General features: G+C 35.1%; 6 protein-coding genes and 1 long non-coding RNA gene across 9 annotated transcripts in view; 1 reads left to right on the top strand and 6 right to left on the bottom strand.

The window, feature by feature from the left end:
- Positions 1–3,109: 3,109 nt before the first annotated feature.
- LOC126832001 (uncharacterized) lies at positions 3,110–52,706 on the top strand. The gene is made up of 8 exons (XM_056103272.1): positions 3,110–3,299; positions 42,955–43,453; positions 45,545–45,750; positions 45,918–46,783; positions 49,298–49,912; positions 50,758–50,993; positions 51,493–51,610; positions 52,689–52,706. The coding sequence occupies exons 2-8, from the start codon at positions 43,188–43,190 to the stop codon at positions 52,704–52,706; spliced, it is 2,325 nt and encodes a 774-aa protein (XP_055959247.1). The 5' UTR covers positions 3,110–3,299; positions 42,955–43,187.
- Positions 52,707–56,257: 3,551 nt separating this feature from the next.
- Positions 56,258–60,496, bottom strand: LOC126832016 (uncharacterized). Its single transcript, XR_008789340.1, has 2 exons — positions 57,604–60,496; positions 56,258–57,544 (listed from the first exon to the last, which is right to left on the bottom strand). It is a non-coding gene; the product is annotated as an uncharacterized LOC126832016 (long non-coding RNA).
- Positions 60,497–60,656: 160 nt separating this feature from the next.
- LOC126832003 (probable N-acetylgalactosaminyltransferase 9) lies at positions 60,657–76,933 on the bottom strand. 2 transcript variants are annotated; one of them, XM_050562682.2, is made up of 11 exons: positions 76,506–76,933; positions 74,368–74,534; positions 73,803–73,980; positions 72,594–72,797; positions 66,253–66,370; positions 65,789–65,876; positions 65,361–65,458; positions 64,721–64,855; positions 63,575–63,682; positions 62,123–62,254; positions 60,657–61,349 (listed from the first exon to the last, which is right to left on the bottom strand). In XM_050562682.2, exons 1-11 carry the CDS (start codon positions 76,835–76,837, stop codon positions 61,209–61,211), a joined length of 1,701 nt encoding a protein of 566 aa, XP_050418639.2. In that variant the 5' UTR covers positions 76,838–76,933; the 3' UTR covers positions 60,657–61,208. The 2 variants fall into 2 exon arrangements, with proteins under 2 accessions (XP_050418639.2, XP_050418640.1); XM_050562683.2 differs by lacking the exon at positions 72,594–72,797 and adding an exon at positions 67,097–67,297.
- Positions 76,934–83,251: 6,318 nt separating this feature from the next.
- Positions 83,252–86,886, bottom strand: LOC126832009 (tubulin alpha-1C chain). Its single transcript, XM_050562694.2, has 3 exons — positions 86,780–86,886; positions 84,827–85,049; positions 83,252–84,538 (listed from the first exon to the last, which is right to left on the bottom strand). The coding sequence occupies exons 1-3, from the start codon at positions 86,780–86,782 to the stop codon at positions 83,415–83,417; spliced, it is 1,350 nt and encodes a 449-aa protein (XP_050418651.1). The 5' UTR covers positions 86,783–86,886; the 3' UTR covers positions 83,252–83,414.
- A 3,177-nt stretch (positions 86,887–90,063) lies between these two features.
- Positions 90,064–93,608, bottom strand: LOC126832008 (tubulin alpha-1A chain). Its single transcript, XM_050562692.2, has 3 exons — positions 93,450–93,608; positions 91,675–91,897; positions 90,064–91,304 (listed from the first exon to the last, which is right to left on the bottom strand). Exons 1-3 carry the CDS (start codon positions 93,450–93,452, stop codon positions 90,178–90,180), a joined length of 1,353 nt encoding a protein of 450 aa, XP_050418649.1. The 5' UTR covers positions 93,453–93,608; the 3' UTR covers positions 90,064–90,177.
- A 14,839-nt stretch (positions 93,609–108,447) lies between these two features.
- LOC126832007 (tubulin alpha-3 chain) lies at positions 108,448–110,893 on the bottom strand. Its single transcript, XM_050562691.2, is given in 4 exon segments — positions 108,448–108,741; positions 108,743–109,302; positions 109,838–110,060; positions 110,734–110,893. Coding segments are annotated over 4 exon segments (864 nt in total). The 5' UTR covers positions 110,737–110,893; the 3' UTR covers positions 108,448–108,663.
- A 10,401-nt stretch (positions 110,894–121,294) lies between these two features.
- LOC126832014 (uncharacterized) overlaps positions 121,295–121,896 on the bottom strand; it is a 9,132-nt gene continuing 8,530 nt past the window's right edge. For both annotated transcript variants that reach the window (XM_056103217.1, XM_056103216.1), the window contains one exon: positions 121,295–121,896. This exon is cut by the window's right edge and continues 1,133 nt beyond it. The gene's annotated coding sequence lies outside the window, so the exon portion shown is untranslated.

Below are 121,896 nucleotides of genomic sequence, written 5' to 3'. Positions count from 1 at the left end.
TCTTTCATGATTACTGTGCGCAAGATTATTAATATCGATGCAATAGTCTAAATGTTTGCCATGTTTAGTGTAAAACAGACTAGATTAGCGGCGAAAATATACACCAAAACCTTCTGGCAAAGGTAGGTTACCACCAATTTTAGAGAACCAAATTATGACGGTTGATCAAACTTCTAATTTGCATTCAGAATTTGTACAAAAAGTTTTAAGTTTTATGACGTGTGTTTGATAATAACAATATGTGAAATATGTGCTTGAATATTGGAAATATTTTATTTACATTTTAAATACCAAAATAGTACCCTGATTTAACCTATTTGAATAACAAAGCAAACCTTGTTGATGTTGTTCTGGCATCGATTCAAAGCTGCAGTGTTATTATTTCTTGCCAGCCATTGCAGTACTAACAAAGGTGATCATTTCCACATCAGAGAAATAAGTATCACAACACCCAGGGCCGGATTAAAACGGTTTGAGACCCTATAAGCACTTTAAAGATTTTGGTAAAACTCAAAATTTAAAGAATAATAAACAATAAAATAAATTACAGTGTAAACAAACCGTCAAGCACGTGGTTAAGAGTTTTTCTGAGGTTTAATTTGTACGTCATTGTTAATTGAGGCAAAGGGGGTAACAGTTAAAAAAAGAAAAAAAAAGAAAAAAAAAAAAAAAAAAAAAGCAATGAATAAATAATGATCTTTTAGAGGCATTTAGTAACTGGATAGAGCAATAAACTATAACACATACTTATGGAAGAACAATTAATTATTTATAAATAATTAAATATGTTAAAGCCGAAATTATGTGGTGCCTCCCTTCCCATGCTGCCCAGAGTCGGTTTTTGGAACATTAATTTGACCAATTTCCCCACATAAGACCCGCACTAGAAAGGGGCCCCGCGGCTAACCAACGTAAAAAATTAGGCTTAGTTCAAGTTATTCATATCCTGCAATGTATTCATATCCTGTAACTTCGGGCCTCCCTCATTTTCTACAATCTGCCCTGATGACGCCCTAAGCACGTGCTATCCAGTCTTGACAATACCCATCATTTGTATATAGTGCCAGTGTTTGATCAGATATTTTTCGTCATAGGTCACAGGGGTAGCGCTATAATCCTAACCCAAACCCTGAACCTAGCCCCAATGCTTACCCCAACCCCAACCTACAATCTCGCCAACAATCACGTGCCCTAAACTTATTTACATCTCAGCGAACTTGACAAAAATTGAGCTGGCCTTAACAAATAGATTCAGCGGTTCTGAAGGGTATTCGGCCTTCCTGAACTGCCCTGAGGAAACACTGATCCAGCAAAGAAAGACAAAAACTGAAGTAGAGGATTTAATGTAACTCTGAAGCTAAGGAAATGGAGGCTGAAAATGAGTGAAAAGCAGGTCAATGGGAAATCCTGCAGTTCAGCTCATTTCATTTCATGTCCATAATAGAGTCGTCAAAACAGTGCAAAAAAGTAAATATCTGGTGAAGCGTCGGTCAGTGTGGATCACCTGTTGAACTCCCATTTACCAAAATTTTCTTCATGAGTTTGAGGATAAACACAAATTTAATCTACGTGTTTTTGAAATGAAAGGCTATAGCTATATTTACTCTTAAGTCGGAGCAGAACAGTAGGACGTTAAACCCAATTTCTTCTAACTTATTTACTCTTAATTATTGTCTGTGATATCGCTATAATTGTGGGAGCAGACGTTAAACCACAAAGATAGACTCTTAAATCAATAAATTCTGATTTATTTCATGTGGCACTGAAATTCAATAATAATTGTGTAAATGTCTACGCATTTAAATTACACTGCTCCCGGGCGGTTTTATTTTGTAAATGTTTAAAATAAAACTGATTAATAAAAACAGCTGAAGTGAGCTTAATCGTATTTTTACGAAATATATCAGTTTGGAAGATCATTTTCCACAAGAATGTAACTGATTTTATACATGTAATACCAGCGCCGGTATGTTAAAAATAACCCTTCGCGCGGTGCCGGATTGAGATGTGTACAGAGAAGCTCAAAGCTATTCCGGTCCCGCCTAAACCTAACCTCATAGGGGAAGCTGAAAGTGTGTTCTAAACACAATTGAGCAAAGTCGTGGTTGATAACGGATGTTTAAGGCCATGTGTGTTATGAAAGTGTCCAAAAATATTATACACCTATAGGCCGAGTGATCCCTATAGTAGAGAGTCAGAGACCCTATAGGTTTGGTACCCACCCCTGAATATCGAAAATTCAACACCGTATCACTTTTCATTAGAGATGTTCACAAGTGGTTTTACAACAGACCATACTAAAATAGGAGTTTGGTGATCGTGTACTTTTTAAGTCTAAAATATATAACCTACCCAATATATCGTTCAAGCAGGCCGGGTTATAGCTAAGGGCCGGCTCCATTCGGAGAGGGGTCTAGGGTGCCCCCCCCCCCCCAGAAAATTTTAGAAAATAAGGTTTGCACCTGAGGCGAGGAACTATGAATATGACAGAAAATTTCAATTTTGAGCCTGAATTTGCGATATTGGCGTATTATATTTTGATGAACATTATCAAATTTTGAATGAATTAGGAATACGACTCAGGCTATAGCAAACCTATTATATAATTTATGAGCAAAACGAAAATTTCGGAATCGGGTTAGAATGCGTACGTAGGGTGGTACTGGTTTTCCATCTCAATTGATGATACATGTTTGAGATAGTCGCCCCCGAGACATTTACAATTACCACCCACTATGATGCCAAAAAGGTTCGGTTGACTCCACAATATCTGTACAAACGCATTGCAAAATGCAATTTCATAGGGATAATTGAAAATTCGTATAAATCATTTGCATGCATTTTTAAATGTGAAATTTGAAATCTTAGTGAAGGCGAGAATCGAACCCAATGAAATAGAATGCTAACTAGTAGTAAGTTATAACGGCTCCCGTGACGGTCATCGCGCTACTTCCCGTGTTTGGATATCCAAGATACATGTAAAGTAGAGCGAATGGTAGAACAACCAATCAAATCGTTAGCTTATTTAGGGGATTTCCCTATTCGATACTTCCGTGTTTTGCGCTAAAAATAAATATCAGCTTCATTGACATCGATAGGCGTGTGGCACGAGACGTCGTTACACTTTCTTATATTTATTTATACAACCAAACCAAAGGCCTATGGTATGCTTTCATTGAACATGTTTTAAATACTGATTAGTATTGCTATCATAAGAAGATTATGCTTGGTGGAAATTATTCTGTTGTATGGGCCTGCAAAACGACACAACGATTTGTGAAAATAAACAATGCCGACGCGTGAGTATTTTTCAACTTTCATTGTTACACTTTATAAGTTTTACTATACCGGTACAACTGATGGACCTGTTATTATAATCAATCCATGTATGATCGAACAATGATTCTTATGTGATTTTGTTATATATACATTTCCTTTCTGAATTCAGTGTCCTAAAAAGATCTAACTTTTATTTTTAACTGCGACTTTATTTTTATAACGTATCCTGAAAGATTCGGTACATTTGTATTGTTACCAACCATCAGTGTAAGTACTACTATAGGAAGTGAAGCATGAATTTTGATAGGCTATGTGAATACCCAATCACGTTTTGAAATAGGTTTGGTAGAGGATGACGAAGTCAATTAGAAATACTTCAAAATTTCAAACGTTGTATAAGACTGAAATTGTTTAAAGGAACTAAATCGCTAATATTTGGGACCTAGAAATTGACACAAATGGGTCGCAACGCATACAATAATGTAATATGAATGTATATAAATTGATTTACATTCAAACGTTTCTGTTTTTACTGTAATTTTTAATCAGTTAGGTTCGGCGAAATACGCCAGAAATCTCAATCGAATGGCAATCTCATGCATCTGGTTATTCCAGTCTACGAAGATAGTATTTATTGTGCATGCTCTCCAGATAAGAATATAGCGTCACCGTTTGACATGACTTGTGGAATATGCCTAGCCTTGTTTTTCGAGTCCCTTATTACAAATAGCACTGAAACACATTATGGTACACGATTCGTGTACCAATTGTAAAATGTTTACTTTGTCTTAAATAAGGCCATCTTTTCCCGGTAAGATCAGAACATCAATGTTGATTTAAACCAACAAATAATTCGTGTTTTCAATGTCGAAGATTTTGGATGATATTGAGTTACAGACTTAGCTACTTTAAATTGATTATTATTGCATCAAATGTGTAAAGGAGAAATCCCTGATATATTTCAGTGAATCGCACTGCAATTAATGATATATTGGGGCAATATTTATTTACATTTTTACCGGTAACATGATTTACCCAAATCTGCCCTAATCTACCCAAATCTACCATTATTTCAACTCCTAATAATAATATCTATACCATATCATATTTGTTTTTAAACTTGCTTGGAAATCGCATTTTGCAGGGTATTTTGACACAAAAACATTATGATTGCAAATAATTATGGCAATCTGGCATAAATAACGGTAGGCCAAGGCCCTATATTATCAAATATCGATATAAATTTTTTTAATTATAAGTTGAAATATTTGTGGATTTGGGTAAATCCAGCTACCCCATTTTTACATTTGATTGGTTTGAACACTAATAAAATAGGCCCACATTTAGGATGATGGTATTTATATTGATTTCAAGCACTATGCTGCTACATGTACATGTATGTAGTTAAAAAGACATCTTTGCTTGGGAGAATGTTCAAGCACATGCAGATTAAATAGCCTCAGTTTTCACTAGGTCTCCAAAGAAATGTTTGGTTAGGTACTGGTTTGCAAAATATGAAAAAGGAGTCAGTTTACCAAGATTCAGAGGTTCTGTTACTTGCTTGAGGCTATAATATCAAGGGTTCAATTATGTAGAAGTCTTACAAGTAAAATTAACCTGTTTCTCTTTTTTAATTAAAAATGGCATATGTCATGCAGTACGCACATGGGCGTGGATTTAGGGGGGAATGGGGGGATGCACCCCCCCCCCCTTAGAATCGGAAGGGGGGCGAATAGGTCTCTGTCCCCCCCCCCCCCCCCATGATTTTGATCACCTGGACAGATTTTCAGGTTCATATCCACATGATGGTGAGCTTGTTTCTACATATCTGGAATTGAATCGAGACTTGGAACAAGATTTGCCATTCTTCAAGCGCCAGTTTTCGGCTCGTCTGAGCAGGAACTAGCAGGGTTCAGCAGTGTGAGATGAGAAGAGCTTCGACAGAAGGGAACATCTGCCTCACTTCAGGTGACATAATGAGGAACGCTTCGTGCACAAGTGAAATATTTATCTCCGGACATAGATTGGTTTTGTAACGCCTTTTTACTTTAGTTTTAAGCATTTCCTATGACAGATTAGTTTTTTTGGGATGTACAGGGATATTTAATTTGGCAATGTTTTGTGTTAAAAAATATCCTTAAATTGAAGGTTGAAGATGATCTGAGGCAGTGTAGGTTGTCAAGTGATCTAACAAGTCATAAGGTCTTTAACTGAGTCAATTAAGTGTTTGTGGTTTTGATCCCAAGCTTGTATGTGATGAGGAATAGAGTCGCTCGCCTAACCTTGTGGGTTACTCATGGTTCCTCTTGCAAAAGAGCCCCTGTGTGCAAGCAAATTAAAGACATATAACTTTATGTTATTCCTGAAATGACAAGTTTTATTCTCATTGATCAATGGTGGCGATTGTGGGGCACACGAGAAAAGTGTACATACATGCGTAGTCGTCGAATGGGACAAAAAATGAAGTCCACCTGTGCGCACATTGGCATGCAGAAACCTCGACAGTTGGATTCGAAAATTTTTAGGTGGAAACAACACCCTCTGGACAAAATTATAAGCTTTTTTGCACAGTAACGGATATCCACTTGCACCTGTGTACTGTACATATTGACCTGTAAGTTGTAGTTGGAAGAAATGCATTGTTCGTGTTATCTTCATATCCCTTGCATAATTAAAAAGGTAGTTACATGTTAGTCTCAAAACTGTAGGTTATATTATTTTAGTCTACATCTATGTAAACAATATTTTGGTTCTATATAAATAAGGGGAGTCGACTGGCGTGGTTTTGAATCACCGGTTGTACGTGACAAAGAGTAGGGTCGCCTGTCCAACCTCGTGGGTTTTCTCCGGGTCCTCCAGTTTCCTCCCACTGCTAAAGACCCCTATGCGCAAGCGAATTATTGAAATAAACCATATGTTAGTCCCGAAATGACCTAGTTTGTGTCGAGTGGACCTTAAACCCCATCTCTCTCTATATATATATAAATAAAGAAGAACCATCAGCCTTAGATGGATCGATATAATTGCTGATACCAGCAGATTTTACTTCCTGTATTCTATGTTTCAGTCTAGCTGATCTTTGTACTCTTGTTTAGATGCCTGGTGGATCAATCAATACTAACTTAATTGTCAGACTGGTTGACAGAGAACAAACCAGAACCAGGAAGTGAATTTGTATTCTAGGTTAGCTTCTCTGGACGATTCACTAGTTCCACAATACATGTTTTATTGATTGTATCTGACAGTGGCACACATGACATGGAGTTACTTGTTGAAGAAAATATCATTAATCGCACAGTTCCTGTCTCACGAGATCACATAGGTTTACTTAGAATTTTCAAAGGAATATACAGTTTGTAGGTTTATGATTTTAAGATAGATTTACACTGTTGAATAAACTCGTCATCTAACCTTTTCTAAGAACAAATGTACTTTTTCTGGGTTAACCATTATTTCTAATTCCAACTAATAAGTCTTCTTTTACGAGTACGGCAGTATGTACATCCCATTCGAACAACTAGACACTGTTCCTTGTTCATTGTACTACCAAGAAGAGGAAACTGGACTGGATTTTTCTGTCAACACCGAGACCTCCTGGTTAGTGAGCCAGTGCCTTACTCACCAAGCCACCACGGCTGCCTTTTTCTGAGTAGACTGTTATCTGAAGCAGTGATAATTGGGTTTATAGTCTAGTTTATTTTTAAAAGTACAGTATTGTTTAGAATTGACTATTTTTCGTATTGATTGTGTTAATTATTTATTTTGACAAAGCTTATTAATAATCATATATAAGTCTTCTGATAAAAGTCGTGACTAATCGTACAACTGTCACTAATGATATACTGGCTCGAACACAGAAAGATAGTAACAATACAGTAAATCTCTTGTTAATCAGATAACACCTCGGGTATACCTGTAGTTCTATACTAATCTTGAGAAGATTGACATTTAAGCCGGTGACGAGAGTTCAGGGATCTAAATGTCAACAGGAAGCAGTGCATCCAATCAATATCAAAGACAGTTAACCGATCTTTATGTCAGATTTTTATTAAAAGAGCTTCAATTACAGTACAGTAAAACAGGGCAGTACAAGATATGAAAAATACATAATTTTAAAGGGACAATAAAATGGAAAATATGTTTAAAGTCTCTGTGCATCCCATGATTTTTTCAGAAAATATCAAATTTTTCACAGCTTAACCTGTTAAGTGCGTAGGTTGTTATATATCGTCCTGGACAACTGCCACTCACTGTGTATAGAGCGTAATATAACGCCTTGGAGGTATTTTCCCCAACCTATTCTTAGAACATACATGTAGTACATAGTTCTTCGTCACTTCGTCAAATTAATTACACAATAGGGGGTAGTTAACGTTTTGAAACGTCACGCTTAACGGGTTAATCCACATTAAAATGCACTCAAATTTATTAACATTTTATTAAGAAAATAAAATCAAAATATCAACAGCAGATTATCTCCCACCTTGTAATTACAACATAATAAAAAGAGGCCCATGAAAATGTTTCAGCGAAACTTAAAACTGGCACCAGCTTGTTGATAATTTTATAGATGAAACAGTCGTAAAATATAATTGTCAATAAAATGGTCTAAAACTTCAATACACTGAATCATGTGACACTTTTAATATACAGATTTCTGGAACAAAACAAGACAAGTCGCACTGCTCTGAAAAATTCTCTCAGGTCACATGTTAGCAAAATGTTCAGGTTCTGCTCAAAGAGGTGTAAATAATTAACTAGAGTGTATGGTGGTCACATGGCTTGGCTGCCATTTTAAAACTGGGAAGGTTTTGCCTAAGTCGATATGCCATAGAGTTGTTATTGTTTTGGTTATTTCAATGTCAGGCTAAAAGGGAGTGGATTATCATTGCATAAGTAAGTAAGATATGTTATGAGTGAAATAGTGATCTAATGTATAATCATGATAATAGTGTAAAATAATTTAATAAACACGGCGTGAAGACGCCGAACACTCGACACGTGAGTTGAGGCCAGAAACCGGGTGGATATGTTCCGATACTTTTATTATGTAATAATTACAATGTCCTTGTGTTTAGCAAACTTCAAAATTAATGTATACTTATTTGTTATGGAAATTGCGTATTATATCTGCATACACATCTGGTATTGTACGAAAAATATTGGTGGAATAAGTCTGCTTATTGGAGTGGCGTTTTTAAGTTACAGGCATGCACTAACAGGCCAGTAGTAGCTTTGTTATCGGTTAGTTTTTCTCCCCGGATTTAATTAATTAGGCTGACACTGTTACGGTAAATTCCCAAAAATAATTATTGAAAACTGAGTGTATCAAATAGATGTATTAAAGTGAAAGTTTCTTGCAATATACATGTAAGCTTATGTTTCAATTTTTTTTCTTCAGATTCCCGCTTCAAAACTCGGAACTAGTTTAGTAATTAATTAAAGAATGAGTCTAAAGTCGTAAAAACTTCATTCTTTTGTGAAAAAAAGAGGCATGATATTTTTTAAAATCGATGCTACTGCGATAATCTCATTAAGTTAGTCTTATTTTTTTGTAAAATTTAATATACCTCCGTATTTTTCAATCAAAGACAAATCAAAGACACCATGAAATTGAAAACCATGGCATATAGGCCTGAGGCCTAGCTTGCCATGTTTATATTTTCCTTTTTTCCCATTCAATAAGTCTTTTGGTAGATGATAGAAGCAGATTATTTATTTCTGTATTTATTTTTAAGATTTATTTTATTTATTTATCATCAGAATGATGTGATATAGGCCTAGTTATCAGTCAAGTAGTCCTTTCAAATTGATTACATCTATCCAAAGTAAAGTTTTATGTGAACTACGAGGAGCCATGTTTAAAAATTTAGCTGAACACTTATAGATCAGGACATTTTCGAAGGACGATGACTTTGCTCAATTAAAAAAAAATAAACATGATTTCGTTAGTTCTACCCTAAATCATATGGATCACCGTCATTATGATAAGAGTTATTCTAAATAATAAAGCCCCAAAAAGATACCTGTTGACCTTTAAATCACCAATTTTTTGGTTGACATTGTTGAATTAGAACTGTATTTTTAATGGGCTTGTCCGCCCTCCATCAGTCTATTTCGCTTTGTTTACATAGCGTTCATCCAGACACTTCCGTTAATGTTACGTCAGTGAAGGTCACATGACCACAATACACTCAAGTCAATAATATATAAACCTCCATGGGTTCTGCTAAGATTATTAAAATACAAATATTAATTATTGCATTGTTGTTTTTAAAAAAAATAGCAATCTCCACAACGAAATGTATTTAAAAGCTCAAAATTTCACATGGTTGTCATTTTAGAGACATGAGAAGAGTAGATTGTAACAGAATACGATTATACTGTCAGCCATCCCAAGTGTCTGGTTGTACCCCTTTAAAACTGTATCTGTCTTCTCAATAGTCCTATTAAAACCTGTTTCATTTCATTAAACTTGTTACATAATCTAAATGTATTAAAATTGTCAGGGTTTTCCCCTCGTGATTATTTGTGATCTGTACATTAAACAAGGATGTTGTTGAAGTTTTTATACACCATCGACCATTATAGACACTAAGATAACAAAACAGGATAAAGCTAGCTAAATTTGAAACGTGCATAATCTCTGTCCAGTATTACTCATGGTCCTTGGTTTTAACCGATAATGAGGAAATTACAGGAAATTACTTTTTCTATATTTACACGTATAATAGCTTATCTAATTCTTTACATATTTACATTTAATATGCCAGTATTTTTATACGCGTCGCCCACATTTTCATGTTGACGTATTATGTCGTAGCACCTAGCTGTCCGTCCGTCCACAATATGGAAAGTAGAAATATCCAATCTTACTAGAAAAATACTGGATTCCCTGAAAAACACTCATGGAGCGCATACAGGACAAAAAAGTATGTTTCCCTAATCGACAGCCCGGCGATTAGGAGTGTCTGCACGTGTGACGTCGAAGGTTGCACACAGAGATTTAGCGCTTAATGTATATGTTGATAAAATTTATAAAGAGTTAGACGTACAACACTTTCTGAGATAAAAATCACGGAAAAAGATGCGGGTAGTGGATAATTCGAGAATTTAATTAGGCTTCGATATTTGTAATAAATAGTCAGGGATAAATGCAACATCGTCTTTTGTATGCAATGAATTCTCCTCCGACTTCGCACCCGTTGTGTCACGTGACACAAACATGACCTCTTTTGATCGATTTTTTATAACCGGGTATTCCCTGATAATTGCAATGTTTTGAGAAGGATTTGAAGCAAAATTATGATAAATTAATTAGTTTGAATATGTTTTTAGTCCAAATATATCATCAAATCACGCAGTTTGTACCCAGGAATGTATCTTTAAATATGCGTTTGGGCAAATTCTTCCAGTAATAGGAACTACATTATACAACTGTAGGAAATATTAAGAGGCTTCAATATGGGATCAATTAGGAACAGCGCTGTGTGCGCGGGGTGGGGGGGGCGGTATTGACTTGACTTGTAGGCAGCATACACATACTTACAAAGTACATGTAATGTAACTGCCTGTATAGATATAACAATTTAGCAGTACGAAAAAACCCAAATGATCCAGTTAATTAATAATACAAAGTACATGTATAACAGTACTGATGGTGGCAGCTGGTGAAATTGAAATCTAATTCTCTATGCTGACAATGTTTAAAATAATATAGGACATATACTGTACACAAGTTTTCTAACTATACTGAATCTTGTAAAATGTACACATTAGGTCTGCACATGTATTTTTGCTTTCAATATCATTTACATGTATATGATAACAATTAGACAAATTTGTTTTGACTCAGAATATAATATGTATACACATGTGAACATTAGTAATAATCTAATAATATCCTCTACCATTATATTTAGTTGAATCGAATTACTAAACTGAAGATAGAATATACCATTAAACAAATATAGTGGGACATTCTGGGAATTTCCCTTAAGTAAACCAATAAATTTCTTTCCTGTTGTATATTATGAGTTGAATAATGTATGGGTGATGGATGATGGTTGGTTTTAAGATTTAAGTTACATGTGATAGAATAACCCCATTCAACTGCTTTTAGAAGGTATGATTTTGAGTCTTTTATTGTAGTTTTATTTATTCAGTTTCTAACATAAACTTAAACTTCAGACAGCACTTTTGTACCTGAATTTGTTGAATGTATTTTTCAAGGGCATATTTAGTGGGAGATAACAAGAAAGAAGAAAAATACCCAAAAGATACTGTAGTAGTCTTATTTTCAAAATTGTTTATGGGAGGGTAGCCAGATATCTCCCATAATTCAATGCACACTTCATCCATTCTTGGTTAATCTGTAGTAGTCTAATTTTCAAAATCGTTTATGGGAGAGTAGCCAGATATCTCCCATAATTCAATGCACACTTCATCCATTCTTGGTTAAACATACCATTTAATTGGCTTATCTGTTATGTCTAATGATTTAGTTTGAAAAATGTTCTAATGACTATGGAAAAATATATATATACCTTTTTTTTTATCTCCACTAACTACACCATGGCCATGATAATTCAATTGCCTGCTTCCAAATTAGCCTGGTGTAGTGCCAGGTGATATTTAGGTTTTTAAATAAAAACTGGGATAAAAATAGTACTATCATGTGGACGTATATTGTCGTCGCCCCTGTCCGTCCGTCCACAATTTGTTTGTGGACACTCTACAGGTCACAATTCTTATCCGATTTTAACGAAACTTGAAATATAGGTTTATCTCTAACAGATCTCGGCTGCTTTCGATATTGGCATGTATCGGATCAAAACTTCATGGATTATGGCCCCTGTTTGTAAGAAAAATCACGTTTTTAGCTTGTGGACCCTATAGAGGTCACAATTTTTATCCAATTTTGTTGAAACTTGAAATGTAAGTTTATAACCCAAAGATCTTGGTTCCTTTTGATATTTGCGCATATCGGACCGTAACTTCCTGAATTATGGCCCCTGATTGTACAAAAAATCGCGTTTTTACTTTGTGAACCCTATAGAGGTCATAATTTTTATCCGATTTAAAAAAACGTATTATTTTATCACCATTACAGCCTAAGGACGGCTAAGAACGAATTTCGTGAAAATCGGCCCAAAATTGACAGACAAAATGCCCATCGTTCGTTCTCAAATTGCGTAAAAATATGGTATATCAAGGTTGTGGACCCTATAGAGGTCACAATTTTGATCCGATTTTGATGAAACTTGAAATACATATTTATAACCCAAAGATCTTGGTTCCTTTCGATATTCGCACATATTGGATCATAACATCCTGAATTATGGCCCTTGATTGTACGAAAAGTCGCGTTTTTAGGATGTGATCCCTCTAGATGTCACAATTTTTATCCGATTTAAAAAAACGTTTGAATATATCACTGTTACACCCTTATGATGGTTGAGTCTGAATTTCGTACAAATCGGACCAAAACTACCGGACAAAATGGCTACCCATCGTACGCAAATATTGTACATGTGGTATATCAAGGTTTTGGACCCTCTAGAGAGAGGACACAATTTTGATCCGATTTTGATGAACCCAAAGATCTTGGTTCCTTTCAATATTCATGCATATCAGATTGTAACTTCCTGAATTATGGTCCTTGATTGTACAAAAAATCACTTCTTTTTTTAGCTTGTTCTCTGTCCATCTCTTGCAAAATGTGGGCGTATCTTGCATGGCAACCGCTTGTTTTGATTATATGTTCATGCAGTTACTATTTAGGCTACAGGAAATGAATTTTATGTTCTTCATGAACAAATGTAAAAAATTTCTTTATTAATGAAATAGGGAAAAAGAGTTTTTTAAAAACCAAAAGTATTTGGTTGTGCTCTTTAAAGTGGCCAAGTCTTTAACTCTGTATGGGGCGGTTGGATGGCAGAATGGTTAGCATGTGCGCGCTGTATCATTAAGTCTGTCATTGAGTCAACTGGCGTGGTTTCGAATCCCCAGTTGTACGTGACAAAGAGTAGGGTCGCCTGTCCAAATTCGTGGGTTTTCTCCGGGTCCTCCGATTTCCCCCCACTGCTAAAGAACCCTACGCGCAACCAAATTATGGAAATAAAATTGAACCATATGTTAGTAACAAAATGACCTAGTTTGTGTCGAGTGGACGTTAAACCCCATTTCTCTCTCTCTCTTTTTTAACTCTGTATCATCGATAGTCTTCGACATTGCAAACACGACTTATTGGCAAATTTAAATCAACATTGATTTTGAATAGATGGGCTTCTGGTATCCCAACATTTAAGTGTAGGATGAAGCATGAGACTGAGGTTATGCTGGGGAAAGAAAGACTGAAGAAAATAACCTGAGGGTTTTTTCTGAAGTCTTTCTTCCCCAGCATAACCGATGTCAAGGACTTTATCTTGCTTATAAAACATCTATGTTTACATGTACGCAAAATGAGAATATCCCAGAATTCCCACAAGAAAAACCCTAGATCATGTTTTCTTATGGAAAAAAAGCCCTCTGGAAGAATAACCTGTTACAGGTTTAAAGAACAACTTTCAGAAGAATAACCCTAAATGTCCCTGTATATATTCAGAACCGCCCCCGACTTTCAGATCTCAAGTTATTCTGGGCATAGAATAAACCCAAAGATCAAAGAGATTTACCGTTACAGGGCCCTTATTCACGAAAACCTAAACTAAGATACAATCGAAATTTTAAGAAATACTGCAATTCGATTGGCTGACCAGTAAAATCAATTTGCATATATCCAATGAAGTTGCAGTATTTCTTAAAATTTCGATTCAAGTGGCTATTTATTTATCAAGACCCTTAAAGATGGGTTCCCAGAAAAGTATTGATCGGTTGGTTATTTCCAATAAAAGTATGGTAATTTTGGTATATATGGAAAGTAGAGATATCCAATCTTACTAGAAAAATACTGGATTCCCCGAAAAACACTCATGGAGTGTACACAGGACAAAAATGTAAAGGTTCCCCGAATCAACAGCCCGACGATTAGGAATTTCTGCACATGTGATGTCAAAGGTCACACGCTAACATTGAGCACCTGATGTACAAGATGGTAAACTTTCTGAAGAGTTAGACGTACAACACTTTTTTCAAAGCGACGCGAAGTGGCCGAAATAGTCTTATGTATGCAATGAATTCTCCTCTGACTTCCAAAAGAGGTAAGTCACGTGACGTAAATATGACCTGGTTTGATCGAATTTTATAGCAGGACATTCCTTCGCAATTGCAATGTTTGAGAAGGATTTGAAACAAAGTTATGACAAATTAATTAGATTGAATATGTTTTTAGTCCATATATACCATTGAATCACCCAGTTTGTATGCGGGAACCCATCTTTAAAAAACGAAAATCTTATTGGTGTGGCCTTAGCTATACATGTACATCCTGCTAACCTTACCTTGTTATCATATCAGATCTATGTTACCTGTTATTGTAATATAGTTTTTCCTATCAATAGTCTTTTTCCTTGAAATTGTAAGAAATCCTGTAGGAATATGAGAAAAATGGTAATACAAAATATATATTTAATTTAAAGGACCAGACTTTGAAGGCATCCTTTGCAAATCTTACCACTACCACACTACATGCAAAACAAAACCAACAAGACAAACCTGCGGACAAGAAAAACTACATACACAATTGCAAGAAATATATAAGTGTCCACTGTGCTGTACAGTCCCGGGCCTGTAATAATGCAGGCTTTAAATACTAGAAAGGGGGAAAAACTCAAAATATTGAGCCATTTGAAAATCATTGTTAAATTAGATGACACATTGAAAGATGCATTATGTAAGAGCTATTGTAGGTATTTATTTTGGCTTCAAATGTTATATAAACAATTATTTAGGCATTTATTAACATGACAAGCCCATAATCTACTCTTTGACTATTTGATGCCAGAGATTTGTTTAGATTAGAACACCCACGAGATTTGAAAACTGAATGATAAAATGTATAATAGTGGCTTAGTTTCGTTTGTAAAGTACCGATGTTACGATAATAATAAAGTGATTTGAATGAAATTTTGAATAAATTGAACTATTGAACTTTATCTAAATCTTATAACATACTGCATCTTTAAGGAATTACATAGTTCAATTATATGAGTCCCTTGACAATCACAATGATTAGTGTATACATGATTATCTAGGTACTTCAGGTCTTTGGGATGGTGTGGCAATTTCCAGTCAATCTCATATGGAAACTGAAAGTTGATATTTCTTCCATATGAAAATCATATGATTTTATTTGGCCATCTTTATTTAAATCTTACATACTGGATCTTAAGGGAATCACATGGTTCAATTATATGAGTGCCTTTACAATCACAATAATCAGTGTATACATGTACATGATTATTATCAGGTCTTTGGGATGGTGTGGAATGAAAACTAAAAGTTAATATTTCATTGAAAAAATACCACAGAACTTCAGACTGTTGCTCTTGACTAGGAAAACTTTTAAGGAGGCTCTCGGCCCAGAATGAACCAGTTTTGTTTATATGAAATATCCATTAACTAACACATAAATGTTCAGCATATTTAATTTGTTGCACCGTGCACAAAATAGGTGTTATGATTATATCTTTCTTTCATGTCCCACCTACCAACTTCTAGGAAAACAAATTTTCTACTTACGTGTATGTTAGCTTTACTTAGAAATGAATAGACAGACGAAAATAGCACACACAATAAAATTGTGTCAACCGGAAAACGCTTCTACTGCACATGTACATGTAGTAGATAAAAACTGTGATGAAAGAGATGGAGATTAATGTCAATTAACACTTATCTGGTTACTGTGGGACTAACATAATGGTACATGTATGTTTTTATTTCAATAATTCATATCTGTTAAAGTTGCAATTTCATATTTTTAAGTTATATTTTTAAAATTTATTAAAATAAAGCCTTAAAATAGTCCCTACCTTGTAAAAGAATAATCCTATTAATCCTATAATTCACTATTGCCAGTTGAGAAATTGGCAAAAATATTATTTTCATCTTCAAATTCCAACGTTTGAAGATAACTACTCCATGGTGGAGAATAGAAAACAAGGGAGGTAATTGTGTTATTATTTCCGGTGTAAATGAGTTTTAAGTGTGAGAATGACACCTATGATCGAATAATAGTGAGTTGACAACCTATTGAGCAAAAGACATAGAAATAATTATGTTTTGACTTTCTTAGAAAATATGAAATTGTAACTTTAAGATGATATGAGCAGGAATCAGTGAACGGGTGGGTGACAGAACTCACTGTCACATATACATGTATATACAAACCAGTTAATTTTGAGACCACTGTAGGACTAATTTTTTATGCGCCTACATTTTCATGTGGAAGTACATGTACATGTGTGTATTGTCATTGTCCCTCGGTTCCTGTAGATATTCATGCATATTGGATCATAACTTCCTGGATTATGGCTTCTCTAGGGGTCACAATATTTATCTGATTTAAAAAAACGTTCTAGTATATCACCGTCGAGTTCGAATTTCTTGAAAATTGGACCAAAAATACCCAACATATTGGCTGTTTCACATGTGACAGTATATAATACCAAGGTTGTGGATCCCTCTAGAGGTCGCAATTTGTATCCAATTTTGATGAAACCTAAAATATATGGTTATATCCCAAAGATCTTGGTTCTTTTCGATATTCGTGCATATCAGACCGTAACTTCCTGATTTATGGTCCCTGATTGTACGAAAAGTCGCGTTTTCAGGTTATGAACCCTTGAGAGGTCATAATTTTCATTTGATTTTAAAAACCGATCATGTATGTCAGCGTTGAGTATGGCCGAAAATTGCTTTTTTAGCTTGTTCAATATCCATCTCTTGCAAAATGTGGGTGTATCTTGCATGGCAACCGCTTGTTATCCAATTTTGATCATACTTAAAATACATGTATATGTTTATACATGTACATCTATCTCAAAGATCTAGGTTTCTTTACATATTTGCACGTATCTGACCCTAACTTCCTGGCTTATGGCTCCTGATTGTATCAAAAATCGCCTTTTTATATGCCCACATTTTCATGAGGATGTATATTGTCGTCTTCCCTGTCCGTCCGTACGTCTGTCCGTCCACAATTTTTTGTGAACAGTCTACAGGTCACAATTTTTATCCGATTTCAATGAAACTTGAAATATAGGTTTATCACCCTACGATCTCGGATCCTTTCGATATTGGCATGTATCAGACTGTAACATCATGAATTATGGCCCCTGATTGTACGAAAAATCATGTTTTTAGCTTGTGAACACTGTAGAGGTCACAATTTTTATCCGATTTGGTTTAAACTTGAAATGTATGCTTATAACCCAAAGATCTCGGTTCCTTTCGATATTCGTGCATATCGGGACGTAACTTCCTGAATTATGGCCCCTGATTGTACGAAAAATCGCGTTTTTAGCTTGTGGACCCTATAAGGGTCATATCACCGTTGCACCCTAAAGACAACTGAGTTCGAATTTGGTGAAAATCGGCCCAAAACTGACAGACAAAATGGCCACCCTTCGTTCTCAAATAGCGTAAAAATATGGTATATCAAGGTTGTGGACCCTATAGAGGTCACAATTTTAATCCTATTTTGTTGAAACTTGAAATGTAAGTTTATAACCCAATTATCTTGGTTCCTTTCGATATTTGCGCATATCGGGCCGTAACTTCCTGAATTATGGCCCCTGATTGTACGAAAAATCGTGTTTTTTGGCTTGTGTACCCTATAGAGGTCATAATATTTATCCGATTTTTAAAAACTTTTTATTATATCACTGTTACACTCTAAGGGCAGCTGAGTTCTAATTTCGTGAAAATCGGCCCAAAACTGACAGACAAAATGGCCGTCCTTCGTTCTCAAATTGCGTAAAAATATGGTATATCAAGGTTGTGAACCCTATAGAGGTCACAATTTTTATCCGATTTTGTTGAAACTTGAAATGTAAGTTTATAACAAAAGATCTCGGTTCCTTTCAATATTTGCGCATATCGAATTGTATTTTCCTGAATTATGGCCCTTGATTGTAGGAAAAATCGTGTTTTTAGCTTGTGGACCCTATAGAGGTTTTAATTTTTATCCGATTTAAAAAAACGTTTTAGTGTATCACCGTTACACCCTAAGGACGGCCGAGTTCGAATTTTGTGAAAATCAGCCCATAACTGACAGGCAAAATGGCCATCCCTCGTTCTCAAATAGCGTAAAAATATGGTGAAATGAAATGAAATGGGGTTTAACATCCTACTTTTCTGCTCCTATATACTGGGCTAATGAAGACGGGCATACGCCATACAGTGTGCTATGAGGGAAATTTTGCCCGGGCAGCGGCACTATCGCCTACTCTTATATTGATTTCCAACTGCCAAGGGATCTTTTACGTCTCATCCGAAGGACTAGACAGCTGTCCTTGTCGGGCCCTCCGTCCTGCTAAAAATATAGTACATGTATATCAAGGTTGTGGACCCTATAGAGGTCACAATTTTTATCCGATTTTGTTGAAACTTGAAATATAAGTTTATAACCCAAAGATTTCGGTTCCTTCGATATTTGCACATATCGAATTGTAATTTCCTGCCTTGATTGTAGGAAAAATCACTTTCTGTTTAGCTTGTTCTCTATCCATCTCTCAAAAGTGTGGGCGTATCCTGCCTGGCAACCGCTGGTTATCTGAATTTGATGAAATTTAAAATATGTTTATATCCCAAAGAATCTCTGTTCTTTTTGATATTGACGCGTGTCGGACTGTAAAATTCTGCATTATGTCCATTCTTCTAACAAAGTAGAAACAACTATATAGGAACCTTTTGGAGGAATATTTTTTATATCTGAAATTACATAATCATAAGAAAACAATGTATGCGTTGTATTAAAATGTTGATTACATGTACCAGGTTTACTTTAAGATTTATTATGGGGGATTCGTTAACAGGTTGGAAGTTCTCACTGTAATAGTTAAAAACTAGATAATGTAAAGGCAATTTGCTGAAAATTTCATTCAAATTGATCCACTATGAATCGAGAACTAAGTGATTGAAATTTCCGCCTAGCCTTGAACATCATTACTAAAGTCAGTACGATAAACAGCATAGTCTCGATTATCTATTTAATCGTTAAATCATGAATGAAAGTTGTGCAGTAAATCGGCTCATAATCCACTAAAGATCGCAGGTTAGCGATGCCATCTAGAGTTGATTATGGTCTGGATAGGTTAATTAATGTCTAATTAATAATTTAGATAACATTTCAGGCCTAAAAAACCCTGCAATAGACGGATTTAGCTCTTGCATAATGTATGTTTAATTTATTGTGATTTATTTAACATTACTGCAGTAGTTACAAAACAATGGAAGTGTTACACAATGAATTGTGTAAATTCTATTTTTAAATAAAATTATGTTTTTTATATAAAAGCTATCTGATAACATTTATGTGTTATTATAAAACAGGCTGTTTTTTTTAGGTTAATGGGTATACTTATTTTCATGTAATTTTGTTATGTGATAGAGGCATTTTTTTCTGTATAATAATTGTTGTTAATTGATTTTTCGGCTCTAGTGGGTTATGTTTAGTTTAATTCAATATGGTTAAAAAAGCCATTTATGTTGGCTTATTTTCCCAATTTTTAGACTCAGATGCAGAGTAGGCTTTTTACAGTCCTTGCAAAAATTACTTTGTTTTTTACATAAGGACTGCACCTTTTACTTTTGTGCAATTGCAGGTTTTACCATCCAGATATTGTACAACTGGCAGGAGGTCAGTCCCTAATTGGCAAAATGGCCTCTTTTCACAACATTAAAATGTTAGATAGATTGATTAGGTGCCACTGATGACTATCAGTGAAAAATGCTGCTGAAGATCAGATCAGACTTTTGCTACCGTACTTAATATTCCAGGCCTTTAGGAAAATAGACAAAAAACAATCAAAGTAGAACATTATCATGAGATGATTACTCCATACCAACTTGAGACCAATCTAACCTCAAGGTAAAACTTAGATTTCAGTTGCCATTGCCTATTGTAAAAGAAAGGTACATGACTTACAAATGTGTAGATTGTGTTCAGTATAATCTTTGAATGGCATTTAGCGATTGAACATAATATAACACAACACAGTTCAATGGATTGTTATCCATAGAACTGTGTTGTGTTATATTGTGTTCAGTAGTTAATGCTTTTCTGCAAAGTTAATTAATACCATTTATATGGGATCTTGATTGGCAGTTGAGCATTTGGAGTACTAACTATAGAGTAAGAATGTTATTTGATTGCTCATCAGCCAAAGCTGAGGAGAATCTCAGACTACAACCTCAGAATACAACCTCAGAATATGTCAATCACAGTTCCAAAGTGAAGTACCTGCGAGACTAAAAAGAAAAATATATTGGTAGCCTCATAAATTGTAAGAATGCTTTTCAAAAAATGAAAATCGCTACCAATAAAATGCTAACGACCCCTACGAGCAAGCGAATTATTGAAATAAAATTAAAATTGAACCATGTTAGTCCCAAAATGACCTAGTTTGTGTCGAATGAAGTTAAAATCTCTCTCTCTCTCTCTCTCTCTCTCTCTCTCTCTCCACCACTAAAATTAAAACACCACTGTCAGGGCAAAAATCTCCTCTCTAGTATTGCATACATGATCAAAGGAAAAAAAATAACTATAATTTTAATCTTAAAATGAATGAAGTAGTGTGTTGACAAGACCTTAAACTACATAATTCAATTCAAATAAATAAGTAGGTATTTTATTAATTCTATTGTTAATGACCTGTTCTATTGTTCTTGTCTTCTTAAGATATGTCACCATGTTCGAGGCATGTCTAAATCAAGAACACTTTTAGTTGCTTCCTTGAAATTTTTTCATGATCTGTTTTTAGCAAACTGATCAAATGCTAGATTTACAGCTGATTTCAATAGTGTACATGTACTTTGCTATACATTGCATCCTATTTTAGTTTAAGCCTATTATATTTAAATAAGCTATCGAGATCACTTTTAGTGAATAAATTATTTTAATGGTTTTAAAGATCCTTATACTGTACAGTGATTTTTTTCTTTTTATTTCTCTGGGTCTACATTTTACGTGGAAATATTGTTGTCACCTCTGTGTGTTGATCCATCAATCCACAATTCTTGTGAAAGAGGTGACAACAATATTTCCACATAAAATGTAGACCCAGAGAAATCTCTGGTTTTAGGGCTTTTTCTCTCCAAATTACTGGGATTATTCACAGTTTTGCAATGAGTTTTTACGAAGTTAAGTGTCACCTATTTATTTTTGCGAACACGTGAGTTACACTCTTAACTTGTTCATTTTCAGCTGATTGTTTTAATGTTTTTAGCGTTTACTTTTGACAAATACAGTATGGTGGGATTTGACATGCTTTGAGAGTATGTTCACAGATGAAGAACTTATCGCCCCAACAGAACCACTGAGCCGCATGTGCGCCACACAATAGGCCATACATGTGGGAATGGTTCATTGTCAAATTTGACATTTCAAGGAAGGGTTGATGAAAACTGCCGCTTGCTGGTTTATCCTATCCATGTTTGCTTTCCTATCGGTTCTTGCATATGATTTACTGTTTAGCGTATCTTTACTTTAGTGTGATTGGACAGTTGATTAGGAGCATGCAATGACGAATTGCTGAATGTCTGAGGATTGGTGGAGCAATTACTCATTATTAAGGCAAAAATTAAAAACGTCCATTTTCACTTTTGACAGTGTATCTCTTTGCGAGTGAAATGGGGCCGTCAGATAAGCCGCCCATATGAACTGTTTATGTTCATGTGTAGGCAATTGGCCTGTTATTAATATACTCTGGTTTACCTCTAATAAAAACAGCAGTGCATTTCTGCAGTTTTGTATTGTTTCTGATTATCCCCTACTTTTTTGAAGAGTATATATATTTGGTGTTAATGTATAATTTAGTTGTTAGCTGTAATCAAACTGTTCAAACACCATAAATACGGTTGAGTTCTAATTTCGTGAAATTCGAACTAAAACTTCCCGTCAAAATGGCCACTCCACTTTATGCAAATAGTGTAAAAACATGTAAAACCAAAATTCTGGAACCTCTGGAGGTCACAATTGCTATCCGATTATTAAGGCTTTTCCAACCAGTTGAAAGCTAGCAAGTTGAATGTGTTAAGACTTTTATAATCTGATTTAGCTATTTACTTCCAGTTCAATACATTCTGTAAATCAAGTCTAATTTAAAAAAATTGGCAAAAAGGGTAAATGACCTATAAATGAACCAGGAAGTAGGAGGTCGTGAATAGAGCGTGTGAGACGTTTCTTATGTGTTAGGAATACCTACATTGTCAAGGCTCTGAATCTATTGGCTGTTTACTTCCGTGTGGTCTCTAAAAATCAATAGAACGTTATAAAAACATGGGATTAAATGGGTTATATATTGAGCAGTAAATAACGTGTGAATACTGTAAATTAAATGTCACATTTATAATATATAGTCTAAAGTAGATATTTGTTTGTAGTTTGAAAAGAAAGGTACAGGCTATGACATCAATCAAGATTAAGTTGTGCTGTAAATAGGTAGAGTTTGATTATTGCAAAGTTCACAGTTATATGTATATACACACAGTATACAGAAGAAAGTACATGTAAGATAGCAATATATGTATCTATAGGTTACAAGAATTTTTAAAACATATAGGTTATCAACATAACATTATTTTTTCTGATTAGTTGTAAAAGAAGGAAGTAAACAGGGGGTCACAGTGGCTAAGTGGGCAAGACGTTGGCTTGCTAGCCTGGAGGTCGGGTGTTCGATCCCTGCATTGGCCGAGAAAGTTCATCCAGATTTTCCGGCATGGTTCTCCCTTGTCAGTGATGCAGGAAGGAGGGTCTGACAAGGACAGTTGTCTAGTCATTCGGATGGTAAGAAAAACATGCCCGTAAAAGATCCCTTGACATTTGGAATTCGATTTAAGAGTAGGCCGTAGTGTCGCTGTCTGGGCAAAATTTTACTCGTAGCACACTGTACATGTATGGTGTATGCCCGTCTTCATTAACCCAGTTCGGAGCAGAACAGTAGGCTGTTAAACTCCATTTCATTTCAGGAAGTAAACATGGTTGACAATCGACTATTTTGATTAGTCTGCAAGCGAAATTGGTAGGTAATAAAATCAATTTATCACAATAGCTATCTAATGGTTATTGAGCTAATATCAGGGCCCAATATGAGGACCAGAAGGTGCTAGACACTGAACAAATTATGTATGTATGTAATTCAAAATAAAACTAGTTGTTTGGATGGGACGGAAAACTGAGGTCCTTTGTACACATTAGTGTACGCGTAAAAGAAACCTTGAAAGTTGGAATTTGAAATAAGAGAGGGCTGCTGTCCGGGCAGAATTCTGCTCATAGTACACTATGAAGCAATCTTCATTTGCGCAGACGCTGCAGAAAAGAAGGATGTTAAACCCATATCATTTCATTTAAAAATAAAACGACACCTGCGTGCATGCTTAATTAAAACAGATGTTTGCTAGATTTGTGTTGGGTCCCTTCATGTGGGCCTTTGTCCAGTTGCACCATTTGCATCAAGGTAAATCCAGCACTGGGAAAAAAACCTTCTGTGGTGCTGCCCTTCCCTTTGAAGCCTAAGCAGGTGCTTATTTTGCTTAATGGTTACTTGTTAACATTGCTTTAGTATTATGATAATTGGTGGGGTTTACAGTTTGTACTGTCAGAGTATTGTAGCTGAAAATTTTATTATATATGTGCTACTCTTAGTATTGTAATACAGTAGAATCTGCATTAAGCAGCCACCCAAGGGAATTTTCATGACGGACTGCTCAACAGGCGTGACCTATTAATAAAAACTTGGTGCTTTTTGTGCTGAAATAAATTAAATATTACGCTTGGATCCATTGGAAGCGAACATCAATACTTGCATCGGTAAATTTGACCCTCGCTGAATCTTGCGCCAAACGAAAATTCTTTACTCAAGTCTCGGACATAACTTCTGTAAACTTGTCATTTTGTACCAACCTTCGATACTACTGTCTACCATTGTGATGCATTCGATAATATTTATCCATTTTTGTGAAGAAAATCGATGAATTAATTTTATTTTATCAAAAAAGCAAATGAACAAAAAAACATCACTGATTTTATCACCTAATTACAGGGGGTGTAACTCTGTATGTAATATTATAGGAGGCGCTAAAACGTCTGTTTACAACAAAGTGGCAATGGAATAGAGATACTAGATGACCGTGACAAAACTCGGTACTTTTATTTTATTCAATCAGTATCAAATAATGTGTCGTTACGCGTGAAAACAATGATGAGGTTAGTCATTTAATAAAACAAAAGATTAATTAACAGATAATCCCGGGTTGATTGTTATTTTTACATTTCTTTTTACCTGATCAGTAGGGGTCCAGTTAATTTACTACTACTCACGGGATTAGTGGGGGTGTTACAAAGAACGACAAGATGGTATCATTCAACAATGGCTGTTGAATGGGCGATGTTTTGTTGAATTTATTTGTAAAATAGTGACCGCTGGCCGCGTTAGAGGAGTGACCGTTGAATAAAGAGATGAAACAATAGAATTTTTACCGGGGGGGGGGGGAATTTATCATGACCGCTTACAAGGAGATGTCGCTGAATAGAAGTGGCTGCTCATACAGATTCTACTGTATTTGAATATATTGTGATATATTTGTATTAGTTTGTATTTTATCAAAGCAATGGGCGTATTCGGAAATGAAGGAAAACCTTGTGAAGTAACAACTGGTCTTTATTTTACATAATACTGTACATCAATTGAATTATAGTTTATTAGTGTGAATTTTCTGCAAATAGATTGAATTATATTGTAGGAGATTGTCTGAATATGTCTGCTAAGCATCATATTGTAATGCTTGGTTATATTAGCTATATATTGGTCTGCAATATATATATATGGGTTGATCCTTTGATGTTATGTGATAAGGTGTAGGCGCAGCTGCCTAACCTTGTTACCATATTTGGAAATGACCTATTGAAGTGGTTTTTTTTAAAGCCCACATTTTCATGTGGACGTATATTGTCGTCCGCCCCTGTCCGTCCGTCCACAATTGTTTGTGAACAGTCTACAGGTCACAATTTTTATCCGATTTCAATGAAACTTGAAATATAGGGTTATCACCCTAAAATTTCGGTTCATTTCGATATTGGCATGTATGGGACTGTAACTTCATGGATTATGGCCCCTGATTGTATGAAAAATCACGTTTTTAGCTTGTGAACACTCTAGAGGTCACAATTTTTATCCGATTTGGTTTAAACTTGAAATGTATGCTTATATCCCAAAGATCTCGGTTCCTGTCGATATTCCCGCATATTGCACCGTAACTTTCTGACCGAAAAATCGCGTTTTTAGCTTGTGGACCCTATAGAGGTCATAATTTTTATCCGATTTAAAAAAACGTATTATTATATCACCGCTACACCCTAAGGATGACTGAATTCGAATTTCGTGAAAATTGGCTTAAAACTGACAGACAAAATGGCCGCCGTTCGTTCTCAAATAGCGTAAAAATATGGTATATCAAGGCTGTGAACCCTATAGAGGTCACAATTTTTATCCGATTTTGTTGAAACTTGAAATGTAAGTTTATAACCCAAAGATCTCGGTTCCTGTCGATATTTGTGCATATCGGAACGTAACTTCCTGAATTATGGCCCCTGAGTATACGAAAAATCGCGTTTTTAGCTTGTGGACCCTATACAGGTCATATTTTTTATCCGATTTAAAAAAACATATTATTATATCACCGTTAAACCCTAAGGATGGCTGAGTTCGAATTTCGTGAAAATCGGCCCAAAACTGACAGACAAAATGGCCGCCTTTCGTTCTCATATAGTTTGAAAATATGGTAGACTATCAGAATGCCCGACTTCGCTCGGGGGTCATAACCCCGAAACCAGAAGTGGTAGACTAACGCCACCTGGCCTGTGTTACTCCCCGGTCCGAGCTACCCCTATACCCCAAATTTTAGACTCGGGGCAGACCAAGTGTAGCCACCAACCCCGAATAGACAGACAAGCAGACAGACAGACAGACAAACGACAGTCAAAAATATTAGTATATATATATATATATAGAAGATCAAGGTTGTGGACCCTATAGAGGTCACAATTTTAATCCTATTTTGATGAAACTTGAAATGTAAGTATATAACCCAAAGATCTTGGTTCGTTTCGATATTCGCGCATATCGGAATGTAACTTCCTGAATTATGGCCCCAGATTGTACAAAAAATTGCGTTTTTAGCTTTTGGACCCTATAGAGGTCATAATTTTTATCCGATTTAAAAAAACTTATTATTATGTCACCGTTACACCCTAAGGAGGACTGAGTTCGAATTTCGTGAAAATCGGTTTGCCTTCTTTCTCAAATAGCATAAAAATATGGTATATCAAGGTTGTGGACCCTATAGAGGTCACAATTTTTATCCGATTTTGTTAAAACTTAAAATTTAAGTTTATAACCCAAAGATCTTTTCTCCTTTCAATATTCGTGCATATTGAATTGTAATTTCCTGAATTATGGCCCTTGATTGCAGGAAAAATCACTTTCTTTTTAGCTTGTTCTCTATCCATCTCTCAAAAATGTGGGCGTATCCTGCCTGGCAGCCACTGGTTTAAGAGTATAATTAGCTTTTTGGAAAATTATGCTACTGTACCGTTAGGAGGAAAGCCATGTAGTTTTATAGCTGGAAAATATTTGACCTTTACAATGAACTGACAACTCAACAGGAAACTCTTCACAAATGTACCTAATTGGGTTGATTGTGTTTTGATATTACTAGGTAGGAAGCAGCACATGATTGATTATGGTACTCTATTCATTACATCATCAAGGATGCATCATAAATAAATAGTAAATTAGCCATGTTATTTCCCTCGTTGACAATTGTGCTTACATCAAATACATATTACTGATCAGAAGTACATTGTAGGTAAACAATGATGTATCAGTTAATTCTTTGTCGCAAAATTGATCATATAGATTCCGGAAAGCTGTCTTGTTTTGTATGGTAACTAATCTATCCTTGACAGGATGACTCAGGTTGTGTTTTAATTAACTTGATTAACGTTGATTTCATGAAGTCAGGATTGGCTGGTAAAAAAACCCCACCCTTTTCTTTTTACCACATGATACCATACAGGTAAAAAACCAAGAAGTTTGACTTGAATTGTTTTGTATTGATTTAATACTACAAAATATACATGTATGATAATGCAGATAGATTAATAATTTTATCAGATGTGAAAAAAAGCTCATTGAGTATTTATTTTCTGTATCATTTGAAAAGGTCTGCATGACATGTTTTTATTTTTAAAAAATTAAAAATTAAAAAAATCTCATTAAACTGTAAGTAAATATATCCCCCCTGGTTACAAGAATTAACTCTAGAAAAATGGAGTGAATCCAGATATGTAGTACATGTAATTAGCTAAAAAGATTAAATGATAAGTGAGCTTACTTGTAGACAAATTGTGTCAATATTTGATTTCTCCAGATTGTATCATTTGTTGAGAGAAATGAAATAAAGTGGGGTTTAATAGTCCTACATGTACTGTTCATATGTTGAGAGGGCTGATATGATGACCTTATTAAGCTGAAATGAACATACCTTTAGCAACTGAATCTTTGGGATTTTTGTAAAGAAAATGATTTAAGTGTGTAATTACCTGTGCTTACACTATTACATAAATTCGGCTCACCTTTTACTTTGGAATGAATTGACATGGTTTTGAAATTGTAACTGGACTAATAAGAATTAGGCCAATGTTTAGATCCAAATGAATTTGATATTAATTGATTATATTCAATAACTAAGAATTTGAAAATGGGGTAACATTCCATTTAACACCCTTGTTGACAGAATATATGACTATTATAGCCACCAGAATTCTTTAAATTGGAATAATAATGTGTAGATGTCAGTAAATTCTTGTGAATGATTTCACAGCATTAATTGGATTTAAAAAATTAGTCCTATGCATATCTCAGAGTTTTGACCAGTTTTAGCCTTAAGGTGGCTTACATGTATGTCGACCTGAAAACTAAGAGCAACTGTAGTTTGGCAACTGGGAGCAACTAGCTTCAACTGAATGCAACTGAAAAAGGTCGACCTGAGTGCCTCTTACAACTCAAAGCAACTAGTTCCAGTCAGTTGAAGCCAGTTGGAGCCTGTTTAACTTTCTGTAACTCGCATTAACTAGTGGCAACGTTCTTACAATTGGCATCAACTCCTTTCCATGGAAATAACATTGTGATAAAAGATGTGTCATATGACTTTATAAATAAGCAAAATGGAAGCGAACGAAGACACCCACTTTTCAAATGTTGATGATGTCAACAATAATGTATTAATAGAATCATGGAAAGACCGATCTTGTCTTTAGGGTGCTTCTACTAAGGTTTTTGCCATTTTGTTGATCACATGATGAAAAATTTAGTCACGTGTTAAAGGTAATTGCTATCAGTTTCGAGTCTACATGAGTGCTCCGAATTCAGTGGTCCTCAGTTGCTGATACATATATGTTCAACATAAGCAAGAGGTAAACTTGCAACTGACTGGTTGCTTTGAGTTGCAAATTCGTCATAAGCCCTGCTTACATTCCCCATCCAAATGCCAACTGTGCAGAATGCCAAATTTATGTTACCATACTTACAATCACAAAGTAGTCTTAACTTTACAAAAGGTTATTAAAGACACATTATGTAAGAGCTAAATCTGTCTATTGCAGGTCTTTCTTTTGGCTTCAAATGTGATACAAATTATTATTGACGTGAAAAGACTATAATTAATTCTCTAGGCAATCGGATGGCCAAGATTTAAATGGATTTGAAGTTCAATATTTTGTTTACACGTGATTTTTGTGTGTGGTCTAAAAACTGCCATCTTAAATAACGATAAGAGTTATGTCCCTTTATTTTCGGTAAAAATGTCTGACAAGAAAAATTTTGAAATCCCATCATCGATTTGAACCCTTCTGAGATTTAAAATTTAACAATAACATGGACAACCAAGGCTTGCTCTTGGTTGTCAAGCACTGTTATTACGTTAATAAATGATCTACCCTACATCTTCAAACAGTCAGAACCTCGCCCAGAATAAAGTACATGTAATTTGAATGAAATTTTCAATATATATTCATTTTTTATTATCTTCTTTTAAACTATCAATAGCGAGAACATCTAAATCTTTAATAATTCACCTTAAATCAAAGTGATATAGCCAGAGAAAGAGAGTTACATAAGTGTTCATTTGAAATCTGGGAATTTTAGGGGGAATTCCCACAACCTACATTACATGATCAAAGAGTCATAACTTTGCCCATAATAATTTGAATTTTAAGGGGAATTCCCACGAAATTGTCGGTAGTACCCACATAGTTAAAATAGTGTTTATGGTATAGTGATTTATTCTTCAAAAGATATTTAAACCAAATGTACACGAATAAATATGGTACAGAGTTGTCTCGCTGGCACACAGTATATTAAATGTAATGGGGTGGAACATACTACTTTACTGCTCCAACCGAGCAAATGAAGATTGGCATATATGCCAGGCAGTGTGCTTTGGGGGGCAACTTTGACTGGGCAGCTGCATTTCAGCTTACTTTTTATTGAATTGCAGCTGTCAAGGATTCTTTTATGTTTATGCTGCTGTGTAAATTGGACTAGCCACTTTTCCTGGCCAAACTCTCCATCCTGCACTACTGGCAAGGTTAAACTACTCTGGAAAATCCTGATAACTTTCTCAGCCAACACAGGGATCAAACCTGGAATATCCTGTTTAGTGAGCGATCACTTTGCTCAATGAACTAATAAGGCACTCACAAACACACACAATAATAGCTTGGTTAAAAATTATTTGGAAATGAATGTTTGATACATGTACATTTGCTGTGGCATAGAAAATTTACTGAATATACTGACGAATGGACATACATGTATATTTTCTATATTTGCTCTAGCAACAAGGAAGGTAAAAATGTCATAGTACATGTATGTTGTGATGTAAAAATCGGCCCCAAAACTGTGACTTATAGAATGTTTACAATAACCCTGACTTGTACATTGTTTACATTAACTCTGACTTGTACAGTGTTTACAATAACCCTGACTTGTACATTGTTTACATTAACTCTGACCTGTACAGTGTTTACAATAACCCTGACTTGTACAGTGTTTACAATAACCCTGACTTGTACAGTGTTTACAATGTTTGAAGATAGAATATCAAAAGCCTATAATTATAGTCAACATTCATTTTGACCCGGATGAAGTTACATGTACATCAATGTATAATTACACATAAACTGGAGAAGACTATTATTAATCTAGATTAAAAATTGCTTTGGAGTGTAATTTAACAGAATGCTGCCATACAAATTTGACACATTTGTTCATTTATAAGATCAGACTTGTCATCTCATGCAATCATTACAAATTAAATAAGTAATAATATCAGTATTTAAGTCCAACATCCCCTTTAGACTCAGACCTAGACAAAAAATACAAAATAAAAAATCCCCCAAAATAAAAAGAAACTAAATGCTGAATCTGAGCCGAAAACTTAAGTCCATGTCTAGTATAAAATCATATTGATCGTAAGCCATGAGCCATCCCGATTGCCATTTTTTAATTAAAATATGGATAATCTAGACTTAGTTGCGATTGTCAAGTAATTTGAATGAAATTTTCAATATAATATTCATTTTCCATTATCTATTTTGGAATTCAAGAAAGAATGGCCAGCTCTTTGTCTAAATATTACAAAATTAAATGAATGGTTGATGAAAGCAGAATAAGTCTTCGAATTTAACAATTGGACTTAATCTTACACATTCCTTTCTCACTTGTCAGGTCACTCAATTACTTAAACTTAAATTGCTCAAGAGTTGTTTAATCTCTGTAAAGGAGACAGTTCATCATTTCTGTTGATTTAAACTGAATATGTACTGATTACAGCTATCTGTATAAATATAAACATGAATAGCAGTAGTAATAGACAAAGGTTAACCCTCTAGTTTAATAATTTTATATATATTTATTTAATATTGATGTAAATTGATCTGATACGTTTAATGTATTTAGGTTAGTCAGTGGGTTTGGGAATAATGATTTTAGTAATGTCAATTAAGTATGTTAGCCCAGGCAACTGTGTTAGATTTCATTGGCCAGATGTTGTTTCACCTTACTGACCCGTCTGGGTTCATTCCCATATCGCCGACTCACCGAGTTTTAGGGGAAAAATTTTGGTCGACGTTATGGGAATGAGTGGCCAAGAACAATAGACCCAAGCTGAAGGATAACCTCATTAAGCAGATAATTTTGGGAGCATTTATTTATTTTTTTTTAATTTATAATACATAACATAACACAATTTTAAATTTTTGCACGCAGTCCAACAAAATCCAAAAATTCTAATAAATTCAGTCTTCCTTGTTCATATCTATAACATCGTTATGCACTCTAAGGAGTGCGGTTTCGGTGCTATGCCCCTCTCGATAAGCAGACTGGAATTAACCTAGCAGTGAGTTTCGAGTGAGATAATCTATTATTTGAGATAAAATGATCTTTTCAAGCAATTTTGCTGAAAATGAAATATTTGACACTGGTCTATAACTTTTGAGTGCATTACGGTCAAGACTTGTTTTTTTAATCAGAGGTCTTACAATGGCCTCCTTACAATCATCCGGAAAAATACCAGAGGAGAGCACATCATTTATAATAATCGTCAAAGCTGGTGCTATTTCATCCAGACATTCTTTTAGTAGTTTTGTAGGAATTGGGTCCAGAGCACATGACTTACACTTCATTCGACACACCACTGATATTACATCATCAACATTCAATGGCTCAAATAAAATTGAACCATATGTTAGTCCCGAAATGGCCTAGATTGTGTCAATGGACATTAAACCCTATCTCTCTCTCTCTCTCTCCTCTTTCTCTCTCTCTCTCTCTCATATCTTTGCCTATCTAGGTGGACATGCCTAGTGCAAAAACACAATCAATGGTTTATGTACACATTTTAATCTTATATTTATTCTCATGTTAGATATAGATATACATGTATATATGTGTATATTTTTTCAGTCATGAATAAATTTTTTGTCATATAGAATGTATTTTTTATTTTCACTTCCTTGTTTATAAATAGGCCAGTATGTTATCGTCTAGCCCCTGTAAGTATAAAGGTGACATACATTTAGTATACAATATATGTTGGATAAAGTACAAGTATATTGTAAATAGTTTTAAAGATCTGTTGTAAAGGTGTTGTAGTGGATATTAAAACGATTAAGGAAACATCTGCTCTGTTCTAGTTTCATTTTACAATGTAACATGCCGTTCCGACAGCTATATAATAACTAACAGTACTTTAAAACTGTCTGGATTTTTTACTTAGGATAGTGTGGGCGTTCACACAGACTACAATTGAAACCTGCTTAATGAACTGTTTGCATAGATGGTCTGAGGTTGTAGTTAATTTGCATTCCCAAATTTCCAGAAACAAGGATGACATACATATGTTTGAAGTTGTATGCTGGCTAAATCTGTCCATTTGATAAGCAGGCTTGGGAAATGCCAGGTATGGAAGTATTTTATTAAACCAGTTTATAAAATTACGGTAATGAGTGCTTGTTTATTAATTAGAACCATCTTGAGTGTTTGAATGTCATTAGAATTGTAGGTCTGTATACCTTTAAAGATACATTCCCGTGTACAAACTGGGTGATTTAATGTTATATATGGACTAAAAACATTCAAACTAATTAATTTGTCATAATTTTGCTTCAAATCCTTCTCAAACATTGTAATTGCGAAGGAATGCCCTGCTATAAAAATTCGACCAAACCAGGTCATGTTTACGTCACGTGACTTACCTCTCTTGGAAGTCAGAGGAGAATTCATTGTATACATAAGATGATGTTGTCTTTAATCGCGTACTATTTATTACAAATATGGAATCCTAATTAAATTCTCGGATTATCCACTACCCACGTCTTTTTCCGTTATTTTCATCTCAGGAACCTTTGACATCATGCGTGCAGAATTTCCTTATCGTCGGGCTGTCGATTAGGGGAACCCTTACATTTTTGTCCTGTATACGCTCCATGAGTGTTTTTCGGGGAATCCAGTATTTTTCGAGTAAGAATGGATATTTCTACTGTCCTATACCTATACTTTTCTGGGAACCCATCTTTAATTATCCATATTAGGAATAAAACTTCTGTATACATGTACATGTAGGTAGGAATTTATACATGTAGTGGCATATGTATTCAACATATGGATTGAGATATCTTTATAAGGAAGCAGCTGTGTTAATGTCCATACACTTGCCTTCCGAGAGTGCCTGGTGAAAGATTTGATGATGTTATTTAGAGGTGATATTTTTTTGGTTAGTATTAGGAACATGTAAAGACTAATTTATAGATTATATCGTAGTTGTCGAATTTTAATATAATGTTTATAGGATATTATTGAAACTGGGAGAAATGAGGTTTAACATCCACTCGACACATTCTAGGTCATTTTGAGACTAACATAGTTCATTTTTATTTCAGTAACTTGATTGTGCATAGGAGGACCCGAAAAAAACATATTAGGATTTAGACCAATTGACCACCCATGCCCCCCTATACAGGATAATTCAGAAATAGAACATACACACATAAAGGTTGTATATTGATGTTTATTCACATACTTTTTGAAAGTATGTTATAAAGAATATACATTTATATATTGATTAAAAGATTTATTCACACACTTTTTGAAACATAAGGTAATGTTAATATGTATGTGTTATTGATATATTTAATATTTTGACGAATTCAATAAGGAAGAATGTATATTGTATTACAATATTTCATTTGGACAGAATTAATATGGTGATATATTGACTGAGATCGTATACAGATGTCATATACAATACTAATTCTTAGGTATATGGATATAAAATGGATATATAGAGAATCTCCTACGAGTCTTTTTTGATATCAAAAAGTATCAACATAAGTTGATGAAGTAAAAAAAACCCTAAACTTTGCCGATTTTTTTTACTTTATCTACGAGTGTTAAGGAGCTAAATTGCTAATATTTGGGACCTAGAAATTGACCAAAATGGGCTGCAACGCATATAATAATGTAATCTGATTGTATATAAACTGATTTACATTCAATTGTTTCTGTTTTGACTCTAATTTCAAATCAGTTACGTCCAGCGAAATACAGCATGTGTTTCAACCCTATAGCAATTTCTAGCGTCTGGTTATTCCAGTCTATTAAGCAGGCTCTCCAGTTAAATATGTCTAGCCTCGTTTTTTCTGGTCACTAGTTGCAAATGACACTAAAACACACTATGGTACACGATTCGTGTACCAATGGTAAAATGTTTATTTTGTCTTAAATATTGGATATCAGAAGCCTGCCTTTTCCTGGTAAGATCACAACATCAATGTTGATTTGAATTGACAAATAATTTGTATTTTCAACATGTAAGACTTTGTATGATATTGAGTTAGAGACTTAGCTAGGAGACAAGTAGGAGATTTTATTTATTTCCCAATCCTTTCTTACATTCACAATTAAATAGATATAATTCTTTGCTATAGATTTCACTTAATGATACATCATTTTTGACAGCAATTCAACCATTGCAAAGTCTTTTATATTGACCCAGTGGTTCCATCAAAGTCAATTAAATAAAAATAGTTCATTTTTAATAAAAAAAGAAGTTACTTTTAATAAAAAATGAATTGTTCTTTGAAAATAAAAAAATAGGAGCTCCTTTTTAATTGACCAATCAAATTCATGTAAAGCGATATCTCCTAAGGAGATGTCGCAGTGGATTATGAAATTTATCACGCAAGCGATACAGTATCTACTGTAGAATATGTTATCAGGTGATAAAACTACTTCTCTGTTTGACATTTCATGATTGTTTTGTTAAGCCCAACACTCATTCACTGTTAGTTTCCATGGGTGTTCGATCCATACATTGGCCGAGAAAGTTCATCCAGATTTTCTGGCGTGGTTCCCCCTTGTCAGTGATGCAGGACGGAGGGCCTCACAAGGACAGCTGTCTAGTCATTCGGATGAACGAAAAACCGAGGTCCTGTGTACACATTGGCGTGCACGTAAAAGATCCCTTGGCAGTTGGAATACGATATACATGTACATGTAAGAGTAGGCCATAGTGCCACTGTCCGGGCAAAATTTCCCTCATAGCACACTGTATGGCGTATGCCCGTCTTCATTAGCCCAGTTCGGATCAAAACAGTAAGACGTTAAACCCTATTTTATTTAGTTAGTTTCCATAATGTTTTGCATATTTTTCATTATTTTAGAATTTAACTTACAACATCATATTCTAAATTTGTTAAATAAATGACCGTCATTTTATCAAATGACATTTTCACAACATTTATTTTATTGCTTTTCTGATTTGGATAAAGGATACAATTATGATTTAGAAGATTTGTTTATTCAAAGAGTTTAGTAACTTTGATTCTAATTGGGGGAAGGTAATAAAAACTCTTTGAGTACAGTTTCATAAAACCAATACCATGTCTAAGTTAGAGGATGAGAATTTTTTGCTTGGGTTATATATAGTGATAAAATAATTGATTGGTCGAAACTTTGGAACATAATAACTCTGCTTTTAATTGAGATAGAATGTTCGAACTTTGGGACACGATATGTTAGTATGCTGTATAATGTGGATGTCCAATTTGTGAAGCATATTTAGTCCAATTTTAGTTGAAATAACAAAAGAGTTACTCATCATCCAATGATAAAATTATGAAATTGTTGTACGATTTAAAGTATTTTAATGGTACCATAATAAAACGATTAGCTCTTGGTGATAAACAAATGAAATGATACATGTTTAATTATTGCTGACCTGAAGTTAATATAGAGATTCACAGGAATTTGTAGACCTGCCAACATTGATTATGATATTCGATTTTTTTTAACTGATTTTGGTGCACCAATCCTCCCTCTACCCTTCCCAAGAGTTTACCCCCAGTGTGCTCCACAAGATAAGATTCAGTTAAATTATACAAAGAGCTTCCTGAGAAACTGTCAGGTGGTCCTTTGTCATTTATGTCGCTCATGGTTTCTTCTTTGTTTTACATGACAAGAGAATTTAACAAAATATTTATATATATGTGCATTTGAGCGGTAATATTAAAAATATGTGAGGAAGCACATAAATCTCAATGACAAATTACAGACAGTATCCTGGTTTGAGTAGATTGCTTTAATAGTGCAGAAACTCATTTAACTCCATTAAATGTCCAATTTGTTACAAGTTTTTAATTAAAGGGGCATAACAGAATTTGGTGATCTTGTCACATACAAGCTTGGGATTAAAACCACACCATTGACTCAATGACAGATCTTATGATCTAAAGTGCATACCTTTGTTCATGTTCAAACATATAAGATCGTGTGACCAAGATCTCAATGTAATTTTTGTAAACCCATTGGTGAGATGTGACATTGTAGCATAAGAAAGAACCCTTTGTAATTTCAGAATTTTATATAAACTGCTCTAAGAATACCTATTTAATTATGTTAACTTTCAGTTTGTTCTGTCATCATTTTATTGGGCAGTTTTCCTGTATCGTCTGTTAACATACATGTAACAGTAAATGTATCGTCTGTTAACATAACAGTAGATATTATGACCATTTAGTAAGACTAATTGCCATATTTTATAGTTAATAAAATAATCATTTTGATCTGTGTTACATGTTTAATAGTAATTTAATCTCACAAATGAATGAGGAAGTCAGGTGAATTACAACTGTCTATTATATATCCGATATTGCCTTTTGTTACCTTTTGATCATCTAAAGAGATGGCATATATAACCTATGAATAATCAGTTTCCTACAGTGGGTGTATTAGGTGCGACAATCGTCCCCTGGGGAAGTTGACCATGCATCTAAGTAGGGAATCAAGGCTGGCAGGTCTATGAATAATACACTACCCACTTAAAAGTCAATGTTGGTGTCAGCCAATATTACGTAGGTGATATACTTGGTTAAACACATTCTGAATATAATTTCAACACAGAGATCTTTGCTATGGTTGATCCGTAACAAAGATTTGAAGAATTAGGAAGTATCTGTTATCACTCTCTACCTATGTAAGGATAACTTGGCTGACACCAGCATTGTCCTTTAATATTAAAGAGACATTATCACTCTTCCCAAGAAATTAAATGTTATTTAAAATAACATTAGACTTAGCAAATTACAAGGTACTGATCCACTTGAAGTAGCATGAAAAAATTTCACAAACATTTTTGAACCGCTAAAAAATACAGCTAAAATGTGTACCATATGTTATTTGTGGTAAAAAAAGAAAACATGAGAAAAACTGACAATTTTTGCAGTAAATTTCGAATGCGATGTTTCTGCTTTGTGTAAAAGTTAATATAAAAACAAATATTAATTCCAAACGTTTCTTTATCATTTATCATGGAAATGTAAAATTAGGAAAAGAATTAAATCTAAACAGGAAGAGAATGTTTCATTGGATAATATGTGAGCCAATCAAGTGTAGTATTACTATCTTGGATTGCTGCCTGCTAGTTTTGTGATATGTTCTTCAAATGTTAGCTTTCAGGAAGACAGGTATGCAGTTTTAGTTTACATATTGTAATTTATTATTTACACATTGGTGATTGATGCATGTATTTGTTTGAAGTATCATGCAGGGTATGCTTTCTCTTTCTAGAACACCTATACCATTTCTCATATTTTTGTTGTACTTTTGCATTTGATGTATTAAATTATTGAATGCATTAAGAACTTAGATTTATGATTCTCATGGAGTTCTATCTATGATGCATTTTGCAAAGAAGTACACAATACTGTACATAAATGCATGCTTGACCATTGACAAGGTGTCGTCAGAACATGGTTTAAAATTATTTTCGGTATAATTTTGTGCCATCATAAATTCTTGTTTATTTCCTAGCAATAGTGTAACAAGCTGTCACTTTTGATGTCCCCAAATGGTTAGTAAAATTTTGACCTATTTTACTTAGTTTTGTAAAATTGCATAATAATGTTAGAAAAAATAAGTAATATATATTTAATAATTTTACCAAAATGCAACAAACATAATTAATATTGTCAGTTATATTTGAGTACAAATGTAAATCTAGAACAAAAAAAAAAGTGGAGGACATAATTATTAAATAACCAGTAATATAGAAGAAAACTTGTGCACCATAACACCCGGGCATCACTGCTCCCCCACCATTCCCCCCCCCCCTTCCTTTCGAAGGTATTTGATAGATGTAGATTTTCCACATATTCATCAAAATCACATTTTTAGATGTATATTGTCGTCACCCCTGTCCGTCCGTCCGCAATTTGTGGACACTCTGCAGGTCACAACTTTTATCCAATTTTGACAAAACTTGAAATATAGCATTATCTCCCAAAGATCTCGGTTTTATTCGAAATTGGCATGTATCGGACCCTAACTTCATGGATTATGGCCCCTGATAGTTTGAAAAATCATGTTTTAGAAGTCATAATTTGTATTCAATTTTAAAAACTGTTTAAATATATCATCCTTGCACCCTAATGATGGTTGAGTTCGAATTTCGTGAAATTCGGAGCGGAACTGTCCGAAAAAATGGCCCTCCTTGTACGCAGATAGTGTAAAAGCATGGTGTATTAAGGTTGTGAACCTTCTAGAGGTCACAATGGTGATCCGATTTTGATGAAACTTAAATTGATGTTTATATCACAAATATCTTGGTTCCTGTCGATAATATCACAAATATCTTGGTTCCTGTTGATAATAGTGAATATTGGACTGTAACTTCCTAGCTTATGGCCCCTGATTGCGTTTAAAGCTTGTGGACTCTCTAGAAGTCATAATTTGTTTCAGTTTTAAAAACTGTTTCAATATATCACTGTCACACCCTAATGATGGTTGAGTTTGAATTTCATGAAAATCGGACACAAACTGCCCGATAAAATGGTCGCGCCATGTACACAAATACTATAGTGTTAAAATATATAACTCCTTGGGTGTGTTCCCTCTAGACGTCAGAATTTTTAGATCCCAAAGATCTGGGATCCTTTCGATATTTCCGCTAATCAGGCCCTAACTTCCTGGATTATGGCCCCTTATTGTACAAATAATCGCTTTTCTGTTTAGCTTGTTCTCTTTCTATCTCTTGCAAAATGTGGGCGTATCTTACATGGCAACCCCTTAAAATTGTTATTAATTTAAAAAAAAAAAAAATAATCAGATGTCATTTCTTGTATATCAATTGGCTCCTAAAACATGGCTCAAAATATTGTATCTTGGTTTCATGATGAAAGTCGTGTCATTGAATTATTGTGTAATGTAGCTGTTTAATATGATATGATATGATATGATATGATATTAGATAAACATTTAGGAATAATGAAACTTTATGTGCTTTTATTTTTGACAACATAAAACCATTTTATATCCAAATAATGTGTACAAAATTAAATACAAAATATTGATCAAAATGAATGGAAATGGGTTTTTTCGTCTCATCCAAATGACTATACATTGACACTTGCCAGGCCCATTGCACAACTGACAAGGAGTAACCACGCCAGAAAATCACAATGAACTTTCTTGGCCAACACAGAGATCGAACATGAGACCTCCAGGTTAGCGAGCCAATGTCTTACTCACTGAACCCCCCTACCCATCAAAATATTGTACGTCTTATTACAGAGTTCTGATAAACTCGCATATCGGCAAGAACCAGTGGCGGCGGCAGCTGTCGGTGATTGGAGGGGCAAAGCTGGGGCAAAGTCCAAGGTTAAGGGGTCAAAGGCACGAGCTTCAACTAGGGGTAGGGCCCCCCCCCCCCCCGAATATTTTGAAAAACAGGTTGCCGGAAATGCAGCCTGGCAGTATTTCAGGCACTGATCGATGAGGTAAAGTGTCAAATGAACGGACTTGCGAATCACGACGAAGCCCACTCATGAGCGTCAAAGTAGGGAGACCTCCCCCAGAACATTTTGAAAAATAGACTGCCGGAAATGCTGTCTTACAGTATTCTGTCAGGCACCATTCATCGAGATAAATAGATCTAACCAGATACCGGCCGTCGCCTGATCACTACTTTATCCGACTAGAGAACAAAATGGCTTGCGAACCTCAACGAATTCCTCTTGTGAGCGCCAAAGTAGCGAGTCCATTGGGGACCTCGCCAAGAAAATTTTGAAAAATAGACTGTCGGAAATGCTCTACAACATGCAAGTTTATGACTGAGTGGGGATGTAGGATTTATTCACCGTAGAAGGTATTGATTACTGAAACGTATCACAAATACTTTTTTTTATTTTCTAAAATTAAAAATTATTGGGGGGGGGGGGCAAACAGAGGGCAGACCAGATTAATGGGGGGGCAAATGGCCCCCCCCCCCTGGTGCCGCCACTGGCAAGAACCCCTGTAATATAACATAGCAACACAACAAATCAATTCATTCATTCAATTTAATTCAATGGTATACTCTGTAAATAATAGTGGCAAAAATATATTTACGAAAGGAGTTGATATTATATGAATTGTAGTAAGAAAATAAAGCAGTTTTATTTCACTACTTTTTTGGTGATTTGTTGTGTTGTCTAAGGTGAATCTAAAATCATTTGGATACAAATCGAAATCGAAAACAAATAAACTTCACTTGAACAAACTTTGTTAGTCAATAACTTATGGTCAAATATTGTCTTTTGTCGGTAGTCTCATCATTAAAGGTTATAATATAGAATGATCAGTGAACCCTTTTAAAAATCAATAAAATATTTTATTAATACTTTTGGAGTTATTTCTCTTGTAAAAACCTTAAAGGGGCATTATGGGAGATTAGATAAAGAGTTGCAAGTTCTTGCTATAATAGTTAAAGAATAGATAATGTACCGGTAAATAGAATATGCTGAAAATTTCAGTCAAATTGCTCCACTGAGATATTAGCTTTTGAATTTTAGGCTAACCTCGATCATCATTACTAAAGTCGATACGATAAAAAACAAAGTCTTGATTATCAATTTTTACGTTTAATTATTTTTCAAACAGTATATTCCAATCCACTAAATATCACCGGCTAGCAATGGCATTGAGAGTTGATTATGGTCTGGATAAGTTAATTAATCTGTAATTTCTAATTTAGATAACATTTCAGGCCTAAAAAAGACCTGCAATAGGCAGATTTAGCTCTTGCATAATGTATGTTCATGAAAGTAAAACTATTGATAACTTTATTGAAACTTGCTTATTTTATAATCATGCCCTTTTCGAAGGATGAACCATATGACAAATTAATGCATTTCTGTACATAATGGGCATGGACTGATCCATGCTTCAGAAACTTACAGACACCTTACAATGACCATGGGTTTTTATATGCCTACATTTTATACGTCCTTGTCTGGCAACTGCTGGTTTCATTTGTGGTTATAATCATTTTGTGGTTACAGTAAATGATTATTTGATCCTCTTATACATGTATATCTTCCATCAGGTCATCAGCCCTATTTTGTTTGAATGATTGGACGTTATTGGGTGTATATTGTGTTAGTATCTAACTCTCATAATATGTCTGATGGCAATATAGAAGCCATGTTTGAGATCGATTTGACTGCCATGCTGAATTTCCTTTTTTTATACGCAGTCATTGAAATATATTGTCATCACTCCTGTCTGTCTGTCAGCCACATTTTCTTTTGAACACTGTACAGAATAAATTTATTATCAGATCTTAACTTTAATATCCTATTGAATGTCAGCAATTTCTGGCAATGAATTCCAGAGTTATTGTCCATAATTAATTTGTAGAATCTTGTGAATTCTCTAACCACAAAGGTTATTATCCAATTTGCTTGAAATGTATGCATTGTTTGAATTACTGCAACAAAGAAACTCTATGGTAATTTAGATTCTAACAAGCATTAACAAGAGTTAATAAAATCTTGTTGCCATCCATTGTGATATTGAAAATTATATGCATTGTAACTTTGAGAATTATGTCCCTTGCTCAAATTGTATAAACTTGTGAATGCTTTAACTTATCATCTGTAATCTACGTTAAGTGTATATTCTTTGTTTCGATATTTGTGATGAATAACGATTACAACAATTACTGATAGATTTATTGCCCTTGTTTATATCATAGAATCCTGTCTTAGGCCAAATGCCAATGATATCGATTTGGTTGCAACCACCATTATGGAATGGCATGGGTGCTTAGCTGCTGTGTGTGTATGTTTCATAGCCTAACAAGCCCTATCCCCCATTCAAAAATGGCAAATAAGACAGAAGTGAAAACCGTGCTGCAATATGTAGCCTTCTGGTACATGCCGGCTTCAAATTTTCTCTGACCAACTTCCAGACAGTGGTCATACATTGTTTTCAACTTAACTTACTCATTGTTTTTAGTTTCAAAGAATCTACATTGAAATTTAGGATGGACCGATTAAATCTGTCTGTTGTTTGTTCTTTATGGCAAATTTTAATCTAGCTTCTTTATTAATTTGATGCACTTTGCTCTATTTTTCAGGATGGATATTTTCAGAGGTACTAAATCTACCAAAAAACTAATACAATAGCACAACAATAGCTGTATAATATACAGTGAATTATTTATAAACTTCCAAGTGAAGGTCCTAAATTTATGTTCTGAAGTATCTACAAAAAAGAAGTTAAGAAAGAAACATTATTTTAAAGGAAGGTAATGTGGATGAAGTTTGTTGTCCCAATGAGGTTCAACGACTAAGAAACGAAAATGTTAAAATGTCAATCATTGTCACACAAGCTAAAAATGGATACCTTCAGGAAGTGATTAAATTACTCCATGCAGGCTATTCAGTAGAAGAACAGGATTCTGACAACGCTACAGCTCTTTATTGGAGTGCTTGTCGAGGTTACCCCGAAATCTGTAAAGTTTTACTAGACTTTAGAAGTCAAGTAAATACCAAAGTTAAGTGGGGGTCCACGCCGCTACATGCTGCAGCAGATCGAGGACAGATAGATTGTATAAAGATTCTTATTTATGAAGGGTGAGTATCAGAATTTAGTAAACATGCATGAAATTTCATTAAGTTTATTATAAAAGGGGAGCTGTAGTGGATCAGTGAGTAAGGTGCTGGTTCACTAATTGGGCAGTCCCAACTTCAATTACAGTGTTGGTTGAGAAAGTTACTCATCTGAATGGTGCAGGACATAAATGGCAAGGAACAATAATGTCTAGTTGATCAGATGGGATAAAAAAAAAATTGAGGTCCCATGTACACAATGCCGTGCACCTAAAAGGGAACATTAAGTGTGATCATTGAACAATAAAGGCTTCTAGAAAGGTTTTTAAACAGGGCTGCTGACAACCAGTATTGCAGTGAAATTTGCGATACATACATTGTATTTTGTCCGTTGCTAATCAAAAATTAAAATCATTAATATGCCTGTCATTTTGGATATTGACACCAAGATTTATCCACATTTTGAAGACTAGAAGGCTTTTTCACCACTTTCAATGTGTAAGAAATGTCAAATAAAATTTTATAAACAAAACTGAATTCTCTGTCTGACATTTTCTTCTCGTACTACCCAGACACAATTCATTACACTATATAATACAGGGACATAACTCTATGAATAGGGACTATTAAACTGGAAATAGGGAATCAAGTAGTACCACTCATGTTGTGAGAAAGGTCAATTTTGAGTAATTATATCGGTATTCAATTTGAAAAAAAATAGATCCAGTTCTCCAGCTATTGTAAATAAAATGTGAAAAATAAATACATGTAAACGTATTGTAAAATGGGAAATCAAAGTAAGAATTCCTGTAAAATATTATTGTTTATATCGCGTGTGTGTAGTTAATCAAGTTTATTCATTAATTTCCTTGTGTGTCCGATTGAACAAAATAGTAACACACAATAAAAAGCAGACGAAATTGTTTTCTGACGAGGAAATGACAATTAAAATGAGTGGGGTTTTGGAAGCCACTGCCAAGAATTGGTTTCAGACATAAGACCTAACCAAAAGTCTACATCACATTCACAAACTGTCACAGCTACCTGTAGCAGTGCTGAAAAATTTAAGAATGAAATTAAAGTAATATCTTTTTATTTAGTTGTTGTATATTGAAACTGAAAAATTGCTAATCAATTTTTAAATTTGCTAATTTGACTTTTGATTAGCAGAACTGGGAAAAATTACTGACAGCCCTGTTTTTAAAGTAGGTTAGATATTCCAGTAGCTGTCATTTGATTCTACTGTTACCCAATTATGATAGTCTCCAATTTTATCATGGACGGTACTACTGTCTAATGGTACTCAATATTATACATGTAGATTGACTCAAATCTGATTTTAACTACCAGCAGATGTTTTTCCATACTTTCACCAGGAATGACCCACGTTTCGCATTTCCTTTACACTACATTTAATAATATCACAGTCCTCTACGCCATAGACAAGTTGTTTTGACGATGTGGTCTAAACAAACACGTGATTGTTTTACGCTCAGATATCATAGCAAGACGCACTTGTAAATACTACTCAGGTCGTCTCTCCACTGCGAAATCATTCTACCATGAAATGTAACGTGAGGCTCAGAAAGGGATAAATATTGAAAGAGCAGAAAGTATTTGTCACTTTTCGGTTGAAACGGCTCGATAATAAATACTATTTTTCACATTTTGCTTCACAATACTCGATAGAAATGTGATGTAAGTAACTTATTAGCACCTTTCCTCGGTGTATCGGTCAATATCAGGACAGTTTTGGTTTGGAGCCGCCTCTGCTGGGCCCCTCGACCAAAACTGTCCTGATATTCACCGATACACCTCGGAAAGTGTGCTAATAACTACTACTTACATCTGGATAGACTAATAATACCATGTAATATTGTAGTTGTAATCAATTAATACATCGGATAAACTGTAATTTTACCATGTATTATTATAGTTGTAATCACTTATTACATCTGGATAAACCGTATATTTACAATATACATTGACCATCCTACTGGCACAGTTGATAATTCAAGATTCTGTTAGTATTGATGATCCATCTTATAATTCTATACTATTATATACATGTACATGTACAACAAAATTTTAATCAATCAGATTTTGTTCTTGTAGGAAAGCAGATGTAAATGTTCAGAACGATCGAGGAGATACACCTCTACACCTTTCCTGTTATCGTGGTTTTGTTGATATTGTTCGTATATTGATCGACGCCAGAGCCAATCCATTTACTAAAAATAAACAGAAGAAAACAGCTCTTCAAGAAGCTCATTCACAGAATTTTCATGTTATAACAGATATTTTAGATAAATATCAGATTGGTTAGTAATACTTTAAACATAATCAAAAAAATAGTAAGTTAGCGATTGGCTTATGGGCAACAGGGGCGGATCCAGTTGGTAATACTTTTAAAGGGTAGGGATTGAAATGAATAGTCTTTAGTTTTATGTAATTATTGAATTAACACTTAAATGCTTGTTTTCTTCAGAATTTGAAAGATCCAAGCTTTCTTCGATTGACAGAAGAAATCCCTTGAAATCTACTAATTGGCATTCACATCCGCCTGTTGAATATACTAATAATCTGGGTTCTTCCTCAACATCAAATTTTTCTCGAAATTTGAGGCAACATTCACTGCGAGAAAGTAATTACAATATTTCCTCCCAATTTATGCAAGAAGAGTGTTGTGAAGGATCAGATCATATGCTGCCAGAATCGATGATGACATCGTCTTCGGACATGTTAGCATTCAATCAGTCAGGTTTACGAGAACCCACTGAAAGTGAAATGAATTTTTCTTCCGGGACCAGTACTGAAATCAGCAAAGAAACTGTTGAATCTTTTGCTGAAGTTTTACAGATTGATCTTGCGATTTGCAAAGACAAAATTGGTTCTCTTGAAATGGATAACGATAAATTAAAAATTGAATTAAAAAAAGCACATCAATTGTTGTTTGAGGAGCAAAGAGCACGTCAGGAACTAGTAAGACGAAGTCATATGAATAAAACGGAACTAGCAAAACGGGTGTCTGAAGCTGAAACCAAAAGTTTGACAAATGGGTTCAAATCCAGTGAAAAAACGGAACTTAAACTTTGCCATAAAAATATTCTAGACTTGATTAGGAGTAGAAACATTTCTTTTGATTGGTCAAAACTATGTGATAATGTTCAAAAGTTATGGCAACGATTGGACTATGATTTTAGTCTGGATGTAGCGGGGCGCGAATGGATATTGAATAGAGAATATACAGTAGTTGGTGACATCCCTGTCAATCATTATGGTACAGGGCAGCGTGACGGATCATGTTCACTAGTTTTTAGAATTAAGCATAAAGAGAAATTTTATATGTTAAAGGTGAGTTATTTTATTTTATAATAAACAAAACACCAGCAAATAAAAGAATTAATATGTTGAGGGTTAGAGAAATTGTTAGTTTGATTAAATTTCTTTTCTTGTTTTTTTCATAAGCCCACATTTAAATGTGGTTGTATGTTGTCGTCATCCCTGTCTGTACTGTGTACATATGTTGATTCATCGTGCATACTTCCTAAAGTTTTATTTTCATGTGGATGTATATACTATCATCTCCCCTGTCCATCCGTCCACAATTTGTTTGTGGACATGCTACAGGTCACAATTTTTATTTGATTTTGATGAAACTTGAAATATAGGTTTATCTCCAAAAGATCTCCGCTCCTTTCGATATTGGCATATATTGGAGTTGGACAGTAACTTCATGATCTTGGTTCCTTTTGATATTCGCGCATATCGAACTGTAGGATCCTCGATTATGGCCCCTGATTGTGCAAAAAATCACCTTTTTAGCTTTTGGACACTCTAGATTCACATTCAGGCATATCGTCTGTAAGGCTAGAGCACTCTGACGTTAACAATAAGTAGTTATTAATCTTTGTTTTGATTGGTTGAGAAATGACGTTAAACTCCATTTCATTTCATTTGGTTGAGAAATATTGATAGCCAGGAACATGGTGGCACCCAATGTAGTGAAATTTATTAATAGAATAAACATTTTTGATCTTTAAAATTTTATATTTGTTTAATTTTTTTATAGTGTACTTATTATGACTAAGCAAAAGGACCTGCTTCAGTGAATGTTTCCTTTAAAAACATTTTGGTCCAGAATAATGTTAGGGCAGTGTTAACAATATTCTGGCCTCGACTGGATATTGGTTTCAAATTCATCAACAATTTTTATTAGATAGGACATTAGGATCACTAATGCAACGGAAATAGACAATATTTTTATATATTAAATTCAACCCAAAGGTCAACAAAATACAGACACTTTTGACTATCATAAACACACTGTATCCTCTCTTTTTTATGAAACGGCACAAACAGTGATGGAATGTATCTAGTTGACCAAATTAGCACAATGTTGAAAGTCAAAGACGATGATCCAGTAAATACTACACAGTGATATTTACTGTTGGTTGAGGTGGTTTGATGCATATGAATAAACATAAACAGAGTGGGTTGGTATGGGAGCTATGATAATATTTTTGTTGCCTTCATAGTAAGTGTAGGAGGACAACACCACACACAAGCAAAACCCATATGTTACATGTAATCCCACGGAGAGGATGCAAAAACTACACAGACATTGCAAGCATTAAACTAAAAATTGTTTATATCAAATCAAGTGAATGTATTCAGGCTGGTAGTGATACAGACTTCATTCAGAATAGTTGTCGTTAATTTTTATATACGCCCACATGTAAATGTGGTTGTATATTTTAACCCCTGTACGTCGCTTGATTGGTCTGTACATCGTCAACAATTTTTTGTGAGCACTCTACAGCCTCCATTTATCATCAGATCTTTTTCCAATTATATATGTTGTTTGCATTAGTGAGATAAAAAAACCATTGAAGCCTAATTATTTCTAGAATTATTGCCCTTGTTTCACGACAAAAATTTTCATCCCCTCTGTATGAAACTGATATGCATTATATAAATTGTTGAAACAACCCTATGGAATTTCAACAATTTCCATTTATTACTCCTAGAGTTATGGCCCTTGTTTCACTTTGTATAAACTTGTCAACACTTCCACTACAAAAGTCATCATCTCATCTGTATGAAATTGATACTAATTATTTAAATTAGTAAACTGAAGAAGCCTATCAAATTTCAACAATTTCCATTAATTACTTCTAGAGTTACTTTTTCACTTTGTGGAACCATGTGAATGCTCAATTGACAAAAGTGATCTGATCTGGATGAAATGTATGTGCATTATTGAAATTACATGTAGTAAAACGGAGAAGCCTATCAGTTTTCATCAACTTCTCGAGTTATAGCCTATACATTTGTGAATGCTCTCACAACAAAATTTATCATTCCATCTGTATTATTTAAATTAGTAGAACATAAGTCTATCAAATTTCAACAATCTCCATTAAACATACATTATGCAAGAGCCTGCGATCTTTAGTGGATTATGAGCCGATTTACTACATAACTTTCCTTCACGATTTAACGATTAAATGGATAATCAAGACTATGCTGTTTATCGTACTGACTTTAGCATTGATGATCGAGGCTAGACGGAAATTTCAACCGCTTAGTTCTTGGTTCATAGTGGATCAATTTGAATGAAATTTTCAGCAAATTCCTTTTACATTATCTTGTTTTTAACTAACTGCCAACTCGTTATCGAATCTCCCATAATGTATCTTTAATTAGTTATAATTACTTTGTTTTACTTTGTACATGTAGAACCTTGTTAATGCTCCAACGACAAAAGTCATCATCTGAGACAACCTTTGTCAAATGCCCAGACGATTTAGCTGCTGTGAGAGTATGTTTCATTAAAGATAATAATATCTTTTTGTCTTTTTCTAGATGATGATAAACCTAATAAACCTACAGTTTTTTGATCATAATTGTGGTTACAGTATAGATGAATATTTGGTGGATAGTTTTGGTCCTGAGTATCTGGTTCCGTTATTGTTATCCTCTGGTCACCCCAATATAATCAACATCCTACATTACTACCAGGGATCAACTGCCAGCTTTAAACGATTTCAGTCTTTGCTAGTCCCACAGAATTTGGATGTCCCAATAGAAATGGCCAATAGAACAACTTTTTTAGTTCTACCAGAATATCCTACCACTCTCAAGACGTTCATGCTGGAACAAAAACAAGCTATGGAAACACCGCTGTATGGACTTTCAGAACTATTTCTTTTACAGTTTGTGTACCAGTTGTTATCTTCTATAGTATTCCTACAGAGCAAGAAAATAGTACATCGTGATATAAAAGCTGACAACATATTTCTAGATTATTATCTTCGACCTGTTTTGGGTGATTTTGGATTAGCCCGCTGCTTAAATGACCGTAATGGTCGACCGTCAAGATTTGTAGAAAAGGGCCAGGCGTCTGCAGGAAATTCTCACGCATGGGCACCAGAACTGTGTCGCTATTCTCGATGTTCACCTGAGCTATTACCTCAAACTGTAAGTCTATATATAAAGAAAAATAGAAATAATTTGATATCTTCATTTTTGAGATACCACATCGCTATGTATTTAAAGTGGCCCAACAGGTTGTGAAATGTCAACATATTAGATTTATATGTGCATGCCAATGTGTACACGTGACCTCGGTTTTTCATACCATCCAAATGACTAGAAAGCTGTCATTGTCAGGCCCTTCATCCTGCATCACTTACAATGGGGGAGCCACACCAGAAAATTTGGATGAAGTTTCTCGGCCAAAGCAGGAATCAAACACCCGACCTCCTTTCTAGCAAGCCAGCGTCTTACCCACTTAGCCACCGTGACCCCTTTTAAAAAGAGCTAAACTCCTTTGATGACATGAAAAATAAAGTATTGTAATGGTTTGATCTGATATATTATTTTAATTAGTTATTTAACAACATCTACATGTATGTGATTACATTTTTGTTTCACATATTAAGCAAAATTGTTTAGATTGGATTTTGAAACAATCAGTTGCAGCTTGACATTATGTGTTGACATAATATTTTAAGTATTATATGAATTCACAATTCAAAAAACAAATCTATACCTACAATTTAATAATATCAAAACTTTTTTTAAATCAAAGAGGTCTGGTCATTTTAACATAATTCATTCGTGATTTTTATTACTATTATTACACCCTTTTATAGCACACATCTATAGTGCACAACTGCCAGCTAAATGTGCTCATTTTCGCCTAACAAAGACGTTATAGAACAAGACAATGTTGCATTTACATGATAAAAAGGAAAAACTAAGAGCATAAAAAAAATATAAGTAAAAACTTGTTACATGAGAAAATGTTGAATATAATTCAGGTATTATTAGAAGATATCTACAGTAAATCAGATGGTTTTGCTGCAGCAAGAATGATTTATAGTATTCTACAACCAGAAGATGCATTCCCAACCTCGTCACCAAATGTTCCCCATTATGAAAACTCAAAGATTCCAGAACTACCATCAGAGTTATTTCCAGAGTTCCGTACAATTCTACGTGATTTGGTACTAAACGACCCTGTTGATCGACCCACTGTTAAACAGGCCATGTTCAGGTATGTGTGATATTTAGGTGTTTCATGTAACAAAAAATGTTTACAGCTTAACTTGTTGATCCTCTAGAGGTCACAATTTTTATCAGATTTTGATGAAATTTTAATATATATATATATATTTATGTCTCAAAGATCTTGGTTCCTATTGATATTGTTGCATGTCTGACCATAACATCCTGAATTATATGGCCCCCGATTTTATGAAAAATCACTTTTTTTTAGCTTGTCCTCTGTCCATCTCTTGCAAAATGTGGGCATATCTTACGTGGCGACCGCTTGTTTTAAAACTCACCAGGATTGTTCATTTACACCCAGGAAGAAAAACCCTATGGAATTTCAGACTATCCCCCTGTTTATTTTTAAATTTTTGAAGTCATGTGAAATCAATACTACAAAATAAAATTATCAACAGAATTGTTAAATATATCGTGAGATTATTCATTGGAGCAGAAGTAAGTCAGCAATGTTTGTTCAGTATATACAAAATATTTTCTTACAGGGTTGGTGGACTTCTATTTTCGCCAAATGAACAGGAAGTGACATCATTGCAAGAAATGACACAATATCAAGAAGCCAGACTTTTAACACTGTCAGCAGTTGATTCAGAAACATGGTATGTATTGTTTTATGTTGAAATATGGATATACATAGACAAAGATGAATGTCTGAAATCTGGAAATATTCAGGGCTTTGTACATGTATCTTCAAACCACATCTGTGGCATTACAAGTCAAGGCATGAGTTTTCTAATTCGACTGCTACTGTTTTAAAGGAGGCAAGTCATCAACAGTCTCAACATTGCAAACAAGACTTATTGGTCAATTTAAATCAGCATTGATGTTGTTATCCAGATGGGCTTCTGGATATCCAATATTTAAGGCAAAATGAAAATTTTAAAATTGGCATACAAATCGCGTGCCAGAATGCTTTCGAGTGCCATTTGTAATGAAATGACTCGATGAACGAGGCTTAACATACCTCAAAGGAGAATACTACCAGTGTAGACTGCCATTCCATTTGGACTCCTTGCGTATTTCGCCAAACATATATAACTGATTTGAAATTACAATAAAAACAGAAACAATTGAATGCAGATCAGTTTATATACATTCAGAATTATATTACATTATTATATGCGTTACGACCCATTTGTGTCAATTTCTAGATGCCAAAGAATAGGGATTTAGCTCCTTTAACCAAGATTGTCTTGTGTATATATGATGTATTGATGGTGTAGAAGAGGAATATTTTTAAGCTTAATACCTGTATGACCAAATGCTAGCCTGGAGGTCGGGTGTTCGATCCCTGCATTGGCGGAGAAAGTTTATCAGGATTTTCCGACGTGGTTTCCCCTTGTCAGTGGTGCAGAACGGAGGACCTGACAAAGACAGCGGTTTAGTCCTTCGGATGAGACGAAAAACCAAGGTCCCGTGTATATACTGGAATGCACGTAAAAGATCCCCTTGCATTTGGAATTCGATATAAGAGTAGGTGAAAGTGCCGCTGCCAGAGCAAAATTTCCCTCATTGCACACTGTATGGCGTATGCCCGTCTTCATTAGCCCAGTATAAGAGCAGTAGGACGTTAAACCCCATTTCATTTTATTTCTGTATGACCGAACAAATAGATATATAAAACTGTATTTATCTAATTCTGTAATAAAATTTAAATTTAATTTAAAAACTTTTTCTACAGGAAACAAGGAACACTTAAGAAAGTTGTGTCGGTTGATGAAAGTGTTAAAATTAATAGGCTCGAGATTGAGGCTCATTTTCTCAGTCATGTGACACCAATGGAATTCTGGGATGTTTGTAATCAACAACGAGCAAGTAGTAAAACGTGTGCGTTGCCACTGTGAGCAGACATGGCATGTTGTTGAATTGATTTTATAAGATTTTAGATTATATTCCTATTTTAGTATGTGGCTTTCAGTTGCAATGCGATCATATTACGATGAATGATTTGCGAGAGTAAAACGAAGAAGGATTGTGACTGGATGAAAATACAAAGATTGTGATTAGATGAAAATACTTATATTGGGAACAACTACAAACAACTGTTTTTATTACGTGTTTGTAATATGGAAATTACATGTTAGTTTTGTGCCATAATCAGAACCTCAGTGAAATATATGATAGTACAGCCCAGAAATATTATATTCAGATACTAGACTACTATTTAGTAATTATAAATACTGACTGCTAAATGCAATTTGTTTTTCACAATATCTGTGATTTTAATGCAGGACCTCGGAGACATCGTTGATAATTGTGAACTGGGTTGTTTTTTCCAGAAGCTTTCTTTAGCTGCCATTAATGACGACTGATTGCAATAAAACGTGTGCTTGCTTTACATAATTTATTCTGGATTTCAAAGTCAATTTTTAATATTATTATTTAATAAACTGGGAACTATTGTTATGTTCGTACATGTACATTTAGTTGATGTATCCTATTCCCTGACCTTACAACACAGCACTGCATGCACCACCCTGGCCTTTACATCACGGACATAGGTGTACTCCCCGTCACATTCACAACTAACTCTCACTTTAACACAAGTTTACCGTCTCACTTTATTTCTGGCTTCACTGCATTCCTCAATTTCTGTGTCTTCCAATCACATTACATTCCCATGTTGATATATTTAGCCCGTTTAAATTTATTTTCCACCACTTAACTGTAATTGACAGCACTATCACATCATATATCCACTGTTTGAATATAATTCCCCTACCTCACTCAATATTCTGTAACCAAACCTACCGGTAACTGTGCCAAGGTTGTGTATATTATGTTATTCACTGTGTTAAAAATATTTTCATTTCATATCCTTTAATGAAATTAGTAAATACCCTTCTTCATGAACTACTATACTTCTTTGATTTTGGTCAAGGTATTGAACGTGTTGATCTGTTGTGTTATTTTGATTAGTGATGGGGGGCTCTAGAGTCTAAAAGTTAAAATTTTTGTTTTGAAAGATTGAAAGAGTAATTGGATGCCGTACTATTTACTAATTTCAGTTCAATTTTTCTCCTACTGTGTTGATTATAAAATGGAATATCAAATAGGTTACATCTCCATACTGGCTTTACTAATTTTTCTCTACCAAATCGATCGATCTTAAAACTGGCTTTATCTATAAACGTAAAACTTTCAACGAAGACAGATTGTCATCCTACAAGATAAATCAACATTTAAAATCCAATGAAATTGACAATTTTATTGCTGTTCCAAATCAAAGAGGTCTAGTCATTTTAATGACATTATAAATGTGGGTATAGTGATGAGTTATTGTTATTGTATAGCAGATGTAGTACAGGTTATTGTTCCCCATCTTTCGAAGAAAGTAGGGGACTATTAATATGGGTCCGTCTGTCTGGCCGTCATACTTTTTCGACACAATAACTTGTAATTGAGCTAGAATGTTCGGACGTGGTGTAGGTGGAGTTCGAAGATGAGCATTTTCTGCTTAGGGTAAGCAGATATAAGCAATGTCTTGACTGAGTTCAAAGATCAACATTTCCCACTAAAGCTAAGCAGAGCTAAGCAATTTCATTGGTGATGCTTTGAGACAAGATAACTTTGATCCTAACTGATGGAGAGTGATGAAACTTAGTGTATAGTTTCATTAACAGGTACTGAGTTTGATCTTGAACATTTTATGCTTCGACTAAGTATAGATAATCAGTTTGATTGCTCAATACTTTTTAAAAAAATAAATGTGCAATTAATCAATATGTGTCATCTATTTATTGTGGGATTTCGGCGGGGAACATCAACCTCACTGTTGCCTTGTGTTAATAATCATTGTTGTTTTGTTACTGTACTTGTAGGTCTATGTATCAATAAAATGATTGTTAAAAACATCTGGAGTTTTTTTTTTAATGCAAATAATGATTCTTATCTTCAGGTTTTCGCTGAACAGAGTATGGGTAATTTAAGACTGTGTAATGGGGTGTGTTAAGGAGTGATACTGTGTAATGGGGCTGCATTAACAGATAATAATACTGCCTAATGGGGTTGTGTTACTGGGTGATACTGTGTAATGGGGCTGCATTAACAGATAATACTGTGTAATGGGTTGTGTTAATGGGTGATACTGTGTAATGGGGCTGCATTAACAGATAATACTGTGTAATTGAACTGTTTTAACAGATAATACTGTAATGAGGCTGTACAGATAATAATGTGTAATGGGCTGCATTAACAGATGAGGTAATAAGCTTCATTAAATGGGTGATATTGCGTACTGAAGTGTGATACTGAGTAATTGACTGTGCTTATGGGTGAGACTAGTAAAGTTGATTGAGTAATTAATTACCTTTTCAAATGGTTGACATAGTAATTAATTACCTTTTCAAATGGTTAATAGTGGGTAATTAGCTTGCATTAATATCCAATAGGCCTAAGCCCCCCCCCCCCCCATCTTGTTATACTGAATGAATAAAATTATATGAAATGAAATGAAGTTTAATGTTCTATTTTTCTCCACCGACTAGGCTAATGTAGACAGATATAAGCCATACATTGTGCCATGAGTGAAATTTTACTCGGTCTGCCCATCTGAACAACTAGACACTGTCCTTATAAGGTCCCCGCGTGTGAATAAAAGATTTCTTGACAAAATAAAGCCTGTGTTAATGAGCGATACCTACATGTACATGTAGTAATAGGTAACAATAAATTGTCAACGTACACATTGTTTATTTTGTTTCTCATTATGGTGTACTGTTTTTGAAACATGAGTGGTTTACAGCAATAGTTACATTTGCAAAATAATTACAATTAGAGTGGTCATTATATAACATCCACGCAGTAACTTTTACACCTCAAAGTCTAACCTATTTGATGTGACATGGAGTAGGGTCGCCTGTCCAACTTCGTGGGTTTTCTCCGGGTCCTCTGGTTTCCTCCCACTGCTTAATAGCCATATGCGCAAGCGTATTATTGAAATAAAATATTGAACCATATGATAGTCCCGAAATGACCTAGTTTGTGCCAAGTGACCGTTAAACCCCATTTCTCTCTCTCTCTAAACTATTAGCATTTAAATTCTCACAAATTACATAGTCCTGTTGGCTGTTACACCTACATACATTTGCAGCCCCGTAATGTACCAGGGCTGTGGTACATTACATTACTTTATGAATGTAATCATTACAATTACTTTCTCATTTTTATACTACCAGATGTATAGCAACGCCATAATGAAAGATGCTATGGATACATATCAAAATTTCATTAGAATAAAGAGAAAAAAAATCCATTAATAAAAATAAGTTTATTAAATAAGGTCAAAATGTAAAAAGCACAATCTTCCTTATTTTGTAACAAAAGCAATTATTTCCCCTTGGCATAGCAGTTCCTTGTACCATCAAATCCATAAAGCTGTACAACTCTCTTAAATACAAATGAGAACATTCTCTAATATAAGTATTTAATTTCACATCTTTGTTCTATTATGTATAAAAAATAGCCATACTTTATTCTACGCACAAAATATTATCTGGATCTTTTGATACAAATTGCATTTAAGAATTCCCAGATAATTTTTAAATAAGATTCAAAGCTCTTCAATTCTAAAAATACTACACATTTTTATGTTTATATGGACAATAAACAAACAATGTCATTCTTAAAAATATGATTGAAAATAAACTTTCGATTGTCGTTTGTGAAGAAAATGTTGATCTCGATGGGTATTTAAACATTAAAGTTAATATATTAACTATGAACATGTCAGTCTTGGATGATACATATTTTATATTAACAGTATGTAATATTACAGAAGGCACTTCTCTATAACAAATAACAAATATGGACAACTGTAGTTTTATGGACGTAAAAATCTATGCAACAACAGTCAACATGACTAACAAATTAGTCTTTTTAGTCAACATTTGCGAACACATCTTTAAAGTATCTGTACATTGCTGTATTTTACAAAAAAAAAATAACATATTTTTGAAGAAGATTATATGGGTGTTGGCGTATTCCAATTCTGTTTTAATTTTTATTAACAGCATTCCTTTTTTAAACTGTGGTTGGTCTACACTGCAGGTACATGAAGATCAAACATAACTTAATTCTTTATCAATTTTAGGTTCTGTGATAAGTAACGATTGCCCAAGCCAAATTGTCTGTTTATTGACTACCGGTAGATAAAAAATGTCAGACTACCGGTATATATGTCACAAGATATTATTGTAATGTAAATAACATAAATTTCTGGACCTTACTCTTGTGTAAATATTATAAACTTCTGGACCTTATTGTAGGTTAAATGTAAATAACAAACTTCTAGACCTTACTGTAGTAGTATCTAATCTAAACTACTAGATCATAAGTAATGTAAATAACATAAATTTCTAGACCCTACCTACTGTAATGTAAAATAACATAAACCTGTAGATCCTACTGTAATGTAAATAATATAAACTTTTAGACTTGATTATGGTGTAAATTCTAAACCATAATTAATGTTGTAATGGTAAATGCAAAATAACAAATTTCTATACCCTACGTACTGTAATGTAAAATAACATAAACCTCTAGATCTTACTGTAATGTAAATAATATAAACTTTTAGACTTGATTATGGTGTAAACTTTTAGACTTGATTATGGTGTAAATTCTAAACCATAATTAATGTTGTAATGGTAAATGCAAAATAATAAATTTCTAGACCCTACGTACTGTAATGTAAAATAACATAAACTTCTAGACCCTACTGTAATGTAAATAATATAAACTTTCAGACCTTAATATGGTGTAAATAATAAACTTCTAGACCATAATTAATGTTGTAATGGTAAATGTAAAATAACAAACTTCTAGACCATAATTAATGTTGTAATGGTAAATGTAAAATAACAAACTTTTAGACCTCATTGTAATGTAAAATAACATAAAACTTCTAGACCTTACTGTAATGTAAAATAACACAAAACTTCTTCTGAACCTTATTGTAATGTAAATAATACAAACTTCTAGACTTTATTGTAGCGTACATGTAAATGACATCAACTTGTCGTCCTTACTTTTTGTGCCCGATTTACCCACTTTTATTTACAGTAACCTGTGAAATCTGAGACTACCCCTCAGGTTTAAACGTTTTTACACATGAGAAATCACTCTCTATATATGCATATTTGACACCATTTATATTTGTAATTAAAGATTATAAACTTTTATTCAGATATCTTTTCAAGGTCTAAATTAAATAAATTATGTCAAATTAAATCAAAGTACATATATTTAAAACTATTTACAATAAAATCCACTATGTACAAGCATCAGCAACTAGGCCTACTTTAAAACAAATAATAGGACTCTATAGTGTACTTGACCCTCAATAATAACAATATTATGTATGACAATATATTACAGCTTTGAAATAACATTCATAACAAAAATACTACTTTAACTTCTGTTTATCATATCTTACTTAAAGAATCATTAGCATTTTCAATTTGCCATAATTTGGTGCTACATATACATTATAATTTGGATTGATTTCAAAATTTGAGACACTGCTAACAATCCATTGCTGAGATATTAAGATTCATAAAAAGTTGTACACATTATAGCCCATTGTATTCAAAGAGTTGACATCCATACCAGCCAGAGTGTAAATTTTTAATATTTTGGTAAGCAAACATTTAATTTGAACATTGATGTCATATAAAATTATATATAATTTCAATTAATTTCTGTTATGAGTGATAATTCCTCTTTAAACTTTAGTATTTCATATCATAATATTGCAAATTTATTTAACTTCAATTTTAGCATTTCATATCAAAAGTTTATTACAAATATATTAAACTTCAAATTTAGTATTTCAATTACATTGCTTTTAAACATAAAACATTTACCATTTACTAATCTATATATCAATAGCTCTCTACCATAATGCCATTTGAAGTATTCTTTTATTACTTACACTTTCTAACATGTGAGATAAAATAATTTTATTTTAAATTTGTTTAGAAGTCTTTGTATGTCAGAGGTTGTGATGGAACAAAACAAGAAATTGCATATAGCTAAAAAACGGAATTGTCAAATAAAATGAAATGGGGTTTACTATCCTACTTTTCTGCACCTACCAGGCTAATGAAGATGGCAATGATCACTGGATTTCTATGAGATATGGCAACAATATGATAGTTCATGATCAGTGCCTTTAAAATAAATGTAAATCAATATATTCAAAGCTTTCAAATACAAATATTTCATTATGTTTTGTTTTTTCTATTTGATATCTTAAATGTATTTTATATATTATACTTTAAGCAGATATAAATAATCTAGTATATGTGTAATATATCTTAAAAGTATTTTATATATTACACTTTAAGCAGATATTAAATCAATATATTCATAGCTTTCAAATACAAATAATTCATTATGTTTTGTTTTTTCTATTTGATATCTTAAATGTATTTTATATATTATACTTTAAGCAGATATTAATATTATAGTATATGTGTAATATCATCTACAAAAATCTACAAGATAAACCTGCGGACAAGACAGAAAATAGACATTGCACCAAATAAACAAATATCAAATCAAGTGAATGGATTCGGGGGCAGTTTTTGACAAGAACATCACTACCATACTACAGCTATAATCCAAGTACTTAAGTGAAATTACAGTACACACCATCCCAGCCAAAAATGAAATAACTGCAAAGTGGGATATCTTAGCTCAATATTATCGATTTTAGTTTTTCGTAAAACCAATAGAAATGTCTATCCAAGTGCTGCATATGCCCCATAAAAATATTTTTTACACAAATTGACTAGAATGGATATACTGTATCTTTCACGTAAGCGGTTAAAATATACCTAATACACTTTTATTAAGATTACAATCAAGTCTCTCATAACAAAATTAGAATATATAACAATTTAAGATTTGAATACAATAAAGACAGAACACAGGCACAACCTGTTCAATTAAAGAACATTCAGATTTAACATTTCACCAATAAAAGTCTCCCATAAAACAGATTCATATTAACACTTATTTCCCTCATTTTTATTTACAATAAAAAAAAATTATTAATTGAAAAATGGTATTCAATAATATGCACATAATGAAATCATAGCTGTTCTGTAATTATTGTATATTTACAAAGCTCTAAGAAAAAGAAAGAAATAAGCTTTTAAGAACAGAGTAAGCATTTTTGCTCAAATAATTTGAAAAAAAAAATCACTTAGTTCAGACACCAAAACTTTTGTTACAAAAATGGAATGTCATAACATGAAAATAATGTGTCAAGGAAGACAACCCAATAATTAATTTGTGGCTTTCACAGAACCTTGTTTTTTTTATAGTTCAAAAATATAAAAAGAAAAAAAAGAAAATACTTAAACTATTAAACTTAATACTTTGCATCCATAAATGATTTGTCAGTTATGATTTTAAACAAAAAAATAAAGAAAAAAAAAACATCCAATACACAAAGATCAGAAAACTGAAGGATTTCTTAAATAAGGATTGAATAGGCTTGTAATAAATAAACATCTTATACAATACAAACATGTAATTAAATAATAAGCAGTATGTAATTACTGTATAATTAAAAAGTAAATATTATTGACTTTTTTTTTGTATCTTGTAAAACATATGCATTTATAAATATATCAATACAATATTTATATATCAGGAATAATCAAAATTATGGATTATTGATCAGTTGGAACTTTAAAGACAAAATACTAACTTTCAAATATCAAAATTAGCATAATCATTCAGTTAGAATTTTTCCCTGGTACGGGATAAAAATTTCAAAAAGTATCATCATTTAAATATCAAATTAAGAAACATGTAACTTTGACTAAATGCAAATTAATTTTTTGACTAGAACTACAAGGCTTTTTATTGTCCAAGAAAAATATTTGTTTGTAAAAAGAAAAAAAAAGAAGAATGGAACAACATGTATAATATTTTCTTGTTTTATATATTTGAAAACATATCCTTCACTAAAATATACTCTGTGAAATCTTTTGTTGATGAATAATTTTTTTAAAAATATCAATATACTTCAGACTCTTGTTCCAGTTGCTGTTATTGACATAAATTAGGGAAACAATTCATTTGACTCAGCACATAGATAAAACAAATACTAAAATTCTTCAATTTTTTTTAAATTTAAAAAAGGACTATGTCCTTGAGGTAAAGAGAATATAATTTACAACGATTTTTAATCTAAATAATGTTCAAAGGCCCATTTCTGTGAATCTACTCCCTTTTTACATATTTTGACTATAATACTTTTACCACTGGGTATATCTGATCTGTCTAAACATTTCCCAGATTCTACATGTTTTATGGTACCACTTTCCTGAAGAGAAAAAACAATCACACCATTAAAGACAAAGAAAGTGAGCGACAAAGTAAAAAAAATAATTGTGTATTCATTGGGACAGATAAACTGTTGTTTACAGAAAACAATGGGTAATTTTTAAATACAATGTTCCATTGTTTGAAATTTATTTTAAAACTGGAGAGCGAAAGAGAGAGAAATGGGGTTTAACATCCACTCAACACAAACTAGGTCATTTCGGGACTAACATATGGTTTTAATTTTATTTCAATAATTCGCTTGCGCGTAGGGGTCTTTTTAGCAGTGGGAGGAAACCGGAGGACCCGGAGAAAACCCATGAGGTTGGACAGGCGACCCTACTCCTTGCCCATACAACCGGGGATTTTTATAACTGGAATAAAATATATTAAAATATATTGAATAACGGTCTAATAGTCACTGTTACTAAGGACACAATTTCAATGTTTGGTCGCTAGCTAGAAGCTGACCAACAGCACTTCATGGAATAATTAACAAGGCTTTCAAAAGTGAGATATTTTATCAATATATGATCAAATAGATTTACAAACATTAAATAGATCAAAATATTTCCCAGACAGACATATCTGCCTTTGAAATCCAACTACCAAGGGATTTTTACAAAAGACAATTTGTAAAACGGATCTCTGCTTTCATCCACAAGGTTATAGCCTTGTTCAAGACAAGCGGGAACCATATTTCCAAAGTCCTGAAGGCATTCAAATCCATGACATTCCAGCATCAAGAGCTAATTAAAGAATAAAATAATATACCTTGTCATGATTCCATTTTTGTAATGAATTATTTCGACATTGTTCTAATTTTACTACAGAGCCATCTTCACCATGTGTTGTCAGACATCCCTCTTCACGTCTTAATTCACCATCCAAACTGTAGGAAAATACCTGAAAAAATAACAAACAAGAAAAACAAATTATTTTCTCACTCAATACATGTAGTTTGTCATACTGAATATTAAATATCAAAATACAATTATATTGTCCGAATTCAAAAGGGTTGTATTTGGCACATTTTATGAAATTCACTTTTTGCTTCTTCAGAATAAAACTATAATTTACAAACATTCCCTCCTCTTTAGAGTCCTGGATGTTTAGTCTGTTGTATGACAGTAAGTAACATATTGTTTAGTCCAGTGTTGGGATTTCTCCTGTATATTCTGGACATGTCCTACGCTATTTTCCAAACGTCCGACCAGGAATATGCTCCATCGGACATCAAGATATGCTGAACAAGCCAACAGTGAGGCTGATGTCCCCCGCCGAAAACCCAAAATAAATAGATGACACATGTTAATTAATCGCACATTTATTTTTTTCAAAAGTATCAAGCAATTAAACTACACACTAAGTTCCATCAATATATCCGATAAATTATCTGCGATATCACTTCAGTGGAAGCAGACTTTAAATAAAGATATTTCACACACATGCTTTATCCCATAAATACTCGACAATGTTTCTGAAGACACATGGTAATAACACAATAACCCAAAACTAAAGTAGAAATCTCGCAAGATTTGTAAAATTACAAGATGGAAACATTACAAGAGTAATGTCAGAAGAAAATATTGTAAATTTTGATGGCATATTCTCGGGTTTATGATACAATTTTGAATGGGGGCTATGTTTTTAACTAAAGAAATAAACAAGGTAAGAAATGTCGACAAATATTTCAATTGGAATAGTGTAAGTAGTGAATTGTTTGGGACGATAGGGCATGCAAGTCTTTTTTTTTTTTTAACCTTCATCTGTATATAAGTTGAAACGGAGAATACAACGAAGGCCGGACTTGATGTATACCCCGAAAAATATGGTAATTTTAGAGAAATATTACTGGTGGCACTCTTTCATTCTATCGTATTACGACAACACATAATTTCGTATGAATATTACTGACATAAATTTGAATATCGTATGGGAATTAAATATGAAAAAAAAAAAACAAGGTGCGAATTTGAATATTGTGATTTATAATTGTGGTCTGTACCCCTTTATTTTCGGTAAAAATGTCGGACAAAAATAAATTTGAAATCCCAACACTGGTTTAGTCTGTTATAGAAGGACACAAGAAATATCAAATAAGAGTCAGTAGAAATAAAGACTACTTGTGTCATTTGAAATCATTTATTGGGAATAATTATTGGTTTGTAATATTGCGATGTATATATAAAAGAGCACAAATGCTCAAAGGTTTACAAAACTAACCTGATTAGCACTGACACCATTTTGACATGAAAAAATTCCCATTTCAAATACAATCTTCTCATCTCTTTGTAAAGTGTCTAAACACAAATTACTGCTGGGATTTCTAACCTAAAACAGAGACATATTTTATGGTTAAAAAATAAACATATTTTTTCCCAACCAGTAACTGAGATAATACTATTAATAGGCAGATGTGATAAATATAATGGACAGTAGTGGAATAATATTTACACTATGATTCCATGAGAAAACCAAGTTACCTCCCTTGCATGGAATACATTATATCAGAACATGATCAAAAGATACCAGTCGTTATCTATTCATTAACAATTATGCCCACAGCACTGCTTCTAACCATACTCATTTTACTCTGCATATTTTATCAGTGTAGAGATAATAATTTACTATATTCATGTGTGCTTACATCTCTTGGTGGTTAAAGGGCATTTGTTTCTTATTGTACATAGCATAGTGGGAATTGTCAAAGTATTATTATCTCATTAACATCTCGATTGATCATCTTACTTGTTTATAAAATAATCTAGCAATGTTTTAACCTTTTGATTGATCCTTTAGTTGGTAAAGCAACATGTATATCAACAACTATAGGCTCATTAATAACACAAAGACAGTATATTGATTATTTTGCAGGTAGACATTGATCGATTTTATTTTGTAGATAGATATATTCAAACTGACTTCAGACTTAAAAGTGATAGTTTATCTGTTTCTACATTCCAACAGAAGATAATGATGGCAGCTATTTAAATCAATATTTAGAAAAATTGAATGTGGCCCTGTTCAAGCGCTACTCTTAATGAAAGAAATGATCAAATTTTGTTCATTTTATGTTGATATTAACTGCTGTATTTCTGCACTTTCCAAACAACAATTTCTAGATATGGTTCCACCATGAATCCAATCTTTAATTATATAGTGTGGTGTATGAACAGAGAGGACAAGAAACTCCTCACAACTTAATTCTAGTGGCTCTCTAATTCTTTTTCAATTAGAGTGAAATTATTTTAGAATGTTGTCGGTGTATGCCTTGTAACATTCAAAATACCATTGACATTAATTATAAGCGTTGTCGATATTTTAAATGAGAATGTTATACTGTATTTATTTCTTATTATAATTTCTTACCATTCCCCAAGCATGAACATTTTCGTCGGGAACAAATTTTTCAGGATATACATTATCAAGATACCATTTAAAACTTTTACACTGTAATTTTTCACGCAAAGCTTTTCTTTCTGTTAAATCTCCTGGAAATTTTCCCTAAAATATAATTTACCACATAATATTAATAATAACACCATGACAATGGTTTCATTTCATATATACTTACTAAGGATTTCCATCTACAATTCCTTGAATTCCAAACTTGAAGATGTTTTTCACTAACATACCAATGTGCAGACAGATGGCCTTCAGTTTCTTGTCTCATCTGACATGGTGACACCTCGATAGTTAAAAACAACACATAGGCTCTTCTTAGCCCACATTGAACTCCAGGTAGTCAAGGTGAGGCACTAAACAGAAAGTTCTGGGTTCGATCTCTGTGCTGTCTGAGAAAGTACCTTAAGATTTTTCACCGTGTGTTCCCCACGTCAGTGTTGCAAGGACAATGTCTCGTTGCTTGAACGAAAAATTGAGGTCTGGTGTACATGTTGGGTGGGGAACCCTTGACAGTTGGAATTTGAAATAAAATTAGGTTGTAGTGTACAATTTAGTGAACAAAGACATGATAGAATTAAAACATAATAACTACTACTGTACATACGAGTAAATCTTTACGATGGACATAAAATAGTCTTTTATATTCATCCATCCATACTTCAGCTAATCTCATAGAATTAATTCCATGTGTATCTTTATTACCTGTAGAAATAAATAATAGTTTACAAACACCAGAGTTTTTTGCAATTTTTTACAATAATACAAAAGTTTGCAATTTATAAGATGGACCTTGATTTTCTTGATGCCAGGTGTGAAATATATTGTTTTACTGTAGGTAAGCTTACAAATGAAAGTATGAAATTTTTTGCTTCCAGTGGAAGAGGGACTTTACAGAATATAAGGAAATAAATGTTTTTTTTTACTGAAGGTAAGCTCACACCATAAAGGCATGAAATGTGAAAGATTTTCTTTCCAAATGGGGGGAGGGACTTTACAGAAATGTAGTAAGAAGTTGTTACATGTAAAAATTACCAGGGAATGTATAGGGATGACTAGAGCGGAATATATGACCAACTCGTGAACATGGTATAAATTCTAAACGTCCCCCACACATCCACACCTGAAAAAAACAAACCAAAAAACATTTACGATCAATCATCAAAACTGACTCATCTCATATCGTCCGCTCAACACACACTAGGTCATTTTGGGACTAACACTTGGTTCAATTTTATTTCAATAATTCACTTGCGCGTAGGGGTCTTTAGCATTGGGAAGAAACAGGAGGGCTCAGAAAAAACACATGAGGTTGGACAGACAACCCTACTCCTCGTCACGTCGAATCGGGGAATCGAAACTATGCCAGTTGACTCAATGACAGACCTTATGATACAGCGCGCACGTGCTAACCATTTGGCCATTTTATTAAGTTTCTTAGCGGCAAATTAAAAGATTTTAAAGAAACCAAAGAATATTTTAAATACATATATTCTTACTCTGAAAGAAATTTCCAGATTTTCTCCACCCCAGACATCCATACCAGGATCATAAGATCCAATCTCCCAAAAATATTCTCTATCTACTGCAAACAGTCCACCAGCCATCGTAGGTGATCTATAAAAACAGAAAATATTTGTAATATTCAAAATTCAATAAACATATTTCTAAAATAAGTTTTAATATTCCAGTTAATAAACTATTAATAGTAACAATGTTGGTCCTTTACCATACAAAAATTATGTTTGCTTTCCACTTTAATTACTTTTTGATTATTTGTGCTTTATAAAACATTTTTCATTACTGTTAACATGTTCTTTGATGATGTGTACAAAGGTAAAACATCTGGTTTATTTTCACAATTCTAGAAATTTGACTATTTATTTAATTCAGATAATCAACCTATTTCTTTCCCTCTTTGTCTGTCTCTTAACGTTAGAAAAATATACTTTTTCATGCTGTGACATGGGTATAATGTTATGTGCTTTGTAAAACTGAAAACCTGTTATACAATGTTTGGGGTGTAATAATAAATAATAAATATGTGTCATCAATTATGGTAAGTATGCAATAAATAAATACAAAAAAAAAAAAGTATTCATGACATAATTTTTCAGAAACAGATGCAATAGTAACCTAAGAACTTGACTAAACTAAATCTTGAAAATCAAACCAAATCTAAGATAAAACTGATCATACTAAAATATATTTTGTTCAATAAAGACACATAACCAAAATACTAAATAGTGTAATCTTTACAAAACTAAGAAACTAAAGCATAAAAAAATCAGTGATATTATAGGTGTTCAAAACACATTGACTTCAATGTTAGAGATACCATACCGTACAGGATCTGTATACTGACGATTTTTTACATCTATGTCAGGCACATCTCGCCATGTAAAGTGTAGACTCCATGTAAACCCTCCAACATTGTAACCTCCATTACTAGAGAACTCTAAATTTTCATCAGAAATGGCATCAACAATAGGACACAGCACATTTCGGCGATCTTGCTTAATTCGAAAGAGTAGTGGTTCAATCCTGTTTGAAATCATTTCAATTTAATGAAATATGATGGCACTACATTATTCTGAACCAATTTTCTCAACAGGCTTGAACCAACTTTTTAAATCATTACTACCGCATTATAACTTATTGACCTTCTCACTGGAGTTGTGGAAAGTTGAGATTCAATATCTAGAAACCGGCTGTAGCTGCACATTAAACATGTATCATCATGCAACGGTAAGCCAGGCGCAGTGGTAAAATGCAAAGCAAAAAAGTTATGGCATACTTAATAAATGGCTAATATTCATCCACTACCACAATACAAAGAAGGTTTTAGAGATATTAATCTTATAATAATTTCAAATCTATTAAAAATCAAAAATTTCAAAACTACCTGCAAATGCAAAGGGCTACAACAACTTAATTACAATAGCAAAAAGCATTAAACAAAACCATGGATACAAGAGAGGCTCAAATCATCCATTAAAAATCTCATTTGTCCTTCAAAACTTTTCTTTTTAGTTATAATGGCAAAAAAATACATAATACATGTTTGTTCTGTCCCAATCCACACAGGGCTACCAACTTGCAACAACACTGATTTCGTTTTACAATCAGCTACCACTTTTTAATATGACTGTTTTGGTTTTACTATGATACATGTATGCCAGTTTATAACAAATGGGCCTTCAATATAATCTGCCAGTTTGTAACAGGACATCAATATGATCTGCCAATTTGCAACAGGACTTCACTGTGTTCTACCAGTTTGTAACATGACTTCACTATGATCTGCCAGTTTGTAACGGGACTTCACTATGATCTACAAGATTGTAACATCATTTGGTTTCATCCATGGTTTGTCAACTTGAAAGAGGATTCACATTGATTCGCTGTGATTTATCAGCTTGTAACCTAGCTGAATTGGTATCTTCTAGCTTGTAACAACTTGACTGATTGGTATCACTAACATCTACCATGATTTATCTGTTTTCCCAAGTATCAGCCCAAACCATGATCGCCTAGTTTCACTATTATCAACATGTTCTACATTTTATTATAAGAATGGAAACTGTCCACCAATTTCTTTTAACACGATAAATTTACCTTAAATCTAACCCTTATTAAATTCACAAACATCTGAGACATTGACAGATTTGAAAGTCTGGCCTTGAGAACTTACTACAAGATGTTTTAACTATATACAATGTCCCTTCCCTGTACTGCTTATGACAACCAACCAAGATTTAAAAATGTTTTACGTGGCATACCAATGTTCCAAACAATACAATGTTGGCCAATATTCCAATATGATATCTTAAACTCTACTGACTTACTTTACAGGATCTGTTATAGTTCGGCCGACTTTATCTTCATCCGGAATTGATCGCCACGTAAAATGGAGGCTCCATGTAAAGCCCCCAACATGATAAGCCTGGTAAGGGGAATATTCTAATGTTGTGTCCATGATGTTAGTTATTATTGGACATAAGACATTTCTTCTGTCCTGTTTAATTCTGTATAACATTGGTTCTAACCTGGTGGTACATCATCAAAAGGTCATTTACAATCTAATCATTTTCATACAATCACAAAAAAAAGAAAAAAAAAAGAAATCACTGTCTTCGTAGTTTAGCAGGCTTGAAGCTGTTGTTAACCATTTGACATCACATTTATATCTGTACCTTATAGTTGAATAGCACATCACAATGTGAGTTCTTGTTTTTAAAAAGATCCAACATCACAACAGATGCACAAGAATCCTAATCTTGATATGTTTCTTTTGATTTCTCTCCACTGCTTCCATGCATTTGTTAGGTTTCCCACTAATTACATCAACCATGGTACTTGTTTTAAAGACCCAGGGGTGTTCATAACTTTTAACATGTTCATTCATTGTATGACATGAGATAATTGATCTGTTAGGCATTATTATACAATTTAACTTACAACAAACATAACATTTCAATAATTTTCAATTTTTCCCTCCTTAAAGATACATTATGTAAGATTTAGATAAAGAGCTAGCCATTCTTGCTATAATAGTTCGAAAATAGATAATGTAAAATGAATAATTTGAAAATTTCATTCAAATTACTCTATTGCGAGCGAAGATATTAGCCATTGAAGGTTTGACAAGACGTGTGCAATAATCTCAACCACCGTACTGGTTGTTCGAAGCTAATCCTCGCTCCTCCATTTTTAGCTTAAATCAAAATATGGCTGAACTGTTCTAATCTAATTAATATCGGAGAAATCCGGGTTGGATAAGTTAATTAATGTCTAATTAATAATTTAGAAAACATTTCAGGCCTAAATAAAGACGAGTAATAGGCAGATTCAGCTCTTGCATAATGTATGTTTAAAAATTGTTTTTTTTATTCTACTCTAGATAACGTACATTGTCTACTACAGGTATAATTTTATTCATCTTTTTTACGTGGAATTACTTACATTAAAAATTATGAACAACCCAAAATTTCACTTTTTTCCTCAGAACATTCCAAATCGGACACATATAATTCAACCATTAAAACAAAGAAATCCCTTAACGTCCAAATAGATCCCACATAGAATTAGTAAAAACATACTGACAATAACACACAATTCACAAGACACTTTACAAGAACCAAAGACCATTTTGTTAATTAGTTAGTATAAAAATGCATATGCTGGAATACAATAAATCGGAAAGTAAAAATTAACCTCTACAATAATCAGGTACATGTAGTTTGATTGGTTGATGTTTTGGGACAGGATAACTTTAATTCTAATTAAGTACGAGTGATGAAATTTGGTGTATAGTTTCATTACACCAGTACCTTGACTAAGTTCAATAATGAGCATTTGATCATGAACTAATATCTTTGGATTATAAACATACATTGTAAGTTTGATCAAATTGGATAAAAATTGTGACCTCTATATGGTCTATAGGCTAAAAACGTGATTTTTTGTACAATCAAGTGCCATAATCCATGAAGTTATGGTCAGATACATGCCAATGTCGAAAGGAACCAACATTTTTGGGATATCAACCTATATTTCGAGTTTCATCAAAATCGGATAAAACTTGTGACGTGTGTAGAGTGTCCACAAACAAATGTGAATGTACATCCAAATGTAAAAAGGAACCAGTGAAACCCGGCATAGCTGCATTACAGGTCTAGTCTTTAATATATCAATTTTCAAATTTGTCTCACTGTATTAATTGTCAGTTTATAATTAGCTCTTAAAACAAATAATTGGCTCTTTGTACATGTATTGATATTAATATATATTGATTTTAGCAATATTATATTGTTATTCTATAAACACCTGTCACATTATTTTTTGCTATTTATTGACTTTCATCTGTATTAACTTATGGTACTAGACGAAACAAAACCTGGATATTATCTGTTGTAACTTTCTCCTTTGTAATAAACTTTTAATGAATGCCAGTTAAATCACCTGATAGCATAACAATACACCCTCAACAACCTTAAAGAGCTGCTGTCCTCATGAGAAACTTTTTATCGCTTTTAAAAGCTGTGCAAATATATATGCCTTCAAATGGTACTTAAAAACAGAACAAGATAATGCCGATAAAATCCATGAGATTAAGCCAGAAATTCTGTCAGACAGCAGTACCTTTAAATCGTTGAATCAAGCTTGATAAACAGACCTTGCAATGCCCTAGACAAGTCAGCCAGTAATAGTTTCAGTTTCTTCAGTATTGACTGAATAATTACTGAGATTATAGATTATAGTGCTACCACAGCCAAAGGTTATTCTCATGAAAATCTTAAATAATTCGAAATCAATTCAAATCAAATATATGGCAGTCAAAAATGTGGATAACAATTTTTCAATATTTAATGCCATCAAATTTTGAAATTACATGTAACTGAATTAATTAGGCTACTCCTTGATCATTTTAAAAATTGCATTGATGTACTAAAAGATTTTTCCATGAGCTGAGACCAATACATGTAACAAATTATTAATAATTAATAAAAAAACAAACCATGCTAAGCTACACAGGTAGGCTACAATATATTGATAGAGAAAGAGAGAGAGAGAAATGGGGTTTAACGTCCACACGACACAAACTAGGTCATTTCGGGACTAACATATGGTTCAATTTTATTTCAATAATTTGTTTGTGATAGGGTTTTTTAGCAGTGGGAGGAAAAAGGAGGACCCCAAGCAAACCGACGCGGTTGGACAGGCGACCCTACTCTCTTATCACATACAACCACGCTCATTGACTCAATGACACAACTGATGATACAACGCGCATGCGCTAATCATTCGCAAATCCAACCCAACCATATTGATACAGAATCTTCTGTCTAGATGCCATATACATGTAACCACTAGCTGACTTTTTATCAAACACATGCATGTAGATAAACATCTAGATTATAAACTACAATATTATCATTGATGACGATAAACAATTATATCATGAGTATTGTCAAACTGTCTGCACATATTAAAGTACATCTACATGTACGATCAGTTCTCTCTTATGTTACATTATCTGTAAATAAATCAATATAAATCTGGGGTTTTTTTTGTACAATATTTCTAAAAGCAAATAATGACATGTAGGTCTACTTGAAGAAAAGTCAGCTAGAGATACATGTACATTTAAATAAATGTATTAGTGAATATATTGTTGAATGCAGTGAAGCAGAAATCAATAAGCAGATTTCGCTAGCAGATAAAAGCAGTAAGCAATTGTGTTATTCTGTTTACATTATAAGCTTAAAGTTATCTGGTAATACATGTATATTTTTATCAGCCATCAAAGGTTTTCACTGTGGCCTTAATTCAAAATATTTGAAAACTCATAAATACTCATATGAAATGGTACGTCAACTTCACTTTCAAGATCCTTAATATTTGTTGTTCTTAAAGGTGAACAAGTGAAATCGTTCATATATCTCAGAAGTAGAAAATCTGTACCATTTTAATGTAAATATAATGGGCGTTATTACTGTATATAATTAAAATCATTCATGAAGAATGGGTTCGCTTGTACAATATATATATAGAAGAATCATTATCGGTACTTTATTCATTTTAGACACACAATGGAAACCAATGTAAGCTTTATTGGCCATAACTCAAGTTAAAATTGATCGGTTTAAATAATGTTTATTGATAAAAGTACTTTTGATTGTATCGGTCTAATAGTAATACTCTCTTACATAACCTTTATTCTGGCAGTGTTGGGACTTTAAACTTTTATGTATATAGAAAATCACACAATTTTACACTTTCAGCAGCAAATGAAGACATGCTATGCGCTTCACGCGGTCGGTTTATATAATTTTACCTAATCGGATCAGTAGATGATTTTCTACGATCTTTTTCACGTTGTGGAATGGGACGCCATGAAAAGTGTAGGCTCCACCAGAATCCCCCAACTGAGAAGCTCCCCGTCCCTCCATACTGAAGACTTTCTTTGTCAATTAAATCGATCTCAGGACAAAGAACATTTTTTCTGTCCTCTTTAATACGAGCTAATAATGGTTCAAGCCTGCCAAATACTTACAATTAAATATAAAGTAATAACATGTCAACCCTTTCAATTATTCAATGTACCCGTATGACAATTCTAGCTAGAATGACAAGCACATGGATCCAGACTTTAAGTATTTTAGAAATTAAGTAAAGTAGTTGTTATAAGCTTATCATGTACATGTAAGTCTAAGTGTAGATAAAGTGTTCAAAATTGATGAGTACTTGAATTATTTGCTTTTTCACATGCCTATCAGTAACTAAGTTTACTGTACAATTTACAAATTAATTTCTTTATGTAGAAGATAATAAAGCCACTTTTAGCTCTTCTAAAGGGAGCGGTATTACTTTTGCAGTCTATCTATGTAGGATCTATAAATCTACATACCGGTATTAAGAATCACAACAATTGAAAGAGTTGACAAATTTACTAGTATACAAAATCAATAAAAAAAGATAAATGATTAATGAGAATTTAGGTCTTGTAGACATGAAAAGCTGATTTCAAGTTGATACTTTATAAAACCAAATGCCTTTAAACTATATGGTTAAAGTTGGGTTAAGAATATTGTACAACATATTTTGATATAATAAATATTTACTTTTGAATAAAGAGTAATTGTAATAAATCTATAGTCATGTAAAAATGCTTTTATAAATGGTGTATTCTTAACCCAATTTTATCAACTACAATTTCAGTTTCAAAAGACAGACTATTTCAAGTAAACATGTGACTGTGAAGACCAATGTGTTTATTGATATAGTACATGTCCCAAGTTTATTAATCCTACATTACATAAACTTCATTGCTTTAAAGTAATATGATTAACTGTCTTGAAATCAACATTTCTGAAAAGCTCAGTAAACTTATTAAAACATTAAAATGTCAATACTAACTTCTTTACTTAAATATCTATAGTATTCATTCTTGAGAATAAAATTCAGATTGCCAACACAAAGTATTGACATTGTTATTAAGTCTCAATGAGAAAATTACATCTTCCAAAAAATTCTGATTACTTACCATCCAGGTCCAGCTTCACAATGAGAATCTAAAAATATCAACACATCTCCTGTTGCTGGTTTTGCTCCTTCTATTCGCGCTCGTATTAAACCACATCGTTTATCTGTACGAACTATTTTAACAATACCTTCAGGCCATGTTTCGGCTACATATGCATTTAACTTGCTACCCAATTCAGCTGTAAGATAATTAATAGCTGGTTTATAATATTATAAAGAATTCATAACTTAAAGAAGACCAGTCACTGTAGGATCTTTACTGAAATAGTTTCAACCATGTTCAAGTCAAAGTACAATTAACATGAGGAACTTTCTCGGACAACACAGGGATCGAACCAAAGACCTGGTTAGTGAGCCAGGGTCTTAACCACTGATCAACAGTGGCCTTGAAGTTTTATATACGGTACTATAATACCTGAATCTTAACTGTATCTGTATTTGTAATAAGCTAAAACCCTTCATGTACTCTCTAATCTAAAGGCCATGCTTTTGAATTATTTGATAAACTTGATTGGATTGTCAAAACTGAAAAAAAGGGCTACTCTAACTACGTGTATACTACTTACGTCTGTCACTAAAATCATCTAATAAAATAACTTCATGTAAATATTCTGGTGGTGATCGGTTGACTACGCTATGAACTGTACGTAATAATGGTGACCAGGCTTCATTATGGAATATGATAATTACACTAGCTTTGGGCAACACTTTCGGATATTTTATATCTCTACATCTGAAATAAACAAAAATAATAAATTGTCATAATTTTAATAGTTTATTCAAAGAGAGAGTAGTTGTATGAATCACTGCTTTATGTATAGACTTCTTTACTGTGCAATAAGAAGAAAAATCACCAATTTTTGAAAGGATCTGTGAGAAATATTCACTTTTTTCCCCACTTGTGTGACTTGTAAAGACAATACAAGTACTGGTACAATATACATCAGGGACCCTGATGTATATTGTACTGGTACTTGTACCGGTACTTCAGGGTGTATTTGAATCTGGCCTTTCCTACTTTCCTTTTTCAAGATTTATTATGGATCTCTAAATTGTTACTAATGACCTGAAAGTGTTTGTGTTTGTCATCTGGAGTTTTTGATTTACAATATATCTATACGGCGAAGCATTGGGGTTTGAAACATTGGGCTGACTATCAACTATAGTCTACTCACATTATCTTACAAGCTATATAATAGGGACCTTTTGCATTGGCATGTGAATAAACACGAAAATCAGATGATCAAACATATTTCCTAATTATATATTTCAATAATTTCCAGCTATTTTTCATATACTGGTACTGATTATTTAGATTATTTGATATTTAAAAATTATTCAACTTGAACTGAAATTGCCATTTGTTGGTCCACGGAATCTTTTTTTTTTAGCAGCTGTATATCGAAACAAGCAGTATTTCCCATTTCAACACTCTATTTTTAACACAATCAACAATACATACAGACTCTAAAAAATATCGGGAATTCAATACATATGCCACAAGAAACATGTTTGTGTACACTCTTACATTTTCTAGCCGCGCACACAGACATACAGGATGACGTCACAAGCACACATGAAACAATGACGTGTTTGTTTTCTTTTCACTGTAAAAGATCTCTATTGACAGCCACTGCTTCAGAATTTGTGTACTGATTTCCTTAATGCTAAGAATATCCTTGTTAATATCAAAATTTGAAATTCACAGTAAATTCGGCTAAAATGATAAGATTGACCTGCAGAAAAAACTGAAAAAAAGTGAGGCCTTGCAAATGTATACACTATAACAATGCATGTGAACTTCGCGAATGCTTACAAATTCTGTGTGAACAGTTTACAAATGAAACAACTACCGTACACAACCATAGGAAAGGTGGCTAATTGCATATAAACCCATGCCCATAACTTTTGCTTTTCCACTTATGCTACTCTCACACAGTGCTTGTGCTAGTTCAGCTCTGAATGTACATGTAGGTCTCATTACACTCGCCCTGTACTTTCAGGAACCGTCCTATTGAATCCTTGCCGAAAAAATTTACGAACTCGGCCATATAAGATGAAACAAAATTTAGGTAAGCCTGGGGGGGAAAAATTGGGATTTTTGAAAAAATTTTATTGTAAATTAATTATTGTAATTGGGCTAGGCAAAGCAATAAATGACTGAAGATTCTCAACTTTTCAAAGATTTCAATTTTTTTCTCCCAGGCGTACCTAAATTTCGTTTCATCTTATATGGCCGAGTTCATAAATTTGTGCGTTACCCTCTCACTAAGATGTTCATTTACATTGTTCAGGCGTTCACAGGGACTGACACACGACCATTTAGCAGTAAAAAGTTGCCCAGTAAAATTGACTAGGAAGTGATTTGATTTTCGACAAGGATTCAATATGACAGTTCCTGAACGTACAGGGCGAGTGTAATGAGACCTACGTTCAGAGCTGAACTATGCTTGTGCATGCAATTTGCCACCATTTCAAAATGATCACAAAATGTTGCCAGACAATCGTGAGAGCAATCACAGTCATTCATGGGGTGTTGCAAACATAATTAGGAACATCAACGTGCTCCTAAAATTCACCGTCAAAGCATATTCTCATAGTTTTCGCAATATATTAGTAAGCAATCGCAAGCCATTCTTCACAACATTATTATGATAGTAAGTATACAGTCTCACTGAGTGTTAATGGAAGAATTAAAACTTACTTTGGATCTCTGACATCCCTGACAGCTCTGTCCAAGGCAATTTTGTCACTTGCTACTATATTAAAAGCCTCTTTTGCCATCAATCCATCTGCTCTTTTCTTCTCTTCTCCTTCTAGTATAACGGGCACACCGTATTCCCCAGGTCCTGATCGTGAACTTTCGCCACGTTGATAATCTAAATATCGTCTTTTCCGGATGGATAGAATGTCATCCTCAGTTTTCCAGTTTGTGAAGTCATACCAATTTCTGTACAAAAAGTAGCAACCTAAGAATAAAGCTGTCGCAGACAAATACGTCCAGAGTTTGCTTCTTCTCCTCATAAAAATTCTCATTTTGACAACATAAAACAAGGCACCTATCTGAAAGGACGGATGAGATGGTGAACTTCTCAAGATATTATGCCGACTGCTAACTTATCGCCATGCTTGGTGACGTATATCATGGGTAACATAAAACTAACGTGGCAAATTTATCCCGAAACGAACTAATTAATTTTACGGGTTGTGTTTCAATGATGTATTGATGTTCTCATAATATTTATTTTGTGTCATTATAATTTAGATTTTTATATATACATGTAAATATTGTACTTAACAATCAATTTCGTATTCTAATATTTATGTTAAAGACTTATTTCGTTTGACTTAAAAGTTCTTGAAATCCGAATTTAAGTAATACAGGTGTTAAAAAAAGGTGTCACAAGAAACAGGCGAGCAGACGACAGTTTTGCCCGTGAGGCCAAGTTAACACGTTGGGACACATCGCCTTTGGGTAAATTCACTGTATCAATAATCAAATGTACCGTACCGAAAATGATAAAACAGTCGAAGTGTAACGTAAGATTGTTTTAACGATTAAATTGTTTTCCCACTAACGAGTCCCAGGGGCTGTCTGTAGTGTTGATTGATGTGTAAGATTTGTACTTTGTAGAGCAAGCCGATACCAAGCGTAAAAGACGCCGAAAAAAAAAACATGTTACGTAATTACATTAGTGACATTATTTATGGCATATTGATAAACGAAGAGTGACGAAAACATATCTATAAAAATTCAGAAATATATAAATATATATGCATCGAAGATGTTGGTCGCAATGGCCAAAGATTACGGCGAGTTGTGCCGCCCCAGTTCAAACTTCAAGGTCCCACTCCTTGAGTTTGCTTAATCAGACCGCCCCCAACCCCGATAAACACAACCCATTTAGACCCACACTAAGCATAATTAAACTGTCAAACAAAATCAAAATGCAGTGTTATCATGCAGAAATGAAACTGTTTATGGGTATAGCTATAGTATTAGTAATATGAGCACTATTTCAGTATTTGTGGATTTGGCGCTATATTATATAAATTAAATGGACATATTATTATTATGCCCTATATATTGTTATTAATATATACTTATTTAAAGTTCATTTTGTAACGGTCCCTGGAAGGCAGTGGAAGGACGAAGTCCCATGACAATTCCTGCCTGCCCTTAGCTGCAAAATTGCGGGGGGTGGGCGGGGGTCGTCTATCAAGTGGTTTAACGCGTGCGCGTGTAAATATGAGGTCTGTCATTAAGTCAAGTGACGTGGTTTCGATTCCCCGCTTGTACGTGACAGGGAGTATATATAAGGGTCGCCTGTCCAACCTCGTGGGTTTTCACCGGGTCCTCCGGTTTCCTCCCAGTCCACTGCTTAAGACCCCTACGCGCAAAAAATTACCAATCAACTTAACAAAGACTTTAAACCATAAAATATATAAATGAAATTGGAATATATTTAATTCTCAATTATCCCCCTTTCCCCACAATGCCAAATGTTCATGATAAGGACAACATTGAACATTGTATATAAACTAAATGTTCATATTATAGGCTAAGTCCCACAATGGACAAAGTGACAATAACAAATCAACAAGTTAGCAAGTATCATAAAAAGCAGACATGAACATATAATAGCACCCAACCTCAATAATGCTACTGGTCGGGAGGGTAGGAATTGAAAAGGCAGCGTTGTGAAATATGCAGGCAGGCGGTTAAAGCCACGTACAAGGCAAAGCGCGCGAATAATAAAACTGATAGTGAGGCTGCAATTTAACAGTTCAAAGTTTAACTAAAATAATATTTACAAGAAAATATATCCATTGAAATGTTAGTCCTGAAATAGCCAAGTTTGTGTCGAGTGGACGTTACCCCCCCCCCCCCTCTCTCTCTCTCTCTCTCTCTGAAAATACACCCACCTCTGTATTAAAGGAGCTAGATCAATAACTCAATATTTCCCATTATATTCAAAATTTAAAACTAAATATTGGTCAATTTCAATCTAAATTCATTAATTTTAGAAAGTCCGGAAAAATTCTGCTTTTTTTTTTTTAGGTTCTCAAAAAATGTAAAATCTTCACTCAGCAGACAGTCGGTTGGTTGTCACATTCGAATTCAAGGTAAAGAAATGTGATATTTTGAACATTCCTGGATATCCGGAGTAGGTATTTTGGCCTAGCCCCCGGTTGCTAGTTCTATATGTTGTCATCAGAAATTTAGGTCAATACAAATTTTAAACGTCAAACTTTTCCCAAAAGCTGATGTTTTGCGTAAATTTCAAAATGGCAGCCCTCCTGAATGTTGGCGGGAGTGTGGTCCACATCCATGTTGAATGAGCTACGCTAAATATTGTGGGCCCAATATCAGGGGGATGTATTTTTTTTTTTTTTTTTTTTTATCGTTCTGAAACTTTTCAAACAATACAATTTGGGTTGGAAAAATTAAAATGGCAGCAGTCCCCCTATTTTGGCGGGAAAATTCTAAAAATTTGTAGTGATAATATTGGGTCCTAATGGAAAGTATCACACATGTTAGTTATATCCAGGTTGGAGTACTCGAAAAAGTTGAAAAGTGAAACTTCTTAAGACGTTGTTCGCTGATCGTTATCTCGCCGGAAAGCCGTTATATTCAAGCTGACATAAAGTTCACGGTTCATGTAATATTATGATTGCTATTGATTTTATTATTGGGAGAGGGGGCGAGTGAACTTTAGGGGTGCTTAATTGATCTCATGTGGAAGCTAGCGTTTGAGTTTGACGACATTAATTTTATTATAAGCAGTGGTTCTTGGCAAAATAAAATGTTATCAGGCAACTTGATCTTTCTAATGTCCCGATAATGCAGATTGCAGACTACCCCCCTCCCCCCACAAAAAAAAAAAAAAAAAAAAATAAAAAAATGACCCCTCGCAGTGACGTATAGTTACGCTACTTGGTGTTGATAATTTTTAAGTATCCTTACATTTATAATGGACTTTTTTCTCTTCACTCATGATGTACCAATAATTGTTCATTGGGTCTAAGGAAAAATCGTTTCACCCCAACTACGTTATTTAAAATAAAGAGACATTGAACTCAATCTACATCTGTCGCGTGGAATATAATATAAGCTGCTTGTTCTGGACGGGTTTTGTTTGTGGTGGGATGATAACGGGGATCCAGTGGAAAACAAAGATTATCAAAGATTGTGAATGTCATACAGACTAAAGTTCTCAATGAAGTTTTAAAACTTGGTGGTATTGTACATTGGGACATAAAATAAAAAAAAAATATTTTTATCGTAAATCATTCAGTTTCGAACGTGTATCGCAGAGTTTGGGCGTTTCCATATCTATACGTATACGCCATATCTAGATATTAAGCTCGGTTCATACTACATCCGTATCCATAAACGTATCCGTATCCGCACCCGCATCTGTATCCGCGTTTTGCCGTTCAAATAGAAAACGCGAAAACATCCGGCTTTCAATGCTGAATTGTCTGTCAGAGATTGAGTTTCTATTTGGGGAGATGATGTAATAAGGGGAAAGTACTCGCTGATTGGCTAAAGCTCGGCTCACTAGCCGAAATGCCGGACGCACTTTACAAAAATACGCTCTGGGAGCAATCAATCCGGCTTGACGGATTCTATTTCAACCCTTTCTCTAAAAATGACTAAAGTATACCAGTACGTGTTCACGCACGTATTTACAGATACGGATACGGATGTAGTATGGACGGACCTTTAGAGACTTTTGGGAAGCAGATTTTTTCCCATCCGTATCACGTATACGTGATACGTTGCGTCAATGTAGTTTTAGAGTTTTGGAAGATTTTCCCGCCGCGTAGTAGATGAGTTGAGCTTAGTTCTATTACAGCATGATGGCAATTATCTACCAAGATCACCATCAGTACTAGTCAAGTGTCTAGCCTACAAATTCCTAGAGGGAGTAAAGTCTCTCGACAGTCGCTAAGCTATTAAAACACATCTAATGTCGAATATTATTAAAAATCTTCGACTTCGACTCGACAGCATTTTTTGGTTTCACTAATGTATCATTTACCATAGAATCACATCATTTAGAGATTTGCAAGGTCCCACCTCACTAAATTTAGCACGTAGATCAACCAGCATGCAGACAGACAGGAAAAATATGAAAATTCCCATAAAACCTCACCAAATATAATGATTAAATTCCAGTCTTTATCATGGTTAAAATCACATCAAATATTCACCTTTGTGTTCTAGGATACACATAGATTCATAAACACGCTATACCACAACATTTCTGCGTCTAAAAGTAGCAAACAAGACGGTAAAAAGATGACGATGTTATACGGACCTTTTCCGTATGAAAGCTGTTCGATACGTGCTGTGGCAACGTAAATTTCTGGTCCGTATCGCGTATCCGTATGGATTTTGCGTGTGACGTCATCAATGTGTGTGCATTTCTCATACGTGATACGGCACACGGATACGGCAGCACGTAACGAACAGCTTTCATACGCAAAAGGTCCGTATAACATTGTCGTGTCCTTTTACCGTCTTTTTTGCTACTTTTAGACGCTGAAATGGTATGACGTGATTTTAACCGGTTGATCTACATCGGCGTTTCCCAACCTCTGGGTCGCGACCCAACTTGGGTCGCGAGCACTTTTCCAGGTGTCGCGGACTAGTCTGAGAACTTTAAAAATAATGCTATCTTTTCATGTAATCTATCTATACATCTTCAATAGAAGGATTGATCTCGCTTTAACTCCGTACATCTTATCAAGGCCTCTACATTTTTCGTCACTAATTTCGATTGGTCTCGCTCTTTCCAAGTGAAATATCTACCTGTGATAATCGAGTTGCAAAGTTCAAGGTTCGTTCAATGTCAAAGTTGTTGGAAATTTCTAAAACAAAGAGACTTGCTGCTGCCAATTTTCGTGCAAATAAATACTTCTCAAGTCTCTAAAACAGTGTCGATTGCTTTTCCGTGAGTTTTTCAACTGAAAAAAACCCAACCTTTTAACGGTTGTAAACTTATCTATTCATTTTGGGTGGAGATCGCAATGTTTGTATTTGGATATGTGTTTGTATCACGACCTCTGATTGGACAACGTTATTGTTCACGTGTCTGCAGTAAAGGGAAATAACGTACCTAAAAGTTCGGGAATTTCAGACAATTCTGGCAACGGATAGAAGTTTTAAAACTGCGGCCGTTGCTTCGGGAACATGTGATCTATACAGCTCTTGCCACATTGCTAATCGATTTCCTCTCATGGCCACGATTTGTTTCATCGGTCTATCATTGTTTTCTCACTGACGGGTTTCCCCGTAGCACTTTCACTTTGTGCATTAGCCCAGCATCCTATAATTACTATTGCCTAATTGCGCGCCGTCCATCGCGGGCGCAATTCAGGTAGTTTTCGGGCCTGAGAGTCATCAGCATTTGGCAGGCGGCGAGCTAACCAGACAGTGAGCGTCGGTTCATTCATTTTACGTCGGATCTTCTTGACATTACGTTTCTCTTTAAAGTGGTTACTTGTTGTGAAGGGAGATGGCCGGCGCGTCGCATGGACGACCTTACCATGAACAATTCATTGATCTAGGTTTCTGTTATAAGTAAAATGTGACTTTGTTCTTCGAGGGGTCGTGATCTGATCCTGGGTCTGGAATGGGGTCGCCACCCTTTATCATGGTTAAAATCACATCAAATATACACCTTCGTGTTCTAGGATACACACAGATTTATAAAAACGCTACGGTAAAAAGACGATGATGTTATACGGACCTTTTCCGTATAAAAGCTGTTCGCTACCTGCTGCCGTATCCGTGTGCCGATATCACATATGAGAAATGCACACACATTGATGACGTCACACGCAAAGTCGATACGGATACGCGATACGAACCAGTAATTTACACTTGCCAAATGTTTCGAATCTAACAGGTTCTCACAGTGCTACTCCCTGTCAAACGCCACAGTAAACAGGACTTGCATGGGTGTTGCGATATCTATACATACGCCATATCTAGATAATCTATAACAGTGTCTCACAGTACCATTTCCTGTTAAACGCCACGGTCGACGACAGGACTTGCGAGGCTTCCTGTAATTGTGAGACCAGTTATATGTTACTTCGAATCCGCATCTAATGAGAGTAATCAATAGTTGGTACCCCCCCCCCCCCAAATACACACACACACATCATATCAGGTATTAAACTTGCCCAATTTTAGCCGTTATCAAGATGGAAGTGTAAGACTATATGAGCTTGAGGGTCGACCTTACACCAACGACAGTCAATATCAGGGGTTTCCATAACAAATATAGGCTCGACATGTGTTCGTTTCCCTTCTAAATTATAATTCTCTTTTTAAATTCAAAGTGGTTCAATTTCCAGCTATTGCCATTTCTCGTCCAATAAATTCTTTATCGTATTTCGCAAACTGAAAATAAAACCCCAACAAAACTGTAGGACAGCTGCATGAATGTATTTTATTAAGAAAATAGAATATATTTAATTGTTGTTTTTTTTTTTAATTTTTAATTCACTTTAATATATCAAAGCGAAATCCATTTCAAAATCATCTGTGGTGTTTGGTGCCGTTGGCATAGTATTTTGCCCATTTAAGTCACATTCAGTATTCATCTTCTCCGTCCTCATCTTCTATTGAGTCAGCGCCGACCTCTTCATAATCCTTCTCCAGGGCAGCCAAGTCTTCTCTAGCCTCAGAGAATTCACCCTCTTCCATACCTTCGCCAACATACCAATGCACGAAAGCTCTCTTGGCGTACATTAGATCAAATTTATGATCTAGGCGAGCCCATGCCTCGGCAATAGCAGTGGTATTACTCAACATGCAAACAGCCCTCTGTACTTTGGCTAAATCACCCCCTGGTACAACGGTAGGTGGCTGGTAGTTGATCCCAAGTTTAAAACCATTGGGTGACCAATCAACGAACTGAATGGTTCTCTTTGTTTTAATCACAGCGATAGCTTTATTTGTATCGTTGGGAACAACATCTCCTCGGTACAACATACAGCAGGCCATGTACTTTCCGTGACGAGGATCACATTTGACCATTTGATTGTCTGGCTCAAAACAAGCGTTAGTGATTTCCGAAACAGTAAGCGATTCATGAAAAGCCTTTTCGGCTGAGATGATTGGAGCATACGTGGTGAGGGGAAAATGGATACGTGGATAGGGCACCAAGTTGGTCTGAAATTCGGACAAATCAACATTTAAACACCCATCGAATCGAAGAGAGGCAGTGATGGAGCTAACAACCTGAGCAACAAGGCGATTTAGATTCGTATAAGTAGGAAGTTCGACATTTAGGTTACGACGGCATATATCGTAGATAGCTTCATTATCAACCATAAAGGCACAGTCGGAATGTTCCAAAGTGGTGTGGGTAGTAAGGATAGAGTTATAGGGCTCGACTACTGCTGAAGATAAATTAGGCGATGGATAAACTGCAAATTCCAGTTTGGATTTCTTTCCGTAATCAACACTCAATCTTTCCATAAGAAGGGAAGTAAATCCGGAACCGGTCCCTCCACCAAAGCTGTGAAAGATTAGAAACCCTTGAAGACCTGTACATTGATCCGCCAATTTCCTAATTCTATCGAGAACTAAGTCGACGATTTCTTTACCAACCGTGTAGTGACCCCTGGCGTAATTATTCGAAGCATCCTCTTTGCCAGAAATAAGTTGTTCTGGATGAAAGAGTTGGCGGTATGTGCCAGTTCTTACCTCATCTGAAAAGAAAAAAGAGAGTTATAACTGAGAAAAATGACTGGAGATAGACAAAAATCCATTTGAGCATCTTGTATTTCAGATTGGGCTAATATGGAAAAGGAGATTCTCATTGCGGGGTATCTCTCCTAGCGTTATTCTTAAAATCAGAGCCTACTATGAATCATAAGGCGTGGCTGAAATGAAGGGCTGCAAACGTTATAAAATTTATGGATTCCACAATTAAATCACACCAGGACACAGAAAGTCGACTGAGGTTTGAGACAAAGCATGTAGAATTATTATCTTACCGATAACCGTTGGTTCAAGGTCAATGAATACGGTTCTAGGTACATGTTTACCAGCACCAGTCTCACTGAAGAAAGTGTTGAAGGAATTATCACCGCCTCCAATAGATTTATCTGATGGCATCTGACCATCAGGTTGGATACCATGTTCTAAACAGTACAATTCCCAACAGGCATTGCCTGTCTGCACTCCAGCCTGGCCGACATGAACAGAAATACATTCACGCTGAAAATAAATAAAGAATAGTTAAGAAACAGTGACTACCACATCCAGAAATAATAAATGGGTATTTCCATAAAAGAAAAGTAATAAATCGACAATTTTAGTCACAAAATAAACATAAATGTATATACACGGTCCATATCATAATCAAATTTTAAATATCAGTGTGCACAATATAATCCCAGGGTTTTATGGAATTGGACTAACTTGAAATCATTTTATGAAAAATTTAAAATATTATGGATAATTGAAATTTTAATATGGTTTTACTAATCGCCGAAAAGAACCGACAAGTGTGGGGTATTTTTTAGTCAATTCCATTTAACCATAATGTCTGTATGAAATCATTTACATTTGGGATATGAGTAGAATATGCACATCTATAACATATCTTTCCTTGTCGGTCACAATTTGAATACTTCGGGAGCAACTGACAAAATAACGCTCTTGTCGATGATTAGCAAGACCGTTTTTGTCAATATTTCAACCATCCAAAAAACTCCCTTGTCTGTGATTAGGAGGAGCGATAGTGGTTGCTATAACTTTTATCTTACAACTTCTTTACTTATGTTTATAAAATTGATTTGCACATCCCGGCGTATGTCCAATATTTTCGGTTTATTCTCATAAGTAAAATCATAGATTTCGGATTAATAAATAAAATAGGGTCGGTGATGCATCTTTGGAATTGTAGATAATTCACCTTTCGGGGATGGGTGGGGGTCTCCGATTCGTTAAACGTGAGATGCATCTTTTGAAATGTAAGTAATTCCCCTTTAGATAGGGAACCGGTGAACGAATGACACAAGGCAGGGCAGCCGCCAACCAGCGTGCTTCTGTTGGAAATCCTAACCGCGAGGCTGATTAATCATATGAACAGTTGGACACTTAAGTGTACATGCGGCCAAGCTTATATACATATCTAAGTAATCTAACAATGTTCTATGTTTAGATTGTGATTCGAGAAAGATAATATGGATGACGGTAACTTCTATAAATACAGATGATGCAGCATAAAAACATAGTATAGTCGTGCAAGAATTATTATCTGTTCGTTACTTGGCATACTATAGCCCACTTAACCTATATATGGACTAGATAAGATTTAAAAGGAAGATATAGGTTTATGGGTTTACGTATTTTGAAATTCAGCGACCTTTTCGTTTCGAAGTGGGGTTCATATCCAAACTTTAAATTATTTCATACAGACATTATGGGTAAATGAATGAAATTGACAGAAAATACCCTGTTCTTGTTGGTTATTTTAAAACCATATCAAAATTTTTCAATTTTTCATGAAATTTTTCAATTTTTTATATTCGATTTTTCGTTTTCAATTTTTTTTTTTTCATGCAATGTTTTTAAATTTTTCATGAATTAATTTCAATTTTTAATTATGATGTGTAGAATGTGCATACCTATAACATATCTTTCCTTGTCGGTCACATATTTTGCAATATTTCGGGCGCAACTGACAAAACCTTTTTTGTCAATAATTCAATCATCCATAATTTTATCAATTTTTTATGAAATCATTTATATTTTGGATATGATGTGTAGAATATGCATACCTGTTACTTTCCTTGTCGGTTAGTTTTTGAATTACTTTGGTCGCTATTGACCAAAAAGCGCTCTTTTCTGTGAGTAGGCCTTGTATTATAAGGTCCATGGTATAAGGATCAACTATTACATTATTACCAAATTAAGAATAGAAAGCATGAATTATTACTTACCATTTTGTAGATTTTTTTCAGCAGTTGGATTTTAAAAATATGAAACTGATAAATATTTTTAGCTCACACGTTGACTGTAATGTTGTCGTGGTGAGATCTAATCTATTAATGAATGAAACCGGTCTTCGACCTTATATACCGTTCGTCGTAACACATGACTCACGTTATCTTTATCATAGTCATATCGGCCTCCACGTGGAGATTTTTCTGTAATAGTATGCTATCTCATCCTAGTATTTATAGCTTAAATATTTATATATATTTATATCTATATGGTTGCACCAGGTTTATTATTATTTTCTACATTTCTTCACTAGAAATGACCGATAGGCTATGTCGATACCCACCGAATGAACACCTTATACTCATCGACCTGACAACACATCCCTACATCGACTACTTTTTATCCATATTATCCCGACACCGTATTCCTGACACACAATTCCCAAATTGTTATTCAATTTTTAGGACAAATGATGATGTGCACTATAAGAAAGTTAATAAGAGTAATTACTTTCAATCTGATTAAAACACAGATCCAATTTCGTTTCGTTTTTATAGTTCAAAATTCCGATTTTACTTGTCTTTACTACACTGTAGGCCATCGAAAGTATAAAAAAAACTTTTTACTTAGATATTATCATATAAAGTCATTCTTTAGTCCCAGGTTAATACAAATCAGTCGATCTAGATTATTTCAGAACACTTGTTGACATTTATTGTTAGACATTTATTCCGGGTTTTTTTTCTTAGAATGTAATGTTTAATAGAGATCAGAAAGGTTGTCTTTGTCCTACTAAACTTAAACTGTCGGACCATGTATTCTCGAAGATAGTCTCTTGGTACAACATGAGAACTGACATAGTCTGTGATTCATTGCAGGACATTCTTAGTACAATGAGTGGAGCAAATGTCCCACTGGTTTGTACAAAAATAACAAATCAGTGGGACAATATAATTATTATATAATGATGTCAATTGAGAATCTAGAGCATTTGGTACCAAGGCCAAAGCTGTCGGTCGCCAAAGTCGCAATTTGCGACAAAAATATGAAAGTGGCGATTAAAATTTGATTTTGGCGATAACATTTTGGGGTACTGGCGATTCTTTTTGAGAACTGGCGGAAAAAATCTTAAAAATCTAATTGAATATATATCCTAGATTGACCACTACATGGTGTGTTGGTGTGTCAATCACAAACAAGTGAAGGCATAGGGCCTACTATAAATTAATCAATTTGCTGAACGATGGAAATCATCTGTAACATCAAGCACAGGGCTTTCTCATTCCGAATTTCCGCTAAAGATTATAGAAATTTAAAATGTACATGTATATCGAACCCGGGAAACAAAACTCTCCCGAACCCCCTACGCACCAGTGCTTCAGATTTATTTTAAAATGCTGTAATTCATTGGAGGTCAAATTATAGTAATTTTTACTATAATTATGCAAATTAATGATCAAAGTTTCTTTGGTGATGAAGGTTTTGTCATTTACCTCCTTTGCCTATATTACCCTTTTTGGACTGCATTGAATGCGTAAAGTTAAATCGAAAATGTTGTTTAATGGGAGATAACTCGTTCAGACATACGGTCTCAGTCTAGTAATTATTGTAGTGCGAGTTATAAATAGACAATTTTTCCCTTAATTTTTTTATCCCCTCTTCCTGCATCTTTTGGTTGACTTTTTGGTCTTGAATTAGAGAAAAGGGATCCAATTTGCAATTTCATAGCTTTTTTGGGTAATACTGATGATATTACAGCCAGGGGCGGATATGGGCCTGGAACCGGCCCAGACTCCCGTGTCGGAGCGGCCCCTTTTACTGACCGCGGAGCCCGGACGGGGGGTCCGGGGACTCTCCCTCATGAAAATTTTGAAAAATGAACCCCAAATATGCGATTTGGTGGCATATCTGATTATAATCTCTGTCAAATAATATATCTCATAAATCGATTAATTTGGGCCAAAACCCCGACCTGCAAGTAATTTACAACCATCAACCTGAGAAATTATCGTCATATTATGCAGGATTCCGAATTCCGGCCCACACCCAGCACACCCGGCCCAAAAAGTCTATTATACCAGCCCATGCCAGACTCCAGTGATGGCGTGGCGGCCCTATAAAGCAACCGGCCACATACAACATGATCATCATCGCTCCATGGCCGGTCGAATAACCCCCTCCCCCTATATAATGTTCAGCAGAAAAAGGTTTTTTTACACGAATTGGACAAAATTATTTTTTTCACTTTTTGTCCGACCGGCCCTTCGGGCGATCGCCCGATCGGCCCCTGATTACAGCGGAGGGATAGGGATGTAAAGTGTCTTTCTGCAGAGAAATCATTGTGTTGGAAGTGAGATTTTCACCCCAGTCAACTTCATATTTAAACGGTCAACCCCCTACAAAATTATGATGAGGAGATTGCCAAAGGTGGTCCCCATTGTGCCTATAAAGATTAGAACCAACGGAATGTTGAGCAAAAAGCTACAGCCTGTGAAGTTACAGCCATTTAACATGGGCAATGGGCAAATAATTGCTAGTCGGAGTCCTGATATTATTTGTATACAATCGGCCAATTAAAGTACAGTCAACAAGACCTGGCCACACCCGAACTAACAGAAGTGTATACATTTATTGTCTATTTAATAATGTTCATAAAATATGATGAAAATCTAACTTGTGGTTGCAAGGCATGCACCCCATTAGACACGTTCAATCAAACACACGATGGGGTAGGACGGGGGTGACCGGGTGATAAAACGAGTCACGTACCGTGGTTTCCATCCCAAGCCTGCACGTGACAAGGAGGTCCCTCCCTAACCTCATTGGTTTCCTCTGAGACCCTATTTTCCTTCCTCTGCTAAAGATCCCCAAAACGCAAGGGAATGTATTACATTGTGTCAGTCCAGAAAGCATCTAATTTGTAATGAATGGAAGTTAAACCACATTTTTCTTCCGACCAACTAATCTAATTCTGTATTATTTTCATCAGTCTAGAAAATGTGGTATTCACGGCGTAGAACTACTGTAATGCCGTGTTCTCGTGTAAATCCAATTATTATTCCAATCATGTGGATTAACAATTGATAAGAGCAGAGTTTCAATTTGGCAGACAGTGACCGACATCAAAGAATTTTGTTATTAAAGAAGCATCTATTCAGACAATACACCACTACTGGCAAGTAGGGATAGCGTATTAGATAAATCTTACCCAGAAACAGTATTACACGAATAAAGCGCCGAATGTCAGGGCTACTCCTCTCAAAAAAAAGGAAACAAACGGTTTTCAAAAACATGTATATTGTATTGCCATTTCGTTTAAAACAATTTAACAAAAACAACGAAGTTGACTATTTTGAAATTTGATTCAAAATAGATGAAGTCACATTTCAAGAGATTAATATTCCTCTTCTTCTTCTCCTTCGCCCTCAACAGAGTCAACACCAACTTCTTCATAATCTTTCTCAAGAGCAGCTAAATCTTCTCTAGCTTCTGAGAACTCACCCTCTTCCATACCTTCACCTACATACCAGTGAACAAAAGCTCTCTTGGCGTACATCAGATCAAATTTATGATCCAGACGAGCCCAGGCTTCGGCAATAGCGGTGGTGTTACTCAACATACAAACAGCTCTCTGCACCTTGGCTAAATCACCTCCTGGTACAACAGTTGGTGGTTGGTAGTTGATACCGACTTTGAAACCAGTTGGACACCAGTCCACGAATTGAATGGTTCTTTTGGTCTTGATAGTAGCGATGGCTGAATTAACATCCTTTGGCACAACATCTCCTCGGTACAACATGCAGCAAGCCATGTACTTTCCGTGACGAGGATCACATTTTACCATCTGGTTGGCTGGCTCGAAACAGGCATTGGTGATTTCAGCTACAGAGAGTTGTTCATGGTAGGCTTTCTCGGCTGAGATGACTGGAGCATAGGTAGCAAGAGGGAAATGGATACGTGGGTAGGGTACCAAGTTAGTCTGGAACTCGGTTAAGTCGACATTTAGGGCACCATCAAATCGGAGAGAGGCTGTAATGGAGCTGACAATCTGTCCAAGAAGTCGGTTCAAGTTGGTGTAGGTTGGACGTTCAATATCTAAGTTACGACGACAGATGTCATAGATAGCCTCATTATCAACCATGAAAGCACAGTCGGAATGTTCCAGGGTGGTGTGGGTGGTGAGGATGGAGTTGTAGGGTTCAACCACGGCAGTGGAAATCTGGGGAGCTGGATAAACAGCAAATTCCAATTTGGATTTTTTTCCGTAATCAACGCTCAATCTTTCCATAAGAAGGGAGGTAAAACCGGAACCGGTTCCTCCACCAAAACTGTGAAAGATCAGAAATCCCTGAAGACCAGTACATTGGTCAGCCAATTTCCTGATTCGGTCAAGGACCAAGTCGACGATTTCTTTACCAATAGTGTAATGACCTCTGGCGTAGTTATTGGCGGCATCTTCTTTACCAGTGATGAGCTGTTCAGGATGGAAGAGTTGACGGTATGTACCAGTTCGTACTTCATCTGGAATATAATATAAATGATGTTTAGTACAGAGAAAGCGCAAGGTTATTGTCACTATATTAATTCCGAACACCCAAACATATTGATAAATATGTAATTCTGAACGGGTGTGGTACGAGCAGCTTCAAAATTCTCTGTTCGTTAAAAGGATTTGCCACGCCTTAGGTGTCCATTCTTTGATAAATGAAGTAGTGTCATTTGCGTATGTTGCAGGTTGGTTTGAAAACTCGGGCGGACTCTATGGGATGGGTGGGGAGACATATAACTGGATGAATTTGAAAATAATTGTTGACGTTAGCATGTGAAGTGGCTATATTTTCAATGGCAGATAATTGGGTATTTTATAAATTTGAAAAAAACCCCAACTCACCAATTACAGTTGGTTCTAAATCAACAAAGACAGCTCTTGGCACGTGTTTGCCAGCACCAGTCTCACTGAAGAAGGTATTGAAAGAATCATCTCCACCTCCAATAGTTTTATCTGATGGCATCTGACCATCGGGTTGGATACCATGTTCTAAACAGTACAATTCCCAACAGGCATTGCCCATCTGTACACCAGCTTGGCCGACATGGATAGAGATACATTCACGCTGAAAGTAAAGAAAAATGGTACATGAACATGTATGTTTAAAGTGTTCAGCTTACGTTGTGGAATAAACGACCTATTGCACAATAAAGGAGTTTGTCTTTTGTAAATATTAATTGAACAATGCTGGACTTCTATTACTTTTAGGGATTAAATTTACACAATAATACGTGATTAAAAATCGCCCAAAGGAAAATCAGAATCTTTTAAACTGTTATACAAAAAAAAAAAAAAAAAAAGAAATTGGGTCAGGCGTCCTGTATTCTTCTACTGTCCCGGTAGAACCCCCCCCCCCCATCTTTTTTTTAATGCAGTAGACCAACTGCCGCCTCCACAAAGTGCCATCAAGGGCAGACCGCCAAGCTCTCCCGGCTAAATCTATTTGTTAAGGCCAGCTCAATTTTTGTCAAGGTCGTTGAGATGTAATTAAGGTTAGGGCACGTGATTGTTGGCGAGATTGTAGGTTAGGTTTAAAAATTTTGGGTGAGAGATTGAGTCTCTTTTACGTGAACGCCAATGTATACACGGGATCTCGGATTTTTGTTCCATCCGAACGACTATACGTTGTCCCTTGTCAGACCCTCCGTCCTCACCACTGACAAGGGGGAACCACGCTGGGAAATCCGTAAAATAGGGGATCAAACACGTGACCTCCAAGTTAGTGAGCCAACGTTTTAGCCACTGGATGTGGGTGGGGGTTGGGCGCCCAAATGGTTTAACAAGGTCTGTCATTGAGTCAAGTGGCGTTAATTGTTTCGATACCCCACTTTTATGTGACAAGGAGAAGGGTAGCTTGTCCAACCTCGTGGATTTTCTGCGGGTCCCCCGGTTTCCTCCCACAGCTAAAGACCCCCTACGCACAAGCGAATTACTGAAATAAAATGCAACCATTTGTTGAAACATCGCTCAATAATATACAGTAACTCTTAGATTCTATGTAATATTGTCTCTTTTTTTAAATGTTGTTTTTGGGACCTCACATAATATACGTTTGTATAGACGTGAAAACGGCTGCAATCCCTAAATTCATGACTATTTCTATATTAACGACAACAATACTCAAGACACCTGTCACACACACACACACACACGGTACATTTCAGTTATCAAATCAATAATAGTCAACTCTTAGTAATGTATATACACTAAGATATTCAAACCTGTCCAAAATTCGGTTCAATATTTGAAACCCACTGGGTTTTTGTTTGTTAAATAGACCAGTGGGTAGCCCAGTTACGTTATTGCCTGATTGTACTAAATCTGGTTCACATAAAATAATACATGACGCATGATTATATATATATAGGTCGAACTACACTCTTAAATTTGGCCCGAACACTATAGCCAAATAGAGTCAAACATCTTAAAAATAAATATATAGAATTACACCGTTAAGCCCCTTCTTTAAAAACAAAAACTGTTTTGTGCATTTTAAACATGTTTTGACATACATTACTAATTTTGTCATTAAATGGATGTTATAAGAAACATGTAGGTAAATGTATACCTTGCAGAAATCCTAAACCCCCACCTCTTAACAACCACAGTCTACTTACCATATTGGTGAATTTGGTTGATGATCAACTGCGTAGAAAATAAATTATTAAGAAACAAAAAATCTCACTGGAGAGCTGTGATGTAGCTAGTTGAGAAATAAAGCGCGCAACGGCTGGGCGCGAATTTCATGGTTATATAGGGTATGTCGTTGTTATAGACGCTAAAAGTTGATTGGTTGAGTCTATCACATGATATGTCGTATGTATAGTGACATGTTGTTAGTTACGATATTACCTATATCACAATCTATATATTCACTAACTTTTCTTGAAGAAAGACACCTTTATAATTTGTGTTCTTTACAGAGTGAAATTTAATGACAGCTGAATGTAGAATTGTGCATGTATTAAATGACTTTGAAAACGTAACCATGGTTTATTTACAATACAAGTGTTTATTATTTTTATATTGTATAGCCTGTTTATCTTAATATCGTTCTGTGGGACATAAAACTATTATGCTATATATACGCGCCTTTAATGTTATTGCATATCGTATAAATGGAGATTTCTCTATAGAAAAAAAAACCCAACAAAAAACCAACAAAAAACATGTTTAAACACATTTTCGCTATGTTTTATTTCCTAATCGATATATTTCAAACAATTGCCTACTTGGATTTATTAGGCTACTTGGTGCAATGTCATGTCATGTTTTCGCGTCTATGTTCTGTTGACAGTTTTCCAATATCGCCTTTGCCTACGCAATTTACTTGCCCGGTTAGTCCGGGTTATAATTGAAGGAGGTGCCACCTGGAGAGGTAGAAATTCTCAGGTGATTTTTCTAGACCAGTCTTTCATGCTGAACAGACAGTATCCTGAACTCTTTTCTGTGAGGGCACTTTTTCAAAATGTCCGCCAAATTCTCATGTAAAGTGACTATGTGGGTGAAATAAGTAACAATGATGCATGTTTTGAACACACTTTTCCATCTTTGTTTTATTAAGATTGTAAACAAAAAATACCCAAACATGATATAAAGAGTTAGCAAAAAACCAAAAAAAACCCAAAAACCCCACCATATAGTTCATTTTTTATTTATTTTTTTTTTTTATGAAATTTAGATATTTAAAGATAAAGTCTATGCTGCTTTTGACCATGCATTCTAAATATAACTTTATATTTAATGAACAATATATCATTTGAAAGGTATAATCTTTACTACTTGAGATTAAAAACTGGTGTCACTTGGCCTTCTTCCACACCATCTTGAAATACTTCTTCAAGCTCCGGAACGATAACATCTTCCCTTTATGGGTCATCTGCTGTGTAGTTAGCCTGAGACAGGAAGTCTGTCTCAACCACAAGATACACAGGTTCTTCATCTTCTGCACTGTACTGTTCCCTTTATCGTCTTCATTGGTGGTTTTTAATGTACTATTACCTCTGGTCTTTCTCGGTTTAGCTACCGGATGATTCAATGATGTTGTTGGAGATATGCATTCAGGTATGGAGCTAATTGATAAAAGATGGCTCCTCCATCTTCACTTTTAACCTTGTAGACAGGAATATCACGATTTGGTTGGCTCAGCATTTTGTATGCGATGTCTTTATCCGAAATCTTTAATTGCTAATCGTCGTACCAACACACGATCACCAGTTTCTTTCTTAATATTTCTGGTTCTGTTGTTATACTGCCTTTGTTGAGTTGCCTGGCCTTTGTTAACTTCAGCAGAAGCTGCCCTAAGCATATTCAAGCTTATCTTTCATATCAATTACATATATGTTATAAAATTTACTCTCATATTCATTATTGGCAAATCCCAGTATGACACCAATCGCTAGCGTTTGTTTACGGCCCAACATCAATTCAAAAGGAGAGTATCCGGTAGCTGAATGCCTAGTGGAGTGGTATCTCTCTTCTGTTTTGGTTGAAGGGTTCCTAGCACATATTAAGTAGTGTCCGGATAAATCTTTCACACTGTCCATTGCCTTGATCACTGTGAATTCTTTGGGGAATGTCATAGTGAACAATCAAACCATCAAATAATGTTTTCTCTGTTGTTTTTGCTGTGGTGTTACGTACAGGAAAGGCTTAAACGTACACTATCTGGTAAAATGATGTGTAATCACTAAGATGTTATCGTATTCTCCTTTGGACTATTGAACGCACACGTAGTCCATACTCGCTAATTCTACTGGCTGGGCGTGATGTTCACTAGAGGACAAGTTGTAGCTGTTGCCTTTCTCCTAAGTCATCTTGGACACTGTTGGATGTATTCTTCAGTATCGGTTGTCATCGTAGGCCAGTAAAATCTGTCTTTCGCCAAATTAACACTGCGATCTCTTCCTTGATGTCCAAGATGATCATGTACTACTTAGAGTGCTTTATCTCTGTAAACTCTAGGAAGAACAATTTTTGCTACAGCCTCTCTTTATCTTTGTACACGGTCCATCGAAAAAGAGTTCCAAATCTAAGGACGGAGTGTCCATATTCCCTCTGCAGAATTGCTTCCTCGGGACATATAGGCTTACGACTTGGTCTTATATTCTTCTCTATGTCGTTTGAAAAGAACTTCAGCAAATGATCTTGAAGCTGCTTTTGTCTCCAGTGTTGAATCGACAACACGGGTTAAAACTTCATATAATACTTTTATTTTTCTTCAAACATATTATGTACAAGACTTCTTAAATAATAATTAGTTAATGGTTCCTTGTCTTGTAGCAGTTTGTATCCAGCTCGGCTCTCTGGCCTGGATTCGAGACGGGCACGATCCCCATTCCAACGAACTTACATGGCTGTTGTTTTAGCCTTAACCCAAGGCGCCCGTAGCCTTCACTGAATAATTCTTGATGGCGTCAGGAATCGCTTGTTGGGACATGCTGATGGAGCCTAAGTAGATGGAGACAATGATGCCTAAAGATGTGCAGGAACTGTTTATTGACAATGAGTGCGAGGACTTTTCAGAATGCAGTATCTGAGCGATTTTAAAAATTAATGATATAACACTGTGAGTGATTTGTCATACAAGGAGACATTGTAAGGGCAATTCAGTATAAGCCCTTACCATTTAAGCTCCCTAGGGTTGGTCAAACATGCATTATTGTTACTTATTTAATCCACATAGTCACTATATATGAGATTTTGGCGGTCATTTTGAAAAACCCTCCCTCGCGGAAAAAGGTTCTGGAAACAGCCTGTTTACCTCATATATTCTTGTTCAGAATTAAAAAAACTGGTCTAGAAAAACCACATGAAAATTTCTACCTCTCCAGGTGGCACCTTCCTTAATTATAACCCGGATTAGGTGTTAATCAAAAAAGTTCATCTTGTTTTATTTAACAATGATAACTGTGATAACTATGGTGGCTGATTGGTATCATGTCATCATGTCGCCCTTCATAAGGCACAAGCCGACATCCCGAAGAAATCTACCATAACAAAAGCCAATGGTGATTGTAGGAATTTTCCAGGTCAAATTCACGATGGGGATGAGATTGCTTCAAGCCCGCACCAAAAGTGATAGTATTCAGAGGAGAATGGCCTACAATCCGACATCACGCCATTTAACACGACATCACGACAACCCGTCACGACAATTTAACCCGACAATACGACACTTTTACGCGACATTACGACATTTTTAATGTCATGGTGTCGAGTGAAAATGTCGTGATATCCGGTTGTCGGGTTAAAATGTCGTGATGTAGGGTTGTCGCCTTATGAAGGGCGTCATCACGACATCACGACATGATACCAATCAGCCACCATAGATAACATATGGTGAAATAGAAGGGCGTGTACGTCTGTCAATCCATTTTTTGCCATACACAGATTGCCGTCATCGTACATTTCCTTTGCTATGGTAAAACTGTTTAATCGCCGCTCACAACTTGACGAGCCTCGCTGGAAACCACGGTGTTGTTCTAAAAATAGTTAAACTTGCTTTGCTTACGCGGGGCCATCGTCATTTGTTCCATTCGAAAAGGCACACTCTCCTGTCCGCCCCGCGAATTTCCCTTACAGGTCGTATCCTGCATGGAAATCCTGACTGGTCCTTCATGAGCAACTATTCATTATTAAGTGCGGGGAATTTGCTTACTTATTCAAAGACAAAGGGGGGTGCAGGAAAAGTTCCATATTATGATGCTGAATTAGTCAATGTGTGCGCTTCAAGACTGTTTCACTTAGTAGGCTACTTAAATCTTCCGTTAAAACCTGACCCATTTTATAGCTGCTGTGCCCGGCAATATATCTTATTATTTATTATATATACGTCTACATTTCTGTGGTGACGTAATATGTTGTCACCCTAAATGTCCGCCTTTAAACAATTAGCACAACAGTGATCACAATTTCCTTCAAATTTTTATGTTTGAAGGTTCTTGGATTTCAGCACCCGGCCACGTCCTTTCGTTCATAAGTTGTGTTGAAATATATTCTCCATTGGGCGGTATTGTATTGTTTGACCTAAAGCATTTGTTCGTCTGCGTTACCATATTCGTTGTCTGCGGTATGTGGCCCTATAGACTTATTGTTAGACCTGTCTGCATTAGCTTGTTGGTCGTCTGCGGACAACAAAAAACAAAAATATTTGTTCGATGTTTCTATTCTTTCACATAAATATTCCACGCGCTAGGCTTTACGGCTTAGGTAAAGATTGTGAACACGATCGAAATTATGTTTCTTGAAGGCATAAAGGAAGGGTCCATATCAAATTTGATGTTGCCTATAATATGGCTTGACCCCCGCCCCCCCCCCACCCCCAAGACATTGCTACTGTGTGGGCTCATTAGTTTTAACACAGCTTGCTTTGCCCATAAAGCAACTTGGGTGACTGGTGTACATTACATCAATACTTTTACAAAGTTTGACGATGAGCGTTTTCTGCTTCGACCCCGTATGGTGACTCCTGATTTTGCAAAAGGAAACATAATATTATTAAGGTTAGATCTTAAATCTGAACCGCGAGATTCCTTTCTATTCGAGAGAGTGGGGGGGGGCAAAAATTGCAAACCTTTGTTGTGCAAAGCTCGCAATCGAGTCTCTTCACTTTAACACCTTTCAACACGATCTTATAATGATAGGCCCAGGTCTGAACCTCTTAAAATAGTACGACTTAATGAATGTCGTAAGGAGCCTATAGGCTATACTTCTGTCGCAGGGTTCATATTTGTTTTATTATTGCGCTAGCGGATTTTATTTTTGTGGGTTGAGGTTTCCCATAGTTTGTTCTTTGTCGGTGTGTTTGTCGTACTTGTGTTTACGTGTGTCCGTCACGTGTGCTTGTTTATTGGATTTGATTGGTTGGTTTGTAACTTCAGCCGCGAAATGCACGGGGATTCAAATGCACTCCACTGTTAACATTAACATATTAAACCACACATGTCTGTGAATGGTAAGATTATATTCAGTATTTTAGTCAATATTATATTTATCATCGATAGCTTCAATGTTATTGATTAGTTTATGACGTGTTTTCGTTTATATTTGTGTGTGAATAATACAGTAAAGTATGAACTGATTTCTTTTAAAGTGGTGTACGTGTATGTCATGTATCATGTTATTACCCGTAACTTTATCTGTATTTTGTGCATATATTTTGTGTATATTTTGTGTATATTTAAAACGTATTACCGGAATAAAAGAACCTTAACATGTCTTGGTGTGTTTTATAAAGATCCCGTGACATTGGCACCCAACGTGTTACAGGTGAAATGTTATAAATTGATCATGCCAACAAGCTAGCGATATTCACATTTCGCGTGGTGGTTTCTTGTCTGCATCTCCTGATGAATTAAACCAACGTTCTACTCAGAAAATGTTTCCAGATCAATTAAACTAAGGGCTCTCGTTATAGGCAAGGTAAACACCTGAAATGGGTGTGTCTTCAAACAATAATTCACAACAGCCTTAGTTCCCGTATTTTGAGATGATAAAAGATTGGTTTCCAGCCAACATAACATACGCCCACAGCAGCTAAATCGTCCGGGCAGTCAACAAGAGTTGCCGCATATTTTTAATTTTGTCAGTAATGAAACACTTATAATACACTAAAATCTGATTAAGAGTAACAACTCATTAAAAAATTATCAGAAAATCATTAGAGTTTGTTTGGCCCATGCAAACGTTCAGTATATAAAACATATAATATCACGGATTTAGCTGTTTAAGTTATCAAAAATCATTTAAAATCAATATACTTGTTCGTCTCACGACCTTAAACTCTGTGTATCAATCTAAAGTCAATTGGAACAATTATATAAAGGCGTAAACACGGTATATAAATATAAAATCAATCAGATGATAACTAAGGTCAATCGAATATTAACTTTAGCCTCTAAAGCATCCAAAAGATTTTTCAAAGTGGTCAAGGGACATAACTCTGGTAGTAATTATCGGGAATTATTGAAATTCAATAGGCTTCTTGGTCTCACGATCTCAAACACTGTGCATAAATCTAAAGTCAATCGGATATTAGCTTTCGCACCTAAAGCGTCCACAAGATTTTTCAAAATGATTCTTGGTCTCACACTACATGGAAACAGGAAATCAACTTGAAAATATATATAAGACTCGACTAGTGTACTACATAGAGGGGATCACGGTGGCTAAGTGGGTAAGGCGCTGGCTCGCTAGCCTGGAGGTCGGGTGTTCGATCCCTGCATTGGCCGAGAAAGTTCATCCTGATTTTCCGGCGTGGTTCTCCCTTGTCAGTGATGCAGGACGGAGGGGCTGACAAGGACAGCTGTCTAGTCGTTCGGATGGGACGAAAAACCGAGGTCCCGTGTACACATTGGCGTGCACGTTAAAGATCCGTTGACAGTTGGAATTCGATATAAGAGTAGGCCGTAGTGCCGCTGTCCGGTCAAAATTTCCCTCATAGCACACTGTATGGCGTATGCCCGTCTTCATTAGCCCAGTTCGGAGCAAAACAGTAGGACGTTAAACCCCATTTCATTTCATTTTCATTTGTACTACATAGATCAGAGTATCAATCGAGAGATAACAGCTTTCCCCAACATTTATCGCTTTGTCTGCAGGTGTAAGAAAGTGATGAAATTGAAATGTTCGTTTACATGATAACATGTGGGTGTACGATTTAAAGGGGTATTGACAGTGAAATAGTGTATTGTGAGTAATATAGTTTATTTTGGTCTTTTGTATCCAAAGGCTACTATTCTGTGTTGGAAAACAATATATGTTCAGCCTTGCTGGTGTCGGGTGTCGAGACAAGATGGTGTCATTTTATCTTGCCCTTAAATATGTGCGCCGCGAGTTTCCAGGACTGAAATTTATACATCTCCGTGGATTCTCTGTGATTAGTGAAAAAAACATTAACTGTACTAATTGTTCTGTTGTTTTTTTTTCTTTTGTGAATTATAATGGTTATAATATGTATAAATGATGTAAATATACTCTTCAAAAAAAGTAGGGGATATTCAGAAACAATACAAATCTGCGGAAATGCACTGCTGTTTTTATTAGAGGTAACCAGTGTATGTTAATAACAGGCCAATTGCCTACACATGAACATAAACAGTTCATATGTGCGTCTTATCTGACGGCCCTATTTCACTCGCAAAGAGATACACGCGTTGAGCCCATTTGAAGCATGCCAATAGCACATAGACGTTCATCATGTTGAAGACGTCTCATTGCAAATTAAACGTAACACACTATAGCAAAGATACGTTAAACAGTAAATCCTTTTCAGGAACAGATAGGAAAGCAAACATGGATAGGATAAACCAGCACGCGGCAGTTTTCATCAACCCTTCTTTGAAGTGTCAAATTTGACAATCAACCCCTCCCACGCGTATGGCGCGTGTCGCACCTACAGCTCAGTGGTTCTGTTGGGGCGATAAGTTCTTCATCTGTGAACATACTCTCAAAGCATGTCAAGTGTCCATGACTATTTATCATATCACAACCTACATAGGTATTTGTATTTCAATATCCCTTAATTTTTTTGAAGAGTATACATTTTCGCTACTTTATCAAGTTACTCGAAACCTTCCTAACCCTGCTTTAGATGAATACAATCCCAACCTTTCCATAGACAACCTCATCGGTCAAAGGAATCGGCTGTAAAAAGCTGAATCTATTTCTGATTTTAAATTTAATTTTTGCCACCCAGACATTTGCAGTTTCCATGACGCGAGCGTCCTTTGAAATTTATGTCTTTCTCCATAGTTAAAGATGCATTAAGAAAAGAGCGGAGAGTTCTCGGTATATATAGTAGTTAAAAACAGATAATGAAAAGGGAAAGTTAAAACTCCTTATATCCGAATGATAGAGCTGTTCATGACAAATACTATAGATTATATCGTTAATACTCAAAATCAAGGGGAAAAACGACAAAACCGTTTAAAATAGATCTTTTGAAGTAAATTGAGGGGTTACATAACAAAAACCCAAAATCTTATTGGCAGTAACTTTCAGAATTAAGGGATGGGACAAAAACCAAATAAAACCACAGACATGGCTTGATCACTTTCGTGCCTTAAATACCCCCAATTGCTCATTTCATGATCGTATCAATATACTTGGTCTTGAACTTTCTCAGTTAGAGAAACAGAAATGTTTCAAGCAACTCGACATGAATATTTCTCTTGATAAGTTAATAAAGCCATTTCTGACTTAAAAAACCCCAATAAGGCCACCGGTTTAGATCTGATCTGCAATGAAATGTTGCAGAGTAGCAAGCCTATCTTAGGGGAATGCTTCCAGAAATTAGTTAATGTGTCTTTTGAAATGTACCTATATCCGTCATGATGGGCTGATGACTATATTATTCCCTTGCATAAGGGTGGTAAACTGGATAATCCGTCCAACTATAGTTGTCGGGTAAAAATTGCAGAAAATAGTGATGGACCGAGAATAAATTGCAAGAAATTGTTTTTTGCCATTTTTCTACGCTATGGGACTTGTAAGTCGCAAATATGAAAATCGGCCCTCAGATAAGTGTTCTACAGGGGTCAAAGTTCAAGGTCATGTCAAAATGAGGTAAAAATGAAAGAATTTTCATAAAATCCTTAATATTTGTCATAAAGTATCAAACTTAGTGTCAAACTATGGGTTTTCGGGGGTGTTGAATCCAATGCAACCATTATTTATGTCGCGCGACGTCGCTATGACGTCATGACGTCATTTGGAAATGACGTCATGACTCTTAATTCCGCGATTTATCATCATAATAGGGCCCTAATAGAGTATCGACACTTGACTTTATACATGGGGTTGTCGGGGATGGACAATACAAACGGCGGGATCGGGTAACTCCGGACAAGGTAACTCCGAGTTACCCAGTCATATGTCGCACGGTGATACCTTACGGAAGGCTCAGTAGCAACTGCAGTAAAAAGCGCGACGGATATACGACTGACTATATACAAACAATCTTGAAGTTGTTCCACTAAGAAAGTCCAGTAAAAGGCTGATCCTTTCTTATTAGAACAACTTCAAGGATTTATAGTTACATAGCATTTGTCAACAGCAGAGAAACATAAATAAATTAACTTAAACAAAATTATTAATTTGTAAAAATCCCTAAAAATCCATAATAAAAGTATTATAGTTTAATTTAGAATAAATCCAAATATTATCATCCTCATCTTCATCATTGTCCTGCTCCGTTTCAGGTAGGATACAGTTCGTACAGTGGTCCTGTTGGCATTTTCCGCAGCCAGCGTGGCATGGTAGACCATATTTCCTACAGGAGCAATTGGTATGCTGACACCCTGTCGTGCAATTACAGTGGATGAGTTTAAGTAGATATTCTGGAGCGGGTGCATTGTCCATGGTAATTGGTACATATTTCCTTCATGCAGCTCCCATCCCCATTCCAATGGATCCATGGAGTTAGAATACCCACTCCACTCCATCACCTGTAAAATGTAAATAGTAGAAGATCAGTCTCTAAAACTTAGGAGTAAAGTATTATTTTACCTAACCATCGTGCTTGAATAATTTGTTTTATTTTGTGACAGGTTTAACGATAAGACTCGGCACTGAAGCTGAACGAATGGGTAGAAAATGATCAATGTATACTGACTGACCTGATAATATACGCGACAAGTGTGATACTTTGCGGCGGACTCAGTGGGAGGTAGACGACTTGGGCTGACAAACGACGAGGATTTGGCTATCTTTGATAAGAGTAGTTTGTAGCGAATGGTGGTCATGCTTTCTGTCCATAAAACAGTTTCAAAGCATTCAGTCCAAGTGAAGTGACTTCATCTTGCTGTTTTCCTGGTTGGCATAGTTCTGAAGCTATGTTCTGCAGTTCAGGATTTCTAAGGAATTTATTTAGAGCACTAGGTTTTGAAAGTCCTGCTAGTCGTGACGTAGAGTCACACCCGGTAAATGCATGGACAAATAATAGAGTTGAGCATAGTTCTTTACCGATATTTACTGTGATTGCTTTGATGTTATATAGCCGTTGGTTTGTTTGTTTCTTATCTATCAGAATAGCAATTCATAATTCGGGTCGTAATAGTGCAGCATTAATATAAGTAAGTCCGTGTCTTCACCTAGAAGCGTAGTTGACCTCAGGCGTGAGCTATTCACTGCCGCTTTTGCAATGTCTACATCAGCATCATCACTTGACTGTGATGTACGGCAAAGTCTATCAGTCAGTTCTTCCATGATCATTTTTATCATATTGTCCTTATTCGATTCATTGGACAGTACGGATTGTTTCTTGCCTTTAAATAGCGATCGCTCCATGCTGATAATTGATGTGGAGCAGATTGAATTACGGCGCAGATGAGTGGAATCTTTGATGTTAGGTCCGTTCCCATAGCCATCTAAGACTACTGTTGGTCTTAAGTATTTCGCTGTAACAAACTTTGCATATGACGAAGCTATATCCAAATACTTAGAGCCCGACGTCCATGGCACTCTTTGAAGCAGCGAACCGCCATCAATGACATAGTGATCCGTTTTGTGGGTAATATATTGTGTTTCTTTTTCACTCTCCGGTATTCCTACATTAGTTTCTTTCTCGGGTTCCGTCTCAAACTTGGCTTCTATAGATTCAACCGTTTTCAGTATAGCGTGAGCAAGCGGCGGTTTATCAGCTTTTAGTGGTATTGATTTTGTCTGAAACAATGCGGGCGGAAATGGAGCCAGTTCATATTCTAACACTTCGTGCAGTGAGATATCTCCCGTCTGGGCAGCAGCGACCATTCTTTGAAACAGGAGAGCGGAGTCAATAGTCCCTTCGTTTGGTAGTTTTACAGAGTTAGTCGCCGTAGTCATATTGGTACATCGATGCTTCCTGGTAAACTTGTAGGTTGACACGTCTTGACCTTTCAACTTTTTCAATATATCCAGTCCGATCTCTTTGTACTGACCAACTGTGACACAAGCAGGAGCTTCTAATCCTGTCACTATATTACGTAGGCTAGCGATATCAGACTCGAACGGGTTTGGCTCAGCAACTGTATCCCATGTATAAAGTCAAGTCTCGATACTCTATTAGGGCCCTATTATGATGATAAATCGCGGAATTAAGAGTCATGACGTCATTCCCAAATGACGTCATGGCGTCATAGCGATATAAATAATGATTGCATTGGATTCAGCACCCCTGAAAACCCATAGTTTGACACTAAGTTTGATACTTTATGACAAATATTAAGGATTTTATGACAATTCTTTCATTTTTACCTCATTTTGACATGACCTTGAACTTTGACCCCTGTAGAACACTTATCTGAGGGCCGATTTTGTCTGATTTTCATATTTGTGACTTACAAGTCCCATAGAGTCGAAAAATGGCAAAAAACAATTTCTTGCAATTTATTCTAGGTCAAATGTTATTTTTACTCCACTATAGAGGAATTTCTATAACTAGTAATTTGGGTAAACTTTTTAATGCGGTGCTAAATAACAGATTGAATAAATTTCTGTGTACTAACAACACCATACATGAGTGCCAAATTGGCTTTTCTAAAAATCATCGAACTTCAGATCATGTGTTCATTTTGAAAACTTTGACAAATACTGTCAATCAAAGGCGGGAAAACTGTTTGCGTGTTTTATTGACACGGTAATTCATGTTGGACTTTATAAAAAACTTCTTGAATTTGGAGTTGGTCCAATTTTTTACTTTTTGATTAAAAATATGTATCAGAAAAGTAAGTCGGCTATCAAAATCCAGGACAAGCTCACAGATTCTTTCTCATTGGACCTCGGAGTTAAGCCCTAACCTTTTTAAAAAATTTATTAATGATTTGCCAGATTACTTCTCCAATTGCCCTGATCCAGTAACTCTTGGACCCAGCATTACCCATTGCTTACTTTATGCTGATGATGTGGTGATCTTATCTACGAGTAAAAGTGGATTACAATCAAAACTTGATAAATTAGATGACTTTTGCAAAGACTGGTGTTTTTCAGTAAATATTGATAAATCTAAAATTCTTATTTTTTTTACAAAGCTGGTCGATTACTTAAACAAGACTTTGTATTTCAAGATATCACACTTAAAAATTTCTCATCTTACCGATATCTTGGTATAATATTTCTGGATCAGGTTCCTTTTCACTAACCAAGTATAGCTTATACCAAAAAGGCTTAAAAACATATTTTAAATTGTGTAAAGATGTAGTCTTTAAATCATCAGATTAAAACAAGTTTGCATATTTGATCATACCATTAAACCCATAATATTGTATGGCAGTGAAATATGGGGGGGGGGGGGGGCTTTTAATACACTTAGTCCTAAGTTCAAAGAAGGTTTCTCTTTAGATAAGATATATAATGCTATAGAACCTGATAAGCTTCATGTTAAATTTTGTAAATTTCTTTTAGGGGAACACAAAAAGAGTTCAAATTTTGCAGTTCTGGCTGAATTAGGTCGATCCCCAATGTATTTAGAAATTGTTAAGTCTCTCCTGTGTTTTTGTCATCACCTTGAGAGCTCGTCTCCAGATTCATTATTAGCTCATGCTCTCGCAGCTAGCAAAGAACTTTCCAAAGTTGGACAGTCATGGTTTAGCGAGAGAGAGAGAAATGGGGTTTAACGTCCACTCGACACAAACTAGGTCATTTCGGGACTAACATAATATGGTTTTAATTTTATTTCAATAATTCATTGCGCGTAGGGGTCTTTAGCAGTGGGAGGAAACCGGAGGGCACGGTGAAAACCCACGAGGGTGGACATCATGGTTTAGCACTGTCACTGAACTATGTCAACTCTTGAACATGCCCTTAATAAACCCTTCATGTTATAAATTTTCGACACTTAAGACCACTTTGAAAAAGTTGCTGGTCAAATGTCATAAAGAAACTTGGCTCAAGCAAAGGGAATCATTGCATACTGGGGAAACTAGATTTATATGTCCAACTTAAAACTAACTTTGGATATGAAAATTATCTATCCTTGAGGAAATATGGATTCCGAGGAATATCACCAAGCTCAAAATATCCTCACATAGGCTCAAAATAGAAACGGGTAGGTATATAGGATTAAATCGTGAATCATGCCTCTGTGAAAAATTCCTGTCAGGGAAAGTTGAGGACGAATTGCATTTTTTTAATTGATTGTGCACATCTGTCAACAGACAGGAAATGTTTATTTGAGGTTATCGAAAAACACAATACAAATTTTATCAACTTGAGTAGTCTGAACAAATATATTTGGTTACTAACTAGTGAACTTGCCATAAGGTTATTTAATATTTTCGCAACCTTGGTTAAGCACCAAACAGGGAATAATGTGTGGGCTTACATAGTTTATGCTTAATATTGATCTGTAACATCAAGAGTTAAGTGGATTTATCTCCCTTTCATGATTAATAATAATGTTCTCATGAGCCGTTTTTTATCAGCATGAAGCCTTAGTGCATAAGGTACTTATATGTATATCTCCCCTGTTGGGAGCCATGTATATGGTTATATATTATTACTTGACTGTCATTTGGGTTTTCTTTGTTTGATCTGTACGTACCATGTCCCCTGATTGGAAATAAAGCTATTATTATTAGTAGTAAACAAAGGGATATAACTCCATCAGTCTTCTTGGACACCCGATCTCATTTCATCTCTTATGGTTTATTCTATAAGCGAAAGAATACAACTTTCCGTTACCAGCACAAAAAAAATCCCTTTCCTGTATGAAAGTGGATAGGGAAATTTGATAGGCTCGATTTCTAACCACATCTTGCATAATTATACTCTTAATCTAGTCTAATGCACTAACCATCCAATTCAACAGTTTCATATCTCACAGTTACGCTGCCTCCCCCCCCCCCACGACATTATAGAACTATATTTAGTTCTATGACGACATGCAATAGAATTAGAATGAACAAGAACGGGAAAAGAACCATCAGTTTAACCCAACCCTTTTGATTTCTACCCACATCTTACAATATGCTTTTAATCTAGTCTAATCTGCTTACCATCCAATTTACCAAGAATTGGAATTGGAATTACCAGACTAAACAATGTCCCTTTATTTACCGCATGTAACGGAATTAGAATGCACTAGAATTTTGGGAAAAGCAAGTCATCACAGTTAAACCCTGACTGCTCTCTAGCATTAACCTTTGATTGACAGTTCATAAACCCACCCCAAATACTGCTTTTAAAAGAAAACAGATCACTTCCCCAATGATTACATATCTAAACATTGAATATTGTCAATGATTATACAAAGAACACAATAATTTGTATACATTTTTAATGCAGGACTTTGGTTAACATCAAAATCAACAAGTTGCAAAACATATATAAATTTCTGTTTTCTCTTTTTAGTTCTTCACAGATCTTAATACTCTTCACCTTCCTCTTCACCCTCTCCTTCGACAGAGTCCACACCAACTTCTTCATAATCTTTCTCAAGAGCAGCCAAATCTTCTCTAGCTTCTGAGAACTCACCCTCTTCCATACCTTCACCAACATACCAGTGAACAAAAGCTCTCTTGGCGTACATCAGATCAAATTTATGATCCAGACGAGCCCAGGCCTCGGCAATAGCAGTGGTGTTACTCAACATACAAACAGCTCTCTGTACCTTGGCTAAATCACCTCCTGGTACAACAGTTGGTGGTTGGTAGTTGATACCGACTTTGAAACCAGTTGGACACCAGTCTACAAACTGGATGGTTCTCTTGGTCTTGATGGTAGCGATTGCAGCATTGACATCCTTTGGTACAACATCTCCTCGGTACAACATACAACAGGCCATGTACTTTCCGTGACGAGGATCACATTTGACCATCTGGTTGGCTGGCTCAAAACAGGCATTTGTGATTTCAGCTACTGAGAGTTGTTCATGGTAGGCTTTCTCGGCTGAGATGACTGGAGCATAGGTAGCAAGGGGGAAATGGATACGTGGGTAGGGTACCAAGTTAGTCTGGAACTCAGTTAAGTCAACATTGAGGGCGCCATCAAATCGGAGAGAGGCAGTGATGGAGCTGACAATCTGGCCAATAAGTCGGTTCAAGTTGGTGTAAGTAGGACGTTCAATATCCAGGTTACGACGACAGATGTCATAGATAGCCTCATTATCAACCATGAAAGCACAGTCGGAATGTTCCAGGGTGGTGTGGGTGGTGAGGATAGAGTTGTAGGGTTCAACCACGGCAGTGGAAATCTGGGGAGCTGGATAGACAGCAAATTCCAATTTGGATTTTTTCCCGTAATCAACGCTCAATCTTTCCATAAGAAGGGAGGTAAATCCAGAACCAGTTCCTCCACCAAAACTGTGAAAGATCAGAAATCCCTGAAGACCAGTACACTGGTCAGCCAATTTCCTGATTCGGTCAAGAACCAAGTCAACAATTTCTTTACCGATGGTGTAATGACCTCTGGCGTAGTTATTGGCGGCATCTTCTTTACCGGTGATGAGCTGTTCAGGGTGGAAGAGTTGACGGTATGTACCAGTTCGTACTTCATCTGAAATATATTAAAAAGAAGACTTAGTACAAAAAAGGACATGGTTAACGCCACCTACAATAGTTTCTAACAACCATACTGCAAGATATTGGTCCAATTTCAAACATTTTCAGCAGACAATATTGGAAAACATGGGGCGGTGTTAACAAATTTTGAGCATGCTCATCTCACATTAGGTTTTCTACTGCCCTGGGGCTAGAATCTGATGTCATGACAAACCAGCCAAAAAAAACAACACAACATATTGACATCCCATACACAAAATCTTATACAAAGGCCACCATTTAGTGTTAGACATTTTTATTGTAAAACCGGTGAACTTGATGGGCATACTACTAATAATTACATTAATTATGCAATGTGCAACTACGTCTTTTGCTCAGAAATACAGTCAAATAGTGATTAAAAATGGTGAACATGTATAAATTGTATCTATATTTTGGACTTAATGTGTAAATTTGCAAATTGTATTTATATAAGTTATAACTGGTAGCTTGAACTGAAAGTAATATTATTATTAGAAATGTGAACTCACCAATTACAGTTGGTTCTAAATCAACAAAGACAGCTCTTGGCACGTGTTTACCAGCACCAGTCTCACTGAAGAAGGTATTGAAGGAATCATCTCCACCTCCAATGGTTTTATCTGATGGCATCTGACCATCGGGTTGGATACCATGTTCTAAACAGTACAATTCCCAACAGGCATTTCCCATCTGCACACCAGCCTGGCCGACATGGATAGAGATACATTCACGCTGAAAAATACAATAAAAATTAACATAATAAAGAAGAAACCAACTACTCGACTGTTCAAACAAGCCGTCTTTAGTCCACTACAGCAGGCATACCCGTTTACACTTGACACTGTCACCTGTGCCTTTCTTTATAATAATTTACATTACAGTGATGGTCAGTGATGATACTGATATGCCAAGGCTAGTCATTATTAAAAGATCGGGCTACTTTCGAAAGATGAAAGGGGCTAGCCGTGGTTAGCTCTGGTTATAATTTTCAAATTCTCAAAATGACGTAAAACTTCATTTAAAACACCGGCCTCGTATAACAATACAATGGCTGTCTGTACGGTGATTGTTAAGGAACAAAACGGGGGCACAATAACGATCATTCACACCTGTGGCGATATTGTTAGACAAGATTGTGTCCAGAATCCACTATCCAGGATGCCTTACCAACCAAAATATTTCCATCGGGGTTCGGTTCTACAGCATTAAGAAATTTGTGTGAAAAAAAAAAGCGGCAACCTCATTATCATCAGGATTGCGCCGGTCACCTTGATTTTGTGTTGTGAATGTCTTCAATGTGATTGATTTATTCAGATAAAATCTGAATTCATTTGCTTTATTTACGCACAACAATCACCAGAAATCTAAAATATTTCTCTAAATGAAAAAATAACATTTTACTTACCATTTTGAAGTATTTGGTTGACTAAACACCGACTAAATTAAGAAAAAATATTTGGCAAACAAAAATCTCACTTGAGCTGTGTGATGTAGCTTCTGTGAGAGATGTGGCTTGTAATGAGTGAGCGCGCAACCAGCTTTTATATACCCGTCGCCATGTTGCCATAGACGCCTTAATCGATTGGATGATTTGTAATCACGTGTGTTTGGTAGTAACGGTTTCAGAGCGTTGTTGCCATGTGCGTCACGCGTTGTCAAACTATGTTGATGATTGTATGTACGGTCGATAGGTGGTTACCATAGCTAGTGTTATTTCTTTACAATTTTGGTGTCATTTAGTGACAAGGACTTGATATTGATATAGTCAGACATATTTTAGGCTTGTCTTGCCGGCAAAACAGAAACATGTCGTGGCAAATGATGATTTCCAAAAATAACGACACTATACAAAGACCTTAATAAAAATACTTTATTCGCAGGCCTATTTTAGTTATTAGTATTTAACCTGTTTAAATAAAATAATGTTAGGACTAATAATTGCGAGTCTCTTTTATTAATTCTCAAATCTGAGCATTATTTAAAAAAATACGATATGATTCTACTGAATAGCCTACAACATTCTAAGCCTACGTAAGTTCACAAATCGACAAGAATGAAGAGAAAATAAAATTACGAAAATTAAGTCATTCTTGAGTCTTGTTTTCCTAAATTCTGTTACCCTTTGCCTTTCAAATAATGTTAGAAAATATTGGAACAGTGACAACTCAAGGTAAATAACGTTGTATGTGTTACAAGTAAAGTGGCATACTTTTAGATCATAGGGCCTACTACAGCGAGATAGTTTTCCCGACCCTTCCTGACAATACCCTGCACCTGTATTATTCTATTAACTTTAAGGCTATTTTAAAGCCATGAAATTCTTCTATGTTCGCCAAAAGGCATAATTTTCTCGCCACATACAAATTTATAATAATTCAGCACTATTTTCAAGTCGATCCAAAAACATTTAAACAAAATTCAAATTGCGTATAGGCCTACTATTATTATTAACGAGGCTCATGCTTGCAATGGCGGACAAATTAACGTAGGACTATTTTGACATAATTTGTTGTTCTTTTATCGCTAAATTCAACTTGAAAATAATTTTGAATTATTATAAATTTATGTCATCTGTGGGGAGAAATTGCCCTTTTTAGTTATCAAAGAAGAATTAGGCCTACGATGAAAATAGAAGGTAAGGAACTACGAAATAGCCTTAAATTTTAAATACTAAAACTTAAGTAAAAAAATTATAGAACAAATGAGACGGCAGTTATTTTAATCATCTAAGTCTTGTTTACCTAACGAGCACCCTGCAACTGAGATATACCCTATTTCATAAGCCTCTCTAGTCTATGATTCAGTTCCACCCGCAGTGCCGGACTGGTGAGTCGAAGGCCTGTGTCCTGTCCTCTCCTTCCTTCCTTCCTTCTTTTCTTTCCTCCCCTTCTTTCTCTTTTCTTTTTTCCTTTTTTTCCTCTTTTTTCTTATAGGCTTAGGCAGGTGGACAGGTGGGCCCAGTCCGACACTGTCCACCCGGTTGAACAGGGGATATATTATAATATAATAATATATATTGAGGTTGTTCGATTGAGTAGGGTAGAATAATAATACCATAGCATTATGTGCATTAGTAGCCAATAAGATTTCATGCCTACTTAATTAAATTGATTTTAATTCCCCGCTGCAAACAATATTGCTTTTTATTAAACATGCATTATGCAAGAGCAAAATCTGCTTATTACAAGTCTTTCTTTAGGCCTGAAATGTTATCTAAATTATCAATTAGACATTAATTAACTTATCCAAACCATAATAAACTCTAGATGTCAAGGCTAGCCTTCGATGTTGGCTGGATTAGATTCCTATATATGCCGCTAACGGCAATTAAATCAATAAAAGTGGATAATCGAGACTAAGCTGTTTATATTAATGATTTTAGTAATGATGACCGAGACTATGCCAAAATTAATCCCGCTTCTTTCTCGGCCCATATCAATTTGACTGAAATTTTCAGCAAATTACCTTTACACTATCTAGTTTTTAACTATTATAGCGAGAACTGCCATCTCGTTATCTTATCTCCCATAATGTATCAGCGTTACGAACGGTGGTAGGCCTAGCGCCGGCCTATTTCGACGCAAACAGGCTTTTGGAAATACAGCTGTTTTGATGTTTTGTTGATTGATAAGGAGTCGGGGGTGGGGTGGGGTTTAAACTGATCTTTTACTAAAAACCGTTCACAATGTTAATCAAAATACACGTTAACGAATCCTGTTTCGTAACGTAGATCCGGTGGAACTTTAGGGCTGCACTAGGCCTACTTCAATTTTCGGAAACTGGGACCCTAATGGTCAATATTCTGTTGTGAACTATAACTCAAGACGAAGCTCTTGTTTATTTGCTGTATTTTATTTGACACAGAATTTACAAAAATTAATGTATTAAAACAGGACTTGCTTTATTACTATAGGCCTAGGCGAAGGGTTTTAGTTAAACATACATTGTTCCTGTTTCCTCACACCAAAGGCTTAGCCAGATGAGCCCATTTACTTATCACACGACGGTATTATAGAACTTATAAAAGTATGTATTTCTTCTACCTATTTTAAATGGAGTGACAACTTCTATGAGCAGACCCAGACCCACGGCTTACCCATGGGTAACCCCCTGTCACCCTTGGTCTCTGAAGTATTCATGACGTCCCTCGAACAAGAATCGTTAAAGACATCAGTCATTAAACCTATTGTCTGGTATCGCAAGGTGGGTGACACCTTTGTCGTGCTCCAACATCTAAACAGCCAGACACACAGAATTAACTTCATCATGGAAGCTGAAGAAGGAACAATTCAATTTGTGGACGGATTAATTACCAAAAATGGAGACAACTTTAAAACGTAAACCTACTCATACAGACCAATATATCTATTTCAAGTCAAATCACCCATTAAACATTAAGAAGTCCATTGTTTTAACCCTCGCCAAGCGCGCCACTACTATCTCTCAAGAAGATTTATTATCTACAGAATTAACTCATTTACGGAAACTCCTCGACGAATTTAATAGTTACCCTACACATTTTGTTAACCAAGCCATCGGAAAAGTTACCAACGACAAAGCAAAAAATACCAAACCTGCTAAACCGGCTACCACTGGTATAAGGGTATCCACCCCCTTTAAATGACTCTAGATGACATCAAATTAGAAGAATACTTCAACAAGCAGGAATCGAGGTCCTAGTGGCAAAACAATCCAAAACATCCTGGCAGCAAATGGTAAAAAAGAACGGATCAACCCACAAAGTATATAGGGGAGACCAAACGAACTTTGGATAAAAGAATCAAAGAACACCAATCCTTGGCAGCATCAGCACTCAGCAGTGACAGAACATCTTAGTAACAATAGACGACATCGTGTAAATTGGCACTCAACGTGTACGGATGCTAGCCGTGAACCAACACCAGAAAACCCCCCAGAAAAATCCTTGGAGCTATTCACATCAGAGCTCAATCGGGATATTGGATTGGGTTCTATAATATTGGTATGTGTTTATTACCTGTCAGTTGCTAAATGCCGCTTATGAAGTTGTCTTCATTTGGAACATCTTTATCGCCCCTGTTGTAGTTTGTATCTTTTTCATTATTTCATCATTAGTATATGTGTTTAGTTTTGTCTTACGTCAAAACAGTTCAGGGTCATAAGCTCGCCTCCACATTATCCCCTGATACACACAGAAAAAAAACTTGTGTTGAAACAACACAAAACTTGTGTTAAAATTTATCAAAAACACAAACTTGTGTGAAAATCTACACAATACTTGTGTTGAAATTTCTGAAACTTGTGTTGAAATTTCTGAAACTTGTGTTAAAATTTCTGAAACTTGTGTTGAAATTTCTGAAACTTGTGTGGTTTCATACAAACTTGTGTATAGCCATCCACAAAAACTTGTGTTGTGTTTTTCCCCAATTTATATACAGTATAGCAACCTTTTTATGCAGGACCCATCTCTTTGCTCTGTTAGACCTGTAAAGTTTGATAAAAGAAGGAAACAAAATTTTTTTTTGTTTTTGTAAGATTATTATTTATTCATAAAATCATAGGAAAAAGTAAATTAAAATATCAAAACTAAATAGATATTTGAAATGTTAACAGAAAAACAGAGAATTCTAATACTAATTATATTGTGTTATATATAATGACCCCCCCCCCCCCCCCCCACACACACACACCCCACTTTACCCATCACAAAATATAACATAGCTGTTTAAATTGTTCTTAACCACACACACTTTACCTATCACAAAATATAAAATAGCTATATAAATTGTTCTTTACCCCAAAAAAAGAAATCAGGATATAAAGATATGTACACAGTATCCCTACCCCATACTCCAAAATATATAATTCAAATAATATCTAAATTTAATAACATCCAAACCAAGCACTAAGATTAATTATGCACTAAATTGAAACAATTTCAAAAACTGAAAAGTGCTACAAAATCACACTACAAGTGATTTGTGAGACATATAGAAATAACTAATATACACAGAAAACTAACAAAAGAAAAATGCACTATTTTGCAGGAGTAAAAAAATGATGTAAAACCTTTTCCTCATTAAAAAACCCCAAACAAAATGAATATTTTGTAAATAAAAGAAGCAAAGCATCAAGATTACAGGATTGAAATAAAAAAATATCATATGTACAAAAAACTTATATACAATCACAAGTCATAAGCCACAGTGGTTCAGTGAGTATAAGGTGTTGGCCGAGAAATTTCAACTGGATTTTCCGGCATAGTTCCCACTTGTCAGTAGTGTTGGATATGGCAAGGGAATTGGGTACAAGCCCGGAATCGAAAGAAAGAGAGAGAGAAATGGGGTTTAACGTCCACTTGACACAAACTAGGTCATTTCGGGATTAACATATGGTTTAATTTTATTTCAATAATTCGTTGCGCATAGGGGTCTTTAGCAGTGGGAGGAAACCGGAGGTCCCGGAGAAAACCCACAAGATTGGACAGGCAACCCTACTCCTTGTCACGTACAACCGGGGATTCGAAACCACGCCAGTTGACTCAATGACAGGCCGTATGATACCGCACGCACGTGCTTACCATTCGGCCATCCACCAGCCCCTCCCCCATTCCCGGAATCGAAACCATCCCCACTGCGTTCACTTAGAAGAACCCTTGACAATTGAATTATTTGACTCAATGACAGACTTCTTGATCAAATGTGTGCGTGTTAATCATTGCCACCCCCCCCCTCCCCCCCCGGGTTCCCGTTAAAGAACCCTAGTCAGTTGCAATACTTTATATAAGAGTAGGGTGTAGGGCAGAATCACTCTAAGAACACAGAAAAGTAGGATACTAAACCGTATTTCATTTCATAAGCAAGGGAAAGTCACCTTTATGTAGGTCAAGGTTTTTTGTAATTCTGGGTGTATTTGATCTACATTTGGTTTCTAGTAATGCCTATTAAATACTTTATGATTTCTGACCAAATTCTAAGTGATTTATATGTCACTTTACTTGCTATATTATACATACATTTCTGAAGAGAATTAAAATCTAATTGTGTTTTGGAAGAAAAGTTAACATTAATAACAAAAAATAAATATTTAAAAATTGGGTCAAATGCATTCTTTCCCAGAAGTATAAAATAAATTGATGCTTGGGTTTTGTTGTTGTTATCATACAGCAAATACTCTTTCAATGGTGTTCCAGCCTAAAAAATAAAAAGTAGGCAATAAGAATACTTTCTATGGTTCACAACGTTTAAATAAACAATTTATTTTGCCACATCGAGACCGAGTCTCTATTTGGTTTCAACTTTGCGGAATTCCTTTTTGTGTCTTGTCCAGTTACAGACCCAGGCAGATTATTATGCTCAAATCAAATGAGTTAGAAGTCAGAAAAAAGTCTTGAGATTTGGGACTGAAGTCTCATAATAGGTCAACTATTCACCCTTTCATACATGTATTGTCTGCAAATCCAGATTCCCTACTACATCATGGCAGCACCTATTTACTTGGCAATGTCTAATTATTTTTGGACCATTCTTATTTTATTTCCATTGACAACAAATTGGATATTACCCTTTAAAATCTATTGAAATCTATTTGAAAGTAAAATACTGTCCATCATTATTTTACTGCTATTTACTGTAAAAATACACATACATGTAGGGCCTATCGCAACTTGAAGGAAATCAATGGATGTGATTGGCAAAAATCAAGTATGCCAAGTACTTGAAACAGCAGAGTCCTAGGCATTGCCCCAAGAAGAATAACTAGATTACCAAGCAAGTGTATAGAAGTACTTCCTGATTAAAAATAGAAATATATATGTTACTTACATTTTGCGTGTTTTCCCCTTGTCAGTGATACAGGACGGAGGACCTGACAAGGACAGCTGTCTAGTCGTTCGGATGGGACGAAAAACCGAGGTCCTGTGTACACATTGGCGTGCACGTAAAAGATTCCTTGGCAATTGGAATTCGATATAAGAGTAGGCTGTAGCGCCGCTGCCCGGGCAAAATTCCCTTCATAGCACACTGTATGGCGTATGCCCGTTTCATTCGGATGGGACGAAAAACCGAGGTCCCGTGTACACATTGGCGTGCACGTAAAAGATTCCTTGGCAATTGGAATTCGATATAAGAGTAGGCTGTAGCGCCGCTGCCCGGGCAAAATTCCCTTCATAGCACACTGTATGGCGTATGCCCGTCTTCATTAGCCCAATTTATAAGCAAAACAGTAGGATGTTAAACCCCATTTCATTTCATTTTCAAAATTATAAAATAATTTGATGGCTTAATATTCAAAAGGTACAGTCCTTTATGTTTATAAAATTGTACGGGAGCCATAAAAAGCTCCTGATACCTTGAATATATGCAGTTTAAAAGTAAACAAAAATCTCAATATTTAGGAGAGAGAGTGAGAAATGGGGTTTAACGTCCATCCAACCCCCCCACCAAGTGTATAGAACCAGTTCCTGATTTAAAAAGCAAATATGCATGGTACTTACATAGTCTTTGTCTGATAAGCAAGATCTGTGAGAAAACGTCTCCACAATATCAATAGCCCTTTCCAACTTGATCTTCCGAGGTGGGTAACTGAAAAAAAAATTGGCAATGTATTAGTTGGCTTAAATTGACTAGACAGTTTTGATTAATTAAAAAAATGTTAATTTAATTACATTTGTTTTGTTTCATGTGTTGGTTTGCTTTGCCACAGATGAGACAGTGATATCTACATATAACTAAGATTCTGTCTCTGCTCATACATGACGTGTACAGTTTTACTATACTAAACTGAATTTTAGATTTCAAAATAGCATAACAATCTTTTCTATTAGAATTGAATAGTTACCCACCAAAAAAAAGCTGCTCTATCATCATTTTTTCCAGCCATTTCTTCTTCCATTTTTTTCTTTTATAATTTCTTTTGTTATTACATGATCTTTTTCTGGGTCATTTGCATATACATCCAATATTGAAACTGAAAAAATAAATACATGATATGTAATTTACGATTAAAGCTACCTTACCATATATACAAACTGTGTGATATGAAATTGAAACTAATGTATCTATATGTATCAAAAGTTTTAATCCCAAGGAACTACCTAAGCCGTAAAAGTCTATCTTAATAATCCTTGTTTGTCACATGGTTTCACTGTCGCAGTAATTAGAAGACGGCCATGGTGACTGAGTAAATTAGGTGCTGGCACACTAGCATGGAGGCCACAGGTTATCTCTTGGGGTTGACCGAGAAAGCTCATCTTGATTTTGCAGAGTGGTTTCCCCTGAGATCCAATGTACTCATTGGTGTACACATAAAAGTTCTCTTGGCAGTTTGAATTCGGTATGAGAGTAGGCCATAGTGTCGCTGCCCAGACAAACATTTTCACTTAGCACAATGCATTAGACCAGTCGGAGCTGACCAGTAGGACGTCTTTAAACCCCATTTCATTTCAGGTAATCTAGTATTTTTCTAGTAAGATTGAAGTCTCTCTACTTTCTTTATATGTAAATATCATATTTGAAATAAGTCATACTTTTATTCGATATGGGGTGGGGCTGGGGGGAATGGTCTAGTAGGTAATGCATGCGCATGAAATCACAGGGTCTGTCATTGTGTTAAGTGGCATGGTTTCAATTTCAAGGAGTAGAGTCGCCTGTCCAATCTCTTGAGTTTTTTCGCTGGGTCATTCGGTTTCCTCCGTTTTCTAAATACATGTACCCCTACGCCAAGCGAATTATTCATATTAAATTGAAGCATACCTTCTCTAATCTCTGGGTACTTTTGTTTCCTCCTTTTGCTAAATACCCATACCCGCAAGGGAATTATTCATATTAAATTTAACCTTACCTGTCCTTTTTCCCGAAACGACCTAGCGTCTGTAGGCTAAGTAGATATATAAGGACCCATCTTGCAACAACTCTACATGTAGGTTCGTGCATAATTAATATTACAGTAACATACCAATTTTTAATACATGTAGAATGAGACAGTGTGCAGGGAAAGGGTGGAAACGGAAGTAGGGTAATCCTCGTCGTAGTTGATTACCGGTATGCATATAGGCACAGCATGGACTACTTGATTCTTCAAATACAAGTACATGTAAGGCCTTGTTTATGTCATTTCTCTCTCTCTCTCTCTCTCTCTCTCTCTCTCTCTGTTGCATGTAAGTGCCATATAAATACTTTATTTTGGATTGTATGTTCACATACACTAATCATTGTAGGACATTGGTAAAAAAAAAAATAGAAAATATAAAAATTAATTGAAATTTTTACCTGTTTTTCTTCGATTCAATGCCAATGGAGTCCTTGGTAAATTCTCAATAATTATTGCTGGAAGGTGGAAAGAGTCACATATCATCACTGACTGGAAAAAATAATAAAACTATAGAGAAACTTCCACAGGCTGATTCTAGTTCCATTATTTATTAACTGTGACTGAATCAGGCAAAAATGGGACCTAATATTAAATATTACACAGACTCACAGAGGTTGAACAACGGATTACATGTCATTTGGGACTCTCGTCATTTGGGACTCAAAAAAATATGACCACGACATTTGGGACTCGGGTATACGACGTTTGGGACTTTGGTATACGTCGTTTGGGACTCGGGTTAACGACGTTTGGGACTCGGGATAATTTATTAGAAATAGGCCAATTCAAAACACGAAAGAAAATATTTATTAACATGAAACACGTGGTTAGTAAAAGGCTCAACCAAACGATAAAACATTAGTTGCACTTACGGTTCTTTGATAATCATCGTTTCTCATAAAAGTTTTATATTTATTTAAAACGAATAATATGCTGATGAATTTATTTGAAAATGACCTACAAAAAAAACAAAATAAATATTTACACGACATGCAATCTTTTTTTACAAGCCACTAGAAATTGTTAACGATAATCCGTGAGCTGCACGTTGACATGCTTGTCGTAGATGGCAATACCAATTGATAAATTAGTGCGTACAAGGCAAAGTTTTTTTGTGGAAAATATAAGAAATGGCAACGAACAAAGCGGGATAATTAAAGCTGATTAACTGATAATCCCAATGTTATTACAATATGTTCAAAGAAACCTAACGGTTCTTTGGTGGATGAGGAAAAACGTGAGTTGTCAATCATCGAGAATGGCGGCCGTGTGTTGATTGCAGTTATACCGTTTCACGAAAAATCATTAGCAGTGGTCGGTCAATCAAGCTCGTTTACTATTTATAACGCAAATTTTTCGTTTCGGTTAAAACAAAATATACGTCCATTTTAATTGGCCGAAGGATGTGTGACTAATAGAAATATGACGGGCGGACAAACTGACCAAACAGTATATTTCGAGGTATTTGAGGTAAGCTAATTTAATATTATATCATAACTGCATGTGCATACTTGTGTTTCTGTGTGATTAAATATTCAAAAAATCATTCTTAGGATACAGCCTCGACACCAGTCCGCCTTGAATTGCAATGTTTGTTTTGTGTTCTGGGCGCCATTTTGAAAAAAACTGACATGACCTATATAATACAATCCAGCGATAGTGCAGTCAATTTCCTTTAAAAGGGAATCCGAATTTGTTAATTTTCTGCAATATCACTTCGGTGGTAGCGGACGTAAATAAAGCTATTTCACGTACAAAGACCTACAATAAAATCCAGGTGAATTGGGAAAAATATTCATGTATTTTCTTGATGAAGAGTAGCTATTTCAATTTGTAAATGCCCAGTCATCTTAGACAAACAATAATTCCAACTTCAAATCAGTTGTATTTATTCAAATCATACTATGAATAATTGTATTTTTCCACTTGCATAATAATAAAAACTTGACTTTTATTATTTTATTTCTTCAGGCCAAGAACATGGAAAATTGGTAATTGCCTTGTATCACTGCTAACTATAAGGCACAGGGAGCCTTGGGCAGAAATGATAATAATATGGTTCTCAGATATGTTACTGTGTACAGACTGAACAAAAAATATATATACACTTGCTATTACATGTACATTGTATCATTGGCAATAATAAGATCCAATTTTAGTTTTTAGTTACACACTGTTAATCACAATAAATCATAAAATGTATTCAGCTCGACGTAAGACTTAAATAAATAGATACAGTTGGTTTAACTTGAATAGAAGTTTTAATTATCTATGCTGCATATATGCATATATCACCTTGTAGCTGAATCACATTACATATCTTTTTAGTTGATGTTCATATCGTCTTACGTATTTGTCAACATCAAGGTGACCTTGTTCTATGTCACATTAGCCTTTTCAGACTTGTTACCACGAATTTACTCACCACACCCTCGCATAGTTATGAATTTATTGTTTCACTTGACTAAAGAAACATTTTGTAGGAATGTATGCTTTTATAGATTGGACACTTGTTTGCAATATCATTGTCGGTGGAAACTGGCACTATACCTAAAGAATGACTGAACAAATAGCGGAGACGGGGTTTCAGCCGGCTGATTTAAATTATTTCTTTAAATACAGTAAAGCTTGAAATATGTCAGTTTTCACTCTTTAGAATGTTTTTGTAAATAAGTTTTTATTGTAGTTTCCGTGGCGTATTCCCAATAAGCGTTAGAAA

Source organism: Patella vulgata, chromosome 9 (assembly GCF_932274485.2).
Source record: "Patella vulgata chromosome 9, xgPatVulg1.2, whole genome shotgun sequence".
Taxonomy (NCBI): Eukaryota; Metazoa; Mollusca; class Gastropoda; family Patellidae; genus Patella; species Patella vulgata.
This window is presented reverse-complemented; position numbering and strand designations above follow the sequence as displayed.

Coding starts and splice junctions, on each gene's coding strand:
- LOC126832001 (XM_056103272.1), top strand. CDS start 43,188: ATGTCAATCATTGTCACACAAGCTAAAAATGGATACCTTCAGGAAGTG. Junction 43,454..45,544: donor AAGATTCTTATTTATGAAGG/GTGAGTATCAGA, acceptor TTGTTCTTGTAG/GAAAGCAGATGTAAATGTTC. Junction 46,784..49,297: donor AGAAATTTTATATGTTAAAG/GTGAGTTATTTT, acceptor GTCTTTTTCTAG/ATGATGATAAACCTAATAAA.
- LOC126832003 (XM_050562682.2), bottom strand. CDS start 76,837: ATGAGAATTTTTATGAGGAGAAGAAGCAAACTCTGGACGTATTTGTCT. Junction 72,798..73,802: donor TGTGAAGCTGGACCTGGATG/GTAAGTAATCAG, acceptor AGTATTTGGCAG/GCTTGAACCATTATTAGCTC. Junction 63,683..64,720: donor ATGTTCATGCTTGGGGAATG/GTAAGAAATTAT, acceptor TCTCTGTTTTAG/GTTAGAAATCCCAGCAGTAA.
- LOC126832009 (XM_050562694.2), bottom strand. Junction 84,539..84,826: donor CCTTGAACCAACGGTTATCG/GTAAGATAATAA, acceptor TTTTCTTTTCAG/ATGAGGTAAGAACTGGCACA.
- LOC126832008 (XM_050562692.2), bottom strand. Junction 91,305..91,674: donor TTTAGAACCAACTGTAATTG/GTGAGTTGGGGT, acceptor ATTATATTCCAG/ATGAAGTACGAACTGGTACA.